At 40.4% G+C, this 144179-nt stretch overlaps 2 protein-coding genes across 3 annotated transcripts in view; one reads left to right on the top strand and one right to left on the bottom strand.

The window, feature by feature from the left end:
- Positions 1-3656, top strand: part of SERINC5 (serine incorporator 5) — a 133406-nt gene extending 129750 nt beyond the window's left edge. For both annotated transcript variants that reach the window (XM_056824818.1, XM_056824820.1), the window contains exon 12: positions 1-3656. This exon is cut by the window's left edge and continues 2398 nt beyond it. The gene's annotated coding sequence lies outside the window, so the exon portion shown is untranslated.
- A 37603-nt stretch (positions 3657-41259) lies between these two features.
- Positions 41260-113061, bottom strand: THBS4 (thrombospondin 4). The gene is made up of 22 exons (XM_001381518.5): positions 112704-113061; positions 108423-108626; positions 90552-90799; positions 84819-84927; positions 81818-81900; positions 79003-79054; positions 78032-78216; positions 74876-75013; positions 73393-73461; positions 69966-70118; positions 65876-65980; positions 64478-64585; positions 64107-64266; positions 60040-60158; positions 59103-59155; positions 55757-55950; positions 53327-53505; positions 48247-48295; positions 47762-47958; positions 44847-45019; positions 42985-43124; positions 41260-41469 (listed from the first exon to the last, which is right to left on the bottom strand). Exons 1-22 carry the CDS (start codon positions 112789-112791, stop codon positions 41408-41410), a joined length of 2868 nt encoding a protein of 955 aa, XP_001381555.3. The 5' UTR covers positions 112792-113061; the 3' UTR covers positions 41260-41407.
- Between the last annotated feature and the right edge of the window lie 31118 nt (positions 113062-144179).

The raw sequence follows: 144179 nt of genomic DNA, 5'->3' as shown, positions 1-144179 counted from the left end.
CCTAAAGGATGTAGTAGATAGTAGAAGTAGTCCACCGTATGCCAAATGCTGGGGTTAGAAAAGAGCATGAATCTAATGATAATATATTCATTCCATTCCCCTTCTTCTGGCATTGTCCTCCATCTATATTTCCCTTTCTTCCTCCCTTAACCCCATCACTGTCAGTGATAATGGATTGATAATTCTACAAGTATGTGAGTATATCACTCAGACACAGATATGTGTATGATTTATCTGCACATGATACATACAATTGTGCATGTATTTTATATTGGTCATAGGGTTAAGTTTTTAAATAGTCAGATTTTTTTCCTTTGTGAAATGGTGGGGGAAAAAAAAACAATTATCAATCACCACAGAAAGCACTTTTTTTTTCATATTAGAAGCAAGAATTGTTGGAATCCACACTATTTATGGATAACATCATATTGTACATATGTTTATGAATTCTGTCATATTTTACTACAAGGGAGTATCACAAAGAACAGCAGAGAAAAAAGCCCAATTAACCATTTGGTGTCATGACTTGAAGTAAATAGGTGTATACTAATTCTGGAATCCCTTGCTGTGTCATAGCTTTGTAGCTTTGCAAAGCATCCATGACAATCGTTGCCATTATTAGCAGTTTAGAGATGCAGTATTGTCCGGGAGTCAGGGAGTTCCTCTGATTTGGGGTTGGGTTGGATGAGCATTGGGAGGAGCTTTCAGTAGAACTTAGAAAGATCTGAACTGTTTTTGGAGAAGATATGAGTAGGTTTTTGGTGGTGGTGGTAAAGGTTTTACTGTCTGAGGAGAGGGCATCATATTTCTTAGCTTTCCCATACATTCTTCCTTTACCTGGGCTCTGTAACTGAGACAGAATCCAAATTCAAGGAGTATCTTGAGACCCTCTAATTGGCTAGGTTTTACTCAGGTGAGAGAGTGGTTTTCTTCTGCTTCCTAGAGCATCCACTGGCAAAAATTCAGGGTACCCATGACCAAGTACTATTTCTTTCTTTTTTTTCCCCCTTTAAACCCTTACCTTCCATCTTGGAGTCAATACTGTGTATTGGTTCTAAGACAAAAGAGCAGTAGGGGCTAGGTAATGGGGGTTAAGTGATTTGCACAGAGTCATACAGCTAGGAAGTATCTGAGGGCAGATTTGAACCCAGGACCTTTCATCTCTAGGCTTGGTTCTCAATCCACTGAGCCACCCAGTTTACCCCCATCCCCCAAGTACCATTTCAAAGAGACCATGGCCCCAGTTTGGAATTTCCATCATCAACCAGTCCAATTCCATTCCCAGGTATAGCTTTCAAAGATTTGGTAAGTGGCATATTACTGTCTTTTAAAAACCTGAAATACTCAAGTACTGTTTAATCCTTTCCCCTTTCATTTTAAATGTTTCTGCTGATGCCTATAAAATGGGGTGGATGTGCCCAAAGTACTGGTGACCTAGGGGACATCTGTGGAAATCTATCTTATTTATTATAGTAATAAGCAATGCTCAGGTGATGATGATGGGTCAGCGTGTATGCATGCCTACCTTTTTGTGCTATTGGAGGTTGTGATTCTGGTGATAGAGAAACTGGAAAAAAAAATCCATACAACCCCGTGCCAACTTCGGTTACCTGCTTTGGACTTGATCATCTCACTGGACTTTACCAAAAAGGTGAAGCCTTGTGTATAATTAAAGAAATGACTCTCGGTTGTCTATTTTATAAGAGTCCCTCCTTCACAGAAGCTGGAGAGAGCTATAGAAAAGCTCTGTGTTTTTAACCTCTTCCTTTCTTTCACCCTCTCTTAGAAATAGCGGAACAATAAGCCCTTCTTTTCCTTTTTGCCTGTTTTCGTTAATGATGAAAACACTAAGATGGAGGTCTCTAGGAATTATTGTACAACTACACGTGTTGACTATAGCATCCTTCTGGAAATCAGCCTCCCTATTTACTATATAAGCTTATTTAGGGGGTTTGCTCAACGGATCTTATTCTTAAACATGCCACATTTAACACTGCTTGATGAGTCCTTAGTGTCAGCTTTCAGAAATATATCTGTGTGTGTGTGTGTGTGTGTGTGTGTGTGTGTGTTACTACCTTGTGGAAAGGTATGAAGCCACCTCTTTTGGAGCAGTTGGGCAAAGGGATATGAAAGAGATGGAAAGGGGGGTGGCATTTTTAAGGACTTTAGTTCGAGTTTCTGTGCCAATGATAGGAAGGTTTTCTAGCTGGGAGGTTTCCATGTTTCCGTCTTTTCTAGTCTCTTAGAGGGATTTGCCCAGTGAGCCACCATGAGTATTAGGTTAGAATCTCTGTAACAAAGACTATCCTTTACCCAGGCAGTATATGGCATTAATTAATTGGTTTTTTTCTCTCCTGGGAGTTTACTTACACTGGTGCTTCATGTTGTCCTAGAAAAGGGAATCCCAGGGATTGTATTTAAACCACCAGGGCTCTTCATCCCTGCCCTCCTTTCTTCCTCTTTAAATACTGTCATTTTGATGAGCTCTTGAATATATACCCTTTTAAGTGAAAGAATATTCCCTTGTAAAAGGAGAGTGAAGCCGGGTGTCAGGAACATCCCGTCCCCAGGAAGAATTCTGGGTGAAACTTCAGTCAGGGAGGACCAATGACAGTTTGAATTGCTAAGAGGTTTACCTTTAGCTTATAGGTCATCTCCTGATTCTAGCCTGCTTGTAGCATTGAGTGTATTTTCCTTCACTTGTCATGTAATCAATACCGTGTCGGCAACTTTGAACTCAGTGCTGTGTTCTGGGTGCAATTAGGATTTCCTCAGGACCTTCCACAACCTGAGACCCAGGGGAGTAATCCACATAAACCATGGGAAATAGAATGGTTCAGTTTGAAGTCTGCATCTTTCGGCTCTTCCAGACCCTACCCCTCGCCCCCAAGTATTTTAGGGCTGTTTAATGAGAACCACAGAGGCAGTCATTTTGGAAGATGGGAATAGTATTTTGCTTTTAACCAAAGAGTCCCCCTTTTAAGAAAATTTTTAAAAAAGTCATTTTGAGAAGTAACTTAACAGAAAGAAAATAAAGCGAAGTAAAAATTCAAATGTAGAAGTTGGATCGTATTTATATGAGCAAGGTTTAATGAAAGTAACTCATTGAGGTGATCCTTTCTGGTGAAGGAGCCTGGGAAATTCTTTCAGGTGAAGCTTGTGGCAGATTTATAATATATGTCTTTAAAGGATATTTATAAGAAATTTAAGAGGATGCTTTTTTCCCTTCAATAAAGATTGAAATTTAACTTTATTTACAAAAATGGCTGCAAAAAATTTTTGCAATTTTTTAACTTAGATGATGTTTTACAAGAAATATTTTTAAAATGTTTTTACTTTCCTGAAACAAAGACTTTTTTTAAATGTAGCTTTTGGAATGTTTTTACTTAGCTGTAGTCAAATAATGTGGGCATGTTTGCTAGATTAGAGGTTAAAGAATAATTTGTATGGTAAATGTACCACCGTTTTGAAGTTTGTACCAGCCTCCATTTGGGTGAGGATTTTAGCTTCTTAATGATAATGTATATGTTGGTTTCTTTTTTCTTTTTTAGCAAAAAACCCTTCCCTGTTTTCTATAAAGTGTCTAAAACAGTCTCTTATGTATAATACTTAGAAATTGCAAAATACAGAATTGAATAAAGTTTAAAATATAAAAACCAGTTGTTTCCCTCCCCCCACCCCATAAGGTATGCTTTATAAACTTGTTGCGTTAATGGTAAATAATATTTTTCTCGTGTAGAAAGGTAAACTTTTGCTGAGGGGTTGGGGAATACAAAAGATCACCAGCTCTTTTGATATGCTTCTTTTTCTAGCTGTCCCTAGCAGAAAGGTGGCCCAGTGGATAGGGTGCTGGGCCTAGAGTCAGGAAGACTCATCTTCAGGGAGTTCAGTTCTGACCTCACATGCTTCCTAGCTGTGTGACCTTCAAGTCACTTAATCCCGTTTTCCTCAGTTTATTCATCTGTAAAATGAGCTGGAGAAGGAAATGGCAAACCAGTCCAGTATCTTTGCCAAGAAAACGCCAAATGGAGTCATGAAGGGTTGGATGAGACGGAATAACAACAGCAACATCCCTCAGTAGTTCCACAAAGAGGGGAGGGAACAAGAGTGGAATATCACCACTTCACTTGGATTCTTTGCAGTTTTCCTAAACAGAATCCTTCAGAATGATAGCCAGAACCGGAGAATGATATGGTCTGAAAATTCCTTTGAATCTCCAACTCAACAGGAGTGATGGATTTTTTTAGAGCAAGTTTAAAACTGCTTGGCTGGCCAGGTCTGCATCCTCAAAGATCCAAGGATAACACTTGTGCAGTGAAGCCAACAAGGAACTGGCGGGTGCCTTTCCCACTTAGGGAAGAAGACCGGCTGATGGCAGATAGTCACCCAGCATTTATTTAGGTGACTACTTCCTATTTGTCAGGCACTGTGTTTTAGTGCTGAGGCTACAGAGAAAGGCATGTGAGATAATATTAAACTTTCCCTTCCAGGAGCTCACAGTTCTAATTTGGGAGCCAATATGCAAACTATACAAACAATACCCATAAGTCAAATTGGAGGGAATAGTAGGGAAGCCTCTGAATTTGAGGACTGGGAAAAGCTTATCAAAGAAAGTGAGATTTTAGCTGAGTCCCAGCCAAGAAGCAGAACTAAAGAGCATTCCAGGTAAGGAAGGCTTGGGTTGGTCAAGGAACAGATAAAGAGGCCAGTGCTGCTGGCTCACAGAATACAGTGGAGGAGAGGAAGGTGTAAGAAGACTGGAAAGGTAAAGAGGGGCTTTAAAAGTCAACTAGGGCATTTTATAGTTGATCCTGTAGGTAACAGGGAACCATGAGAGTTTGAGTGGGAATGGAGTGGTCAGACATGTGGTTTTAAGGAAGACGGATATGACAACTGAGTGGAAAATGGGCGGTGCAGTGGGTAGAGACCAGAGGTAGGGAACTCAGACTGTGAGCTATTGCAGCAGTCTAGGGTTGAGATAATAAGGGGAAGGGAGTCTGTAAGAGATATTATGTAAGTAGAAATGAAACAGAAACAGTGGAAATAGATGCCCAGAAGAGAGGAGTGGGGCACGGAGAATAAATAGCCCACTCACCACAGTGGTTTTCCAAACCTTTTTGCACCCTTTTTCAAACCTCCCATGGCTCTTCCCTAAATCTCTCAGCTTGCCTCCAATTTCAGTGGGGGGGGGGGGGGAGGAATGAGAGCTCCCTCTTTTCCCCTTCTAACAGCCAGAGGTCTTCCCCCAGGCTCTCCTCCTTCTCCAGCTGGCCCAGCAACCATTGCTTTTTTCTCTTATACTTGTTGGTTCCACAAATGATCAGTGTAGATCATTTATATATCTTCAAGGCCAACTACCAAGACTTCCCTTTCATCCCCTCCTACTCAATCCCATATCTCTCAGATGCATTCTGACACCCACAGCATCACTCTTGTCTTCACCCATGTTTCTGTCTCCCATCCTTTTTTCTCTTGTCATAAAACAGCATTAAATCTTTTTTTTTTAAATCCTTACTTTCTATCTTAGAATCTATATTGTGTATTGGTTCTAAGGCAGAAGCTAGGCAATGGGGGTTAAGTGACTCACCTAGGGTCACACAGCTAGCAAGTGGCTAAGTGTCAGATTTGAACTCAGCAATTCCAGTCTTCCTCTGGCACTCCACTGAGCCACCCACCTACCTCTAGCACTTGCTTATAATCACAGAAATTTGACAAGCATTTATTAAGCACCTACTTCATGGTAAACAGTAGGGCTGCCAAGATAAAACAACAAAAAACAAGCCCGCGCCCTGAAGGGTTCATATTATTATCGGTATATTAATTTTACTCAATCTTTTATAGATAAGAAAATGAAAGTCTTATTTCTGTTCACCTACTTGGTAAAAACAACTAGATCTAGTATGTACCTTGGTAGGAATTAGAGGTTGGAAAAATAAACAAACTAAACTGAAAATGAATAACTTTTTTTTTTTTAGCAAGTAGAAAATTCCAAACTCTTGCCGATCATAAAAAGCCAAGCAAATAGAAAGATACTTTAATATTTTCCTCTAATAATGGCAGTCTTTGAGTTATGCAGGCACAGACCAGACTTTTCGAGTAGTACCTTTTTCCCTGCCCCTTCCCTTAATGGAAGTGATCGGTATTCATTTGATTTTTGAGCATATTCCTTAGGAGGGCAACAGCTAGGCAGAGCATCAGGTTTGGAATCAACAAGACTCAACGTTACAAGTTCAAATCTGGCCTCAGACACTACCTGTGTAAACACTGGCAAATCACTTAACCCTTTTTGCCTCCATTCTTAAACCATAAAATGAACTTGAGAAGGAAATGTCAAACCATGCCAGTATCTTTGCCAAGAAAACCCCAAATGGGATCATGAAGAGTTGGACACAGCTCAACAATAAACTTCTTTGGGAAGCTAGCTAGATGACACAATGAATAGAGCTCTGGGCCTGGAGTCAGGAAGACCCAAGTTAAAATCTAGCCTAAGACACTAGCTGTATGACCTTAGGTAAGTCACTTAACCCTATTGGCTTCAGTTTTCTCATCTATAAAATGAGCTAGAGAAGGAAATGACAATTTAATCCATTATCTTTGCTGAGAAACCCCCCAAAAAGGGGTCACAAAGAGGGGACATGACTGAAAAATGACTGAACTGGAATATTGTTTGGAAGAATAGAGGTCTTTGAAATATGGTAGAGAAACCTTTTCTGGACTCAGAACCTATGCCCTGTTTCTGATGGCTTTTCACTGTATGTGATCTTTTTTGAAGGTTCTGTTTCTCATCAGAATAATAAGAGGCTTAGATTAAGTGATCTCTGAAGTTCCTTTCAAGTCTAGCTCTATGATCCTGTGGCTCTCTCAGAGGGGAGAGAAGCCACAAGGTAGGAAGATAGAGACAGGATAGAAGTTTTGGATACCACAAGGGGGATGACGGAGTCCAATTAGAGATATGAGGTGGTCAGAATGAGTCTTTATTAATTATCAATGAGCCACAGCCAAGCTCTGATCAAAGGACCATTCCGTAGGCTTTTACCAGTCCAGAGATCCATATTTAATACCACACAGGTCAGAGAGATGAATAGAGAAAGATTAAAGATGGAGCTTGGCCAGAGGCCAAGCTCCTGCAAGGACAGCCATCAGCTAGCCTGAAAGAGAAGGAGAGAGAGAGAGAGAGAGAGGCGGAGCTTGCTGGGCTACTTATAGTTTTTGATATGCAAATATACACAGTACATAGGGATGATTCTCATTGGTTAATGACAAGGCATAGGTGTGGTTTCTCTTAACCAGGTGAGAACAAAGAAACCTGTTTTCCCGCCTAACCTGGGAGAAGCTGGGGTCAAGGGTCAGAGGCCTTCCCAGCCATGTGCAATACTGAGCATGCTCAAGATTGAGCATGCTCTTTTAAGGCAATCTGCACATACCCACTGTTCCCCTTGCCCATAGCTAGGCGTGGACTGCTACAGATCCTTTGATCTAGAAGCTGTTCAGAAATCCCAGAGGACAACAAGGAGCAGCCCCTCACTCAAACCTAGTGACCTGCTATCACTCCCAGGATCAAATATACACTATTCTATTTGGTTTTCAAAGTCCTAACTCCCTTTTAAGTCTTTGACCTCACTCCAATACAATGCACTTCATGATGCAGGGACACTAGCCCTACTTGGCTGTTCCCTTAAACAAGATCTTTCATCTCTTGACTCTAGACTTTTTCATTGACTTTTTCCTGGACTACTCGTTCTCCCCATCTCTACCCCTTTCCTTGCCTGGATCCTTCAAGTCCCAGCTAAAATCTCTCCTGGCACAACTAGGTGGCTCAGTAGATAGAGCCAGGCCCAGAAGCTGGAAGTACTGGACTTGAATCTGGCCTCAGACACTTTCTAGCTGTGTGACCCTGGGCAAGTCATTTGATCTCCATTGCCTAGTCCTTATTGCTCTCTTGCCTTGGAAGCAATACTTAGTCTCAATTTTAAGACAAAAGTTAAAGGTTTGAGAAAAATAAAATCACTCCTTCAGTGAGATGCTTTCCCCAATCCCCCTTAATTCTAGTGCCAGCTCTCTCCATTATTTACTAGTTATCCTCTGTGTAACTTGTTTGTACATTTTGATTCCATGTTCTCTCCCTCATTAGACTGTGAGTTCCTCAAGAGCAGACTGTTTTTGTTCGTGGGGTTCGTGCACATGCTTCTTGTTCCCTTTCTAGTACCCCCACGTTCACCTATGACAAGCACGCCAAACCACACCTCCACCTGAAAGTGGCCATGCCCATTTCTCAGTATTTTCAGGAAAGGTGAAGATTTCTCGGCCCTGATCCACACCTGGGGCCGCTCCTCCATTAGCTATGGGGCTATTCCATCAACCCCAAGGGTCACACCGTCACCCCAGAGCTGCTATTCCTCATCTGGGATTGCAGCTCCATCCCTGGGGCTGCCACTCCGTTACCTACTGGGCTATTCCATTAGTTCCAGGGCTACTCTATGAGCTCGAGGCTCCTGGAGCTGCTACCCCATCACCTCAAGATCTATTCTAGCATTGGCGAAGTATTGGCCGGCTTCCACTTGTGGGCCAGCACCAGAGAGCTGCTCCGTTCCCCCTCTTCCCAGCGCCAGCCCCTCTGTCCAGCAGCCCAAAGCGAGCACTTCCTCCCTCCACTCTCCCGGCTGACAGGCAGTGGGGGGGGCTCATAGTCGCTTGAAGTTGCCGTTTGGGCATGCGTACTGGAAAACATTCCACGATGCCGGCTACTCCTCAGCTGGAGAGCTGCTATTTCATCAGTTCCGGAGAGATCACTCTACTAGCCCTTGGGCTAATCCATCAGCCCTTGGGCTATTGTTCCACTTAAAATTCTCTTCTTCCTTCTGGATTGAATGGAGTTTGAGTCTCCCGTTCTTGGGGTGAGACCCTGATGCGCTACAAACTTGGGTGTAAATAAGGGAAGACCCATCTCAAATTCCGTCTTTTGCTGGAGGGCTTCTCTCCTTCCTCCCTCCGCCCGGTCCCCTTCTTCGGAAACTTCTTTCCATTTACACTGTAGCTATCTTGGAGGTCCTAGTGATTTCTTTGTTTTCTGCTCCATTAGAATGTTAACTCCTTAAGGGAGGGAACCCTACTCTGGCCTTTTCTGGTCTCCACAGAGTAGCACAGTACCTGGTAGGTGGTGTAAATGCTTAAAGACTGACAGGGAAATGCTTGGAGCAGTTAGAGGATAATGAATGAGGTCAGGCATTCCTCAGGAATGGGTGGGGTGTGCAGGAGAGGTTGACTTGGTGGGGGGGGGGGCGGCCCTTGAAGAAGCGTGGTTCCAGGGGGCTCTGTCCTTCTCCTTCATTCTAGCCTCAATACCTTGTACGAAGTCAGACGGCGTCCTCTGCCAGGCATCCCACAGGGCGTGTAGGCTTCGGAGAGATTCAGGAGAATATCTGAGTTGAGAGGCAGGATCCATTCTTAGGAAAACAGCCAAGGAAAGTATACGGTGGGGAGGAACAACTTCAGGCTGAGCTCACTTCTGGGTTGAGTCCTGCATTCCATTTGGGGATAGCGCTCATTTTTGAAAGCCTTCTGTTTTTCTAAATCCTTATCTCCTGTCTTGGTATTGATTCCTAGGCAGAAGAGTGGTGAGGGTTGGGCAATGGGGGTTTAGTGACTGAAGCCAGATTTGAGCCCAGGACCTCCTTTCTCTATCCACCGAGCCACCCAGCTGCCCCCAAAGTTCCTGCCTTTACTCAGTTGAAATTGGCTGTAGTGCTCCCCATTGGTCCCAATCCCCCCTTCGAGCCTCAAAACATTTACTCCCTCTCCCTTATGACTGACAACTACAATGACACCTCCCTAGCCTTCCTGCTAAGTCCTTCCTCCAGGCTTGCCTGCTTATATTCTTTCAACTCTTCCTGACCAGCTGTGGCTTCTCCATGCTTCATCCTCTTAGTTGCCTTCTGGTGGACACTGCCTGGTCCATCAACGATCCCTTTATGGGGGGGCTGCCTAGAACAGAACCCTGACTGTTCAGAGCCTCTACATAGAATGACCCTGTAGGTAAATCTGGCTGGAGGTGAGTGCTTGCTCATGAAAGAGGTGAGACCTGGGGGGGCGGGGGGGGGGGGGTGGGGGGTGGGGGGGGTCAGATTTTGGAGATCCTTGAATGCTAACTAAGCAGAAATTCCTTAAGTTTACAGTGAGGAGCAGTTGAAGATATCAGTGTTCTGAGCAGGTTAATATGCAATTGTTTTAGGATTAATTTTGATTTCTCTTTAAGTAGACATTCCTATCCCAGAGGAACTCCTGTTCTACTGGAGGAAGCAATACAAAATATATACAAAGGAAATTCAAAGCAGATTTGGGATGGAGAAATCAGGACAAGCCTCCTACAGAAGCTTTGGGTGGTGTGGCATTTAGCATGCTGAGCCTGGAATCAGGAAGATTCAAATCTGGCTTCAGACATTTTTTAGCTGTGTGACCCTAGGCAAGTCACTTAATCCTGTTTGCCTCAGTTTCCTCCTCTGTTAAATAAACAGAAGAAGGAACAATTCTGAGGGGCTTATGACAAAGAATGTTATCCCCCTCCAGGGAAAGAACTGTTGGAGTAAGAATGCAGATGGAAGCATATGATTTTTCACTTGTTTTTTTGGGTATATGTTTTAGGGTTTTATAAGATTGCTCATTTACAAAATTGAATAATCTGGAAATATGCTTTGTGTGAGAATATACGTATAACCCAGATTGAATTGCTTGTCAAGTCTGGGAGGGAGAGGGAAGAAGGGAGGGAGAAAATTTGGGTCATATAACTTGGGAAAACTTGTGGAAATTTGCTAGTGAAATTAAAAAAAAATTAATTTTTAAAAAAGATGGAAAGGAAATAGCAAACCACTCCAGTATCCAGCCAAAGAAAGTCACAGAGTCAGACACCATTGAAAAACAACTAAACTGAAGAAGCTTTGGAAATAAGGACTCTTCAGAGGCAGAAATGAAGAGGGAGGGATGTGATGGCCTGTTCAGAGGCATAGAGATGAGGGACCAGGCCTGATGCAGCAAGAGTGAGTGTGTGTGTGAGTTAGTCATGAATTGGGTTGGAGAAAGTCAAAGAACTGTCTCTGTCCTGGGAGCAGCTAGCCTCTGGCAGGTGGGCTGGCTTTAAAAAAGTGAGAGAAGGTTCTGTGTGTAATCTAAAGCAAAAGCAAACCCTTTGGTCACCTCTGAGTACTGCTCATTGCATTCATTTGTGCTGATTTTGCTGACGTAATAGAATCTTGACCTTCATCAACAGGGAAGATGGATTTTCTCCTTGGCATGAATCTTCAGATCCGGCACTGTTTAGGGCTGCTCTGCATGATGTCTCTCTGTAGAATAAAATACTTAACTAGCTTATTGATCTGGAATCTTCCTCACACAAAATATTCATGGAATTTTAGAGCTCTCAGATTCTAGAAGGTGTCCAGTTTGACCACTACACCTTATTTTACAGATGAAGAAATCTTTTCTAAAGTCATATGGGTAACAGAGCTGGGTTCAAATTCAAGTCTCCTTATCCCCATACATCTCCACTCTTCCTTTCTTAATGCCAGACAACCTTGATTGCTGACTAGAATGCTTAAGAAAGGCATATTAGACATTTCAATTCTATGTATTTGAAAAAGATCCCACCATATTCCTTTAGGGTAAGCATCTGTTTTTTGTTTTTTTTCTTTTTAAGGGTTTACCTTCTGTCTTAGAATCAATACTGTATTTTGGTTGCAAGAGAGAAGAATGGTAAAGGCTGGAAAATCAAGGTTAAGTGGCTTGTCCAGAGTCACATAGTAAGACGTGTCTGGGGGAAGATTTCAACCTAGCTTCTTTCTAATCATTTTTTTATTGTATTACTATGAAAAAGGAAAATAAAGCCATCAAGATGACTTCAGAAAGAAAGAAAGGAAGAAAGAAAGAAAGAGAAAGAAGGAAAGAAAGAAAAACATACTGAAGCCAGAAGAGGTTTACATACAAATACTGGATCTGTCTTTAATGGATGAGTAAGCCAGTGGGAAAGACTGAGGAAGCAGGTCCCAATGAATATGGTGTTTGGACTTTTCTCAAGAAAAGGGAAACTCAAAAGCCTGGCTATTCTACTCTTTGGCATGAATTGGCAATTATGCAACCAAAAGTATTAGTGAAGCCAATAAGCATTTATCTATTAAAACCTTTACCATCTGTCTTATAATCAATATTAAGTATGGGTTTCAAGGCAGAAGGGGGACAAAGACTATGCAATTGGAATAAGTGACTTGGTTAGGTTCACACAACTAGGAAGAAAGATTTGAACTCAGTATCTCCCATCTCCAGGCTTGACTCTCTACTCACTGAGCTACCAAGCTGCTCCAAAGAGCATTTATTAAGTGCCTAGTGTTATGTTGGGAATTTTGGTGAGGAAAGAACAAGAGGTAACATATAAATAATTCAGATTTATTGGTTGGGAAGAAGATATCAGCTATCCTTTTCTTAGTGATATTTCTGGAACCCTCTGAAAACACAAAGCCAAGATATTCAATGAGAGGCAAAACCCACTGAAGTTTGCTTTAGAGATTTTATGTCCATGTTTATGTAATTCAATCAAAAGAATCTTGCTATCTCTTAAATACACTTTAGCAGATGGAGATGCTAGGAGGATATCATCTACAAAATGTACTATTTTACTTTCTTTGAATGTTATTGTTTTAAGGTCTCTGTTCAAAATTTGAGAGAATTGACTCGGGATATCTCAGAAATGTTGTGGAAGATGAGTCCAGGTCCACTGGGTAGTCTCCCACGTGAAAGCAAAGATCTTTTGAGAATCCTTGTGAATTGGTATCAAGAAAAATGCTGGACATAAATCTACCATGGTGAAATATCTTGCTTAACTTGGAATGAATGAGATTATAGCAGCTGGGCTTGGTACTATAGGATGAATCTTTAATACATGATCATTTACAAATCTAAAATCCTGGATGAATCTATAGACAATCCTACCACCTTAATCCAGCTTTTGTTTTTTTTTATTGCAAGTATGGGAGTATTGTATTCTGAGAAACATGGTATTATGATCCCCTGTTGAATTAGAGACTCAATAATTAATCTTATCCTGTCTATAGGTCTTTACTCAAAGGGTATTGAGGAACACAAGGAACTGGTCCTTCCTTGGTTCTCACTATTACTGGAGTAGCTGATTTCAATAGGCCTACATCTGTAGAAGACTTTGACCATGAGTCTTCTGGTATATCCTCAGGAATAGGATAGATGGAATAATTTTCTGCACTGAATGAATCTAAGAATAGCAATGGAAAAACTTTCAGAGATTCTTCTGGGAGTTGTAATGATATATCCCCAGTGTCAGTAAATTGAATCATTATAATTTACAAAGCAAATCCCTCTCGAGAAGGTTCATTGGACATTCAGGCATACAAAGAAATGCATGTTCCACGGATAAAGGGCCTAGAGTTATCATTTTAGGTTGTAATTTTGCTACTCTCTGGTTTTCTAGTAGCTCCAATCACTTCCATAGTACCAACAGCTTTACAGTCTTTAGGAAGACTTTGCAAAACTGATTTACTGGCTCCAGCATCTACCAAAAGATCATATATCTGATCCCCTATAGTTACAGAAACATAGGGTTCCGTATTATTTGGAGATTGGAAGGTTTCAAGAATTGGTGTAAGCACAGTAACATCAGTACAAAGCTCCATCATTTCCTGCCCGTCCAAGTCTACATCGGCTTGAATTATATGACTTTCCCAGGATTTTGTATCATCAGCTTTTATATTACTCTCATTGATTATTAAATTCTCCATCTTAGTATCATTGTTCCCATTTACAATTTCATTATTATTATTTAGTTTATATTCTTCATTAATTTCTTTTATTCTACATTCATTAGTATTTTCCATTAAATTTCTATTACAATGTTCTTTCTCTGTATAATTATTTACACCAATTATATCCTCCTTTGATTCAATTAATTCATTTGTATCACCATGTATTTTATTTTCATTATTCCCAATTTCATTTATCCTCAACTAATTTTCATTTATACCACACTCATTTCTTGATTCATTTTCATATGTCTTAGGGGAAACCTTCATAATACACTAGAACTTTTACTCTGGTGCCCCTTTACTACTTGGCTATATTTAGGTCTAGCTCCAAAATTTACCCATGACTGCATAGTACTGAGATCCAGTGCTTGTTGCCCCTGTCAACAGGCATTCTGGAATTGATTTGCATATCTATTTTGATTATTATTATTGTTCCATCTGTTGTTATTATTATAATTAATATTATTACTCCAGTTATTGTATTGCCTATTAAGCCCATTATTTCTATTTAATTGTCTTCTAACTTGATTTCTGAATCTGCAGTCCACCTGGTACAGATATCCAATCCAATCACAAAGGAAACAGTGCCTAGGACCCGATCTCCTCTCATTAGGCTTAGGCCTATAGTTATTATTATACTTTTTTTGATATTACTTCCAATAAGTACAATATTTATTAAACATTTCTTCAGTTGTTTGTTACATATTGTGCAACAAATTACAATATTCTGCAGCCACAAATTATATGCAGAGTATGAAGAAACTAGTAATCAGATAGTGTAATCTTTCCACTTATAACTCTACAAGAAAGAACTAGCAAATCAGATCTTACTTATAACATCTCACTAAACTTGATGCATGGAAAGTGACAGACACTGTTGTGCTGTTTGATACAAAATGGCTGAACTTCATCTTCAGAAGACTAAACCCGACATCTAAACATCTAAACAAAATATATTCTAACCAACCACGGGAAACAGTCTGGTATCAGGAAAGCAAAAAGGATTACACACATTATTTTATAAACCAGCACACAAAGGTTTAAAACAGTTCTGAAAATGAAGTTAGCTGTCTTAAGTCAAGGGAATTAAAAAAAAGTCTGTATTGACCATTTACAATCTCTGACCTTTGTGGAGACGGTAAGAATCTGTTGTAGTGAAGCTACATACAGTACAATTCAAGCAATTTTTTTTCCACTTGGGTTCAGATTGCAAATTCATTGTGAGAAAAGGGACTTCAAGTCCCTGCCTTAATGGAGAAGACAACAAGCAAACAAATGTGCACAAACAAGCTATGTCCAGGATGAAGTGGAGATAATTGTTAAAGGGGAGGCCTTTAAGAACCCTTAAAGAATATTGGAAAAACTCATTTTTTGGCTGAGATTTGAAGGAAGCCAGGAGATGAGGGTGAGGAGGGAGAGAATAATAGCATGAGATTTAGTGAGAATGCAGAGTGTGGAGGAGTGTCTTGTGCAAGGAGCATAGAGGGGATCAGTGACACTGGATCATAGAGGACGGAGAAGAGTAAGTAAGATAACTGGAAAGGGGGCAACTAGGGACTCAATGGAGAGAGAGATCTGAGGCTGTGAGTTCAAATCTAACCCCAGGAACTTCCTAGCTATGTGACCCTTGTTGAGTCACTTAACCCCAGTTGCCTAGTCCTTATTGCTTTTTTGCTTTAGAATCTATTCTTAGCATCAATTGTAAGACAGAAGGGAATGGTTTAAGAAAGAAGGAGATTGGAAAGGTAGGAAGGGGCCAGGTTACTCTGGTTAAGGAGGCATTTAAACTTTTAGATTTCAAGGAGTATGCTTTATTTATTATTAATATTATATTATATGTAATATAATAAATTATTGTAACATTTTAATTATATAATTATATATTAAATTATGTGACTATATAATATGATATAGAATTACATATTATATGTAATTATATATTAACACATTATTGTATATTATAATAACAAGTAATATATTGTTTAATATATAATAATAATAAAAAAGGACAAGACTGCCATTTTAGAAGATCAGTTTGTCAACTGAAGAGATGTGTTAGAGAGGGGTGATATCTGAGGAGGATCCAGTATCTAGCCAGTTACTGCAATAGTCCAGGATGAAGTGATGGGCACCTGGACCAGAATGGTGCAGCTGTCAGGAGAGAAGGGGAGTATATACAGGAGATACTGCAATTGAGGCAGAATTGACAGGAATAGGCCACTGATTGGATATGGGCAGCAAAGTAATACAGTGGATAGAGTGCTGGACTCTATACCTGAGGAATTCAAATATTGCCTCAGACACTTAGGAGCTATGGGACCCTGAACATGACACTTCACCTCTCTCTGCTTCAGTTTCTTCAACTGTAAAAAAAAAAGATGGGGAACTTAATAGCACCTACCTCCTAGGTTTGTTATGAGGGTCAAAGGATATAATAATTGTAAAGCACTTAGGAAAGTGCTTGGCACACAGTAAGTCCTTAGTAAAGGCTTCTTTCTTTCCTTTCAACTTCTGACACTAGCCCGTGACCCTTTGTAGATCACTTCACCTCCCTGAGCCTCAGTTTCTTCATCTGTAAAATGGGGATGATAAAAGTACCTACCTCACAAAGTAGTTGTGAGGATCTAATAAGATAAAATATACCATTCAGACCTGGGTGTCACAGTTGAGGAAGAACATGGATAATCAAGGCAATAAACATTTAAGCATCTACTATAAGCCAGTCACTCTGCTAATTGCTTTGAAAATATTATCTCAATTGTTCCTCACAACCCTGTATGTAGGTGCTGTTTTTTATCCCTATTTTACTGTTGATGCAAAGGAGACGGGAAAAAATTGAATGTTGTACCCAGGGTCATATTGCTAGAAAGTCTCTGGGACTGAATTTGAACTCAGATATCCCAGACACCAGACCCACCATCTTATCCACTCTAGTCACCTAGAATTAACAGATGTTTCCTTCCTTCCTTCCTTCCTTCCTTCCTTCCTTCCTTCCTTCCTTCCTTCCTTCCTTCCTTCCTTCCTTCCTTCCTTCCTTCCTTCCTTCCTTCCTTCCTTCCTTCCTTCCTTCCTTCCTTCCTTCCTTCCTTCCTTCCTTCCTTCCTTCCTTCCTTCCTTCCTTCCTTCCTTCCTTCCTTCCTTCCTTCCTTCCTTCCTTCTTTCTTCCCGCACAGTGTTATGGGAGGAAATGCCAAATGAACCTTTCAGAGGCAGGTGTGGTATAGTGAAAAGAGCAATGGATTTCGTCTCTAGAACTGAGTTCAATTCCTAGCTCCTGTTATTTCCATGACTTTGGGCAAATCATTTACTTTGCTCATGCTGTTTCTTCTTCTGTCAAATGCAGGGGTTGGACTACATCATGCTTTCTTCCAACTACAAATCTAGTGACAAGTGTTACAGGAATTAAAAAGATGGGAAGAGAATAGTGAGGTCAGAAGAGGAGAAGCTTCTGGGTCTGAAAGGGTAGATAGGATTCCAAATGGCAGGGAGGAACATTGGGTTACATATGGAGTGCCAGGAGTGGAATGGGTAAGATGTCTTGGAGAGCATTGAATGCCAGTCTGACAAGAACAGAAAAAAGTCAGAAGAAGAGTTTGTGGCCAGAGCAGGCTTTAAATGCCATTTGTGACTGCAAACTTACTGACATGTCAGCTATGTCAGGGCAGTGAGAGAGGCTGATATTCACCTTTGCCATATAGGAAGGACTGCCATTGTATCGTGTGTGTGTGTGTGTGTGTGTGTGTGTGTGTGTGTGTGTGTGTGTGTGTGTGTGCTGGGTGTGCGCTCATGGAGGAGAGAGTGGACTTATTGCCTATCTCTGAGGTCATCAGCAGAGCTCTAGGTGAGAGACATTCAGAGAGGGTAAGGGAGACTCTGGAGAAGTGGGGATGGTTTGTTTGATTACAGCCTCTGGAGTAGCTTTCCAGAGAGTTGCCTGACTCCCTTTCTCTCCCACTGGGCAGAAGCAATATGTCTGGGATCCCTTAGAGATGGAGTTTAATTTGCTTTTTTCCCATCATCCCCCACCAACTCTAGCAAAGTTACACACCCAGAAGGAAGGCTAGGTGGAAAAGTACTCAGAGGGGAGAGAAATAAAAAGTCTTTGGCCCACAAACCTGGCAAGAAAATGTGGTTTTAGGATCAAAAACAAATCTCAAATGTCTTGCTTTCCTCTGAAGAGGAGAGACAGGTCCAAGTGTGAGAGGAGCCAAATGTCAGGGGCCTCTTTTCAGATGATGGTAAGAAAGGAGGGGCTTCTTTCCCTCCTTTGCCAAGGCAACAGCCTCAGCTTTCCCTGTCAGATTTCCCAGATGTGATCCCAGATGTAAGTTTCTGAGTCTAGAGTAGAATGATTTCTTTATCTCCTTTTTGATGCTAATTATCTTCATATTTTAGCTTGTAAAGGACCAATTAAATAAAGGTGAGCCTAGAGTCATCTTCATTCTTAATACTGGATGAGTCCCCATATTTTCCCTTTCTGATGCATGCATAATCTCTCTGTTTTAAGAAGGAAGTAGGTTTTATTTCTTCATAGCAGCTGAGAGTATCTCTGACTTCCCTCCCACACTTAGCTTATTTTTATTTTTTGTTTTCATAAAAACCTTTACTTTCTGTCTTGGAATCAATACTGTGCTATGATTCCAAGTCCGAAGAGCAGTAAGGGTTGGGCAATGGGGGTAGGATGACTTGTCCAGGGTCACACAGCTAGGAAGTGTCTGAGGTCACATTTGAATCTAGGACCTCCTTTCTCTAGGTCTGGCTCTCAATCCACTAAGCCACCCAGATGCCTACCCCCCCTCCCTTATATAGTGATATTAACTTGGAAAAAACCCAAGTCTCGAATCAGGAGAGAAATAGTGTCCAGTATTCGGCCGCCACCAGTATCTCTGAGAAGCTAACCATGCCAGATTATCCTCTGAAGAGGGGCAGAACTTGGGGGTCTTTTATACCCTCTGGAGAACTAGGTACGGCAAGCATGGACAGACAAACTGCAAGCAGGCTGCAGCCAGAGTATCCGGGAGTGGGCAGCTACAATGAATACAAAGGAAAGGGCCAAACTAAGAGCTGGGCTTCCTGAGAGAGGACTTGAATGCCAGGGGAGACGCTTCTAAAACATTTGGCTCTATCGGCTAATCGCGGGTCCCCAAGCAGGTGTGCCTGGTTCCGGGAGGGGTAAAATTGGGGTGTCCAGATTTCGTGGTGAGCGAGTACAAGGATATCCTAGTTTCACGGTACTCTGGGGGTCGAGCTCAAACAATAGCTCCCAGTCCTTCATTTTATTTTATTTTTGTTTGTTTTGGGTTTTCCCAGGCAGACAGGGAATACAAAACAGTGCAAAGCAAAGACATGTGATGAAGTAACCTAGTAAGACAAATAGCCCTGAAACATCTCCCGCGTAGACCGGGTGGTTCACATCTTCCGGTGAATAAAACGCCATCTATGTGGCAAGGGCCACGCTGGGGGAACACTTAGGGCTGGGGGGCAGCTCTTTCCTCTCCTGCGGGGCAGCCACGGATGGCTTCTGGGGAGAGCTTCGCCCTGCTCCTGCTGGGCTTCCGTGTGCAGCTCAGACTGCCAGGCATGCGGTGAACATCTCCTGTGAGCACATAGACTATCTTATCCCACACTCAGTCCCTTCTCATCCCACGGGACTGCTATTTAGCTACGCTCTACCGGGCGCCACTGCTCACTGCCATGGATCTGGGACTGAGTCCTCGGCTGAGGAGCTCTTTCTTCCTGCTTCACGTTTAGCTGAAATCCAAGGATTTAATGACAACAATAATAACAACAATAACAATAACTGGCATTTATATACTATTTCGAGAGGTGTAAAGTACTTTGTATATGCCCTCTTATTTGTCTTCACAGTTACCCTTTGAGAGAGGTGCTATTATTATCTCTATTTTGTGGATAAGGAAATTAACAGCTAGAATAATAATACTAATGTTATAATAAGAGTGACTAACATTATTATAGTGCCATGTGCCAGGCACGGTGCTAAGAACTTTACAATTATCTCATTTGATTGTCATAACAATCTTGGGAGGTAGTTACTATTATGATCCCCATTATGTAGATGAAGAAACTGAGGCAAACAGATTAAGTGACTTGCCCAGGGTTACAGAGCTAGTAAATGTCTGGGGCTGGATTTGAACTCGGGTCTTCTTGGCTCCAGACCTGGCACTCTATCCATCTTGCCTCCTAGATGTTAGGTGTCTTGCCTATTCGCAAAGCTAATCAGTATGGGAGTCAGGACTAGGATCCTATATTCCTGACACTGAGTCCAGTGTGCTGTCCAATGCATCACTTAGCTGTCTACTTAAGCAACAGCTTTTTTTTTTTAAACCCTTACCTTCCGTCTTGGAGTCAATACTGTGTATTGGCTCCAAGGCAGAAGAGTGGTAAGGGCTAGGCAATGGGGGTCAAGTGACTTGCCCAGGGTCACACAACTGGGAAGTGGCTGAGGCCGGATTTGAACCTAGGACCTCCCATCTCTAGGGCTGGTTCTCAATCCACTGAGCTACCCAGCTGCCCCCTCAACAGCTTTTTTAGAAGAGGTCTTTGCCCCAACATACCCAGGAACTGGAATAAGAACCTTTCCATTCCCCCACACTTACTGGCTTCTCTTTTTATAAGCAATATTTATCTGTTCAAAGAGCCCTGGCATTATATACATAAATGATATGTTGTGTCTCTTCAAAAGGAGTTTCTTTTCTCTAGAAACCAAGCTCTAAGGAACACAGAACAGTCTAGCAGGTTAGTGGTCAGAGGCTTGGAGTCTATATTTTTAGACTTCTTTCTGTTGACTAAAAGCAGGAACCTCTGTCAGAAACCACTCTTTGACTTAGAGGTAGAAATTCCCTTTGGCTCCCTGATTGTGGATTGTTGACTGACCTGAACCTAGCCAGCATCTGTTTGTAGACTGTTATTTTTAAAAAATTATTCTTATCATGCAAAACACACTTCCATACTGGTCATTGTTGTAAGACCGCCCTCATATAAAGCCAAACTCCCAAAATAAAATCATAAATATACTGATATGAAAGATCTGCATCCATCTGACTCCAACAGTTCTTTCTCTGGAAGTGGAGAGTATTCCCCATCATAGGATTGTCCCAGATCATTGCATTGCTGAGAGTAGTCAAATTTTTGCAAGTTGATAATCATGCAAAATTGCTGTTACTGTGTACAATGTTTTCCTAGTTCTGCTTATTTTGCTTTGCCTCAGTTCCTGCAGATCTTTTGAAATTTTTCTGAAATCATCTTCCTTATCATTTTCTTATGGCACAATAAGTATTCCATTACCAACATGTACTACAATTTGTTCCACCATTCCCTGATTGATGGGCATTCCCTCAGTTTCCAATTCTTTGGCACCACAAAAAAATCAGCTATAAATATTTTTGTATACATAGGTTCTTTCCCCTTTTTTAGGATCCATTTGGGATACAGACCCAGTAGTGGTATTACAGGATCAAAAAGTAAGCACAGTTTTATAGCTCCTTGGGTATAGTTCCAAATTGTCCTCCAGAATGGTTGGATCAGTTCTCAACTCCACCAAAAATGCATTAGTATCCCACTTTTGCCACATCCCCTCTAATATTGACTACTTTCTTTTACAGGCATATTGGTCAATATAATAGGTATGAGGTGGTATCTCAGGGTTGTTTTGATTTTTATTTCTCTAATCAAAAATGATTTGGAACATTTTTTCATATGATTATTGATAGCTTTGATTTCTTCATCTGCAAATTGATTGTTCACCTCCTTTGATCACTTTTCAATTGAAGAATGGCTTGTATTGGAGGTTGTTTTTAAAAAAAAAATGCCAAGATATTCTTGAGACAAAAGTCCTCTAGTTTGTTAACCCTCAAGTTCTTTTGGTCTCCCATACAATAAATGACTTATTTGTTTTTAATATTCATTAAAATTGTTTTTCTCTCTCTTCCTCCAGCCCTTCCTCTACCCAATAGAAAAGCAAGTGATATGATATTAATTATTCATGCATAGTAATGCAAAACATTTCCATATTAGCCAGGACATATATAAAGTCAATTATGTGTTTTTTTTTAAGTCAATATGCAGCCCAAAGGGATTTTTATGGGGAATTCATTGTAATTGTTCAGTTGTTTCAGTTATGTGAGACTCTGTGACCTCATTTAGGTTTTCTGGGCAGAGATACTGGACTGGTTTTCCATTTCCTTCTCTAGTTCATCTTACAAATGAGTAAACTGAGGCAAACAAGGTTAGATAACTTTCCCAGAGTCACACAACTGTCTGAAGCAGGATTTGAAGTTAGGAAGAGGAGTCTTCCTGACTCTAGCTTTGGCATTCTATCCACTGTGTCCCCTGACTACAGTTTAGTGGCCCTCATTTCCAGTGGAGTAATAACTAAGGCCCCTTCCTGCTCTAAATCCTATAATCCAAAGAAACAGCATGATGAGCACCATCACCTACAATGTGCCCTTCCTTCAGCTGCTGGCATTATAAAGGTTGAGTGTAGGTATAGCCTGGTTCCAGAGAGCCCTTTCAGGCTCAGGTAAAGGAGCTTTGCTCTCTCACCATTATGATGGTGCTCCAATGATGTGCATAGTAGCATCTTAGGGCTCAAGGCACATGTTAAAGAATAGATCCCAAGGATCATAGATTCAGAGATGACCTCAAAGGTTGTCTAGCCCAACCATCTCCTTTTGTAAATATGGAAGCTGAGACCTAGAGAGGTATAGTGACTCCCCTCAGCACACACTCATTTGTACTATGCTCTCTCCCTAAGGACCCAGACCATATCCTTGAGGACCTCAAAGAAAGCTTGGTTCAGAGAATTCTGGGCATGGAACTGGTAGCAACTCTGAATGGCCTGACTTTTCTTTGACCAATTCCTGTGTTTAGTTAGAGTAGTCTGAAATTGAGCAGCTAGGTGGTACAATGGATAGTGCCAGGCCTGTCGGCAGGTAGACTCCTTTTTCCAAGTTCAAATCTAGCCTCAGACTCTTACTAGCTGTGTGATCCTGGGCAAGACACTTAACTCTGTTTGCCTCAGTAACCTCATCTGTAAAATGAACTGGAAAAGGAAATGGCAGTATCTTTGCCAAGAAAAAAAAAGGGTCACAAAGAGTCAGACAGGACTGAAAAAATCTGCAGAAGCATCAAGGTTTGTTCTAGGTCCCAGTTCTCTCCCATCCTTCTCCAGACATTATTTCTTCTTCTCACTTCCACTCCAACTTGCTTTCAGCTCAGGTCGATATTCAAGGCTTCCATGTGGTCAGCACATTCCTTTCCAGAATTATTGTGCAAGCGAAACACTGGGGGCCCTGCTTGCTGCATTTTATGGAGATGTTTGCTCTGCAGGCTCTCAGAAGTCTCCAGGATGCTCTTTTCAGTATTTTCAGAGGGAAAGTGCCTTCCCCTGAGACTTGGCTTCCCCAGCCTACCAGGAGAGCTAGCTCAGGTGAGACAGAAGGAGAAGAGGAAAGATGCTTTGGCTGCTTCCAGGTGTTAAGGCCCTTTCTTCACATCTTTCTGGTGGAAAGGATGCTTAAGATCTTTTATTTTGTTGCTGCCATATCCAATATACCTCTTGGTATTTCCTTTGATTATCCAATGGCCTCCCTCCAATCTGCTTTTGGGGGCTCAGCAAATGGCTCAGTAGAAGAATCTTCAGAATCTCATGACACACTTGAATAAAGTAAGAATTTTTTCTTTTTGAGTTGTGCTTTAAAGAAATCTGGGAATAGAAAGCATACGTGGGTTAGGTAAAATTCTGGAGTTTGAAACAAGATGGTTTAAAAAAAATTAGAAAAAAAATGTGAAGATTATTTGCAATCAGCTACAGCTCCCACCACTGCTATCCATCTCAGGTATAGTGCTGTTTGCACAGTGAGGTAGGAATGCAGGTATTTGGGAAAGGGGAAAGGAAAGGAAGACCAAGACCCAGAAATACCCTGGGGCCATCTTGCTTTGCTGATCCTGACCATTCCGCCTGGTTCCCTAGGCTAAGTGGTAGGCAGGTTGGCCCAAGACTATTACTGGGTTGAGCACTTGAGGAGAGAGTAGCCATAGCCACAAGACCATAGGAGAGGAGTGGCAGCCCTATGCAGGCAATGTGGTTAGGAGAAGTATATTTCCTTTCTGGGATGGCCTTTCCTGTCAAGTGGTCCTCCATTGTGGTTTTCCACTGCACCTCCCCCATCCCCTGTAGACTGCTTTAGAAAGGAAATGTAACTCCAAATAACAGCAGCTTATAAGGAGGAAGTTCACTTCCTCCCACCATGTTGTTATCCTATAGCAAAACCCTTGACAACCCTTTTGTTGCTTACAGCTCTATGCCAAGCTCATCTTATTTCCTTTTTCAATAGGGTGACTAGCTCAAGAAAGCCATGATTCTAATAAAATATTTGACTAAGTTTCCCATGTAAAATCCTTATGGAAAAGGAAATGAGATAGGGGCTATGTGAAAAGGATGTTAGGTGGATTGAACAATGGTTTCCAGAAAATGTCAATGCTTCTGTGTTCACCAAAAGAGAATAATGTCTAGAGGAATGTCATATGGTTCTTTTCTTTGCACTGGCCTGTTCGGTGATTTTGCCTAATTCTTGGTTGATAAATGCTCACAACATCTGGAGGTGGCACAAAGCCAGAAGGGATGGTGAATGCTATTAATGACTAGTTTAACATTCAATTTGGTTGGACACAATGTAGGGTCCAAACCAACAAGAGGAAATCTAACAAGGACAGATGAGAAGTTCTATATTTAGGTGAAAAAAAAATTAATGGTATAAATTCAAATATCAAGGATATCTGCCTTGGCAGTGGCATGTGTGGAAAAGAGGTGTCAACATGGAATCTAGAAACCCCACACTTGTAGCCTAGTAAGATCTGATGAACCCCAAGTTTTAGGACTAGCTTAGAAGTTGGAGACCCCAAAGTTTGTTCCCTGTTCCTGTGAGATTCCACCCTGAAGGGAGTCTCAGCCTAGCAGTTTCAGACTTAATAAAGGACCGCATTGTATCAGAGACTCTTTCCCAAGAAGACCCACACCAGGGCAGGGACCATCCTTCTTGTATCCATTGGAAGCAGCCTCTTCCCTTAGAGTCTTAGACCCTAGCCTCTAGCTATGATTCTTTTCCCAAACTCAATTGTATTCTGTCAGTATAGTTTGAACACTCCCATTTTCTTTGTAGCTATAGTGATGTCAATCATCTTTCCCTGCCCCTGGATTTCCCCCAAAAGGTATAGAGGTTCCCCAAATTCTTTTGTTCCTTGGAGTTGTCAATCTAGGGCAGTTGGTTCTCCTAAGGGTTAGTGTCCAGAGCATCCAGAATTCAATCCTCAGACTCTATGTGGGTGTTAGCACACAGCTCTGTGTGGAGGCCTACTATTACACTGAACCCCCTTTCCTTGATTAAAGAGTGATTTTCTGACTATTCAATAGTTCTGTGTTTGTTCCAAGTCAACAGAGGTTGAGGGTCTAATTTGAAACTGAGGGAGACCTTAATGATGGATGTTAATGCATAAAGATTAATCAGCAAGTATATTATTATTATTATTAATATTATTATTATTATGTGCCAGACACTGCTAACTAAGTTCTGGGGGCACAAAGAAAGCCCCCCCCAAATAGTCCCTACCTTCAAGGAGTTCACATTTTAAAGGGGAAGTCAATGTCTAAAGAAATAGGAATGTGCAAGATACATAACAAGTAGATGTCATTTCAGAGACAGCTTTAGAAGCTGGGAGCACTGGGAGAGCTGTTTGGCAGGGCCTTTGAATTGACTCTTAAAGGAAATAAAAGTTTGAAGGTGTATAAGGAGAGCATCTCAGGTATGTATATGGAGATAGGAAGTGGAGCATTAAAAAAATTAATTAATTTCAAGGTATTTTCCCATGGTTACATGATTCATATTCTTTTCCTCCCCCTTTTCCTTCCCTCTCCCAAGGCAACAAGCAAGTCCACATGTATTAAGGTGGAGCATCTTTTGAAGAAAAAGCAAATAGGCTGGTGCATTTGGACTATAAAATGGGTGGTTGTTCTTTAGCCATTTTTTAGTCATGTCTGACTCTTTGGGAACCCTATTTGGGGTTTCTTGACAAAGATATGGGAGTGGTTTGCATTTTTTTCTCTAGATCATTTTACAGATGAGAAAACTGAAGCAAACAGGCTAAGTGTTTGCCCAGGCTCACGCAGATAATAAGTAAGTGTCTTGAGGCCAGATTTTAATTCAGAAAGATGTCCTTCTGACTCTAGGCCCAGTACTCTTCCCACTGGGCCACCTAGCTTCTCTTAGGTATTGGGAGAGTAGAATATAAGGCTGAAGATGTGGAGAAAGGCTTTAAGTGGCAAAGAAAGCACTGTGCATTTGTTGCTGGAAGTAAGAGGGAGCTACTGGCTATCTAGGGGGCATTTGTGGAAAGGAAAAGGAAAACAAGTTTGACCCATTTGGACCTATGCTTTAGAAAAATCCCTTGGCAACTATGAGAGGAGTGAGGAGAGATATGAGGCAGCTTCTTCTCGTCTCATTTGCTCATTCACCATCCCTGTCACACCCCCGCACTCTGGGGGCTGCCCTAGGTTCTCTTCTCTGGTCTCTTCCTTGGTATCCTCAGCAGGTCTCATGAGTTCAGTTGTATCAACCCTGTGCAGATGCCTAGTTTGTCTCTTGGACAAGTCCTGTGATTTTCTTGGCATTTTATTTGTATTCCTGCTGAGCAAACTCCCTCTATCAATTCAGGGCAACATTTACTCTGGAAGTTTAGAGTAGTGGAGAGAGCACTGAGACATTGTAACCACCTAGGGTCCTATAGCCAAGTGTAAAAATGGACTTGAATCCAGGACTTCAGTCCCCAGAATTCCTGCTCCACTTCCCCAGAATGCTTTGTAATATCACTAATTCTCACCTGGGCTGAGATCGAGAAGGGGTATTTAACCTGATTGGAAAGGCTTTTGCGGCCTTTTCCTGTTTCTGTTTGCAAGCAGATGCGGCTCTTTTCATAATGTAGGTGAGGTTGTCTAGGCCCCTGGGTCTAGTCACGTGCTTTCTTATCCTGTATTTTCTTTAATCCTTAATCTTCAACAAACCTCTAAAATATAATACTCCTTGCAGAGAGAAACTAATTTCTACCTGCCTCAGCTTCCCCAAAATTTTAATCTTTACACAAGGATGGATAGGAGGAGGGACCTGAACTCAGGGCTTTCTGACTGAGAACAGAACTCTAGGCTCAGGTTTCTCTTCCAGAGACCAACATTTTTCAGTGCCTTAAGGTTCAAAGGATCATCCATATCAATCTGAAAGGAACCTTAGAGGCCAGCCTGTCTAAACCCTTTATTTTATGCATGATGAGACTGAGGCCTAGGGGCTGGTAGTAGTAATAATAATAATAAATAATAAAAATAGTCTAACTTTCTAATCCTCCTATTTTCTCTGTTTCCTAATACCAACCTCTCTCTCCCTCCCTCTCTCTGTCTCTCTCTCCCTCTCTTCTTTCCCTCCCTCTCTCTGTCACCCCCCCCCCCCCAGTTGTCTTTTCCTTCCTTGAAAACAAATAAGGCCATTGGATCTGAGATCTCTGGCTTCCTTCACTCCTCATCTCAAGCCCTTTCAACATCTTCCCTTGTCTTTCTATTCCTTTATTCCAGCCTCCAAGGATAAGTAGTCCTTGATAAGGCCAGTTTGTTGGCCTTTTGTTCCCTTGATCTCATTCCTTTCTTTTCCTATGTCTCCAGAAAACTTGTTTTCATTCATTCCCTATCTCTCTTTGATTAAAATTCTCTGGAAACTATATATTAATTTACAATTATCAGTAAAGGAGAGAGAGAGAGAGAGAGAGAGAAAGAGAGAGAGAGAGAGAGAGAGAGAGAGAGAGAGAGAGAGAGAGAGATGAGAGAGAGAGAGAGGAGAGAGAGAGAGAAAGAGAGAGAGAAGAAGAGAGAGAGAAAGAGAGAGAAGAAGAAAGAGAGGAGAGACGAGAGAGAGAGAGAGAGAGAGAGAGAAGAGAGAAAGAAAGAGGAGAGAGAGAGAGGAGAGAGGATGAGAGAGAGAGAGAGAGAGAGAGAGAGAGTGAGAGAGAGGGAGAGGAGAGGAGAGAGGGTGAGAGAGAGAGAGAGATCACATTATCCCTGGTTGCCCTAATTCTTAGCTGCTTTACAAGCTAAGCAACATTGGTTCCTACTGCAAGTGGCTAACTGTGAGATGTCAGTGTGTGCCAAGCATTAACCACTTCAAGAGAAGGGACAGAGAGCTATCAAGTGTCTTGCAAGAGAGAGGGAACTGGGGACAGCTGGGTGGCTCAGTGGATCGAGAACCAGACTTAGAGATGGAGGTCCTGCGTTCAAATGTGACCTCAGACACGTCCCAGCTGTGTGACCCTGGGCAAGTCTCTTAACCCCCATTGCCTAGCCCTTACCACTCTTCTTCTTGGAGCAGTATTGATTCTAAGATGGAAGGGAAGGGGTAAGAGAGAGAGGAGGCTTCCTGTGTCCCCTCTCCTTAATAAAGCCAGTTTTCCACCACTCCTCTTGGGACTCCAGTTGGATATGCTTAACCTCAGTCCAGGTCCAAGTCCTGCCTTTTTTGCCACACCACCCAGTCATTCTGGGAATTTTACTTACTCCCTCAGCATGACAGGTAGTCAAAGGATGAGGGTTGATTCTCATTAAAGATGGCTTTCCAAATGTAATAAGGGGGTACAATTTATATTCATATCTCTCTCTCAACTTCAATTTCTCTTTTCCTCATTCTCAACTTTTACAAACACGCTTTAATCTTTCTCATTTTTTTATTTTTATTTTTTAAACCTCTTACCTTCTGTCTTAGAATCAGTACTGTGTTGGTGCCAAGGCAGAGGAGTGGTAATGGCTAGGCAATGGGGGTTAAGTGACTTGTCCAGGGTCATCCATCTAGGAAGTGCCTGAGACCATATTTGAACTGGAGACCTCCTGTCTCTGGGCCTGGCTCTCAATCCACTGAGCCACCCAGCTGCCCCCATCTCTTTCGTTCTTGAAAAAAAATCTTCACTGAGCTCTACCATCTATTCATGCAAACGTTACATATTTCTCTTTTCTTACTGTGGAACAGCAAAGTCATCTTTACCGGATGAATGTCTTTACTTCCTCAGCAGCCACATTTCATAGGCCCTTGCAACATGGTTTTCAGTCTCACCACTCTGATGAAACTTCCCCATCAAAGGTTACCAGTGATCCACAGTTGCTAAATTGAATGACCTTTTCTTAATCCACATTCTGTTTATTAGAATATAACCTTCTTGTGAGCAGGGATTGTTTCACTCTTTGACCTTGTATCCCTAGCACCTAGATGGCTGGGCTGTCTGACCTAGAGTAGGCACTTTATAAATATGGATTGATTGACCTTTCTGCTCCTTTTGAGGCTATTAATGAACTCCTCTTTTTAGTTACTCTTTCCTCCGTTAGCTTCTGTTGTCACTGCTCTCTCCTGATTCATCTTCCTCTTGTCTTATCATTAATTTTCAACCTTTGTTAAGTCATCATATATCTCCCAACCAGTAGGCTGGAGTTCCCCTAAGATTCTGTCCTGGGCATTCTTCTTTTTATGTTTTCTACCTTGGTGATTTCCATTGATTCAATGAGCACCTTTTGTGCAGATGAATCCCAAATCTTTATGTGTATCCAGACCATTTGCTTCCTGAGCTCCACTTTCATATTTCCATATGCCTTCTGGACATCTTCCTCTATATGTCCGATTAGCCTATAAAACAACACATTCAAAATATAGCAAATCTTCCTTCCCCTTAAACCTGCGTTATTGTCAAACTTCCTGTTTTCTGAGGATGGTAGTTTTTGTTTTGTTTTCAGTTATTCGGTTATCTCTGCCTCTGTAACTCTGTGTACTGTAGCATGTCAATATTGTCCAAGGGGTTTTCTTGGCAAAAATACTGGAATGGTTTGCCATTTCTCTCTCCAGTGAATTAAGGTGAACACAATTTATATAACTTGCCTAGAGTCACATACCTAGTAAGTGTCTGAGGCTGAATTTGAATTCAGGTCTTCCTGACTCTAATCACTCAGTCATTTTAATAACCATGTTTAGTAGCTATGAAATTATCCTTGATTCCCCCTCCTTTTTCTCCCTCCCTTGTCCTATACCCAATTAGTTGTCAAGTCTTGTAGATTCAATCTTTAAAAAAAAACAAACAAACAAAACAAACCCGTTTCTTCCATATTAGAATCAACACTGTGTATTGGTTCCAAAGTAGAAGAGAGGTTATTGGGGTTAAGTGAATTGTCTAAGGTCCCAGCTAGGAAGTATCTGAGGCCATATCTGAACACAGAGCCTGGCTCCCTCTACTGAGCCACCTCACTGCCCCCTTATAGATTCAATCTTTACCACATCTTTTTTCCATGAACCCTCATATATTACTGGAGTTTTGATTCTCATTCTCTCTCTCCTAGACTAGTGTAAAAGCTTCCTACTTGGTTTCCCTACCAGTAGTCTTTCTCTTCTATTTTCTCCTTCACACAATTCCTAACATAATCTTCCCTGAGACATTCTCCACACCACTCCTCCATTTAAAAACCTTCCATCATTCCAGATTCCTTCTATGATAAAAATCTAAATTACTCAACTTGTCATTTAAAATTCTCCTCAATCTGTCTTCAACATACCTTTCCAGGGCTTTCCCTACCTCCCATCCAAATTACTCCCCATTTACATACTCCAAATTCCAGCCAAATTGAGCTATTGATTATTCTCTGAACTTGAAATGTCATCTCTTGCTTTGGTGCATTTGCACATACTATATCACCTGCCTAGAATGGCAGCCCCCCTTTATTGTCCTACACAGTTAAGCTGCCTTCTTCTTCATGAAGTTTTCTCTGGTTACCCAGGAATTAGTATTTTCTCTCTTCCCAAATTTTCTAATTGCTCTTTATTGATCTATCCTTTGACCTCCTTACTCCATACCCTGTATTGAGCCTGCCTGTTTATCTATCACATCCCCCAGTAGAATATAAGGCCCTTTAGGGCAAGGGCTGTTTCCTTTTTGTCTAAATATCTAGCACAGTGCATTAAACATAATAGGTTTTTCCTAATATTTGTTGGATTGAATGAAATATTATTTCTATTTTAATCACAAATGAAATGTTCTATGATGGTGCCTTTGTGTTTCCTTTAGAAGATACCATGTCACCCTGCACCCAGTGGATGCTCAAAAAATGTTCACTGAGTTGGAATGCATGTATATTTCTTCATCTCACCACAAAAAAGAACAATGAAAATCATGAGGGAGTGCTGCCTTCTAGTGGAAATATGGGAAATGAGATGGATCTGTTTCTAGGTTCTCTGGAAAAGGAACATTGAGGACTTATTAGAAAACTTAGTTATATTCAAAAGATTGTAAGCCTAAGAGGGACCTTTGGAAAGGACACACTGGTCACATCTATACATTAAGCTTTCAGCACACTGTTTTTAAGTCAAAATGAACAGGGCAATCCATATTTCCGCAATCAGAAAACAGAGAGCAAATAATAGGATGTTAGATGGGTGGTTAAAAAAAAGAGTCACAAAAATAATAAAGATCGTGTCTGACTTGGGGTGAGAACATCATCCCAAGACCCCATGCAGGCGTGGCTAGTTTTCCTTCAGAAGGTATTGAATCTATTGCTAAAACTCAAACCACTAACATAACTTCTTGGTGGACTGAATACAATAGGGCCTCAATATGTAAAAATTAAAATTAGTCTCAATAAATAAAAATATTATATTTTAGGAGATTTATTAATGATCATTAGGAATCAAGGAATAAAGAAGATACAAAATAAAGGCCATGTGCCCATGACTGATTACCCCTTTAAAATCCCTGCGCTAAGTTTACCACCGCCACCATGCTGGCTGCAAGCCCAAGAAAGAGGCCCAAGAGGACCACCCACTAGCTAATATTCTATGTCTACAGGAAGTATGTAATGACAGGAAGTCAGTGGGCTCCTGGGAAATGTAGGTCTTTTTTTAAGGTAACAGATTTCCTGAGATCCATAGAAGACTAGTCCCTCCAATGGATCTTGTAAACATAACCAACTTTGAAATTAAAATAATTTGGGAGTAAAAGGAAAAGAGAACAAAACCAATGATTGCTAGGTGCATTGACAAAAAGTCAGTTAGGGGGCAGTCCCCTTCGGCATAGGAGTATACATATAAAACAAATGCATTCAACCCCACATAGTTCAAATCACCACATCCCAAAGTTCACTCTGCATCTTCTGGTGCAGTGTATAGTCTATGGAGGCATCTTCATGGTACCTTCTCCAAACAGTTCACTTTCTGGATTCAGAGAGGTAGCATGTTTCTTATCCCAAAATTACTCTAAAAAAGAATTTAAACTTTGCATTTTAGAGTAATAATACATCCCCCCTGAAGAGTTGTGTTGAAGTGAAGAAGTGCTGAAAAACATTACTTAGGGATTACTTAGGGATGCATGGCTGAGTTATGAGGTATATGAATCAATTATCAAAAGAAAAAAAAAACCAAAAACATAAAAGAAAAACAAATGGAAGAAAAAGTAAAGTTTTTGGGGGGAAGAAAAAATTCAAAATCAGAATCAAAATATAAAAAAATCTATATACATAAAATTTTGAGTAAACAAGAATAAATTCATAATAGGCCCTTGTATTTTGTGTTCAATTTAATAAATTTCTAACAGACCCTTGTATTAGGGTCCAATTAAGGTAATTTCTATCCCACAAGTCTGTAGGACAAAATGCAGTAATATTTCACTTACCCATTTGCAGCCAAGACTACAGGAAGTTGCCATACTATAAGAGAGAAAAGGGACTAGAATATAGGAGCAAATGGGAGCCAGGATGGAGCCAGAATAATTGATGTCATATATTTGATATAGAGTGTGTAGTTCAAGGAAGTCCTGCATTTAACACATGTTTAACAGCTGCAATCTCAGATCTCACACATGATCAAGTCCTTGCTCTCTTTGCACAGAATGTCATCAATTCACGTAGGATTGGTTTGGTCTCTTTGATCTTGTGCTCAATAGGCACTATGCAAGTAGCTTTGTGCTTCTTTGGTACTGTGCAATGGCTCTTTTTGTATTTCCTTCTCCTGGAATCAGACAGAATCATTAAGCAAAGTCCCATAATTATTTATCAATAAATGGCAGATTTCCATAGTCTAAATCTTTTCAGTATATATTAATATTATATCAAAGATATGTTTTAACTTATATTACTGCAAAATCAAAAAAGTTAAAGAAAATCTTAATACTGGTGACATGTGCTTCAAATATAAAAAGGAGAGAAAAAATAAAGCTGAAATAGTATATTTGCACATGCAAGCAAAAACAATAATAAGAGAGTTTTAAAAATCAAAAATATATAGAACAATCATTGACAGACTGTGTCAGCTAAGGAAAGGTAGAATACAAAGGTTTCTCACTAAAAATGAGATCCATTTCCTTTTCAAACTTGGCCATGATCCACTAACAGTTTTTTATAAAGAACAGTGGTACAAGTAATGCACATCCAAAAAGTATCAAAATCCCTCCAAAATAGCCCATTTAATGACAAGAGCAAACAAACCCACTATCATTAGGATTCATATGAGTCTGCTGTGTGACATTTAAAACTAATGCATACTTGTCACAAGTTTTTCAGGTGTAGCAATGTTTCAACCTGGATGAGATAGATCTAAAAATCTATTACTTCCATCATTACAAAAGTGTGGCAGAGGAGTCTAGAAAAAACCAAACTTCTGTACTGTTGATGTTGGGTCTAAAACAATGTCACTAAGAATCTAGATCATTCTGGTGGAAGGGTAGAATAAGCAGATGAGTTACAAATGGGAGATGCTCCCTCTTGGGAGCCATCCAGGGATAATATGCCCTGGGATCAACTTCCCAGCTCCTTTTGTATGAGACAGTTATGTCCCATCCATTCACATTTTTACAAATGTGGGAGGTGGGGATTATAATAGTGCTTCACTTCAGCTATTAAAATGTACTCTTGTTACAAATAACTCAGAGGCAGGCAAAATGATCAGTCAGAGTTGTTGAAAAAAATTTAAAAATCATGTCTAAAGATCCCTTAAAATCAATTTAAAATATTTAGCTCATTAAATTTTTCAAAGGTTGTTAGCCAGGTTGAGTCCATCCATCATCTATGTGACAATTAACAATTACAAAATGGAAAAAAAAGCTGTTCATGGACTTTTACAACACATATATTTTTTAGTATAGTTATAGGGGAAAAATAACAGAATATTTCTAATAGTTAAAACACAGTAGATTAAAATGATTCAGTGTAACGGAATAGTATCGAATATATTAATACATGAACTTAAAACCAACCAAATCAAATCTTAAGCAAAATAACCAGCAGAATACAATAAAATACAGAGACTTTTATAAAGAATTGGAGTCTGAAAGGGCTTAAAATTTTACCTCCAGACTCTTTAAAATTCCTTTTTCTATCCATTCAGATTCCAATTGTCAGATTTTTGGGCTCTTCCATAGTGAGGGAGAATTCCTCGTTGAACATGGTCAGTAGGAATCCCAAATTGGATGAATCTTAGAGACTGGGCAGGTCCAAATGGCAAAGGGTTGTAGGGAGATGAATTTCTCCCCTGAATCTCAAGTAAGATAAATGAAAGGATCAGTGCACTCATGAGTGGTAGAAGCTGTTTGAAATAGACAAGGTACTGCTCTTTCATAGTATATGCCATATTTGTAAAAACTTCTTCCCTTCCCCTTCCCCCCTGAGGAAAAATGTCAGGGAGCAGTTTGGTTCTCCAGCCATGTGGAGAGGGAGGAGGCTAATTGGTGCCTAAAGATAATGCACCCCAGTTTTTACCAGGTACTGGGAGAGCAGCTCCGAATTTGTGAGTTCTGAAGCATTTATTCAGGGTCAAGGAATTGCAATTTTGGACATCATGCTGCCTTCCTTAGACAGGAAAGCCTGGGGAGGAAGGGGAGGAAGAGATTCTTATAGAGCCTAGTCATGGGAAACATCAGGAATGCGTGTAGTCTGTTTACAAAGCATAGCCAAGCTGCATGAAGGGAGCACTAAAGGTGTTGAGTTACAAAAACAAGGTCTAAGAAATGTTCTTGTGATTATCTCTATCTGGGAACAGAGATGGTTAGAAATTACTGGTCAGGCAGAGTTCCTAGGGGTTGACAGTTGTTTATATTTATTTTCAGCAGACTTACTTCAGACATAAAAACAAGAAAACAAATAAAAAGTCCCAAAGTTGTAAAAACCCTATAGATTTCAATTTCTTCTCTACACTTCTAAGACTCAATGAGGGAAAACAGTCATAGGAGGACATCTTGGGTACCTTTCTGTAAAAAGTAGGATGTGCTGTAAGAAATGAGGAGCAGGTTAATTAAAAACAAAACAAAACAAAACAAAATACGGAAAGACTTACATAAAATTATGAAGAGTGGAACAAGCAGAACCAGGAGAACATTATATACAACAACAGAAATATTGTTTGAAGAATGACTTGTATATGAAACAAGCTAGACATAGTTGATCTATGTATATGTGTGTGTGTATATGTAAATACATATATATATATATATATATATATATATACACATCTTTTTGTCATACGATGCCTTCTCTAGAGTGGGGAAGGGAAGGAGAGAAGGAGATATCTGGGAATTTTATGATAACAAACAAAAATAAAATTTAAAACAGTTAAAGAGTAGTTGGGAAATAGTTACCAAAATACAATAAAACATGAGAAAAAAAAAGGTAGGTTGTGCTATAATCAGCTCTTAGTATTGGTTAGCAGCCAGGTCCCTTAACTACTCCACCTTTCTTTCTTACTTTTTCCAAGTTCTAATTTTGTGTGTTTCTAGGAATAGAATTTGGTTAGTCCCGGGATCACATTCTTGGTCACGCACTTTCCTACCTTTTATAATGTGCCATGTCAATCACAAGCCTCGGTGCAAATAACGATTCTTATTTAGCAGTTTTATTGGATTGGCCAAATGCAGAATAAAAGTGGCAGACTATGCATTCCATCCCTTCCAATCCCTTAGGCAGAAATACCCTGTTTGGGTCTTATGACAAAGAATGCTATCCACATCTAGAGAAAGAACTATTGGAGTAGAAATGCCGATGAAAATGTGATTTATCACTTGTTTATATGGGTATATGATTTGGGGTTTTGGTTTTAAAAGATTATTTGTTTACATAAATGAATACTACGGAAATATGTTTTGAGTGAAAATATATGTGGAACCCAGTGAATTGCTTGTCAGCTGCAGGAGTGGGGAGGGTAGCAAGGAGGGAGAAAATAAGAATCATGTAACCTTGCAAAACTTATGTGCAAATATGTCATTGGAATAAAATAAAGAAAAAATAAAAAAAGAAAATATCCCATTTAGGTTGGCATCTATTTCTGCTAGCTGCAGCTTCTCCACCTCAGATTTAGTTCATGGTACCCCAAAAGTGTGTCTTGCAATGAATGGCTCTCCCTTTTTGGTGTTTACTTGTTTTTCAGTCGAGTCCAACTCTTTGTGACCCCATTTGGGGTTTTCTTGGAACAAATACTGTAACTGTTTTTCATTTCTCCAGCTCATTTTATAGAAGAAGAAACTGAGGCAAACAGGGTTAAGTGAGTTGCTTGGTGTCACACAGCTAGTTAAGTGTCTGAGGCTGGATTTGAATTCAGGTCTTTCTGACTCCAGGCCTCACACTCTATTTACTACACCATCTACCTGCCCAAATAGCTCTCCTGTCTCTCAGTAAAGTTAGAGCCAACTAATTTTCTGCACCAAGATTAGAGAGTGCTATAGAAACCTTTAGTGATTCTGCTTATTGGAGGTACACAAAAAGCAAGAAAATGGGATTATTCTACACAGTGGCAGGATTTCCTGATCCTAAACTATACTTATCTTTATTTGTGCCTTTGGCTCTCCATGAAGACAGTGTCACCAAAATGTCCCAGAAACAAATATTGATGTGTCCCAGACTTATTCTAGATAGATAATGTCCCAGTAGTCATTGTGTTCTTTTGAGTTTCTATTTATTTCCAGCTCGAAATTTTCAAGCTGTCTTGTGTCTGATGTCAACTCTCTCCATCCATAGGAGACGATGAGGCCAAAAGGACAAAAGAAATCACATCAGCACATTTACACTCTGCAGAAGGGCAGAATGCCACGGTTACCCTTCCAAGGACCAGAGATGAGAAAATGCTTTCTCTGTTCCCCACTGATTATCTCCAAAGTATGGGTCAGAAAAGGGAGAAGCACTTCCCTTCCTCCCATGCATGCATGGGCATTTTTGAAGGCTCTGCCATTTAAAGGGGGGATGATTTGGGACTGTTTGCAGAATATATGAGGCTTGTCTTTTGCCTGGCAACCAGATGCCTAGTGACTATGGAAAAGGGAAGCCTTGTGCATCAAATAATTTAGCTCCTTCATATGTGCAGCTTTGTTCTCAAATTGCTTCCCTTTTCTATGTCTTATCTTCATCTACAAGAGGTAAATGGTCCAGAGACTGTCCTTCTTTTATCTCCATAGCACCTAGGAGGATGCTAGATGCATCATTATGGATTGGTCATAAGTGACTTCCATTATGTCCTGGTCCCATTGCTTTCTCTTCCCTAGAAGTTTCATGATCTGTCCACAGGAGAGAATTTCCTATTCCACCACATATCAGAAGCCATCATGAAACAGAGAATCAGAATCAATTGAAGGGTCTTTACCTGTAGAGTTTGGGGTTATTATATTAGATAGAGATAGACAGACCTAGGATCTCATTGATGGAGGGACTCCCAGATAAGGGAAACTTCTCTGCAACTTGGAATCTTAAGGAGTTGTTATCTAGAACATTGAGAAGTCTAGTGGCTTGTCCAGTAGTCACATAGCAACTGGGTGTCAGAGGCTGGATTGGAACCCAGATTTTCCTGATTCCGAGGCTCCCCCATTGGACGGTGAGTTCCTCAAGAGTAGGGATTGTTTTTGTTTTCTTTGTATCCACATCCCTTCACACAGTGCCTGGCACATAACAGGCAGTATACATAACAAATGTATTGACTTCATTGATTGTCAGGAGTTATATTTATTTAAACATCTCAGGTTGCCATCAATGCACTTTCTTTATATGTGTGTATGGGTATGATTGATGAATTCTATTTACACTAGTATATGATTAACTGCCTTATACAAATTAGATTATGCTCTCAAGGGAAGGAATTAATTTTCTAGCACCTGGATTTGTACCCTCTATTCCCAGTAGGTCCAGGTAAATGCCTGAACATCCAGGGTTTAAGTAAGCATAATTAAAGACATAAAAAGACAGTGTGTAACTTCTTTGTAGGCAAAGATATCTATGACAAACACACCATCATTTGGCAAAATGGCCCACTGTTGGGGGTTCAGTCAAGTTATTTTTTCTGGTCACATTTGGCTCTTTGTAGCCCCATTTGGGTTTTCTTGGCATAGCCATTCCTTCTCCAGCTCATTTTTCAGTTGAGGCAATGGAGGTAAACAAGATTAAATGACTTGCCTAGGGTCACATAACTAGTAAGAGATGGAGGACAGATTCAAACTCAGGAAGATGAGCTGCCCACTGTTGGGTATCCCTCTCTAGAGGCAAGTTAGGAATAAGATTAGCTTGTAGGACTCAGACAGAAAACTCCAGATCAGATCTGATCATAACTTTCAGTATAATTTGCTCCTCCAATTTTGGTTCATGGTGTGTGGTAGCCTCCTCTGGAGTAATTCCAACTATCCATTCTTGAATCCCTCCATTCCTCAGATGACAACCAAAAGAGAAAGGTCTATGTCCAACTGTCAAGGGCACTTTGGCTGCCCTCTGTCACCCAGTCTCTCCTGTGTACTCGTTCCTCTCAACTACAAGCTCTTTTTTACAATCACACCTAGGATATTTTGATCGCTCCCCACTCCCTGGCTCCCCTTTGATGGAAATGACAGTGCAATCAGATTCTTCTCAACTCAGTTTTCCTACTGAAGTTCTTGATCTGTAAGGGCATCTCAAAGGAATCTACTGTGGGCAGAATGATGCAGCTTCTGGTAGTTTTTCTCCTCTATTCTTTCTACAAGCCTGACAATATTCTTCAACTAAGGATTATCTAGTCCTCTTTTTCTGGAGAAGAGGCAGGGGAGCCTTGCCCCCCTCTTCCTGCCCTAAGGGAGGGACTGATTGGAGTACATTCTTTCTTAGCCCACTCGGTGATTGCTTGTCTCCTTTTTTCTTCTCAGCTGCTAGGCTTGTATCATACTTTAGTGTCCAGCACTCTGAATTTCCTTTCAGTGGATTTTTCTTCTCTTGGAGGCTGGATTGTTCTGAGGGCTAGTGTTAATATTCCTTTCCCCTTTATTGTGCCTTTAAAGTGTTGTATAGCCATATCAGATACTTATGTAACTTATAATAATAATATCCTTTCTCTTTTTGTTCTTCACTTTTTCCAACCTGAAGCCTGAATTGTAAGTTCTTAGCCAACCTTCCCCCCACTAATTCCCATATATAAGACTTTTAGGCCATCCACCTCAGGCCAGAAAGGATGCTGACCACCATTTTACCCTTCTCACCCATGGGACTCATCTTGGCTCCTTGCAGCTCTCCTACCTCAGGTGACCATGGACTTGGACTCCTCTTTGCTAGGGTAGAAACATGAGAAGAGTCTAAAACCCACCCTCTAAGCCAGGTTTGGGCCAATTTCTCCTCCACAGCCCAGAAGAAGGCAGGGATGCAATTACTGATTTTTATAGAGCTGAACCTCTGCTAGAGAAGAAACGAGAGGGTGCATACGCCTTATAGGTACTTTAGGCTTTCAGCTGAACTGTATTCTTCACTTAAAACTGCTGTGATTGCTCCCTGGACTCAGCTCTGCTCCTGACCGACTATGGAGAGACCTGATATAGTGGGAATGACCTTATGGTAGTGGTTATGCTTTGTTCACATGGCCGCTGCTGGCATCCTTCTCCACAATCCGGATTTGGACTAAAAGTCTGAATTTGAATCCTGGCTTTGCAAACTTTCTACCTGTATGACCTTCAGCAAGTCATTTTGACCTCTTTTGACTTGGATTTCCTGATTTGTAAATAAGACCAGATCATTTTTAAGGTCTGTTCCCACTCTAAATGTAGGTTCCTTGTGATCCATGTGACCATGGAAAAAGATTCTAAATTAATTAAATAAATACACATAAAAGAAAATAAATGTAGGTTCCTTTGATATCTGGTATAAGCTCTGTGGGTACATGTCCCCTTCCCCTTTTAAACCCTTACTTTCTGTCTTAGTATCACTTCTAAGACATCAGTAAGGGCGAGGCAATTGGGGGGTTAAGTGACTTTCCCAGAGTCACACAGTTGGAAGTGTAGGAGGCCACTTCTGAACTCAGATTTTCCCTACTCCAAGCCTGGCACTCTATCCACTGTGCCCTTTTACCTCTTCTTAGGTAAAAACATTAAAAACATGGTTCTTTGCTGGGAGGATTCTGGGAACTTCTGATTGATTCCTCATGTCTTGAGGATGACTGGCAACTGAGAGGCAGAACTGGAATCTTTCCTCCTTGTTAATCTATAAGAATGAACCATGGACCATTTTTTTTTCTCCGTTGAACTTTGGATTGGAGTATAGTAAAGGATGCGGAGGGAATTTCTCTTCTCCTTCCCTCTATCTAGCATCAGTAGCAACTTAAAGCAGAAGAAGCACATCACAGTGGGAGAGCTATGCTTGTCCAGGATAGCTTATGGTTGGCTTTCTTTGGGTTTGGGGACCCTAATTGCCTCCTTTTGTCTTTCTATTTCCATTTTTAAACAAAGGTCAGCAAATAATTATCCTGAGAAGTAAACATTAACAGCCTTGGTACAACCTCATGAAGAATCCTGGCTTATGGTTTAGACCTTACTTATTAGACTTTGCTTAGTCTGTTTGATGGAACCAACTTGCTTAAAAAGAAACCCCCCCACACAGGGAGAATCTACTGAGATTTGAACTTGAGTTCAAATTCCAGAGAACTAACCAGGGCACCATGGCATCTTCTGTCTCCATGCCCCAAAGTGCTATCCTTGTCTTTAAAAATATATACATTTTGATACCTATATTTCAGACAGAATTGGTTTCCTTTGTAATCCTCTGCATTTAAAAAGATTATTCTGGAAAGGGGGCCATACATAGGCTTTGCCAGAGAATCTGAAGAACCCTAGCCAGCATGCTTTTCTGAGATGGTAGATCTGAGGTAGGAGACACTCTCCAGCTCTAGAATAGTTTTGTCCTCTGTAAATCTAAGTGGTCTGGCTAAGAATCTGACTGATTTAGACCTCACTTAGTATACTCTGCTCAGTCTGTCCAGTAGAAACAACTCACTTTAAAAGAATGCAAGGAAAACCCATTGAGATTTGAACTTGGGTCCCTGGATTCAAAATCCAGAGAACTAAGTCAGTGCTCCAGAAAACAGCTGAGCAGCGTCTAAGTTTTATCTGTCACAAGATGTTTAGAAATGACCACCTCCTTTTTATTGTCACATTCATTAGAAAAGTCTTGACATAGTTGTAGTGGTGAGAAAAAGCTGTGGCAGGTACTGAGATATGTAAGGTTTAAAAATATATTGCTTTAGTCTTTGTGGGTTGTTTCTTCTTGCTCATTTATCTATACGTTCAAAATTCTGAGTCTGGAACTCCTGAAAATCCTCAGGAATGGTATCTGCAGGAAGAAAGGGAATGGAGGGTTATTGTGGCTCTTATAATTCTATCACCAGGGCTCCTGAAGGAGCCCATAGAAGTCACTATTGAGCAGAGAGAGAGGGCTCCATGCAATATGCAACAAATTCCTACTTTGTCACATCTTGAATTGCAGGGCAATAGCCCAGGAAGATTCCTTCCCCTCTCTTGGTCTCAGTCTCCTTATCTTTAACATGAGGCAGTTGAATTAGATGGCCTCTAAGGTTCCTTTCTGCTCTCCTAGCTATTAGCCTATGAGTTCTCAGGTAGGTTTTGGTTGTAGCAGGAGGAAGAGGATGAGAGGGAGAATTTATCCAGTGAGAATAAAGAATAAACCCTCCTAACCTCCAATCTAACTATGACTGAATTATATAGAAGTCTTACCCAGAAGCTAGCCCATTGGTTCTCAAAGTGTCAGCTGCAGACCTTTCGGGATTCTTGATCCTCTACTGAGAGTTCTAATATGGTAAATATCAATAGATATACCTCCTCCCCAACAAAAGTTCTTGGGGGGTTGGTCCTCATCAATAGATATACCTCCCCCCCAACAAAAGTTCTTGGGGGGGTGGTCCTCATCAATAGATATACCTCCCCCCCACAAAAGTTCTTGGGGGGTGGTCCTCATCAATAGATATACTTCCCCCCAACAAAAGTTCTTGGGGGGGTGGTCCTCATCAATAGATATACCCCCCCAACAAAAGTTCTTGGGGGGGTGGTCCTCATCAATAGATATACCTCCCCCCCAACAAAAGTTCTTGGGGGGTTGGTCCTCATCAATAGATATACCTCCCCCCCAACAAAAGTTCTTGGGGGGGTGGTCCTCATCAATAGATATACCTCCCCCCCACAAAAGTTCTTGGGGGGTGGTCCTCATCAATAGATATACTTCCCCCCCAACAAAAGTTCTTGGGGGGGTGGTCCTCATCAATAGATATACCCCCCCAACAAAAGTTCTTGGGGGGGTGGTCCTCATCAATAGATATACCTCCCCCCCAACAAAAGTTCTTGGGGGGGTGGTCCTCATCAATAGATATACCTCCCCCCCAACAAAAGTTCTTGGGGGGGTGGTCCTCATCAATAGATATACCTCCCCCCCAACAAAAGTTCTTGGGGGGTGGTCCTCATCAATAGATATACCTCCCCCCAACAAAAGTTCTTGGGGGGGTGGTCCTCATCAATAGATATACCTCCCCCCCAACAAAAGTTCTTGGGGGGGGTGGTCCTCAAAATTTTTTAAGAATGTAAAGTTTAGGATCCCATTGCCATTACTAACTTAAGACCTTAGGTAAAACCCATTTATTTCCAAGGATCTTAACTTCCTCTTTTGTAAAAATGTGGAAAGTGACATCTACATTTGCTTCCCTTACAAGGGAGTTGTGAGGTTATTGTGAATAAGCTTTATGTAAATATTTTGAGCTTTTTGGAGGAAAGTACAGCAAAAAAAAAGTCACAGATTCTTTGGGATAACAACATTAACAATTTGGTTTTAAGAAATTACCATTGCAGCGATATTTCAGGTTGGACCAGATAATATTCTCTTGAGAGAAGCAGAAGACTCCCAGTCTTCCACCACGCATGGTGGTGTCGATGGTCACCCCTGAGTCAGCCACCAGCTCGGAACCCTCATAGAAGCGGACCCTGCAGAGAACACAACCATCATTATCCCTCGTGAGACTTCAGAAGGGGGAAGAGCAGCACCAAACTTGGTTAGGAATGCCTTGCTGGCAGCTATGGGCACAGAATCATGGAAACAAATGTGGAGGAAGGGGCTTGCCACCTCAGGACCAGGGGTCCCCCATCTCTGGAATGTTCTCTTTCCTCATTTCCAACTTTCAGGACCCCTGGTTGTTTTTAAGGCTCATGTCAAGAGGCACCTCCTTTAAGAGGTCATTCCTGACCTTCCTAGTTGTTAGCACCTTTCCTTCCTCATCACCATGTATTTATTTCATCTGTATCCTGTATTTCCTAGGAGATATAATAAGACAAAGTCCTGAGGAATCAGGAAGATCTGAATTTGAATCCTTACTCTGATACTTATTAAGTGTATAACTTTGAATAAATCACTTAACTCTTTCACTCTTAGTTTTCTCATCAATATAATCTGTAAAACAGGTATAAAAGTAGCACCTATCTCAAAGGATTGGTATGAGAATTAAATAAAATAATATACATAAAGTGCTTTACAAATTTAAAAATACTGTATCAATATTAGCAATTAGTATTAAACACATTTCTCTAGTAGAATATAAGCTTCTTGAGGGCAGGGACTGCCTCACTTTTGGATTTGTATCCCTAGCACCTAGTATGATGTCTGACACATAGCAGGTAATTAACAAATGTTTGCATATTAATTCATTGATCAATTACTGAATGTGGAAATCAAAGCCATGACTAAGGAATTTTGGTGGCCAGATCAAGTACTACCGTAAACCACATGGGGGAAAGTAGCACAAAGTGGGCCTTCATTCAATTTGGGGATCAGTCCATGACCACCCCAGCCTGCCATATAGCAGTTTCTTACTTCAACAAAATTTTCTTGTTAACTAGGTACTAAACTCGTTGATCTATGCTGCTGAAGGAAGACAAATGGTTTCAGTGCCCTCTAAATTTGACACCCTGGAACAAAGCTCCAATAGCTCTGCCTTAGTTATAACTTTGGAAGCAGTGTATCCAAATGCCATGGTTTGGCTATGGTCTCAGGACATTGGAGGGAATAGGGAGAATGGGCATACATTTACAAAAATAAGGTCCTCCACCATCTCCTCTTCAGACTAAGTCTTGTAGAAGTGAGTTTTTACTTATATAGTGTAATTATAAAGTCATGATGGAGTTCAACTGGAAAGTCTCTACCTAGTATCACGTAGATGTAGTCCAGACTCCTATAGTTTCACATATTCCCTTTGAATAGTCTTGTAGAAATAGAATATCATTTAAGTCTCGTATCAAAGCACCAAGGCTAGGGCCATCTTGGAAGTTAATCTGTACCCACATTGGTCCTGTGGTTATGGGAGCAAAGAATCTGACTAAAGACTTGAGAGAATTTTCCATTGCCTCTTTCTTAGAATCTGTAGCTTGCTGTGAGAACTCCTAAACTAAGATCTCAGAAAAGCTTGAATATGGATAGGCTTTGAGCAGTGAAAATACTGGAAATGCAGAAGGTATCTCAACTTAATTAAACTTAATAAGCATTTGTTAAGCTCCTACTATGTGCAAGGTCCTGAGATATAGAGTCAAAACCCACAATAGTCTCTGCCCTCAAGGAACTTATATTCTACTGGAATGGCATTTGAAGAACAGGGAGAGCCAGACCCTGGAATTGTAGCCCCTTAGCCAAGAGCTTTATATCCTTCTTCCTCCTACCTGATATAGCCAACCTGGGGTCGGTGTTGGAGGAACCAGCGGTAGGACACCTTGTCTTTCCAGCCAACGTTTCTGGAGTCCTTCCACAGCAGCCTCACCTGATCACTGGTGTCCCCTGTATGCCACAGGGAGTTCCTGAGGTGTTCCCCTGGTCCTGTCTTTGACTTGACAGCCTGATTATAGACACAACAAAATTTCTCACTTTCATTTGAGAGCCCTGAATAAAGGCAGATGGGCACAGGTCTAATATCTGAAGTCAAGTTTATAATCACACTGACATGGGCACTGTACCCCCAGAAACTCAGGCAAACTAATCAGGGAAATTCCTTTGCTCCCTTACATCCTCGTGACCCCTAATCTAAAACATCTAATAACTCCTAGAAAAGCTTGAGAAGATTGTCCTCCTTTGATCCTCCCTTAGATTTAAGATGGACAGAGAGATGCACCTCCAGGCTACACCTCGATACCATTGGGCTGTATTTCAGACATCTGTCTGTTCCCTAAAACTAAAGAATCTTTATGAGGGTCATTCGCTATGTCTCCAGGCAGACCCCAGTCAGATGACCAAACCCCTCACCAAATACCTGAGCGTTTACCACTCTAGAGTCACATCCTCACCATGACACAGCATTTGTTGTAAAGAGTATAAAATTCCCAGAACTGATGTTGTCTGGGGGGGAACAGCTTTTCCATCCATGTTGTCCTCCCAAGGAGCAGCCTTCCATCTTGCTGTTCCACCTCTCCTGTCCTCCTGGCCATTCTCAACATTACTCTCTAAATTAATAAATTTCTCTTTTTATTTTTAAGCTAAGTTTTGGAGTCTTGCATTCTTGCAGAAAGGTATCCTTCCCAAACACAAGGGGTGCACCTCTTCACCCCCCCATAACAACACTATTACTTTATTATTATATTTTAATAATTGGACCACTACTACTACTATACTCAGACTTTTTGCTTAGAAAACAAGATATTAAAAAAAACTCAAACTATATAAATATTACTAGTGGAGTGAAAAGAGAGGGTTAGCCTTAGAGTCAGAAGGTCCTGTGTTCAAGTCCTACCTTTAAGTAGGTGGGTAAGCCTAGACAAGTCACTTAATATTCTGTTGAACCAGATAATTCTCTAAGGCTATAAGGAAGTTATAGAAGAGGAGGAGTTCCTGAGCTGCATCAGTGGAGAGAGTTTCCATACTGGGTGTTCCACCATATCAATGAAATCATAGAAAAGGAAGGAAGGGAAGGAAGGAGATTTAAATGTTGTTTTGTCTCCTATTGCTCCAATCTTTAAAAATAAACATTGGGCAATATTGAGCTGTCCCACTGGGCAAGCTGGGGGGCACATTGGCTAGAGCACTAGACCTGGAGTCAGAAAGACCTGAGTTCAAATTCAGCCTCAGGTGCTTACTAGTTGTGTGACCTTGGGCACAGGATCTGGGACTTGATGACTGTTTCCTCAATTTCTTCATCTATAAAATGGGGGAATAATAATTGTTCCTATCTCTCAAGGTTGTGAAGATCAAATGAGACAAGAATTATTGTAAAGCACTTAGCCCATAGTAGCAACCAGTATTGTAAAAATTAAAATTAATATTCAATTTTAATTTTTACAATATATAGATGTTGACTCATGTCATCCCATGCCATTCTTCACTGCCTATAAATTATGCACATCTAAACTAAGGACTTTATTATGATAAAGAAATCTTGGTTAGATGGCAACGATTTTACTTTGTATATGTTTCCTATTTGTTTGACACGTGTTGTTTCCCCCAAGCAGAACGGAAACCTTTGAGGGCAGGGATTGTTTTTCTTTTGGCTTTGTAGCCCTTGTACCTAGCCCAGTGGTAGTACATTGTAATACTTAATAAAATGCCTGATGAATAATTTAGTTGAATGACAGGTGACCTGTTAATCCATATGGATTGGAACTAATCAAGTCAGTTCATTTCAATTCAGCTTAACCAGTAATTATTAAATGCCAACTTTGTACAAAAATTCTATACTAACAAGCCATGGAAACATGAAGACCAATATAATACCGATAGTTCTCACTTTACAGAAGTGAGAGATGTAAACCTCCTTCTGTAAACCTCCACCTAAAGTGGTTTTTACATATGTGAATTTGCCCACAGAGGTGGGGAAAGATGGAGGGAGTGGGAGAGGCAGGAAGGAAAGGGGCAGCCCACAGTTGTGGGGGGAAGGCAGGGACAGAGAATTGAGAGCAGGAGAAGGAATGTGTTTGGGGTGGGGGTCTCCCTTCTCTCAGCCCGAGATCTCTAGCTAAGCCCTGAATTCTGAAGCGTTAGTGGGCATCCCTTTTTTGGGAAGGTGTTTTTTTTTTTTTGGTGGAGGGATATGAGGCTATGGAGTACCCAGCAGGAATGGAGATAGAGCATAATACTGTACAGAACAGTTAACATTGGGTATTTTTTTCAGAATTTACTTATTTTCAGATTTATGAAAAGTCACATTTACATAATGCAAATTTACATAGCAAGAACTGTCTGTACAATCATTTTTTCTTTTTCTTTTCTTTTTTTTAAAAATCTTTACCTTCTATCTTAAAATCAATATTGTGTATTGAATCTAAGGCAGAAGAGCACTAAGGGCTAGGCAATGGGGGTTAAGGGACTTGTCCAGGGTCACACAGCTAGGAAGTGTCTGAGGCCAGATTTGAACCCAGGAATTTTTTTCTCTAGGCCTGGTTCCCAAATTTAGAGGTTCTTGAGCCACCCAGTTGCCCCCATTGTCCTTTTTTCTTAAAGCAGGAAAGGAAAGGCAAAGACATAAAAAAAAAAACTAGGAAAAGAGGGGGATGTTCTAAGGGTTTGTGTCTGAGTTGTATGTGGGGTGAGGGGACTCGAGGCTCAGGCCCAGATTCCAAGATGGAGGGAGGGAGACAGAGGGAGACGATACCTTAAGCTGAATGCCAGGCTCGGCCACAGCCCGGAATGGTGTGGCTTGCCAATAGGTCTGTTCTGTCTGCTTCCACATGACCACGTAGAAACTGGAACTATCTTGGTAACCAAAGATAAAGCCGGCATAGTCATCATCTGTCTGAGTATTCACGTGGAAGGTGCCTTCAAAGTCAACACCATTGAAAGCTGTGTACCCTGAAGAGAGAAGAAACCAATCTTTATTTTTTTTTACTTGAAAATCTTTAATTAATTAATTAATTAAGAATATTGTTCCATGATTCATGTTCTTTCCTTCCCCTCTTTCCACCCCCCTCCCATAGCCAATGAGCAATTCCACTGGGTTTTACATGAGAAACCAATTTTTAAATAAAGGACTAGGGGGAGAAAGGGAGAACATAAACGTCCCCTCAAGGGTCATGAGGGGTTTGATTGAGAAAGTGGGTGTTGCTTAATGGAACTTTACTATACCCTCTTTGGACTTACCAACGGCCAGGCCAGGATCACTGTTCATTGTCTGCACAATTTCCATGCCCTGCAAAGGAAGATTCAGCCAGTTGAAAGCAATTCTAGAATTGGTGGAATGAACTCTATATAATTCCAAATGTCAGGTTGTTATATTGGTATGTTGAGATTTAAAATCTTATATGCCACTGAATACACCCTTAAAACTATTTCATTGGGGGTATATAGGCATCTCAATGGACTAAGAGCCAGGCCTAGAGATGGTTCAAATCTGATTTCAGACACTTCCTGCTCCGTGATCCTGGGCAAGTCACTTACCCCCATTGCCTAGACCTTACTGCTCTTTTGCTCTTCTGCCTTGGAACCAACACACAGTATTTGACAGGTCCTAAGGGGTCCTGACAAACATTTGGGGGTCCTGAAGGGGTGAGGAATATGAGATGTGGGGAAAAGGATGATCTGTGTCAGGAGGGCCAATGAAGCTGGTAGCAATCAGAGGCAAAGTTTATTGATCACAGCTAGTATTTTATAGAGAAAGCATGTAAAAGAGAGAATAGGCATGCATGCAAGAGAGAATTTACATGCATGCAAGACAGAAAGCTGAGGACAGAAGAGCTGTCAATCAAAAGGAACATTCCTTTGGAATATTCCCAGGAAAGATAGTTGGAGCCAAGCCAGGCTGAACTGGGCAGAGAAAATTCTGAACTGAATCCCTTTTGGGCTTCTGAAGCTGGGGGAGAGGCTGGTGAACTAAACTCTTGACTGCTTGTGGCTGATGGTGAAGACCCTGAAGCTTTTGCTGACTGACTAACTGATATTTACTGGGCTGGTTAAAAGAAAAGAAGACATAGTTGTCCTCATACCTCCTTGACAGACTTTGTGTCACAGTTTTGACAGAACTGCCATTTCCCCAATATCCTCAAAACCAACGCTCCTTGTATAGACTAGGGAAAACCCCATCCCTCTTACCTCATCCTCTATCCTTGTCCTGTCTTCCCCCATAAACCTCCTTACTTGAGAAAGGAAAAGAAAAGAGTATTTCCTCTGAAACCTCACAGTTCACTCTGGGAAGGAGAGGGGAGGGTCAAAGCTGAAAGGATTGGAGGTGGAGGGTAGGAAAAATTTTGATACATTAGTCATCCAGTATTGATCAATTGACACTCTCAAGTATTTCTCTATTACAATTGGCACCCCAGATGGGACATAGGCTAAGGGATTAGATAAACCTTTTGCACGGACAATAGTTAGTAATGATTTACAATCTTAGTTTACTTCACCAAAACTTAGACAGGGTTTTCTTTTTTTAATATTTAATTTTATTTAATTAATTTAGAATATTTTTCAATGCTCACAAGATTCACATTCTTTTCCTCCCCTTCCTCTACCCCCCTCCAGTAGCCAACGTGTAATTCCACTGGGTTTTACATGTGTTAGACAGGTTTTTCTATGGGATAATAATTCAGTATGTCAATGTGTAACTTTCTAGTCCAAATTCTCAGGGAAATGTTTTCTTCAGTAGGTAGAACAAGGACAACCAGTTGTTGCCAAGTGACTGATTTTGGCCAGACCATGGCTTCCCAGAGACCTTGCAATCTGGGGTTCACTTTTCCTCATGGGGGCTACAAGTATTTATTCCAAGATGGAAGGAGTGAAATTAGAATCTGTTACCCTAAAAAATACGATTCCCCAGCAAAACTCTAATTCCCAGAACCCCACTCACTGCCTGTCCTTACATGCTGACTAGACAGGATATAAATTGAGTGGAGTTCCATGTCTAGCGTTCTTTCCTTCCTGTTGGTGGCTTTGGTGGAGTAGGCCCTTTTGAGTAGGTAGATGAATTTAGTCATGTGGTTCTGTTTGGTCAGATAATAAGCTTTATAAAAATAATACTTGAAGTATTGGACATTAATTTAACTCTTACAAAGATAAGGGTTTAAGGAAAAAAAAAAGAAGCCATTGGCCTCACTCTCTCTTCCAGAGTCATCAAAGTTCAGTGACAGGGCAAAAGTCACATCAGTGGGCCATGGCCCAGGTTGCATTGGATGACCTCGGCCTCTTTGATGTCTGACCAGATTCTAAGCTCTCCACAGTGCCTGCTTTAGCTGTTTTCATGACCATTGGAACAAATTATCCTCATCTGCCCATCCCAGGGGAAGTCTTCATATGCCTGAGGTGGACATTCCCCTAACTCACTGATGGGTTTGAAGCCTCTTGGTTACACTCCACCTGGTTTAAAAGCCTGTCTGCCAAGATGGCATTACTGGATTATGGCTGCTGTGCATGCTATGGCTTCTTGGAGCCAGAGGTGGACCCCAAAGGTGGATGGGAAGTCCTGTAAAGGGCTAAGCAAGCCAGTCCTCCCAGAACACCCCATACATTTAGCTGTGATTGCTCTGCAACTCATGGTCTTAAAGAATTGGCTGAGGCAATGAGAAATGACTTGCCCCGGGTCTCACAGCCACTACAGGACAGAGGTGGTATTTGAACCCACATATTACTGATTCTGAGGTTAGTTCTCTGACCAATACACTGCAAGACAAGAGTTCAGCCTTCAAGCATCTTGCATTCTAAGTGTATGTGTCAGTGCAGTGGAGTGGTGTACAACACAGATAAGGCACAAGGTAAATTGTGAGGAGAGCAAGAGCATTTGCAAACAACAGAGGCCATGAAGAGAGTTAAAGCAGAGGTGAGAAGGGAGTCCCTTCTAGGCATTGGGGGCTGGAAGTGAGGCATGATGGGAGATGGGACATAGAGGGCTAAGTTTGGAGGAAGGACTGGAAGGCTTGTTTGGCTGCACACAGTGTATGAATGGGAGGAAGTCATAAAAAAGCAGGCTGGAGAGGCAATTTGGAGCCAGATTGTGGGTGGGCTCAAACTGCCAGGTGGGGGAGTTTGGCTTTTATTCCAGTAGCACTAAGGAGCAGTTTGGGATTGTTCAAAGTGCCCGGTAGCTTCTCCAGTGAAATCCATGCCATTTTCTCCTCCTCCTATTCAGATCTGGGCCCACATCACCATCTGTCCTTTTTGTCTAAGAGAGAAATGGACTGCTGGACTAACCCAGGGGACCATCTTGATTTTTTTTTTAAACCCTTACCTTGCATCTTAGAATCAACTCTGTGTATTGGTTCTAAGGCAGAATATTGGTAAGGGCTAGGCAATGGGGGTTAAGTGACTTGCCCAGGGTCATACAGCTAGGAAGTGTCTGTCAGATTTGAACCCACCTCAACTTTTTTGGGGAGTGAAAAGAGCCTGCCATAGAAGTACTTTGCCTTAGTTAATTAGTGAATAGGATACCCCAACTGTAGGCCTATATCCGAAAGTCATGACAGAAAGAATAAGCACTGTAAGCTCAAAATATTTTAGCAGCTCTTTTCATAGTAGAACCCAGCTGAGAAACAAGAGGATTTCCTCTTCTTGGGTATGATTAAATTATATTATCTTTCTAAATAAATAAATAATCAGATAATATAAATAATTTATCTAAATGATTCAATAATTCATTAAATTAAATAATTTAACTAAATAATTATCTGGGTTTTTGAATGATATATGAATGATGACATACCATCTACCATTCAGATACTATTCACATATGCTGCTTACCATTCATATGCCATTATTATATGAGTATTAGTATGTGTGTTATGGTGGAAATTTTAGCTTTTAAGATTGATGTAATATTGAACAATGGCCGCCAAGGAATTTACTTATAAAATTTAATTTCCACCATAACATGTGAATGGTATATAAATGTAATAGTATATTATTTATATTATTATAATGTATTATATAATATATGATATAACATATCATATTATAATATACATTATATTATGTTAACATACATTATGTGATTATAAGAATATATTATGCTATAAGAAATAATAGGATAAATGGTTTCAGGGGAAACCTTTATGAATTGGTTCTAAGAAGGAGGAAAAGAATTTAGGTAATGACCATGACGCTGTAGATAAAAACATTGAAAGACTTTAGAATTCTGAGCAGTGCAATGATAAACCCCTCAGCTCCTGCCCGAGAGTTTAGGAACTTAAAATGCAGAGACGTGTGTTTTGGGGCACAATCAGTGTCAATGGATACTATGTTTGTGATGAGGTTTTTGGGTATTTTTTGTTTAGTGTTTCTGGCTCCATGGTGTGTGTGTGGGGAATTACAAATAAATGTAAAACTGTAAAAAGTGTAAAAAATAATTTTTTTTAAGTTGCAGAGATGAGATTTGAATCTGGTCCCTCTGACTCCAAATCAAGGGCTTTTCCCACTCTTCCTTGCCTTTGTTGGTAAAAAAGCAAAGCAAACCAGAAAATTGGACAGGAGTCAGATGCCTTGTTTGTAATCCCAGCTCCACCACTTTCTAAAAGATAGAGCTTTAAGGTTTGCAAAATGCTATGCAAATAGTAAATCATTTAATCCTCAATTCTGGGAAGGAGGTGATATTTTCATTTACACTTTAGAAATGGGGAAACAGGCAGACAGAGGTTAGTGATTTGCCCAGAGTCAAATGGCTAGTAAGTGTTTGATGTTGATTTGAACTCAGATTTTCTAGGTCCTGTGCTCTACATTCCTAGCCGTCTATAGATGGAAAAATGAGAAACTGGTGTGTGACTCTGGGTATTCTACCCAGTCTCTGTATTTTACTTTATTCATTTGTTCATTGGGAAGATCCTGCCACCTTAAATTCTTTTTTTTTTTTATGGGTGGGAGTAGGACGGGGAGAATCATAAATGCAGTCACATTAATAATAATAGGAACGGGGGCAGCTAGGTGGCTCAGTGATGCCAAAGCTGGGGATGGGAGGTCCTGGACTCAAATCTAGCTTCAGACAATTTCTAGCCCTGTGACCCTGGGCAAGTCACTTAACCTCTATTACCTAGCCTTTACTGTTCTTTTATCTTGGAATAAATACTTAGTATAGATTCTAAGATAAAATGTAAGGGTTTAGGAAAAAAATTAATGATAGGGGTGGGTCACTTCCTTCCACAGAAATATTGGTAAAATCAGAGTAATAAATGTTCCTAGAAGGGGAAGACAAGCATGGCATTTGTGCAGCACACAATTCTCCCACCAAACCAAAGGGCAAACTTACTTGGTTTAGAACCACCCAATTGGGATCAATCTGGGCATCACCTTCAGGGTCCAGGACAACGGTCTGGTAGGCTCTGAAATCAGTCAGGGTGACCTCGGCATTCTCAGGGCAAACATCGATGCGGTCAATGACCTGGTCTTGGTCAAAGTCTGTTTCACAGATATCCCCCACACCATCTCCTGGATGCATCAGGGAAACAGGAGAAAGGTTTGGTGACAGTGGTACCCACTCATCCTTCCTAGCTAAGGATAAGGATGATCAGACAATAAGAACAAAAGACAAAGCTCTTCCTGAAACTCTAACCTAATCCTGAAGCCTCCAATAGCTGACCTACTTTCAGCTCCCAGGCCAAAGACAGAAATTGCCCCAGGCTGGAGGTGTCTCTATCCCATCAACCCAGTGAGGAATCAGTTGTTCTAGTTCTTGGGACAGAAACTGGGGATTACTGTGAGAGCCGGATAAACATTCATGTCCAATTAAAGCTTCATTCAAGGCTTTGCCCAAACTGGATGTAATATGGACCCCTGAATGAAGAAAGAGACACAAGTATTACATCTAGCAACCTTAGCTGGCATATCTCTCAAAGCTCTCTGAGGCCATATTTCTTCTCTCTATTCCCTCCTTAGTTTGAGTTTGGGGACTTCCTGATGGGGAAGGTGGCAAAGCTAGCAGTGGGTACCCTCTGCTTCCTTCCTGTCATCTTTGATCCCTTTAAAGAGTTTACTGTCAACATGCCCCATCTTCACTTTTGTCCTCACCTTCCTCTCTCTCTTAAAGCCTCGGTGATGTCGAAAAGTGACATCTCCTCTCCCTTTGCAGACACTGTATATGGTATTCTGTTCCACATTTTTTCTTCACACACAGATATATTTGTAGGTCTGGACTCTTCCCTTTTTACTAACATTTGTGGCTTAAATCATAGAGATTCAAACGCAGATCACAGCAATATAGAGAAATAAGCTTAGTTGTGAAAAACGTGTATCTGTGGAGTACCCATGGAAGAGTGAGTGTGCTTCTTTTTATAACAGAAAGAAACTGTAACATGGATGACTTTCGATGAAAGGATGAATGAAGAAACTGCAGTGGAATCTATTTGCTTCATAAGATATAATGAATATGAGGAATTCATTTAAATCAGGGAAGACCAGATAGATATCAGAATGAATATGATATCGGATGTAAGTAGAACATAGGGAATATTATATACAGTGAGCACAAACATGTAAGTGAAAATAAGAACAAAATGAATACTATTGAAATGACCCATCTTGGCCCTGGAGAAGAAACGAAGGAATGTTCTACTCTCCTTTCTTTCATAGGACAAGAAGGAGACTAGAGGTAAAAGATGTTGCATGTTCTGTTAGATATATTCCCTCTATTGCTTGCTTTGGCTTGAATGCTTTTCTTAGAATCCAAGGCACACTTAGAATCTCAATGGATGGCTGTACAGTGGTAACCAGAGTGAGAACATGATCTATGACTCCCCAGAGAAGCTAAACTACCTTGATTAAATGTAAACACCAAAAGATGCTCCAACTGTCCCATGGGAAAAACTTACACATGACCCTGGGCCATCCCTGACACTATGTCTTCTTTTTCTATACAAGATTTGACCTGACCTAGGGTTGAGGTAGGGATCTTCCATGTTCCTTTGTCCTTCTGCCACCCAAGACTGGCATCTTGTGAGCAAATGTACACAATTAACCCAATTATCCCTAATAAAACCTATTAATAACCAAGTTGGCATGGACCCTCTTTCTTCAGTATCTCATTCTCGTAGAGGATATGCCAAGCTACAAATGACATAATCAGTATAGAACAGATTTACCCCCTCACATTTGGCATAATTGCCAGAGAGTTTATCCCCCTACAAATCCTGTATCTCTATAATGGATTGGTCTATATCTAGAAATAATTTTTGATATAAAAATGAAAGGGATCAATGAAACATCATTTTGAAAAAACAAAGTGTTATATGATTGATCACATGGTTCAATGGGGATGTGATTGGGGTTTTGGAGTTAAAAGATCTTTCTATTGCAAATATGAATAATATGGAAATAGTTTTTATAATCAATTAATTAATTTAGAATATTTTTCCACAGTGACATGATTCATGTTATTTCCATCCTTTCCTTCCAACCTCCTCCTGTAGCCAATGAGCAATTCCTCTGGGTTTTACATGTGTCATTGATCAAGACCTATTGGAAATAGGTTTTGAACAATGATATGTGGAATTGCTTGTCACCTCTGGGAATGGGGAGGGGAGAGGTGAAGGGGGGATCATGAATCACATAACCATGGAAAAATATTCTAAATAAATAAAACCTCAGAAAAAAAGAAAAATAAAATATTAGTGTGTAGATGTGTGGCTGTGGCTGTGTATCTGCGTAATTAATACCACGGTGGCCCTGGGTTTTATTGGCTTACTGTTGATATCTTCCTGGGATGGGTTAGGCACAAGTCTGCAGTTGTCAGGGCCTGGCGGGACAAGGTCTGGGATCCCATCATTGTCATCATCATCATCACATTCGTCTCCCAGCCCATCCTTATCTGTGTCTAGCTGGGAGCTGTTAATGACGGTCGGGCAGTTGTCAGTGCTATCCTGATGTCCGTCTCCATCACTGCAGAGAGAAGATAGGGAGGGGGCAATAGGAAAGACCTTTTTGACCATTGGGCTACAATCTCCTGACTTGTTTTAAACACATCTTAAACATGTTGTCTCAGAGAGGATCAAGGGCCAGCTGGCAGGGATGAAAATTAGGGGATTAGGTGATATCACAGAGCTTACAGTGAAGTTTTTCTCTTTGCCACTTGCCTTTTTTTTTTAATGAATTAAGGCAAAATTCAGGGGCAAAGAAGTGGCTCAGTGGATTGAGAGTTAGGCCTAGAGGTCCTAGGCTCAAATATAGGCTCAGATACTTCCTAGGTGTGTGACCCTGGGCAAGTCACAACATCCATTGCCTGGTCCTTACTGCTCTTTTGCCCTGGAACTAATACTTAATATTGATTTTAGGAGAGAAGGTAAGGGTTTAAAAAGAAAAAAGAAAAGAAAGAAAGCATTAGATTCAGAATCATAATCCTTGGGGAGAGTCTCTGCTACTGACTCTCTGTTGTAAGTTTGGATAAATAACTTAATGTCTTTGGGTCTCAGTTTTAATGGTAAAATGAGTCCATCAGCCTGGATGTCCTAGGAGATAGTGTTGTACACTCACTGGCTCTGGAGTCAGACAACTGGTATTCAAATGCTGCCTTCAACATTTATTACCTGGGTGATCTTGGACAAATCAGTTAACTTCCTTCAGTCTAGATTTTGTCATCTACAAAATGAGGGCTTTGATGGTCCCTAAGGCTCCTGCCAAGTTGAGAGATTGACGTCTACATGTCTATACTTCAATTCTAGTGTCTTGGCTAAAAATCCCATGATCCCATGCTAGATTGGGAGAAGACAAGATCCTTGGCACAATGGAGAGAGTGCTGGACTGGAATCAGGAAGACCTGAGTTCATATGTGGCCCTAGACACTAGCTATGTGACTTTAGGCAAATCCCTTAACCTCTATCTGCCTCCATTTTTCATCCATAAAATGAATTGAAAATAATAGTACCTACTTTCCAGGATTATTGTAAGGATCCAATAAAATAGCATAATTAAATATTTTAATTACATAATTAAATAATTAAAGCACTTTGCAAACCATAAAGTATCATATAAAGTCTATAAAAAGTATATAAAGTATCCTGTTTGTATCAAAGTATCAAACAGGATATTTTATATACTTTTTATAGACTTTATATATAAACTATCAAACAGGAATTTAAGATGAATGCCGTGGGGAGAAAATGATCGAGGTGAATGATAACTATATCTTCTAAGATCACTTTAATTTTTAGGAAGCAGAACTGGACGAGCCCTGATCTAGAGAATTCCCTTTTTCCAAGGATTCCTAGGGTTCATGTACACTGTAAGATAAGTCTGGCTTCCTCTTTCACTCAAGAAACTACAGAATTGATTCTGTCTTTTAGGGTGTTTTCCTAACTGGGCCTGATCTAAGACATTGAATACCCATTTTGTTCTCACATTCCTGCCTTGGTCCTGAGACTGTCCCCTTAAATCAACCTCCAGTGACAGAGAAAAGAAGCAGAGGAGGCAGAGAGCCATTAATACTAAAGGGAGGCTGTTCCCTGCCGTATCATCCTTACTCAGTGAGTGAGGAAGAGATTCACGAATCTGGAGAAGGGAAAACCAGTGTAAAGGAGCATGAAGTCCCATGGCCCAAGTGATGGGATTTCTGCTCCTGTTTTAAATCACATTAGGTTGAGCTATTTCATCAATAACTTCTTTATTTTTGAATGGACTTATGTGCAAGGAAGAGATTTTATTTTCTCTCTCTTTTTTGGATTTAAAATATCCAATTTTATTGAAATTAAAATATATCTAGGTGAGTCACAGTTGCAATATACCCAGGATTTAATGCAAAAGGATGCTTAAGGAACTCGGGAAATATCTGACTTAGTATTCTAGCAGCAGATAATAGCAATAACAATAATTTACTTGATCTATTTCTTTAAGTTTGACAGAAGGTATTTCTTCGGCAACTGTAGTGCAAGCTGCTCTGAAAATGAGCCTTGATATAAGGTTTTCTAGGCAATGACACTGGCCCCAATCAAGCTGAGACTCCCGTGTGGGCCCAAGAATGAGATAGGGAGGCTCCATTTATGAGTCTCTCACTGACTGTCACTCTGTAGATTCTGTGGAAATGAAGGACGGCATATGAATGTGGAATGGTGTTATGGTCTAATAGGGAAGGTAGGGAATTCACTCTCATTCTTTTACTGGCTTCTGTACAAATTTCCTGAGGAGGTAAAAAGGCTAGGACTAGAAAATGATTTTAAGTTTCTCTAGGGAAGAGACTGCAATATTCCTGTCTTCATCTTTCTTTTTCTGCCTCACTCACAGCCTACCTCACTCACTATCAGCTTCTTTTTCTGTCTCTGTCTCTGTTTGTTTCTTCTTCTCTTCTCTTCTTCGTCTTCTTTTTTTTTTTATAACCCTTACCTTCCATCTTGGAATCAATACTGTGTATTGGCTCCAAGGCAGAAGAGGGGTAAGGGCTAGGCAATGGGGGTCAAGTGACTTGCTCAGGGTCACACAGCTGGGAAGTGGCTGAGGCCAGATTTGAACCTAGGACCTCCCATCTCTAGGACTGGCTCTCAATCCACTGAGATACCCAGCTGCCCCCTCCTCTCCTCTCTTCTCTCTTCTCTTCTCTCCCTGGGTCTCTGTCTCTCTCTTTTTCTCCTTCCATCCCTGCCTTCCTCCCTGAAACCTCTCTCTTCCTTCTTCCCATTCTCCCTCCCTCCCTGTTTTTCTCTCCCCCTCCTTTCCTTCTCTCTTTCTTTCTCTCTCCAGCCACAAAAACCCTCTCTCCTAATCAAATCCATTTACTGAAATCCTGAGGTTAATGAAACAGCGAGTCAGACACATTCTGTACTGTTTATGGAATCCTGAGATTTCCCTTGAGCAAAGAGAATAGTCTAAATTTCTTGCACTGGAATTTCGTCTGTTTATCCGCTCTGGGGTGCAGCAGGACAGGGGCTAACCTTGCCTAGAGTTTTTAGGGCTGCTTATGAGGCATGCACTTTTCCTGACTTTAGGCTGGGCCCAGAGACTCGTTGCCAGCCCTCTGCCATCAGGGAGGATCTCAAAGCAGGCTGGCCACAGAAAGGTCCTCCTTCTTTTTCCTTTTAGCGATGTAGCTGGGAGGGGCACCATACCTGTCCTGATTGGTGTCACAGGAGTCTCCAACCAGGTCATTGTCCACATCGGACTGTGAATGAAATAAAACACCGTTAGCATTAAGAACGCTCCCCCAAATCCAACCCTGGCCCAGGATTAAGTCTGGGGAATGCTCTGTCCGGAATCGGCACACTGGAAAACTGCAAAAGCACAACACCATATTGGTGTAGGCACATTGTTGGGTTTTTTAAAATATCAAGCTCTGTGGCTGGGCTACCCACACACCAGATGAACTAATTCTAAAAGGGCCCAGAGGTAGCTGGGTGGCAGTTGGGGGTGGTGCTGAGGCAGCCACCAGTCCTGGCACCGGGACCCACATCCAGCCCTGGCAGGGGAGGCCAGGGCCAATGGATATCACATCCCTTCTGCATTTGGAAGGGAGCCAGGTGATGAGTCAGTGTTCGCCTATGGCTCCCTCTTTTCAAAGCTTTAAAAATAAAATGCTGCCTCATCCCAAATTATCTAGTCAAAGAGGGGGAGTGAAAAAAGGAAACTTAACCAGTAAACGCTTCAGCTTAATCAGAAATTTGTGTGTGGGCCCCACTGGGGGAGGAATGGAGCCTGGGAGTAAAATTCCACATCTCATTTTCAACGGTCCTCAAAGGGATTCTGGTCACTTCCTTGAATGAACAGGCCATTGACAGCCTCGCTTTCAGGGAGGGAGAAATGAGGACCCAATCCCAGAGGGCTACAGAACTCATGTAATTCCAGTCCCCCCCGCCCCCCCTTAGAAAACGTGTGTGTTTCATTGCTCAGAGCCTCGAGGAAATAAATCGGTGAAGGGAGCGGTGTCAAACCAGGCTTTGGCTTTTTTCTTTGACGCTGGTCCTAAATGAATCGCCGTACAGAGAAATTATACTTGGTGTCACAGACTCCCTAGAGCTGTTCTTTCTCAAGCTCTGGGATCTTACCCACCTGGTTGGGGTTGCTGACATCAGGACAGCTGTCACAGGCATCCCCGACGCCATCATTATCTCTGTCCCTTTGGTCCCGGTTGGGAACTTTTTGACAGTTGTCCAAAATGTTCTTAATTCCTGGGGAAAAGAAAGCCTTTTTGTATCAGTTGAAATTACCTCGGTGTGTTGCAAGAGCCTGGCCAGAGCAGACAGAAACCTGAGAGGGATCTAGCTCAGTCTCTTCTTTTACAGATGAGGCAGAAGAAATTATGTGACTTGCTCAAGGACACAGACAGAAAGAAGCAAAGTTAGGATTTGAATTCAAGTTTTCTGGTTTTAAATCCAGTGCTGTCCCTCACTCTTCCACAAGGCTTTTTGGTTCTTTCTTAACTAGTAGAGGGGTTTGATGACATTTAGGCCTCCCACTGAAAAGTGTGCCAAAGAAACAAGGGTGGCTCTAAGAGGCAGCAGGGAACAGGGGGAGGAACACTAGGTTTGGAGTCAGAAGACCCAACTGAGGGGCCTAGTTCTCCTGTTTTTTTAAACCCTTACTTTCTGTTTTAGAATCAATACTACGTGTTGGTTCCAAGATAGAAAAGCATCAAGGACTAGGCAAAGGGGGTTAAGTGACTTGCCCAGGGTCACATAGTTAGGAAGTGTCTCAGGCCAGATTTGAACCTAGGACCTTCCATCTCTAGGTCTTACTCTCAATTCACTGAGCCACTCAGCTGCCTCCTAGCTGCCACATAGCTACCCCTTCTACCACTGACTTTTTATTATTGTTCAGTCATTTTAATCATGTCTGACTTTTTTTTTTTAAAACCCGTATCTTTCATGTGTATTGGTTCTAAGGCAGAAGAACAGTAAAGGCTAGGAAATGGGGGTTAAGTGACTTGCCCAGGGTCACACAGCTAGGAAGTATCTGAGGTCAGATTTGAACCTAAGACATTCTGATCTCTGGGTCTGGCTCTCAATCCATTGAGCTACCCAGCTGCCCCCATCTGACTCTTTTTGACCCCATTTGGAGTCTCCTTGACAAAGATATTGAAGTGGTTTGCCATTTCCTTCTCCAGCTCATCTTATAGATGAGGAAACTGAGGCAAACAGAAGTTGAGTGACTTGCCCAGGATCACACAGTTAATAAATATTAGAGTCTGGATTTGAACTAAAGTCTCTTCAATTCCAGACCTAGAGTTCTATCTACTGTGCCACCTAGCTGTCCCTTGCCACTGACTAAATATATGATCTTGAGTGAGTTGAGCCTCAGTTTGACTTAGGCTAGATTATCTCTAAGGTCTTGGGCATTGTGTAATTCTATTGAGAAATTCAGAATAAACCACTACTCTACAGCAGTTTGGGTTTTGGGACAAATTTAGAGAGAGAGATTCTGAGAGAATCCTCGATTTGGAGCATCAAGTGACCTTAGAGACCAGGAGGCCACCTCTCTTTTTACAGATGAGGAAACTAATGCATCATCATGGTTATTCGACTTGCCCTGGGTCACACAGCTAGCAAGAGTGACTAGGGGCAGCTGGGTAGCTCAGTGAACTGAGAGCCAGGCCTAGAGAGGGGAGGTCCTAGGTTCAAATCTGACCTCAGGCACTTCCCAGCTGTATGACCCTGGGCAAGTCACTTGACCCCCATTTCCTAGCTCTTACCACTCTTCTCCCTTAAATTCAATACTTAATATTGATTTCAAGATAGAAGGTAAAGGTTTAAACAAGAATAAAAAAATGAGCGACCAAGACAGGATTTGAATTCAAGTCTTCCTGAATCCAAGTCTGGCAGTCTTATCAAATGTGTCATCCAACCATCTTAAATCACACAGTTAAATTGCTGATGACTATCTCTCTGCAGCGCTTGCCCTTAAGGGCCACATAAGTATTAATTCTTATTATTCATATAATTAATGATTTGAGTGATCAGATGAGGTTGCTCTGATAGACAAGTGTATCATCCCTAAATGGAAGAGCTCATGGGAGACATCATGGTGCAAGGGAATGTACACTAGCTCAAGAGAGACCTGGCTCTGGCATTAATCATGGGTGACTGCAAAAATTCACCTGGAAACATGCCCGGACAAGAGGCTATTGTATGATTTTAGGCAAGCCACTTCCCCTTGATGGACCTTAGTTTCCTCATCTGTCAAATGGGGCCATTTAACTAGGTTAAAGTCCATCCCACTTCTAAGGTCAAAGGTAACCACAGTAGGAGAAGGGTTTGAGGTCACTTTAGGTTGTCTTTTGGAGACCCAACAACTTGTAGTGAGAACTAGGGCTCGAGGCCATTTAGGGTTCCTCAAGGTATAGAAAGCATCCTGGTCCTTGAACAACCTCTTCTAGACCTTGGGATGCTGAACATTTGGGGAGGAAATAGCAGGCTATATTTATTATCTGTATCCACCATTATTTTGATTCTTCACATTTTAGGCTTGTAACAAGAAAAGTATTCAAGGTCAGACCTCCTCCTCCAGTTCCCATTGATGATGGACCATCTGGAAGAATGTCCACAGAAGAGAGTTTCCTGTTGTTTCCCTTCTATGATATTAATACAATTTATCCTTCTTTGGCGTCTTACAATTTATAAAGCACTTTTCTCTCCAATAACCTTAGGAGGTAGATGACAGAAGAATTATGATCCTGATATTACAAATGATGAAAGCCAAAGTCAGAGGAGAATGCAGTGACTTGCCTATGGCCACAGAGATGGGAACTGTAAGGCTGGGACTAGAACACAGGCATGATTCCAAGCCAGGAGCTCTTTCCAGTGTATTACATGTACCTCCAGGCCACCCAAACGTGCCTAATTGTCTTCTGGGGTAGTTTAAACCTAAAGACATTTCCTTAATGCTACTTAATGCTACTATTTTTTATTTTTGCCCAAGGACCTTGATCTTAAGCCTCATTCTCTAGGCTAGGTCCTTGAGATAAATACCTACGCTGCCCACTTTACACATCAGTCAATCTGTTGACACATTACTTGGAACATTTTATATAATATCTCGCAGGTATAAATTCAGTGAAGTGTGTTAAAAAGGATACAATATGAAGTTTCCTTCTTTAAAAGCAGGAAAGAGTCATAGGAGCACAGATGTGGAGGGGATAGGAAAGACCATGGAGGCTACCTACTGTTTCATTCAAGGCTCATCTCAAGTCACCTTCTCCAGGAAGGTTTCCTGACTCCACCAGCTCTTAGCCAACTTCCCTTCTACCTACAAATTATCTTGTATCTACATTGTCTTTGGGCAGCTAAGTGGCACAGTGGATAGAGTGCCGGTCTGGGGAGAGAAAGACTCATCTTCCAGAGTTCAAATCTGGCCTTAGATACTTACTAGCTTTGGAACCCTGGACAAGTCATTTAACCTTGTTTACCTCAATTTCCTCACCTGTAAAATGAGCCAGAGAAGGAAATGGCAAACCAGTTCAGCATCTTTACCAAGAAAACTCCAAATAGGGTCATGAAAAGTCAGATATGAATGAAATAACAACAACCCCCAAATGGGGTCATGAAGAGTTGTACATAATTGAAAATGGCTGAATAACAACAATGCTTCATCTCGATTTTGTCGATGCCTACATATATATTATATATATGTGTAATATATCAATATAAACATGTTATTTTTCCCTGGTTAGATGATAAGCTCCCCAAGGGTAGGGATTGCTTAATTTTCCCCCTTTTATTTCCCTAGCACCTAGCAATAATAAATGATTGTTGGTATTGATTGAATTATGACCTCCCTCCCTCCCTGCTGAGGCATAATAATAATTACTAGCATTCATAAAGTGCTTAAAGGTTTATAAATTGCAATTTACAAATATCTCATTTTAGCCTCACAACAAGTCTGGGAGATACTATTATTGCCCTCATTTTAAAGATAAGGAAACTGCAGCAGACAGAGGTTAAGGGATTTGCCAAGGATCATATAGCTAGCAAGTATCTGAATTTGAACTCAGGATTCCCTGGATTTCCTGTTTCCAGGGTCAGAGCTCTAGCTACTCTGTCATCTAACTACCAACCAGTAGGGGCTTTAAGAGTAGTAACATGTATAAGGTTAAAATCAGGAAATAGATAAGAATAATTAACCATCTCCATCCATGTCATCATCACAGGCATCTCCTTTTCCATCCCCGTCAGTGTCTCTCTGGTCATTATTTATGACAGTACGGCAGTTATCACAAGCATCTCCGAAGATATCTTGGTCACTGTTTCTCTGGTCAACATTGTGAGTCAGGACACAGTTATCCTAAAAAAAATCAAATGCAAATCTTTTCTATTTTGTCTGCTTTTGGGGGTTTTCTGAACCTCCCAGCTGGCATTTTCACATTGTGCACATTCTACTCAATAGCTGCAGTTTTATACATGAATCCTCTAAAGAACTGCCACAAAACCACAACTTTTCCTTCGTTGCAACTGGGTGATTGCAGATGCACTTCCCCTTGGAAGAAAAACCTTACCTGTTCATTGTTGATTCCATCCCCATCAGCATCCTCATCACAAGCATCTCCAATGCCATCTCTGTCTGCATCTTCTTGGCCAGAGTTTGGCACATATTTACAGTTATCCTAAATGGGGAAACATGACCTAAGATTACACTTAACCTCAAGGCTCTCAGTGGTTTTAGTACTTGGGGCAAATACCATAAATCACATCTAGGGATTTAAAATGAACAAAGAACTCCCACCCCCAGACAACAAATCTTACCTTCTGTTTTAGAATCACTACTAAATATTGGGTCCAAGGCAGAAGAGCAGTAAGAGTTAGGCAATTGGGGTGAAATTATTTGCCCAGGGTCACATAGCTAAGAAGTGTCAGAGGCCAGATTTGAACTCAGGACTTCTCATCTCTAGGTCTGGCTCTCAATCCCCTGAGCTACCTAGCTGCTCCTGAAAATTAACTTAAAAAAACCCCTTATTTAACTATAAAATTTCCACATAAGTTTTCTGAAATTAAATGATCCATATCATCTTCTCTCTTCTTTCCTCCCCACTCCCAGAGCTGGCAAGTGATTGAATCTGAATTGTACATGTATTTTGTCATGCAAAACCTATTTCTATATTATTCATTTTTGTGAGTAATCTTGTAAAACCAACCCCCCCAATCCAAATAAATAAGTGATAAATGATATGTTTTCAACTGCATCAGATAATTAACTTTTAAAGACAGATATAGCCAAAAAAGAAGAGGGAAGGTAGGAAAACTTGGACCTCAGGACCCAAAACCCCATATGGGGAGAGTCTCTACGACTTCCAAAGATCACTGCTGGGGTAGGTTAAGTGATTTGCTCAGGGTCACAGAGCTAGTAAAGTGTCTGAGCCTGGATTTGAACTCCGGATTTCCTGCTTCTAGGGCCAGACCTCTATGACTTTGCCTTCTAACTGCCACAAAGGGCTTTAGAAGAGTAGCATTTTAAAGGTTAAAATCAAGGAGCTTCCTAGAGAGCAAGCAAGTTGAGGCACCACTGGGAAGGAACTTGGTTTGGGTTGTGGAAGTGCATTATGATATTCCTACACTGATGAAATCATAGGTCCAGTCAACAAAAAAGTTTACTTAGTACGCACTGTTCAGTCATTTCTATTTGCAGTAGAAGTTGCCATGCTATCAGTTCCTTGAGGCAAACTCCAGTTGTACCACTCTAGCCATGCCCTGTTTGACATCTGTCTGAAGGACATAGTCCGTTTTGGTCCAGAAGACTGACCTGCCTTGCTATGAGTGGCTCTTTTGCTTGATTCAAGATGGAATTCTTTGGGAAGGGCTAAGGCAGGGAAAAGTTCTCCTGAGGCCCTCCCTAACCAGGATGTGGTTGTGGTTCTGTGAAAGCCACAGGTATGTCTTCTTCCTCCCATCTGACTTACCTTCTTGCAATTCCTTCCAGAGCATGGCAGGTCCTCGTCAGGGTAACTGTCAATGTCAACGTCCTTTCCACAGATGAATCCATCACCAGCCCAACCAACGCCACACTGTGAAGAGAAATTCCATTAGGGCCTGAATGCTGAGTTGGGCAGTGATGTTTGGTGCCAGTTGGCAAAAACTTTGGCTCCTGTGTAAGCCAACCCTGAAGCCCCAGGAATCCAAACAGCTTTATTGTGTGGACTTCCTGACTGCTCTTCTGACAGTGTACCTTAAACTCTAGTCACTTCTCAGAATGTAACAATCATCTAAATTGATTTTTATTAGAGATAAACCTTCTGAGGCCCGAGCGCTGACTCAGTGTCTTGCTTTTAGTAGCATGCAAGGAAGTATTTACTAAGCACTTTTCTTCGTTTCTTGGTCTCCTAGCCAAGAAAAGACAGCCAAGGCCCATCAACTTCAGAAATCAAGCACTGGAGAGTCCAAGGGGACAAGCCAGGCTGCAGGAGGAGGCCCCTGGAGGGAGGAGGAAAAAGCAGTTAAGTAACAGAGACAAGGAAAAATAGAGGAAAATAGTAAAAGCAAGAGGAAAAAGGAATAAAAATAAAAAAGAAATAAAATAAAAATAAATATATATTTGTAATAAAAATTAATAAAAAGATAAAGATCAAGGGAGAGAGTTGGTGGACAGGGGGAAAAAATAAAGAGCCCATAAAAGTGGAAATGGAGTTAAAGGAAGACAACTGGAGATCAGGGTTAATTTTTATGACTCTTATTCAAATCCAGACAAGTCAATTTGAGACCAAAGATTGCTTGCTGGGAAATGTTTTCTTTTCAATCCCTAGAGATTTCCTTTGAAAACTAGGGGATTTGAGGTATTTGATTCTTTTTTAAAATCTTTTTTATTGAAATGCACACCATACTTCCATATTGGTCGTTGTTGTAAGAGCAAACTCATTCCTAAGCCATACCCCCAAATAAAAGCAATGATACGCTGATGTGAAAGATTGACTCCGCCAGTTCTTTCTCTGGAGGTGGAGAGCATTTCCTATTATTAGTCTTTCAGGATTGTCCCAGATCAGTGCATTGCTAAGAGTAGCCAAGTTTTCACAAATGAGGCATTCGGTTCTCAGAGTGGCACTGTTCCCCTTTTGTCCCCCAATCTGAGCTCAGATCCAGCCGGGAACATTCCCCACAGAGGGCCCCAAACTCTCAATGGTGCCACACAGTCGCTGATTTACTTTAATGAAGAAAAGAGCCCTCTAGGAACAAATACATTTTTAATGAACCATTTTTTGGCAGATTAAATTATTTTAGTAGTCACATGAAGCTTATTAATCCTTTACCATCTGCTGCTGCCTCTCATTACAAATTCAGGAACACATTCAAAGTCCCACCACCCACATCCCAGTGCGGTCCTCCAGGAGGGCACAGGAAAATGATTTAGCTGTAGAGGCAGGCACCTCTTCTGGAGACAGAAGGCAGCACCATGACTTAGGGATGTTCTTTTCCCTCTATTGCACTGACTCCCCCAGTGCCCTGGGCTTTTCCCAAGACCTCAAGATTAGATGGAACTTTTGCTTTAATGGCTCCCACCCTCCTTGCCTCCACTAGTACTGTACAGAGTCTCCTGGGAAAGGCATGTCAGGAAGGCAGGTCCTGATGCTGGAAGTAGACCTCTTAAATGAGGTCTGCTGACTCAGCTCTTAGAGACCTGCAAGTCCTTGGAAGCCTGGGACTTGGAGAACTTTTAGCAAGAAGGAGTCTGCCTACAGGAGCCCACCCTGTCACTCTCTGGGTTATTTTCAGCCTTTTCCCTTCTGCTGCTAGGTAGGCTTGTCAGTCTGGAATACTGTCATTCCGGGAGACTTTTCAGCTAGGAGTCCTGTAGGAGGAGGATGGAGGTGGTGAGGCAGGAGAAAGGGATTATCTCAGTACTGTGGAAATGTATTAGATTTGTAGTCAGAGGACCTGCGTTCAAATCCGGACTCTAGACTTACTCTCTGAGTGACTGAGTCTTGGCTTTGCCCATCATAGAGCTCAGTTCTTTGACTGTAAATGGAGGGGCTGCGACGAGATAAGCCCTAAGGATCCTTTCTCACTCTGAATCTGTGCCCTGGCTGGCCCTGGCACAGGGAGTCAGAGATTTTCTTAGGATGCTGAGGATACATGCATTTCTGAGGGTCAGCCATAAGGTGGTGCTGTGATGCTGCAAATAACCACTCCAGTCCAGAGCACGCATTGCCCTCAGTGGCCCCCTACTTAGCAGTTTGGGGGCAGTTGATAGATATGAAAAATGCATTTATTTAATTAATTCATTTAGAATATTTTTCCATGGTTAAAATAGATATTTTAAAAATATTTTAAATATAAAAACAATTCTGAAAAATTAATGGATGAACCAAAAAGATAATCTTCCTTGATATTAGGAGTCACTCAGAGAATCCCAGAAGACTCTCAGTGAATGTATGTGCTTTGCTTGTGTGTGTATGGCAGGGAGCGGGTAGACCCTCCTTTTGGATTCAGCCTAGATAAGGAGCCCAAACCAGCATTTGATCCTCTACATGAAGAAAGGGGGAGGGGAAAAGCATTTATTGAGCACTTACTATGTGCCAGGCACTGTGCAAAGCAATTTACAAACATTATGTCAATGGATACTCACAACAACTGCAGAAGATTGGTGCTATTTATTATCTTCATTTTACAATTGAGGAAATTGAGGCAGGCAGAGGTTAAGTGACTTGCCCAGACTCACATAGCTAGTGTCTGAGGAAGAATTTAAGCTTGGGTCTTCCTGACTCCAGGTAGATACTGCTTTTATAAATTTATAAATTTTATACTTTTATAAATTGTCGCATCTCCTCAGAGAAGAAGCCAAAAAAGAAAGGACCAATTTGCCCCTAAAATGAATCAGGTGATCCCAAACCCAGATCACCTTCTGCACACACAGCCAATAAGTTTCCAGGTCTTTGTTGATGCTGCCGCCATAGTATCTGTGGCATCCTTCTCCTTCCCTCTACTCATCCAGGCATGGCTTCAGTTCAGCCCCTCATGAGTGCCTCTCCCATGGAAGCTTGCACTAGCCTGTTAGGTAGCCTCCCTACCTTGGTCTCTCTCATACCCTACAATCCATAGTCCACACAGCTGCCAAATGAACATTTCCAAAGCACAGTTCTGGCCATATTATTCGCCTGAACAAGAAACTCTAGCAGTCTCGCTATTGCCTCTGTAAGAAAATAACAACTCCTCCCTTTGGCCTTGATAGTCCTTCACAATCTAGTCACAACCTGTCATTCTAGACTGGTTCCATTTCCCATTTCCTTGCCTCTGTACATCCTGGGCTTGGGAAGGGTTGCCTCTTAGGATCAAGCCTCAGCTTAAATCTCCTCTGCTGTACTTTTGGGACTGTTCTTTATCTGCCTCCCACCCCTACAGCCCCAGCTTCTGATACCTTTCTCCCAGAATTACCTTTAATTTACTTTCTATAGTCTTCTAGGTTTCCCCCATTAGAAGGTAAGCTCTTCAAGGAAGGGGAGATTCCATTTTGGTCTTTGCATACCTAGTTCATGAAAGGTGCTTAGAAATGGGTGTATGATACCTTTCTCCCAGAATTACCTTTAATTTACTTTCTATAGTCTTCTAGGTTTCCCCCATTAGAAGGTAAGCTCTTCAAGGAAGGGGAGATTCCATTTTGGTCTTTGCATACCTAGTTCATGAAAGGTGCTTAGAAATGGGTGTTGACTGGCTGATCGCATGCTTGATTGACTAATAGTAGTGTCTTGGGCAGATTCTCTTATATCCAAGTGGAGCAGAAAATCTGAAGTAGGAAGACAGCTGAGGAACATTTTGTTTTTACTGATTTATTCACCTGTTTCCACAATTTATTATGTCAGCTGCTATTTTTGTCAACTGGCCTTCCCAAACAGGGTAGTTTCTTAAAGACTGAGTTTTAAGAATTATCATTTATTTTTTATAGCTATTGTAGTTTCTCATTTCCCACGCTTTGATTAATGTTTTCATCTTGAGTATTTGCACTCAGAGGGAGCTGGGTAAAAGGAACAATATTGGAAATTGAAAAACAAAGTGATAACTCACCACACAGGTCACATCTCCTTGCCTCTCCTCAATGCACTGGGCATTCACACTGCATGGGTTAAGTTCTGGGTTTCTGCAGTTTCGATCAGTTTTGCATCCCCTGATCTGATCTCCAGTGAATCCAGACTTGCACGGGCCACACTGATAAGATCCCTGTGAGGAAAACCAACAGTCAGTCAACAAACATTTATTAGGCATAAATTATGCACCAACCAGTGTGTCAGGGGGCTGCCCTCAGGAGTTTATACTCTAGGAAGGATCCTACAATGGGCATGTACTCTGCTGGAAATTTTAGCCCCCTTGGATAGTTCAGCCCTGCTATTTTTCAGTTAAGGAAACTGAGACTAGAAGAGGCAAGTGAGTTGCTCAGTCCCATAGGTGATAAATAACAGAGTTAAAATTTGAGCACTTGGATTCCATATCCAGCATTCTTTCCACAGAGAGCACATAATTGTTTCTTCTTCTGCTCCTACCTATAATGGGTACCTGGATCCTTAGTTTCCCAGATGGAAACGGTTCCCTGGACAAGGGGTGTTGTCATCACCATTAGTAGCATTATTCTGTATGTTTTATAACAACAACGGCCATCTTTTATGTAGTACTTCAAAGACTACCAAGTTGCTTTCCATAAATTATTTTATCTTCATAACAGGAGAAGCAGGTCATTTGGGTTACTATTGAGATGTAGCTCCATCCTTACAAGTTTCCCAAACCAACAGCAGTCTGCCTAAGATAATGCAAGCATCTGTAAATATGCCACCCACCCATTGGGAAATGGCTGAAGAAATTGTGGCATATGCTGCTGATGGAATACTATTGCGCTATAAGAAATGATAAACGGGATGAGTTCAGAAAAAGCTGAGAGGATCTGCAGGAACTGATGCAGGGTGAAATAAGCAGAACCAGGAGAACACTGTACACAGTAACAGCAATATTGTATGGTGATCATCTGCAAAAACTTGGCTATTCTCAGCAATGCAATGATCTGGGACAATCCTGAAGGACTTGTGATGGGGAATGCTCTCCACCTCCAGAGAAAGAACTGGTGGTCTCTTTCACATCAGCCTATTTACAGTTTTATTTTGGGGTTTGGGTTATGTATGACTTTGCTCTTACAGCAGTGACTAATATGGAAGTGTGTTTTGCATGACAATAAAAAGGGGAAAAAATGTCATCCAATTGTAAAGTGCCAAAAGGCAGCTAGATTTCTGTGGAAGATGGGAAAGAGAAGAATGATAGGGAACTGCCTGAAGCTCCTTGTTCTCCATCTACTTTCCTTTCGACCCCACTATGGGTAGCAAACAGAGAGGAAACAGTTATGTGGTCTCTGCAGAAAGAATACTGGATATGGAGTCAGATGCTCAAATCTTAACTTTGCTATTTATCACCCGTGAGACTCTGAACAAGTCACTTGCCTCTCCTGGTCTCAATTTCCTTAATTGAAAAACAGCAGGCCTGAATTATGAGAAGGGGCTGAAATTTCCAGTAGAGTTAGAAACCTTCCTTCTGTGGATAAAATAAAAAAAAAAAGTGGGTATTCCTTTTTCTACTAGATATCGACCTAGGCATTGAAAGAAATCTGTGTCTTTGAGGAGGGACTCTGTGAGTTGGGCTGTGATTTTACTTAAAATGAAATGAGAAGGGGGCAGCTAGGTGGCTCAATGGACAGAGCCCAAGGTCTGGAAATGAGAGGGTTTGGGTTCAAATATGACCCCAGACACTTCTTAGCTGTATGCCCCTGGGCAAATCACTTAATCCCAATAGCCTAGCCCTAACTCAATTCTAAGATGGAAGAGAAGGATTTATTTATTTGTTTTACTTTTTTTTAACCCTTACCTTCCATCTTAGAATCAATACCATGTATTGTTTCCAAGGCAGATGAGTGGTAAGGCTAGTGTGTTAGAGGCTGGAGAGAGAGAGCTAGTTTCCTCAGTTTATTTATTCTATTTTACTAGGCAATGGGGGTTAAGTGACTTGCCCAGGGTCACCCAGCTAGGAAGTATTTGAGGGCAGATTTGAACCCAGGGATCTCCCATATCTGGGCCTGGCTCTCAATTGGCTGAGCCACCTAGCTGCCCCAAGGCACGGATTTATTTATTTTTTAATCTTCTACTTAGTATCCATTCCAAGACAGAGTTAAGAGTTAAAAGAAAAAAAGAAAGAAATGAGTAGGGCTGAAAGCCTTAAAACATTGTAACATTCACAGAACCTTTCCATAGTCCTCTAAACTGATCTTCACAATAGCTCAATGAGGTAAGAATTATGCCCACCATACAGATGGGGAACCTGAGGCTCAGAGAGTGACTTCCCATGGTCACAGAGCTGGTAAATGTCTGCGGTAGGATTTGAACCCATGTCTAATGACTCCAAGTGCAGTGGTCTTTCTTTTGCACCTCCTCCTCCCTTCCTGATAGCACAAGAGATAAGGGCAGGTTGGGAAACAAAACTCTGTTCACAGTCACTTTATTTCATCTCCTTATAAACAACATGTCAGGGTGCAGGCAGGTCCTGTGGGTTATCATGCTCCCATTTTTGACCAACTGTTTCCCATTTATTCTTTATTGCTTTCCTACAAACTGTGTATCCTTAGGCTGATTTCACATGCAAGGAAGCTGGGGAAGGGAGGGGATGAACAGCTCGCCTGGGGACCACGTGGTAGTCAGCCAATGGCTCCTCCATCCCTAGCCTGGTTGGCCTTGCTGACCTCCCCCCATCCATTTCTCTCTTGGAAACAGCTGACAGGAATTTTCAGAAATGTGCTGCTAAGGACTGAAATGCTTAAATCGTAGCGGCTAGCTGCATTTCAGAGCAGGCCTCTGGCAGGCCGCACCACTCTCGGGAGCAGGCGGGGATTGTGAGGCATCTCCCACAGGTGCAGCTGTGGGATCCCACCATCCTCTGGGTCCCCTCAAAAGCATTGTGCTCCGAGCATTCTGGAACCCAATACAAACAGGAAATGCCTCCTCAGTAGGAGCAGCTTTAAAGAGAAAGTATCTTAAAGAGATCCCATCCTATGCTTTGCTTTGATTTAAGAGCACATTGGTGAAACTCCTAAGCACCCTGGTGGCTTGTTGTTTCTTTGTAGAAACTTTTGTCCCTATCGGGCCAATCATGTATGCTAAAAACCCTTATCTTTGAACTTAGAACCAATATCAAGTATTGGTTCTAAGGCTTCTAGAAGTTTGGGGAAGGCTAGGCTACTGGGGTAAAAGCAGGACCACAGAGTGAGGAAGTATCTGAGGCCAGATTTGAACCCAGGACCTCCTGACTCTAGGCTTGGTGTTCTATCCATTGAGCCATCTTGCTGTCCCAATCATAAATATTATTGCATCCATGTGTTATAGCTGAGTTTGTGGTTACAGTCTACACACCCACATTCACGTTGACAAATTATTATGCCTTAAAAATAGTTGCAGAAAGTACTTACCACGGTGTTAATGCAAACAGAATTGGGGACACAGGCTCCATTTCTGCATTCATCAATATCGGAGCATATCTAGTACAGAAACATACAAAAAGGCTCTTAGTTGAAAAAAAAAGACACACAAACCACTCTTAGTTGTCTTGATGGCTTGGTGTGATGTGGAGCAATGGGAAGGCCATTGGAGGGGTCATCTGGGCCACTCTCTACCTTTCAGCAGGACTAGACTCAACTCCAGAACAGACAGCTGTCCATGTTTAAAAATAGCTAGAGGGGCACCTGGGTGGCTCAGTGGATTGAGAGCCAGGCCCAGAGATGGGAGGTCCTGGGTTCAAATGTGACCTCAGACACTTCCCAGCTGTGTGACCCTGGGCAAGTCACTTGACCCCCATTGTCTAGCCCTTACCACTCTTCTGCCTTGGAACCAATACCCAGTATTGATTCTAAGACAGATGGTAAGGGTTTAAAAATAAAATAAAAAAAAAGCTAGAGAAGATCTAACCTCCTTAACTTCCTTTACCTCCCCTGGAAATTTGGTCCACCTCCCCACCTTTTTTATAAGCTGGAAGTTCTTTCTGATGGCTAGCCTCAGATATAGACTACAGCCATTTAAACTCATTTTATTTTGTTTTGTCCTCAGTGGAGGCAAACAGAAGCTTCTCACCATCATTCACTCATCCATCTGATGATTGTAATTCAGTCTTATTACCTTCTGTCTCTCTCTGCTCCCTCTCCCAATACTCCCTTTTCTTTTCTGGTCTAATAAATGGCCCCCACTGGAAATGAGGGATGGGAGAGCTAAGAAATAATGATGCCTCCCACTCTGCTTCATTCGTAATGATTCCCCAAGGTAGTAAAAACCCATCCAAAGAAGAGCAACCATCTTAAAAATGCTGAAAACCTCCCTCCTCAAGTTTCACAGTCAGTCAGTTTAATAATGACCCGGTTATTCTAGTAAATTTAGAAACAAGTGCAGAATGTCATAGACTGCTTCAGTATTTTACTGTAGTTTGTGGCTTGTAAATGCTTATTGGAAAAAAACATGGCTATTCTTTTACTTCTTTTACGTCGTCCGTAGCTGAGGTAACCAGTACATAAATGCAAGTTTATCTTCCCTTTAAAGCTCTTCTCTTGCTATGTTCTTTTACCCTTTCATGCCCAGTGAATGAATCTGAAGATGAAAATGTTCTACTGGTGTAAACGTCAAGTCATCCCTCAAACTCAGCACCACTAGGTTGTCACTGAACAGCTGCTCTCTCTCTTTCCCCCTCCAATCTTCCCTCCTGGAAACCCATGAATCAGAGAAGGGAAAAAATAATACAGATGTGGCCTAGTGTACATTATTTATCTTGCACATGTGAGAATTACCCAAGCAGATCAAATTTGGAGTTTCTGAAAGAGACACGAAAGAGCAAATTTTATTCCAATTTTTAGTGAGAAGAGGAGGAATCCAAAAGAAAAGAAGCCCATCCCTAGAGTCATAGCTTACCTGTTTATGTGTCTTGGCAAAGCTGACTCCCACCCCTTGCACCATTGGTCCTGTGAAGCCAACTGGGCAGGAATCACATCTGAAACCTGGAGTCAAATTCACACACCGTACTCCACGGAAGCAGGGGTGATAGGTGCACTAGCAAGAAAGAAAAAATTCGAAATATTTAGCTAAATGGGGCACTCATTGAAATTCATAGCTCTTTCCACTTGAACAACCACGTCTTAGTTACCTCAGTACCTAGTTACCATGCCTTGCATGGAGTAATAAATGCTTCTCAAAGAAAGGAAGGAAAGAAGAAAGGAGGAAGAAAAGAAGAAGGGGGGACAGAAGGAGGAAGAAAAGAAGGGAGGGAGGAAATGAGAGAGGAAAGGAAGGAAAGAAGGAAAGAAGAAAGGAAGGTATGCTAGGAAAAGATAGAGAAAAACGAATTACTTCATGATTCGATGAACAAAACTTCATAGAACACCATCAGACCTTCAGAAAAGACCACCAGGTCTTCTGCTAGGTGTGAGGGGGAGAAACAAAGATGAAAGAAGATATTGTTCCTGTCCTCATGGAGTTGCTAGTCTAGTAGGTAAGAAAAGGGAATAACTAATAAGAAACAGGTGCAGAAGAGAAATGTGAACAAAGTTCTATAAAAGTCTGTAGGACAGAAATAATTTCTGTTAGGAGAGGGATCAGGAGAGGCATCAGGGAAAGGATGATATTTGTGCTGGGTCTTGAAAGATGGGAAAGTGGAGGATGATAGCCCTGTGTGTGTGTGTGTGTGTGTGTGTGTGTGTAAATGTGCTAGACTTAGGGGTCAGCATGCTTAACACTCCAACTCTGTTGAATCTCATGCCTTCACACAAGTTGTTCCTGCAACATTACAACAGTTCTGACAATAATAACTCCCATTATTTACACAGTGCTTTAAGGCTGAGAAAGCACTATCCTCTTGACAATTCTAGGGGGGATGGGGGAGGAAGTACAAGAAATAGTTCCAAAATAACTGTCCTTGAGCTGAGGAATTTGTGCTATCTGGGAATGGTCGGGTGACTGGGCCAAATGCTTTTTCTCAAAACTGACCACGAGGTGAGAAAACCAGCCAATTCCTCTGACTTTAAAGTCCAAAGATGAAAAGACATTGTGGAGACAGAATGGAGACAAAAACTCCCAAAGTCAGACTTGCTCCCTCCATCTGGTTGAAATGTCTTGTGCTTTAGCAAATCACTGGGCACATGGGGCCAAAGGGTCTCGAAGAGTAATTCTGCTCTATATATTTTATTACAGCTTCAATTAATGTAAAAAGCACAGGCACTTCTTGCCTTTTCAGAAGGGCAAAATTCCAGCTCAAAAATTAAAGAAAAAAATCCATTTTAGGTTGTTCTATAAAAGTGTGTGTCAATATTTATTAAAGTGAAAGATTAGTCGATACTATCTTAAGATCTTAATTTTTGGAGGGAGGAGGAGAGAAAGAAATACTTTTTAGCTCTTACTTTCTATTACTCAGCCCAGGGAAATATTCGTTACACAATTTTCAGTTGGTGTCAGGTTGGCCATCAAAGCTTTATCTGCCCTTACGGTCTTTCTGCAACCTTCTAATAATAATGATGATAATGATAATAATAATAATGATAATAATAATAGCTAGCACTTTAAGGTTTGCAAAGTGCTTTCATATATTTTCTTTCCTTTCTTTCTTTCCCTTCTCTTTTCTTCCTTCCTTCCTTCCTTCCTTCCTTCCTTCCTTCCTTCCTTCCTTCCTTCCTTCCTTCCTTCCAAAAATGAATACTGTGGAAATAGGTTTTGCATTATAATACATGTATAACCCAGATTGAATTGATTGTCAGCTCTGGGAGAGGGAGAGAAGAAGGAAGGGAGGCAGAATGGATCATATGATTTTGTAAAACTTATGTGGATATTTGTTATTAAAATAAAAATTTTAATCAAGAAAAAATTAAAAACAAACAACAAACCCTCCAAATAATCCTGAGAAGTAGGTACTATTATTATTCCCATTTTGCAGATGAGGAAACCAAGGCAGTCAGCAGTTAAGGGAATTTCCCAGGGCCATACAGCTAATAAGAGATGGGATTTGAATTCTATCCTGACTCCTGAGTCCGGTGTGCCATGCCCAGATACTTATGGAGGGCCAGACACTTTCAGTGGAAGATGCTGAAAGTCAGGAAAAGTGTCAAGTACTTTTTTAATATTCCTCTGGGGAGTGGACAAGGCCATCACTATCACTCAGTACTACTATTCCACTCTGGTGTTGGTTGCCCTTGAGGTTTACACAACCCAGTTGTTCCCTGAGAGACATGTAGCCTGGGTGCATTTTGGGCACATCACCTCCATGTCGTGAGCTGTGGAGGTATGTGGAATTGCCAACAGGGACTGTGAAGATATCACTGGAGTCTTTAGAGAGGACCCTTACAACAGTCTTCCCTCTTCCTCCTCCGTCCTTATAAATGCAGTGTGCATGTGAGGGGAACTGAGGAGGACTGTGAGAATATATAGGAAATGACTACTAAGGGAGATGGCAAATAGCAAATATATTAGAACTTGTGATGGAAAGCAGGGATTCTGAGCTTGGAGCAGCACCTCTATATCCCATGTGTGCACCTACCCACATACACATACACACACGTAGATAAAGATATACTCTATATTTTGTATATGGATATGCATATAACATATTTTGTGTATGTATGTATAATATATACAAACATACTCCACTGTACATGTACCTATACAGCCCTGGCTCCAAGGCTGGCTCTCTCTAGCCATGTCCAATGGTACCATTTTCTTATTCACATGAAGTAGTGCAAATTTCCCCACTGCTTTTAATCTTCCCCTTATTCCACTGATCACTGCCCCCAATGGTTTGCAGAGATTCTGCCATCTCTGGGGATGGAAGTGGCTTTCATGTGGCATAGGGAAATGCCTAATTAACCATTTCCTCTGTCAATCTACCTTCTTTTACCATAAACTTGCTATTCTCTGGCACTGGTTTTTGCTTCTCTTTATAATTTCAGGGCTTAGCACTGTGCCTGGGAAATAGTTGCGACTTAATAAATGCTTGTTACCTTGAATTCATAAAGATGTGTGAAAGAGACAATGGGATGGCAGTAAATGAATTGCTTTTCTAAACTCTATCAGCCTGTTCTTTACCTCATCAATATCAGAGCAGGTGATTCCATTTCCTGTATATCCCTCTGGGCAGGGACCACACTGAAATCCATCTCTGGTGTCTGTACACCTGACTCCTCGGAAACAGGGGTTAGAGTCACACCTTCGAACCAAAGGTGCCGGAGGCAGAAGGGTGTTTGGAGTTGGAGACTGGACACTGAGGGGGCCTGAAAAAAATAAAAAAAAAATTCAGAACTGTTTCCTGATCTAGTCAACCAGTGTTCCAGTGGTGTTACATGGTTGCCAATCTTGAAAAATAAGTCTCCAATGAATAACACATTGTGGCTGACCCAATTGTTTCTCTCTCTGTCTCTGTCTCTGTCTCTGTCTCTGTCTCTGTCTCTGTCTCCTTCCCCTTTCTTCCTTCCCCTCTCCTGTCCTGTCCTGTCCTGTCCTGTCCTGTCCTGTCCTGTCCTGTCCTGTCCTCTCCTCTCCTCTCCCTTTCTCCTTCTCTCTCCCTTCTCCCTATCCCTCTCCCCCTTCACCCTCCCTCCTCATTCCCATCCCCCCTCTCTGTTTCTTTCTTTCTTTCCCCTTACATTCTGTTTCAGTATTAATTCAAAGACAGAAGAGCAGCAAGGGCTAGGCAACCAGAGCTAAGTGACTTGCCCACGCTTGGATGTGTCTGGGGCCAGATTTAAACCTAGATCCCTCCAATTACAGTCCTGAAGTTCTATCCACTGTGCTACCTAGCTGCCCCTCCAGAGTTTTTCAAGTAAAACTCTTATTCCTCACTCTTTTGGATAACAGAGAATTTTAGTCTACTCTCAAAAGATAATTTGCCCCTCAATTAATTCTTCCTGTGGACTACGTGCCAAGCCCTGGAGCTTCAGATCAATGAAGATTCCTCCAAGTCTCCAACAACAAATTCAAACAAACATTTTCACTAATTGGCTCCTATGATGCATCTTATTTATCTCATTAAATTAGCCAATTATAAGAAAAGCACTTACCACATGCCTGACACTCAGCGATTGTGTTTCGCAAAAAAGAGGTTTCTTTGACCTTTAGAAATAGAAAGATGACAACTTTAGCAAAATTGCAGGATACAAAATAAACCCACATAAGTCATCAGCATTTCTATATATCTCCAACACATCTCACCAGCAAGAATTAGAAAGAGAAATTCCACTTAAAATTACCCTAGACAATATAAAATACTTAGGAATCTATCTGCCAAGACAAACACAGGAACTATATGAACACAACCACTAAACACTCTCCACACAATTAAAACTAGACCTAAACAATTTGAAAAACATGGATTGCTCGTGGGTAGGATGAGCTAACCTAGTAAAAATGACAATTGTACCTAAATTAATTTACTTATTGAGTGCTATACCCATTGAACTACCAAAAAACTTTTTTTACTGAATTAGAAAAAAAAAACATAACAAAGTTCATTTGGAAGAACAAAAGATCAAGGATATCCAGGGAAATCATGAAAAAAAAATGTGAAGGAAGGAGGCCTTGCAGTCCCAGATCTCAAACTATACTATAAAGCAGTGGTTATCAAAACAATTTGGTACTGGCTAAGAGACAGAAAGGAGGATCAGTGGAATAGATTTGGGGTAAATAACCTCAGCAAGACAGTCTATGATAAGCCCAAAGATCCCAGCTTTGGGGACCAAAATCCACTATTTGATAAAAACTGCTGGGAAAATTGGAAGACAGTATGGGAGAGATTAGGTTTGGATCAACATCTCACACCCTACACCAAGATAAACTCAGAATGGGTGAATAACCTGAATAAAAAGAAGGAAACTATAAGCAAATTAGGTGAACACAGAATAGTATACATGTCAGATCTTTGGGAAAGGAAAGACTTTAAAACCAAGCAAGAGCTAGAAGAAATCACAAAATGTAAAATCAATAATTTTGGAGTACAAACCCAGCATCATCAAATTAAAAAAGTTTTTGTACAAACAAAACCAATGCAACCAAAATTAGAAGGGAAACAACCAATTGGGAAACAATCTTCATAACAAAAACCTCTGACAAAGGTCTAATTACTCAAATTTATAAAGGGCTAAACCAATTGTTCAAAAAAAAATCAAGCCATTCTCCAATTGATAAATGGGCAAGGGACATGAATAGGCAATTTTCAGTTAAAGAAATCAGAACTATTAATAAGCACACGAAAAAGTGTTCTAAATCTCTTATACTCAGAGAGATGCAAATCAAAACAACTCTAAAGTATCACCTCACACCTAGCAGATTGGTTAACATGACAGCAAAAGAAGGTAATGAATGCTGGTGGGGATGTGGCAAAGTTGGGACATGAATGCATTGCTGGTGGAGTTGTGAATTAATCCAACCACTCTGGAGGGCAATTTGGAACTATGCCCAAAGGGAGCTAAAAGACTGTCTGCCCTTTGATCCAGCCATAGCACTGCTGGGTTTGTACCCCAAAGAGATAATAAGGAAAAAGACTTGTACAAGAATATTCATAGCTGCACTCTTTGTGGTGGCAAAAAATTGGAAAATGAGGGGATGCCCTTCAATTGGGGAATGGCTGAACAAATTGTGGTATATGTTGGTGATGGAATACTATTGTGCTCAAAGGACTAATAAAGTGGAGGAATTCCATGGGAACTGAAATGACCTCCAGGAAGTGATGCAGAGTGAGAGGAGCAGAACCAGGAGAACATTATATACAGAGACTGATACACTGTGGTACAATCGAATGGAATGGACTTCTCCATTAGTGGCAATGCAGTGATCCTGAACAACTTCGGAGGATCTACAAGAAAAACCACTATCCACATTCAGAGGAAACACTGTGGGAGTAGAAACACCGAAGAAAAACAATTGCTTGATTACATGGGTCGAAGGGATATAGTTGGGGATGTAGACTCTAAATGAACATCTTAATGTTCATGGAAATAGGTTCTGATCAAGGACACATGTAATACCCAATGAAATTGCTTGTCGGCTATGGGAAAGGTGGGGGAGGGGAGGGAGGGAAACAATATAATTCTTGTAACCAAGAAATAGTGTTCTAAATTGACTAAATAAATTAATTTAAATTAAATAAATAAAATATTTACAAAAAGAAATAGAAAAGATGATTGAAAAGCATTATATGCCATGCAGTCCAAGGACTGAAGAATCTCAGGGCAGCAGTAGCAAAGACTCTTGGCAAAGACTAAGCTGTTGGTGATCTGTCTTCCTATGTCTGCTGCCTTGCTCTTCAACTTCAGAGACTCTTCACAGGATCACATATTTAGAGATGGAAGAGATCCAAGAAGCCACTGAGTCCCACTTCTTCATTTTTCAAATGAGAAAACTGAGGTACAGGAAGGTTAAGGGAATTGTCCAAAGTCACACAGACAGTAAAGTGTCTGAGGAAGAATTTGAACTCAGTTCTCTTTATCCAACATGCTAGTTAGCTTCTATGGAATCCTACAAAGATAAAGCTTTTATTATTTTTATTTTTTTAAACCCTTACCTTCTGTCTTAGAATCAATACTATGTATTGGTTCCAAGGCAGAAGAGTGGTAAAGACTAGGCAATGGGGGTTAAGTGACTTGCCTAGGGTCACACATTTGGGATGTGTCTGAGGTCACATTTGAATCCAGGACCTCCCATCTCCAGACATGGCTCGTCATCCTCTGAGTCATGTAGGTGCCTCCAATCAATGACTGAGTTTTAAGAAGGCATCTTCCAGTCTGTGGGCAATAATGTGCTTCCTCTATCTCTGACAAATACAAAGGGTCATTACAAATTCCACTGGGAATGTGTTGTGCTCAGTGTCCTCTACTATACCTGCTGTCTCAGAAGGTCTTTTACTTCTCCCAGTATTTTGTTGAGTTGTGTCATCTGACCCAAGAGCTGCCAATTTATATCTCCTATAGAAACACCAAGGTGAAAAACCAATGAGCCAGATTAAGAATAATTAGACAATAGTAGTCATTTCACATGGTCTTTATTTTTAATTTTTATTTTTTAATAAAAACCCTTACCTTCCATTTTAGAATCAATATTGTGTATTGGTCCCAAGGCAGAATTGTGGTAAGGTCTAGGCAGTGGGGGTTATGTGACTTATCCAAGGTCACATAGCTAAGCAGCATCTGAGGCCCAATTTGAACCCAGGACCTCCTGCCTCTAGGGCTGGTCCCCAATCTACTAAACTATCTACTTATCTGCTTCATGGTCTTTAGAAGCCCATAAACTTGAGCTAGACCAGAGAGCTCCCCAGAGAAATGACAAAGGGTCCAAGATTCAAATCCACATAATCTCTGGATTTAGGTCTATGCCAATTTTCTGACTTGCTTAAGCAATCACAATAAAGACGATGATGTCAATGATAATAATGTAAGTGGATGAGAAGAAAATGAGATTGTACAAAGTTCATCCAAATTAAAAAAGTAAAACAATACTCATAATTATAAGTCAACATTTTGGACTCTCACACTCAATTTTGATCACAGGGAGAAATGGAGTCACATCCATTGATGCCACTGAGCTCCTGCACAGAATCTCCAGGAGTCAATCAGTCAATAAGCATTTATTATGAACCTACAATATGCCAGACACAATGTTAGGTGCTGGAGATACAATTATAAAGAACAGAATTTAAAGGCATCCCCATCACTTGGGGAATAGCTAAACAAGTTGTGGTATGTAAATATCATGGAGCACAACTATACTATGAGTAACGGGAAAAAAGATATTTTCAAGTAGCCATGCAAATGCTTATATGAACTGATGGAGTGAAGCGGGAAGTATAAGAAATAGTTATTCTAGAAATAACATCAATATCATAAAAATAAACAGTTTTGAAGATTGTATGAATTGATAAAAAAATAAAATGAGCAGAATCAGAAGAACAACATATACAATATCTCTGTAAAAACTAACTACTTTGAAAGTTGCATGAAAGAAATGACAATCCAAAGTACCAGAGGATCAGTGATGAAGCATGTTTTATGCATCCTGACAGGGGTGATAGACTGAGGCTGCAGAATGAGACACATTTTTCTCAAATGACCAATTAGTGACTTTATTTTGTTTCACTATACCTATTTGCTGCAGGGTTTTATATGTCTCTCTCTTTTTTTTAATGGGGTAGGGAGTGAGAGGGAGAGAAAATAGATTTCTGTTAATTTTTTAAATCCAATTTTAAAAATACTTTTTTAAAGGAAGGAAATAAGTATTTATTAAGTGCCTACTATGTGTTAGCCTGTGCTAGCCACTATATAAATATTATCTCATTTGATCCTCACAACAGCCCTGAGAGGCTATTTTTATCCTCTTTGTATTTGAGGAAACTGAGGCAAACATAAGTTGAGTAACTTGTCCAGAGTCACATAGCTAGTAAGTGTCTGAATCAGGGTCTGAATTTAGGTCTTTTTTGACTGTGAGCCCAGCTCTCCACCCAATGGGGCAACTAGCTACTTCTGGCAGCAATTTAAAATATATGCAGAATAAATTCAAAGTGAATAAATACAAAATAGTTTAATTCAAGGTAGTTTGGGATGGTGTCCAACGGCAAAGGTGTAGACAAAGAAGATTGAATATTCTGTATGAACTATAGAGATAAAGCTAGTTGGGCTAGGTTGAAGAGTATGGGAGGAGTAGTCATGGCCAACGAGCCTGTAAAGCTAGTTTTGAGCATAGTTGTGTGTGGCATTAAAGCAAAACAGAGTTTATATTTTGTACCAAAGCAATAAGAAGTTGGTGGAACTAAGTGAACAGGAAAACTCCATAATTAGAGATATATAATTGAGGTAAGTTACTTTGGCATCAGCATGAAGGATGGTAATTGACTTGAGGCAGGGAGTCCAAGCAGGAGGCTGTGGTAATAATCTAGATGAGAGATGATGAGGACTTGAACTAAATTAATAGCTTTTTTTTCATCCATGCTCATGAATCCTTAAAAAATGTTGTTTTCAATTACATGTAGAAACAATGTTAAACAATAATTTTCTGTTATTTTTTAATCCAAATTCTCTCCATCCTTCCTTTTCCTCCTTCATCCCTAAGATGCTAACTAGTCTAATATAGGTTATACCAGTGTTGTCATACAATACGTATTTACATTCCAAAAATTTATGAAGAAAATAAAGTGAAAATGGCATACTTCAATCTGCATTCAGACTCTGACAGTTCCTTCTATGACTGTGGATGGCATTTTCCATCCTGAATCCCTTGGATCCATGCCTTGCTTGTAATAGTTTAGCCCTTCTCATTTGATCTTTGTACAAAATTTCTATTACTGTATATAGTGTTCTTCTGGTTCTGCTCTCTTCACTTTGCATCAGTTCATATACGTATTTCCAGATTTTTCTGGAATCAACCTGTTCATCATTTCTCATGGCACCACAGTACTCCATTACAACCATATATCACAACTTTCCCTTCCATTCCTCAATTGATGGGTATCTATCTGCCTAGGTTCCATAAATTGATAGCCTAGTGAGTAGAGAGGGCAATGAGTGAAAGGTAAAATGGCAGAGGAAACAAAAAGTTCAATCTTCGGAGCATATTAATTTTTTAAGCAATGTGTGGCAATTGCCCAACAAATTGGGCATATCCCACAGTTAGCCACAAGTGCTGTCCTAATTCCCTCAAGAGAAGAGGGCAGATTCAAGAGATGTTTGAGGTAGAAACGGCAAGATTTGATAATGAATTGGATATATATTGGTTATAGAGAGTGAAGAATTGGAGTACCTTGCTTTGGGAAGCTGCGATTGGACTGGATGATGTCTCATGTGTTTTCAAACTCATGATTAGGGTGAATAGATAGACTGGGGAGGGGGCATACCTGTGCTTGTTGAGGTCACAGGATCACTTTGCTGTAGGAAGCAGTCTTGGAGGCTGGCGACCTGGAACAATGAACCTCTCACAACCAGCTTTAGTTCTTCCAAGGTATCCTGGGAGAAGAAACATTCATTTATGTCATTGATTTTTGGCGTCATTTAAAGAGAAACCATATGTGGTCATGTTGTGGTATCCCAGTGACCACAGTGAGGTTTACACAGGCTGTGATTAGAGCCTCATCTAGTGGGTAGGATAAGTGTTTTAGAGAAGAGGTCACCCTTTCTGTATAAAGATGGGCACATCAGGGGAAATTCTTGAGGTTTCTCATCCAATGAAAAAGGAGGCTTTGAGGGTTTGGACCTAAAGATGGTATCACATCCAAGTGAATGAGCACCCACACTCAAAATCCTTGCAGGGAGCTAAGAGGAACTTCTTCCTAGGGAAGGGAACATGGTGTAGTGGAAGGAGCAGTGGCATGGGAGTCCAGAGGACATGGGTTCAAATCTAACTGCTGACATTTACTAATTATGTGATTTAAACATGTTGCTGAATCACTCTGAGTTTTCTCATCAGTTAAATGTTGATAATAATAGTACTTACCAAACAGGGTCGATACATCAACTTTGGGCAGCTAAATAGTACAGTGGATAGAGTGCTGGGTCTAGAGTCCTTTTCCTGAGTTTGAATCTGGCCTCAGACTTTAGCTGTGTGACCTTGGCCAAGTCATTTAATCTTTTTTTGCCTCAGTTTCCAATAATGTGAGATAGCAAAGGAAATGGCAAACCAGTCCAGTATCTATCTTTGCCAAGAAAATCCCAGATAAGATCATGAAGAGTCAAGAGCTGACTCAAAATGACTGAAAAACAACAATCTAACAGAGCTCAGCTTGGGATAACATCACTTTGTTTCCTACTATATCTTCCAACCTCCAGTGAGCTATCCCTTATAGTAAATAATACTTTACATAAAAAGAAGTATACTCTGCTGAGGCTTATCTAGCAATATCATTTCTGTGCTATAATGGAAAGTTATTTTGTGATGTATGAAACTTGTGGGTTTTTTAAAAACACATAATAAGTATTATTTAAACTAGTGTTGTGGCTATGCCTGTTTTCATTTGTAAATAGTTAAGTAAGTGTACAAGGTGCTACTTTTGACTTCGTAAATACTATCAAGAACCATAGAGACTTCAGTAATTTTTATTACTTAGTTCATTAGGAACTAAATAACTGTGTAGGAGAAGCTTTGATTAGGAGGAAGATTATATGATACAAACATGTGGAGCTATGGGATGTAAGGAAGGGTGCAAGAGGGAAAGATGGAATTTTGCAAGGAATGCTTCAGTGACAGCAATGTCGGTTGGAAAGCAAAGCATCCTGGGAGAGGAGGAGAGACCTAAGAAAGATCCGTATGGAATTTGGGGCCTTTTGAGCTGGGACCTTGACCTAGCAGGACATAATTTTCTTTGCTGAGGACCTCACCAAGAGCCATAAAGGAGACTTATCAATTCAACGTCCAAAAGTTTCTCCTGCTAAATAATATATAATAATAATAATCAGTCTGATGATACCTTAAGGAACATCTTAACAGAGGATTAGACCCCTCAAAACGAGGGAGTCATGATTCACTGTCAAGGAGAGCCTGGCTCCATCCCTTTCAGCCCTCTTGCACCTGTTCTAGGCTAAATAGATTATAGATAGTTTGGGAAAAATTAGTTAGGGAAGGGGTGGAGAAACTCAGATTGGCTGGATGGTCATCTGAGCCAAGGACCATAGCCATAGGTAAATAAATTAGATACCAAATCCCTCTTTCTATATCCCCTACCTATCTACCTTTTATCTGAGTCATTAAACTTTACTTTGCATTCAGATTTCTATCAAGTGATTTAGTTTGGGAACCTTGAGAAGGTATCTGAAGCCAGCTTTAACAGGGAGCAATAAAAACCCTCCCCTGCTGAGGCAAGGTCAACAGGGAGGTTTATTTCCAGGTCCTCTCCATGCCAGGGAATTTGGGGTTATCCCCGGGTCTATCTGATAGGGGAGATCTTGATTCAACTCTCCAGCACCCTTTCACATCAGGGAATCCCTTATTACCTGTGCAGCACCTCTTAGCAGCCTCACTCACTGGGTGTTAAAGGTTTTTGTAGACATTGGCTATCTGGTTATAGTCAAATTTCAAACATGTGGAGCTATGGGATCTGGGTTAAAATCCTAATTCTGCTATTTACTACTTGTGTGATGTTGGTTGTGTTAAAGGGATTTTCTTAATCTCTCCCTCTGTCTAGTTTAAGGGGGGAGAGAGCAGGGTTTCTTGGTGGATCAGAGGGGAAAGAGTTGTCAACTAACCTGTATCTCTCTCACCTCAGTTTCTTTACCTGTAAAATGAAAGGAAATTGGTCTCTAAGGTCCCTTCTGATTTTAGATCCTATAGTGAGAACATGCCTGGTGGTACCTTTTGGATGTCAAAAGAACTATCTAGATTATACTGCAAAGAATGCTTAGGAACTGTTGAGCTAAAGAAACCTGCATGTTGGGGACTGTAAGTGACTAAGAATTTGAAATAGATTTTTTTGAGAGTTTTTTAATACGTAGTATCTTTTCATTTTCCAAAGATTCTTTTTTTCTTCCATTTAATTTTCCTTGGTCTTTCAATGAAACTTTCCTTCTTTAATATCATGAACTGTATATTTGCAAATAGAGAACTAAGCTCAGCATAACTGGAGATGTGGGGGACGTACTATGCATTAATTTTCCCTGAATTTTCTGGGTGGGTTCATGAACTAGAGATGTAAGGAATCATCCAAAGTGGGGGGCTTTCATGCTTTGAGGGTCTCAAGGATTATATTAGTTTTTCACTCATATTGACTACATGTTTAATAGAGGAGGTTTATAGAATAGCAAACACAGGCATTGTTGTGCTTCTTCCTAGGAGACAAGGATGCTCTGGTGATTCAGAGAATTTCTTTAAAATCCAATTAGGTAAAAAATCCTGTAAAAATTCCATATCCCTTCTCACACACAACTATTGACTTTAAGGAATGACATCTTTAGGCTTATAGACACCAATTTCAGATTCTTTAATGATATAATTTTTGACTTCTAGATTAAATGATTTGGCTCATGCTGGGATTTTGGATGAGGGCTGATTTCATACAATCCTCATATTCCTGAGCTTCTGTACACAGTTCAGAGACTCTTTGCATTTGCATTCTTTGGAGTTTCCCCTGATAATTGTCTTTTATTGCTCAATAATATATTTGACTCTAGAATAAGAGAAATAATTTTTATGAAAGTTCATAGGATTATATAGGACAATAAGTCCATGAGATCGCATAGTCTAACAACCTCATTTAATAGATGAGTAAACTGTGTCTGACTCTTCATGACCCCATTTGGGGGTTTTCTTTTTTCTTTTTTTTTCAGATGGGACTTATTTTTTAACTTATTTTTGCTTCATTCTTTTTAAAAAATATATTTAATTTATTAATTTAGAGTATTTCCCCAGGATTGGGGATTTTCTTGGTAAAGATACTAGAATGGTTTTCCATGTCCTTTTCCAGTTCATTTTACAGATAACAAACTGAGGCAAACACAGTTAAGTGATTTGCCCAAGGTCATATAGTTCGTTAGGTGTCTGAGGTTGGATTTGAACTTAGGAAGGGCTATCTTCTTGACTCAGTACTTTATGTATTGCATCACCTAGCTGCCACTCAGACTGAGTTATGAAGAGATTAAGTGATTTTTGTCTAAGATGGATAGATAGACAGACATAGGTAGCTAAATATATAGACAGATAGATACAGGCAGATAGACAGATAAAAGATAGACAGTTAGGTAGACAAACATATAGATAGATATAGATAGACAGGTAGACAGGCAGACAGAAGACAGATAGATAGGCAGATAGACAGACAGATAGATGGACAGACAGATAGATGGATAGACAGACAGATAGATGGATAGACAAGTAGATATATAGACAGATATACAGACAAGCAGATAGCCAGATAGATAAACAGACAGAGAGTCAGATAGATAGACAGATAGCTAGAACATATATGAAGTGCTTAGTATGTGTTAGGGACTGTATGGCAGTATAAACAGCAAAACTGGAACTTTAAGTCATTTTTTTTTGCCTTTGTTCTGTAAGAATGATATTAGAAAATAAGTTTTGTTTTATTAGTTTAGGGATAAAAAGTAGAGTGCTGGTTTGATAAAGAACTGGAGTTTGAAGCAGAGCTGAGAGATGTTGATTTCATATGTTGACAGTTATAATTGTTTTTCTGTGTCAATTATTCCCTCTGGCAGTTGGAAGTCGCTCTCTGGCAGTTGGCAGAGATACATACTCAGGGACTCTATCTCAGGGCTGGAGGAGGTAACATCTTTGCCTCTCTCTCTGTCTGAGGGGAAGACCTGAAGGAGCTTAGTGTTTTCCTTTCCCAACTTGAGAAACACTATTGTCTATCTATTGTGTTTTATATAGATTGATTAAACTCTGAGAAGACCAAAGAAAAGCCTGGTCTTTGGTTGGGACTCTGAGTCTGTTAAGGCTTGATTCTTGTTGAGACTCAATCAGCTAGTCTTTGCTATTTTATAATTTGAAATAGAAGTTAAGATTTATAAGGATAATAGTGGTAGTTTTTATTTAGATAGTATAAATTTGGATTAGTCAGATCAGGGAGGATTAGTGTAGTCTGTGAAATACACGAGAAGTGGTTCCTTGCAGAACCTGAGAGTTTATTTGGGTGGATTTAGAATCCCTTAGAGTTAGAAATCCTTTTTTATCCTTATATATATTTCAATAAATATTTTATTTTTATAATAAGAGTCTCTTTAGCATCCTTGCGCCTGGCCCTGAAGGGAAGTTCATATTTGAGCTTCACTTCATCACTGAGGACACTTTTGATTACATCTATCAAAACTATCCCTAAAGTTTTGAACCTATATTGAACAGTTTTGATACATCTACTTTGTGTAGCTTGCCATTATCATTTTTATTTTTACAGTACATGGACAGAACATAGGTTCAAAGAATCATAGAATCCCAGATCTAGAATTGCAAAGGGTCTCTCTGTAACCTTGTGAGACTCTATGAAGCCTATATTTATATCTACTTTTAATACAAGATAAAAATTAGCCAGAGTAAAGTTGAAGGATTAAAAATGTGAGACAGGAAGCATCTGAGTGGCTCAATGGATTGAGAGCCAGGCCTGGAGTCAGGAGAACCTGGGTTCAAATGTGGTTTCAAATACTTCCTAGCTGTGTGACCCTGGGCAGGTCACTTAATCCCCATTTCCTTGTCCTTATTGCTCCTCTGCCTTAGAACCAATACACAGTATTAATTCTAAGATAGAAGGTGAAGATTTTTAATAAAGATATGAGAAGTGGGAGACTTTTTTTTTAAAACATCTTATACATAGAACTGTTTGTAGACAATTTGCTTTTATGTGATTATGGCTATGTGAAGAAACTAGAGAGATTAAGTGACTTTCTCAGGGTCACACAGGTAGTAAATGGCAGAGTCAGAGTGGGATCCCAACGAGCACTATGCATGATACAAAGCTGACTGGCAAAGACACCAAAAACAGATTTTGGGAGCTCCCAGCGTGTTAGAGGTCAGAATCTCAATCACTGCTCTTTGCTTTTGTTTGGCCATCCATGGGATCTATGGACAAATGACTGTGGGGTGACTTTGGCTCATGAATCCACCTTTAAAGGAACAGAGGCTCTGCGCTCACCTGTGCTTTCCTCTGGAATGTTCTCAGTTCAACAGGCTCAGAGCTGTGAGAGAGCCCAGTGAACGCCCGGGGGAGATCTTGGATGGTGTCCACCTGGTTACAGTCCAGGTAGAGCTCCACAGAGCTGGACCCTCGCTGGAAATTGCTCAGGCGAAGGAGGATCCTGTGGCGTTTGCCATCAGCCAGCTGGATGTTGTTGAAGACTACCAGGTTTATCTTCCCATCGGCCTTTAGGTAACGGAGGATGGCTGGAACAGAGCACAAGTGAATTATGGAGAAAAGAAGCAAGAGATAGTATCCTGGAGTATAAATGAGTAAAAGTAAAAATTAGCTAACGTAAAGTTGAGAGATGAAAAATGTGAGATGAGGGGCAGCTCGGTGGTTCAGTGGGTAAAGAGCTGAGCGTGGAGATGGGTATAAATCTGACCTCAATCATTTGCTGGCTGTATGACCCTGGGCAAATTACTGAACCTCCATTGCTTAATCTTTTCTAAATTCTGCCTTGGAATCAATACACACTATTGATTTTAAGATAGTACATACGAGTTAAAAAATAAAATAAAATGTTAGAGACGAGACCTTCTTTTTATGTTGTACATAGAACTATTTGTAATTTCCTCTAATGTGGTTATAGTTATATGAAGAAACAAGTCCAGTACGATTAGGTGACTCAATCAGTGCAACACATAATAAATGGCAGAGCATTATTTGGAAGGGTGTTAGCAACACTGGTGAGCTTCTCCATATTCAGTTAGCCTTTCTTCCTCAACCGAAAAGCCCATCCACAAGTCAACAGTCTGTTAAGTCAAATGAAACTGTATCATTTAATGTATTTATTTTTTTAAAAAATCCTACCTAAGTATGGGTTCCAAGGCAAAAGAGCAACAAGAACTAGGCAATTGGGTTTAAGTGACTTACCCAAGGTCACACCGCTAGGTATTATCTGAGGCCAGAATTGAACTCACAGCAAACTAGCTGCCTCTAAATTGTATGATTTTAGAGGGCTGAAGCATGCCTCCCACCTCTTGGCAGAGAGATATTGGAATGGAAGTGGAGAATGAGATACATTTTCAGACATGGTTAATACCTGTACTTTGCTTTGTTTTTTGCTTGACTATACTCATTTATTTCAAGGTAGGGTTTCTGTGCCAGAGGCAAAGTGGGGAATGAGAGATGATTCCTCCCAAAAGGGAAGGAAAGTCTATCAATAAAATATCACAAAGTGTGGAAATTCAGACAATGTAGAAATCAGGAACATCAATAAAACTGTATTTGAAACATGAAAAAATATACAGAGGAAAACCAAAATTTTGGAAGGAGAGATAAACAGGGCAACTTTGTTACTGTTGTGTTAAACTGAATATGAACTTTAAAATTGTATGTAGCAGAAGTTTAGGTTTCACATACTTTTTTGTCCTTGTATATTGAAATGTTCATGTTTGTAAATGATTGTTAAGTTCATAATAAAAAATGTTGAAAATAATTTAACTATCTCTTGCCCCACCTCCAGTCTAATGAGATTGTAAATTTCGGGAAGGGATCAAGTCTTCCATTTCTTTATACTCTCCAAATTGCCTAATGTAGTGCTAGGGGTGTAGGAGGTGCTTTCTAAGTATTATTCAGATTTTCTATGACATTATTCCAATGTTGCACAATCATCTTGGTCACACTTTCATTTGATCTATCATGATACAGTTTAAGCCAAGTTCTACTCACTGATAGAACCTTCTAAAATTTTTTGAGCATCTCTTATTTTTCCATCATGTTCATTTCCTTTTTTAAAACAATTATACTGTGCACTTAATAAACATAAATATTTCTATGTATGAAGAACAAAAAAGAGGATCGTGGTACAGTGGATAAAACATCAGGCTTAGAGTCAGGAAGACTCATCTTTCTGAGTTCAAATATAGCCCCAGACTCTTACTAGTTGTGTGACTCTAGGCAGGTCACTTAACCCTGTTTGCCTCAGTTTCCTCATCTGTAAAATGAGCTGGAGAAGGAAATGGCAAACCATTCTAGTATCTGCCAAGATCCTGAAATGGAATCACAAAAAATTGGATCCAAAATGACTAAACAACAATAAACGAAACATAAGTATTTCTGTGGCCTTATATTGAGTTAGAAAATCATGTATTATTTTTTACATTCAATTGTAGTTTTATTTATTTTGTTAAATATTTCCCAATTATACATTTTAATTTAGTCAGGGCTATACTGAGGGATGTTTCAGGCTGCAAGCTAGTTTTACACCTCTTATCGAGTCCAACCCCCTCATTTATAAATAAGGAAACTGAAGCCAGAGAGGTATGGGTAGTGGTGTCAAAGAAGGGATTTGAAACTAGGTCCTACCTCTCATCATTGCCACACTTGTGGCTTTGATTCTCTATTTCTCTCTGAACTAAGCTGTTGGGAAGAATTACTCGGTAGTACAGAATCAGAGCTATTTGGGAGTATCATGTAGAACCCTATCCCTACCCTGGGCTTGTCATCTCCTTCAGGTCCTCAAAAATCATCTAATTCTGATCTCCAAGAATGAGCCACCAGGTCTTCAAGTATGGAGTCTAGCTAATGGGAACCGGAGGAGAACAAGTGCCCTCATGCCATATGGTGGTAATGAAAATAATCAACCCATGCCAACTTGAGACTGCACCAGGATCTCAGCAAGAACCAAGTCCTGTGTGGAAACAGTGATGAGTGCTTTAACCAGGTATAAGTTTCAACGCCTCCTTCCAAAGTGTAATAGGCATCCGTTGACTGGCACACATAACCCAGTCATCCGGTAAGACTTAGAGGTCACTTTTCATTCTCAAGACAGCTTTATGTTGAAGCCAGACAATGTAGTTGAAGAATATAGCATTTGTCCTAACAGAGGCAATTTAACTACAGTGAGGACCCAAATCCTGGCTGGCCTGATTGACTCAGTGCCCAGTGCCCAGGACAGAAGCTGTCGTCCTGTGGGAATCTTTTTTTTGGCTATATGATTTTTTAAATAAAAAAGTGATTTCCATAAATATTGATATTTTATGTTAAAATATTGTGTTGGGAAAAGAATTTCCTTTTACAGATTCATATGCATAATTGAGCTCAAAAGAAGTTGCCAATATAAGAGGATATTTTTTCCAAAAGTCATTTCTCTTTTTATGCAACTACTGGGCATGGTTTTTGGCGTACTCTTACTCTGCAACCCATTTCAGATGGTCACTCATATTCACATTCTTTGCAGAAGTTCATTCCAAAAATTCCAAAGGAAATGTGCTGAGTTTTTATATAATATGGGTAACATGAGCTCAGCATCAGACACTTAAATCAAATGCACTGACACCAAGAAAATCCTTCACAGGGTCACTTTACCCTCCCGGGCAAGCAGGCCTAGATGACAGATAGAAATTGCCAAAATTCTGTCTCTGGGGTAGTTCTTGAAAAAACAACCAGAGGAAAGGGTTCACTTGGCCCTTCCCTTCTCTTGCTGGAGCCCTAGTGCTACCCTGGGAGGGCTCAGAAGAGTAAATAAAACTGTGTGATTGGAAGGAGAAGAGGGAGGAAGAGGAGGAGAGTAATGTCTAAAAAGTCTGGAAAGACAAGGGCGTGAAAGACTTTAAATGCCATATTGAGGAATTTATATGGCATATGGCATGAGGGCACTTGTTCTCCTCCGGTTCCCATTAGCTAGACTCCATACTTGAAGACCTGGTGGCTCATTCTTGGAGATCAGAATTAGATGATTTTTGAGGACCTGAAGGAGATGAATGAGAGAAACTTATACCTTATCTTAGAGGTAACAGAGAGCCACTCACTGGAGACTTCTTTCCCGATTCAATAGAGCCCATATCAATACTAGTTTATGGCATTTAATTTGTGCAATATTCCTACAGTTTTTCAGAATTGGTTTCAGAGCCAAAGGACCTATGTTCATAACCTGGCCAGCTGCCTAAAAGTAGAGAGACAATTTAGAACTGCATCTCCTCCTTGACTAGGCTACACAGTCATTCCACCGTCACATGCTCCCAGGGTTGGTGGTTGCCATGACCTGCTCCGCTCCCAGGTGATGCTCTTCGTAGAAAGGTCCACTCCCTCCCTTTTGCTTGATCTTGCATTATGATCTTGATTATGACTATCACTTCTATTACTATTACATAATACTATGATCTTGTATCATACCTATTCCTTCAGAAAATTGTTTTTTTTCCTGATAGTCCTTGTCCTCAAGGAATTTACATTCTATTAAAGGAGTCCAACCTATTTATGGCTAAGATAAATGGGCTGCCTTGGGATGTAATGAGTTTCCTACATCTGGAGTTCTATAAGCAGAGATTGGATGAGCACTTTGGGGGATAATATAAATATGATTCAAGCTTTTGTAGATTTCATACGAAACTGATTCTAAGATATTCTCTTTCATTGAGTGATAGTAATAACTGACATATAATGCTTTCCTATTCCCAGCAAATCACAACCATCATTCCATTTGGTCCTCATATAAAGCCATTAGGATAGACATTATTATCTTAATATCATCATCATTTATTATTATTAGTAACATTAGGGTAGATATTATTGAATAAATGGAGGTTCATGGACGTTAAATGACTTGCCCAAGGTCAAACAGCTGAAAAGTGGTAGAATCAAGATTTAAATCCTTGTTTTCTGACACCAAGTCCAATGATCCTTACATTAAGGGAGTCAGGACTGATTTTATATTTTATTATTTTAATAACAAATTTCTGCATAAGTTTTCTGAAGTTATATAATTCAAATTGTCTCCCTTTCTTCTTCTCTCTCCTCTCCCAGAGCTGGCAAGCAATTTAATCTGGTGAATTAGCACACAAAACATATTTTCATATTGTTCATCAGGACTGATGAAGAGAAAGTTGTTTTTTCCTGCGTATAAGTCCATAGAAAACAATGGCTAGGTCTATCTTATTACACAGATTCATCAGTATATCACCTAGTTAAATATTTTTCACCCCAGAAGACTTATTAGGAATTGACGCAAAGTCAGGACAGCAGAACCAGGAAACCAAACACACAACAACTCAGCAACCCAAATAGAAAGAAAGTGGAATTGAACCCAAACACTGAATAATTATAATGACCCAGCATGGTCACAAAGAAAGGACATGAAACTTTATAGCTACCTCTTTTCTTTGCTGAGCTGGGGAACTCTGATGTGGAATATCACATATATTGTTAGATTCAGTTGGTAGAGTGAGTAGTTTCGCTGAACTGTTTTTTTTTCTTTTAAGAAAAAATTCTTTGTTATAAAAGATGGCTCTCCAGAGCCATCAAGCACAGTAGTAGGAGTGGGGAATGGAGTGGAGGAGAATAATTCTTCTCCTTCTTCCCTTCTTCCCCATTCTAATTTTCCATTTGGTCCCACCTTGTCCTAGCACTTATTCATGGGCTCATAAAGGAAATATAAATAGGAAACAGAATTCTCTTATTCTGAATCTTTATTATTTGTTGCTGGCTGCTCTTCTGGGATGCTAGACCTAACAACAAATAGATCATCCCTTTGAGAGGGGAAATGAAAGGGTAAATCAACTGGTAAAATCAGCAGAGAGTGGCTCAGAATGGTTTCTACCCCTTTGGAAGTAATGGAGCCAAATGAAAGCTGTAGGAAGAATTGGAACCCATCTCCTTGTTCCGCCCCACCTCAAGCCCGGGTCTTCACTCAAGGGAACACCATGCCTTGGAAAACAGGTACCGGGTACAAGTGTGTTTCTTCAGCTGTGGGTTAGTCAGCTCTCATTTCCTCTGTTTTGGTTCCTTACAGACCAAGGAGATTTGTGCATCAATTTACAGCTGTTTACTCTCATTTAGGAGGAAGATATGATTTGTACGTTCATAAGAATAAGGATCAGATGAAATAATGTATGAAGAAGTACTTTATAAACCTTAAAGTGCCACATAAATTGTGGTTATTATTACAGAAATAAATTTTAATTACATATTATATTTAGATATGTATTGTAAGGATACCGCAAGAGATATCTTCTTAATATTGGATTCCAGGAAGTTGTACATCGGAAAGAGTGCTGACTTTGGAGTCAGACAGCTGGAGTTTTAATTCTGGTTTTGTCAATTACTATCCATGTGCCCTTGGGAAAGTTGCTTGACTTCTCTGTACCTCAGTTTATTCATATGTAAAAATAAAAGGGTTATATTAGAAGTCCTATAATGGCTTGTCTATATCTAAATTCATCATCTGGTGATTTCATTAGTCATAATTGTAGGCAAACTAGAGAACTTGTGTATCAGCTTAGATTTATCAGATAAGCAAGTATATTTAAAGTGCTTTAAAAAGCACTACATAAATATTAGTTATTTTCATCATTATTATTTTTCAATGACTACCACTTGGCCAGAGTTTGCATTTTCTCTGCATTTTTCTCCCACTGGTAGGCTCCCCAGTCTTGTAAATCCTTGGGAGAAGCCAAAGACTGCACCCAGCCTTGGAATCTCTGGTAATGAGTCTGTAAAAACATCTGGTGGTATGCCTATGGAAGCAATGGACTGGATATGAGACTTTTCCCCTGACTTATCAGCCAGGAGCAAGATGGCTGTGGGGTGATTCTTTTTCTTCTTTTTCTTTGTGAGATTTTGAAACTTGAATACTGAAAACAATTCTGAAAATTGTTTCCCTAAAAAGGTATTAGTTTGGACCTTGGAAACACCCAAATCAGAAGTCTGCAAGGGTGGAGGCAAGATTTCAGACCTCACTGGGTGTTCTCTGGTTGTCTGCCATTTCATTGTTTTAAAGCTACCATTGTTAATTTCATTATGACTATAGTCCTGAATCTGGGAAATTTCAGATTCTGCCAAGGAGTGGCCCTGCTGCTCCAGACTTCTAACTATATTTTGGCCTTTTTAAATTCTCCCTTAGTAAAAACATACTGTTACTTATAGAGGAGTGACCTCCTATATAATCCTTTCAAATCACTTTAGAGTCAGAAAGGGCATTAGAATTTCAAAGAGGTGGGGGCTGAGCCATGAAAAATTAATATAGTATATAGCTATTCATTTTTCTAGACAGAAACCTAGGCTGCATTAAAAGAAGAGATTAGGAGCTGTGGAACCCAATATTAGATCCTGTCTACACATGTACAAAGAGAGGCAGAATCTGGGGTGGCTAGATCCTGCTTGTGCCAATGCAGTGATTTGAACTGATAGCTCACAGTTTGAAAAGCCTTCTGGTGGCTTCCCCAGAATAGATTCCAGAAAACCTCTTAGTGTCAAGTTAAGCAAGTGCTTCTGTGGTTGAGAGAGAGAGAGACCATCTCTTCTTCACTTTTATAATTATTACATATAAATGTAATAAAAATAATTTTAAAATACTTTCTATTGGCTTGCTTATTTAATAGCTTTCGTCCTCTAAAATTTTAGCATCTTATTAGTCCTGGGGCTAATTTCAAGACAGCAATTCAACTCAAAAAATATTTATGAAGCACTTAATATGGGCAAGACATTGTGCTAGGCACTGGGGATATGAGAATAAAAATTACATGGTGGCTACCTTCAAGGAGTTCAACAATCTTTTGGGGGCTAATAGGTGTTAACACATGCAAACAGATGAGTAGCCTAAGAATTAGAAAATGATCAAGTGAATATAATATGAAAGGTGAACCAAGAGCAGCCCCCCAAGAAATTATTGAAAAGACACAGAATGAGGGGTAGAGATTCAGGCTTGGAGACTTGCTGGGAGCCATCAGGCCACGATGTCTTGACAAAGTCACATGTAGAAGCCAAGAGATCACAAAGTGGTTCCTTGGCAGGATGGAATTGCCCACTCAGCCCCCTTTGTATGACCTCTCTCATCAACATCCCTTACTATTGGAATTTATATGATTATTGTCCTCTCCCTAGTCTCTGAAAAAGTAATATAAGAGCAAAATACTTGCACACTATTTCCCCAAAATATCACCAAAAGATCAGACCCACAAAAACAAACTCAAAAGACCATCATGGATTAACTTTTGCTTATATATAATTCCTAACAAAAGCTGTGCCTACAAGCTATACCTAGAAATCCCCTAATCCCATGCACTGAAACTTATTCTCCTAAGCCAGTACCGATATCATTCATAAGGAGAGGCCTGTACAATATGCTTTAGTAAACCATGCCTCAGTGACTTGATTTACCAACCAAAACCCTTCTTAAAAATCTTCCTAACAAACTCTGAAAAATGATAAGCCTAATATTAAATCTGAGTTGTGTTTTCAGTACCCCTTTGATCTCTCAACCTCACTGCTATGATTGTTAATTGTCTTTAGGATTTCTGATTATCTATTTTTATTAAAGATAATAAGTGATTTCCCTTGATTGTCTGTAAGCTCAAGCTCCTCACAGGTTAATGAGAAAATTAAGCCACTTGTGACGAAATAATTTATCTTGTGCAAAACCTTTGTGTATCCTGTCAGAATCAATAGTTATAATGCAAATATATAGGATGATCTCAGAATGTTAGTCAAATGATTTGTTAAAAGTTAATGTATCACCTATCCAATTACCTTTATTCAAACACACATGTTTAATAATGTATCTGTGTGCCAAGAAAATGAGTATAAAAATAAAAGCTAAGCCTGGGCATGGCAAAGCAGCCAATTCATGCAGAGCTTTGCCCCAGGCAGATACATACACACAGGTGCCTTCTGGCATTCATTTCTGCCTACACCTTTCCACCTACCAAGGATCCCTGGAGCAGAGACTGGAAGTCATGGGTCCAAATTTGACTTCATACACTTCCTAGCTGTGTTTCCATGGGCAAGTTACTTAACCCCCATTGCCTGGCCCTTAATGTTCTTCTGCCTTGGAACCATTACGTTGTATTGATTATAAGACAGAAGGTAAGGGTTTAAAAAAAGGAAAGAAAGAAAAGACACAGAATGTTAAAGCAAGAGATAGAACAGACTATCTCCTGGGAACTGACTGTATCATGAAAGGGTAATGTTTTATCTGCTTGGACAGTTAATCAATCAACCCAGCATTTTCCAGGTTCCTGCTATATTCCAGGCACTGATGGTACAAAGAAAGGCAAAAGAGAGTCCCTGGACAAAAGCAGTTCAGAAGACTCGAGTCTTTAGAAAGCAACCTCAGGGCAGGCATTGGGTGTTCGACTTGACATCTGACTCATGGTCCTCTGTATGTGTGTCATGGTTATCTTCACATTCTTCATCACTATGAATGTATCTTCAGAACCAATGTATGCCCCCCCCCCCAACCCTTACCTTCTGTTTTAGACTCAATACTGTGTATTGGTTCCAAGGCAGAAGAGTATTAAGGCAATGGGGGTGAAGTGACCTGCCCAGGCTCATACAGCTAGGAAGTATCTGAGTCCAGATTTGAACCCAGGACCTCCTATTCTCCAGGCCTGGCTCTCCATCTACTGAGTTACCCAGCTGCCCCAGTGTATGTTTTAGAAGATACTTTTTTTTTTGTCTTTCTCACCCTTTGGGATGAATTGTCTTGTCTGAATTTGCTAATTGATATTCCTATATTTCTATTTACTCTACACTATACCTTGGTGATTTTTATACTTCAGAAACAACTCTAAGTGGAAAATACCAAATAAAGTTCTGCTAGTCTTTTGGAGATGGTGAATTATAACAATCCTGTACATTTAAAAATCACTTATAGGGGTTTGAACAGATGTAAGTGCTACATAACATAAATATGTAAAATCAAAATAAAACATATGGAAAGGAAATGTGGGAAGTACTATTTAAGATAAGTGAAATGCTTTATGCTTGTGATGACTAATTAATGCATTTTACACAACATGAAAATGAGGCTTATTATGATCACTTTGTTTTCTGGGAGCTACAATTTAGATGAAGATAATAATGAAGAATGGCCACAGAGTTGGAGTTGGAAATGGAGTTCTCTGGAGCATGTACAAAGCTCATTAAGCAAGGAGAGAATGAACTGAATCACAGAAGGGTAGAGGATTAAAGGTTCAGTAATCCTTCAAGGTAGGTCATCGATATTGGTGGTCCTTAACTTGGACTCCAGGGACTCCCAAGGGGTTATGGATAAATTTCAGGGGATACATGAATGTAGAGTTATTTTCTTTTAAATCTTTACCTTCCATCTTAGATTCAATATTGTGTATTGATTCTAAGGCAGAAGAGCAGTAAGGGCTAGGCAATGGGGGCAAAGTGACTTGCCCAGGGTCACACAGCTAGGAAGTGTATGAGGCCAGATTTGAACCCAGAACTTCCTGATTCCAGTCCTGGGTCTCAATCCACTGAGCTACCTAATCACCCCAATGTAGAGTTTTTAATAGTTTGGTAAACTACATTTCAGTATAATTGATTTATTTTACAAATACATATGCATATGTAAATATATAGATATTTTATGCATTAAATATTTTATTTCTGAGAAGGGGTCCATAGAATTCCCCATACTTCCAAAGGGGTCTATGATACAAAAGAAGTTAAGAACTTCTGACCTAGAAAAATCTCTCTTCTCCCATATCCTTGCACATATGTGGTCATAGAGCCTCTGCTTAGACACTTTCAATACAGAGAGATTCATGTTCTCATATTTTGGGAAAACTTGAATAGTTAGTATTTTCTTTGATAGAAACAAATTATTGCTTATTGCTCCTAATTTTGCTCTATGAAATCACACCAATTAAGTGTCTTTCTCATGAGAGCCTTTAAAATATTTGACAGCTATTGTAATAGGCTCCATCTATCTCTTCTTGAAGAGAAGTATTCCTAGTTCCCTAAGCTGTTCCCCAAATCACATCATTTCCAGACAGAGACACTGTGGTATAGTAGGGAGAAAGACAGTCTTGAAGCCAGGAGGATTTGAGGTCAGAGCTTACTTCTGATATATATTGACTATGCGAGCTTGGCAAGTCACTTAACCGGTCTCTCACTGCTCTCAGTGAATTTTTTAAAGAAGTTAAAAACAAACAAACTCTTATCCTTTGTCTTAGAATCAATACTGTGTATTGATTCCAAAGCAAAAGAGCGGTAAGAGCTAGGCAATGAGGGTTAAGTGTTGCCCAGGGTCACACTGCTAGGAAATGTCTGAGGCTAGATTTGAACCCAGGAACTCCCATCTCTAGACCTGGTTCTCTATCCACTGAACACCCTAGTGCTCTCAGTAATTCTAAGACTATAAGTTGCAGAGAATGTGCTGACTTGCTTTGGTACAGATCACTTCCTCACCTGGGAATTCTCTATGCCAATGAAATCTTAGTTCTTATCCCTACTTAGACATTTTATCATCGTTGCTATTGTGAAGTTGTTTGAGTCGTGTCGGACTCTTCTTGACCCAATTTGGTGTTTTCTTGGCAAAGATACTAGAGTAGTTTGTCATTTCCTTCTCCAGCTCATTTTATGGATGAGGAAACTGAGGCAAACAGGTTTGAGTGACTTTTCCAAGGTCGCCCAGCTAGTAGGAATCTGAGGCTGTATTTTAATTCAGGTCTTGCTGACTCTAGACACATTACTCTATCCATTGTACCATCTAGCTGACTGATACACTCTATATTACCCTTCAATAATTGGCCAAGGATTAATAATTGGCATTATTGCACCAGTCATAGGTCAGAACCAGATCCTTTCAGGAAACATGTTAACATAACTAGTGCACAAAATCTTCCCCAGATGTTACAAAATATTTAATGCATCTATTTACTTTTGGATTCTTAGAACATAGTGAACAATTTCTACATAAAAAGTTGATTTTTTTATTAAAAAAAGATCAATTTAAGATTGTGTTTAGATATTAAAATCCAGGTCTCCATCTTGGAGTTTCCTAATCACATCCTGTTTCACTACTCAATTAAATCACTAACATCTCTAACATGCCTCAAATATAACTCATTTCATAGTTGTTGCGATGCTTCTGACTCTATTTACTCTATGGAGCATCTATCTATCTATCTATCTATCTATCTATCTATCTATCTATCTATCTATCTATCTATCTATCTATCTATCTATCTGTCTCTGTCTGTCTATCTGTCTGTCTGTCTGTCTATCTATCTATCTATCTATCTATCTGTCTGTCTGTCTCTGTCTATCTATCTATCTATCTATCTATCTATCTGTCTGTCTCTGTCTGTCTATCTGTCTATCTATCTGTCTGTCTATCTATCTATCTATCTATCTATCTATCTATCTATCTATCTATCTGTCTGTCTGTCTCTGTCTATCTATCTATCTATCTATCTATCTATCTATCTATCTATCTATCTATCTATCTGTCTCTATCTATCTATCTATCTATCTATCTATCTAGTAGATTTAGTAGATAGCTACTTTAATCCATTTCTACAGGCAGAATGTTTATACCAATAGTCACTTGATTTTCAGAGGAGAGGACCAAGAAATGACAAGTTAGTTTTCTATTTAGAATCTTGTCAGCAGTCATTCTGTTGAGAGCTCTGGAATGATAACCAGGGATCTGGATTCTAATCTTGGCTTTGTCCCCTCTCCATTTCCTTGCACCAATCATTTAAGTTATCCATACAAGGATAAATGAGATTGTATATAGAAGTGTGCCTTCAGATCACATTTTAGAACGTAGTATTCAGTTGTTGCATTTTTAGATCAAATGAGATAATATTTGTAGCTTAGCACAGTGCCTGACACATAACAGATGATAAATAAATGCTTATTCCTCCACTCCTCTCTTTATTTTTAAATATTTTCCATGTTTACAGGGTTCATTTTCTTTCCCTCCCTTCTTCCCTTTTGCCAACAAGCAATTCCACTGTATTGTACAAATGTTGTCACTTGATTCCTATTTCCATATTATTCATTTTGGCTATAGAGAGATCTTTTAAAGCCTAAACCCCAAATCACATACACATATACATGTGATGAGTGATGGCATATGTTTTGCTTTTGCATTTCTACTCCCACAGTTCTTTCTCTTAATGTGGATAGCATTCTTTCCCATAAGTCCTTCAGGAGTGTCCTGGCTTGTAGCATCGTTACTAGCAGCCAAGTCCATTATATTGCATTGTTCCACAATGTTTTATTTTCTGTGTACAGTGTTTTCCTGGTTCTGCTTATTTCACTCCACATCAGTTCATTGCTCCTCTCTCTTTAAACAGATAAAGTACAGAGGGTTTAGAGGATGGTAGTGAAGATGAGGAAGAGTCTCAGAGTGATTTAATGTGCAGAAAGGCAGAACAGCTCAGTGGATAGAGCTACATCTGAAAATGGGAGGTCCTGAGTTCAAATCTGATCTCAGACACTTCCTAGCTGTGTGACCCTGGGCAAGTCACTTGCCCCCCATTGCCTAGCCCTTACTGCTCTTTTGCCTTGGAACCAATACACAGTATTGATTCCAAGACAGAAGGTAAGGGTTTTTTTTTAAAAAAGTGTTAAAGGATGCTACATATCACAGGGGATATAGAGCATTGGACCTGCTATAAGGAAAATTTAAGGTTTGGGGTTTTTTTTTTTTTGCTGCTTTGAAAGTTACATGAAAGTACATATTTTACAGCAAAAACAAATTGTCAGGATCAAAGGAGACAACATGTAAAGTGCTTTGTAAACCTAAATCCTAGTTATCTGTATTATTTCATAAAAGAGATTTGCTTTTTTAGTATAACCTTTTTCTATACTACTATGGATACAGAAAAATTCTCTTTATTTACAAAGTACAGAATTGTGAAAATAAATAAAAAAAACACACATGAGTGTGGCAGGGGAACACTGTTAACTGCTTGCCACCAAAAAAAAAAAAGAATATTTCTAGGCCTTAGCTATTTATAGCTAGCTAATGTGGCTAGTACTCTTGTTCTTGACCTGACATTAATTTCTCAAGCCTTAGTTCTCTTCAGCTCCAATCAGTTTTTTTGTAAACCCTTACCTTCTGTCTTGGAGTCAATACTGTGTATTGGTTCCCAGGCAGAAGAGCGGTAAGGGCTAGGCAATGGGGGTTAAGTGACTTGCTCAGGGTCACACAGCTGGGAAGTGTCTGAGGTCAGATTTGAACTCAGGACCTCCTGTCTCTAGGCCTGACTCTCAATCCACTGAGACACCTAGCTGCCCCCTCCAATCAGTTTCTACTTAAAAACTCAGGAAGTTCTAAGTTAACTTCAAATTTGGCCTTAGACTCTCACTAGTTTTAGGATTCTGGACAAGAAACTTATCTGTGCCTCTATTTCTTCATATGTTAAAAGGATATGATAATAGTACCTATCTTAAGGGTTGTTATGAGGAAAAATGAGATAGTATTTGTAAAGCATTTCACAAATCTTAAACCTCAACTGTTGTTGTCAATCAATTATATCCAACTCTTTGTCACTTCATTTGGACTTTTCTTGGCAGAGATAGTGGTTTGCCATTTCCTTCTCTGGCTCATTTTATAGATGAGGAAACTGAGGCAGACAAGGTTAAATGACTTGCCCAGAGTCACACAGCTAGAAAGCATCTAAGGTCAGATTGGAACTCTGGTTTTCCCGACTCCAAGCAGGGCGCTTGGATAGACCACTGCACCAGTGCTTGCATCAGACTGAAGCTTAGACTCAATGCTCTCTCCCAATGCTTTCAATATAGAAAGCTATTTTTCTATAATTTGGAATAGAGAAGTGGTTCAGTGGATAAAGCACTGTCCTGGGAGTAGGAAGACCTGAGATCAAACTCATCCTCAGGCTCTTATTAGCTGCAGGACACTGGGCAAGGCACTTACCCTATGTTTGCCTCAGTTTCCTCAACTGTAAAATGAGGTTAACAGCACCTACCTTGCAGGATTTTGAGGATCAAATGAGATAGTATTTGTAAAGTGCATAGTAGAGTGCCTGGTACTATAGTAAGTGCTAGTTTCCTTCTCCCCCTACTATTCAATAGAAATATTGACAAATAATAATAAATAAAAATAATCAATATCATAATTACTCATAGAAATATTAATAAATAAGGTTTCAGTGATGGCCTTTCTTTAGAAAGTTTCTGCCTACATTTTAGGACTGGAAAGGAGCTCAGAGGTCATCTCATCCAGCTCCATAATATTCTGGTTGAAGAAACTGAAGCAAGCCCAGAGAAATTAAACCCAACATCATAAAATAGGAAGTGTTAGAGGCAGGATTTGAACGCAGGTTCTCGGACCTCAGATCCCACTCTTCTTCTAATGCCACAGAGAAAGAAAGGCAAAAAGGAAGAAAGGGAAGGAAATAAGGAAGGAGAGAAGGGAAGAAATCAGCATTTACTAAATGTCTCTACAGGCTGGGACAATGATGGCCATTCAGGACTTATCCGTATTCATGTAGCTAAAAATCTCACGGGTTAATGGGAATGCCTCACATGAATTTAGAGGATGAAATATGTGTTTTCTGAGCCTCATATAAATCAGATTTGCCATGCTTTTTAGTTCCTAAGAAAATTCCAGTTCAGCTCTACAGAGTATAGCAATTCAGTCTGAAATAGTACAGAAGATAAAACTTTTAGCTTTGTAGTTGTGGCTAGCCTCTGGTGATGGGTGGGAAGGTGGAAGTGGATGTAAGACCAGGGAGAAAACGTCTCTGTTTCCCTGCCATTTCCTATAAAAGTCTGCCTACCATGGTCTCATAGAGTCAAAGTTGGAAAGGCATTAGTAATGCTTCAGTCTGACTGCTTGATTACAGAAGAGGAAGTTGAGCCCTCCCCCCACTCCAAAACAAAACAAAACCCAACAACAAACCCAAAACGTGTTCACAGTTACACAGGGAGTAAATAGCAGAATTTAAATTTGAACCCAGGACTGTGACTCCCACTCCTAGGACTCATTCCACTTTTTCCATTGCCCCTTTAGGCTATGTAGGTATATAATGAGAAGAAAAAATCCTTCATCCCTACAAGGGATCACAGATATAAAGTTGGAAAGGGCTTCACTCCTTTTACAGATGAGGAAACTGAGGTCCAGAGGGGGTAATGTGATTTGCTTAAGGCCAAGTAAGCACAGGTAACAGAGACAAAAATTGAACTCGGGTCCTGATTCCAAATCCAGCATTCTTTCCTCTATTCTAGGTCAAATGATCTTTTACTGAGAATTTTAGTTGACTGAATTAGTACTTCCTTCACTCGATTAGAATCCTAACAGTCACTGATTTGAGGTGGGAGAATGAATTAAATAACTTGTTGGCTTTTATTTAAGCTGGAGAAAAAAAGGAATTGGGATGGTTCCTGACCACAATTTTTGACCATATCCCCAAGTTCCCTGTCCTTCCCCTATATTGTTGTTGTTCGGTTGTTTCATCCCTGCCCAATCTTTGTGACTCTATTTGGAGTTTTCTTGGCAAAGATACTAGAGTGGTTTGCTGTTTCTTTCTCTAGCTCATTTGGCAGATGAGGAAATAGGCCAATAGGGTTAAATGACTTGCTCAGGGACACATAGCTAGTAAGTGTCGGAGGCTGAATTTGAACTCATGAAGATGAAACTTTCTGGTTCTAGATCTGGCACTTAATCTACTGCACCACCTAGTTGCCCACCTTCTCCCATGCCCTTTTATTTTGCCTTTAAACTCTATTTTGCCAAAGGGATGAGTTTGAAGAAGAGAGGAGATCTGGGATGGGAAGACTGGAAAATCATTCTAGTGCAATATACATGAAGGGGTGTGTGTGTGTGTGTGCACCAGTGAAACAAAAAATCCTTGAAGTCTTGGAGTCATGGGCTGTGTAGAGAGAGAAAGGGAGAGGGACAGGGTCTTGGAATTAAATCACTAAAAGAAATTACTCATTCCCACCTTCACCCCAAATGCAGCCATCCCTGTAAGATCCTCTGATGGCTATTTAATCATTTTAGTTTCTTAAGCTAAGGGAATTAATCATTCAGCCATAATTAATTCTACAAGACCATGTATAGCACTAGCAATGTCTATATTATTGGGGCAAACTGAAATAGAGAGTCAAGTCTCACTAGGGTCAACCAGATGAATTCTGCCTCTATTTATATGTGAAGCAAAACATACATGTATTTGTCACATTCCCCGGTAATCAGAAACATGTGTCGTCCTGGGGAGTTGGAGGGGAGGGGGGAAAAAAAAAGAAAATCACATTTCTTGTGTCTTTGGATCCTTTCAGGAGTGCTTGGAGCATCTCCCCTTGATAGCAAACCACAAAACAAGAAAAACATAGCCTGATTGGGTGCATTAATTTATGAGGTCTTGAGACAATCAGTAGAAATCTCCTTCAAGCCCAGGAAGGTGCTTGTAGCTCATTCATATGGATGAGGAGGAGGAGGAGAAAGGAAGAAGTTCCCTCATTGTGGAGGTGGGAAGTAGAGGGGAGCAGGGGGTGGGAGACAGGAGGGGGGGTAGATGCTGTTTCCAGGTTACTGGCACTATTCAGTTCCTAGGAGAGGAGGAACTGTTAAATCACTCACTTTCAGGGAAGCATACAACCCCTCTTGTGGGAGGCCTTCTGTATAACTCCCTGGCAGGCTCTGGAGCCCTGTCCTTTGTGTTATACTTTCAAGACTGAGCCCCCAAGGCAAAATGGAGTGTAAGAGTCACACAGCATCTCTGTATGATTGAGAAACATTTCTGCCTTCCCCCTCCTTTTGATCTCTTGCCAGGGAGAGGGAGGCTTTGGAGTCAGAAGAGTAGAGTTTAAACCCTGCTTCTGCTACTTCCTATTTGTGGGACTGACCTGAAGAACTTCCCTGAGTTTCTGATTCCTCATTGTGACCAAAGGAGCTTGACTAGAGGGCTCCTGGGGTCCCTTCCAGCTCTAGACTTACCAAGCCATGTAGGCAGGCAGAACTGGGCTCAATGAATAGGCAATAGGAAATTAAATGAACCTTGGGTGAGAAGAAAATTGTAAGGAATACAATCTCCCTCCTGGGACAAAGAATAGAAGTTCTCAACCCTGGAAAGTTTTTTTAAGGAGGGATGTGCCCCTACTGCCCTTAATGCTTACCTTTGTTTAAGCGTCCCATCACTGTCAATTCAAAATACTTGCTGTTGTCTGATGGCGAGTAAAGGCCAAATATGGTGGCAGAACTTTTTGTCTGCAGCTTGAAGGTTGAAATCACGTAGACCTCGTTCAGGGTGGGATCCATTAGGATTGGTTTCAGAAAACTCGTAACCAGCTTTTGGTTGGACGATGAAAGGAGATCGAAGACTGTAAAAGAGCAACAGGGGAAATTGAAATAGTACGCTGAGCTGTGGGCAGGATCACGCCTGCAGAATGTAACCTAGCCTTTCACTCCTGTGGTTTGGGGCCAGATACTGGGTGACCCTGAAACAATTAGCCCTTCACTCCCTTGCTCAGAGTCCTATTACAAGACTGAATCAGTGGCGTTGTTTTATAAAATAACGGTATGGTAATTTCATGCATTAGACCAGTCCTGTAACCCCTCTTCCCCCCTGAAAAAACTTTCACAGGTCCTTCCTGCCCATATCGGTGTCTCAGCAATAGCACCCTGAAAGGCAGTAATGAAGAACTGGATGTACCCCTGGCTAAGTTGGACCAGCAGCAGCAGCAGTCACACCAAGGGGAGATAGGACTGACCTGAAACAGAGTCCTACCTCCTACTTAGGATGAAGAAGTGAAGAGGGGGCGGTGAGATGGGCACAGTGGATTGAACACCAGACCTAGAGATGGCAGGCAGGTCCTGGGTTCAAATGTGACTTCAGATACTCTCTCTGGGTGACCATGAGCAGTTCACTTAACCCTAATTGCTCAGCCCTTAACCTTCTGTCCTAGAATTGTTCCTAAGACAGAAAGTAAAGGGTTACAAAAAGAAAGAAGAGGGAGGAAAGCATAACTAGGTGCGAACTATTCTCTCTGGTGATCATTTTCCCTGTGGCTCCAAAGAGTGATATTGCTGATGTGACATCATTTCTGCATATATGCTGAGTGCCCAGGAGTTCATTTCATTTTCAGAGTGCCTGACCCTTCTCTTAAGCCTCCTTGAAGTCCTGGAGATAGCGCAGGGATCTCAGAGACCATGTTAGAGGAGCAAAAGTCATTGGACATGGAGGCGAAAAGCTTGGAATTGAGTCCTAGGGCAAAGTTTGGAGAGACTCTTCACCATCCAGTTATGACTTGAGGAGGGGCCAGCAACTCATGAGGACTGTTTCACCAAGGTTTAAAGGGGGTTGAGATCTGTGTCAGCGGAAGAATGACCTATTCTGATGAATCCACAAATCTTGCTCAAAAATCAAGCTCAAGGTTGGAAAGAAAGGAACTCCAAGGGACCTGGCAGGCAGAGGAGGACAGTGGAGGATCCTGGGTTTGGAGCTGGAGCACTTTTGAATCTGCTTCTGCCACTTAATACTAATGTGACCTTGGACAAATACTTGACTGCTCTAATCCTCAGTTAGTTTATAAAATGAAGGAGTTGGATTAAATTGTTTTGAGGTCCTTTCTGGCTCAAAAATCATGATCTTTAAAGTATTGAAGAAATGGACTGCCCAGCCCTCCAGTGAGGCAGCAGAAAGTTTAGATAGTTTGTACACCAAAGGTGAGCTATTGGTTGCCTCTAATTCTGGGTGTGCCTGATCTTAAATGGAGCTGGCCAATAGCACTTACTTTCAAAAATCAAATTGTGTCATTGAGCCAAGTAGATTTGTGGACCATTTAGGAGGAGGAAATAGCCTCTATTGCAGCTCTACTAGCTAGCCTGTAGCAGTGGAGAACTTCTTTCAGTCTTTTTAAAAAGCTTACTCCCTTGAGAAGTAAGAGATCTAATTTTTTTTTAAACCCTTACCTTCTGTCTTGGGGTCAATACTGTATATTGGTTCCGAGGCAGAAGAGTGGTAAGGGCTAGGCAATGGGGGTCAAGTGACTTGCCCAGGGTCACACAGCTGGGAAGTGTCTGAGGCCAGATTTGAACCTAGGACCTGCCATCTCTAGGCCTGGCTCTCAAACCACTGAGCTACCCAGCTGCCCCCCTCTAATTTTTTTTTAAGAGAGAAAAAAGCAGATTTCCAGTTGGGTTGATTAGATATGCACTGAATACTTAGAGTGCATTGATAGGGCTAGGAAGCACACCCTGAGGTACATTCACATCCAGACCCAGTTCTGAGAATTTGGTCACCATGTGGTGTGAGGGAATGTTGGCCAGAACATGAAGGCTGCTACCTAATGTGTTTCCAAAAAAGGAAATGGAACCTTTAAACCTGCAGGGGAATGGAATCTTGGGATTTCCACCTGTAGAGGCGAATGAGAACAAGGCAATACTGTTTCAAGCCTTACTACAGGAGGTACAACTTTCCAAAGAGAGCCTCTGTAATCTTAAGGCTCAGGCATCACCCTCAAATCTAAACACATTTGATTTATAATTCTCACTTACCATGGGCAATAATCCCGCCTTCATCTGCACCACTGAGTTTTCTTCTCTTATGGGGGCATGGCTGTGATTAACTACTGCTGAGCTCCCGAGTGTTTTGAAGAGGAAACGAGCCCCTGTCTGTTCATTTATTCCATTGCTGGGGTGAGCCCTCAAGGTAAGCATAACCTCCTAGGTTAGAAGCAAAATTGCTGCTCCTGAGCCAATCCAACTAGTCCATGTGTCTATTTCTAGAAAGCTCCGAAGGAAAAGCAACTTTCGAGTTTCACATTTTCATTGTTTCCAGAGCCTTAATAAATCTGATAACTACCCACCAAATATGTTCAACTGTAAATAGGAAACTTAAGAAATAAATCTGTTTGGAACTGGAGTCTACACTGATTAGGCAGATAATTCCAATTTTTCATTTTCTGTTGCATAGACCTTGCCTATGACTCCATAAAATAATGCTCTTATTTTGTCAGAAGAAGGGCAACCCAGACGTTGCCGGTTGAGATTGAGACTTTCTAAACCATCAAACAAGAAATACATAAATAGTTTCAAAATAAAACTTGTGCCCTGCCAAACGACTTCTGCAGTAACGAAATCTCTTTTGAGTTATGTAAGGGGAAAGCTTCCTTTTACTGAGAAGCTCAGGTCTCAAAGAATGCAAGTTCCCAAGCATTTCAAATGGGTTTTCCAAACATTAAGGCAGAAGTCCAGTGCCCCCTTAAGCCACAATTTCTGGTTGCCTAGGCTGGAATTGCTGGGTATTTTGCCACAATCCTGCATTATATAGATGACTACAAGAATACCTTGCTGGAGGGTTAAAGAATGCAGAACGTAGATATTACTAACTCTGTTTTGGAAATTGTGATATTCTGAGACCTTCTGGTGAATTAGAATTAAAAAAAAGAAAACAAACAAGTTTCCCTAAAATTTTGTGTTGTTTTTTTTTCTTTCTGTTTTATTTTCCCGGTACAGTAATGATTTAAACCTGTCACCAACTTCAAACAGACGAGGGCCGTGGCTGGATGGCAGATAACTTTTCTATTAGCTCTTCCTACTTCAGGAATTCTATCCTTTTGGATTTTGCATGAATTTTCTTGAAGTGGTCTGTGCCCATTTCCCACCTTCCTACCTAAGAGAAGGGTTTGAGGTTGCCACTGGAAATCATTATCTCCCCATGAGGGGAAAAAAGGGCCAGTTGCTCAGTTCTCTTCCAATCACAGGTGAGCAGGGGAATTCACTCCACTTGTCCAGAGGAGAAATGAGAGGGGGAGGCCACTGTGGAGGGGCTGATGGGTATGGTCATCGGGAGAGCCCTTCTCAGGGCTGTGCCATGTCTACAAACTTTATTTATGAGGGGATCCCTCCGAGAAGTTATGGGCGCAAGGATTAGGAGAAGGGGGAGTAAGAAACCCCCAGCTTCTCTCTGAGGAGAAAAGCTGATCTCCAAAGCACAGGAAAAGATGTTTTGAAGACTGTTTTTTTTGAAGGAAACTTCTGAGGAAAATGCCAGATGTGTTCCCTGCCGCCAGCCCCCCTCCCGCCTTGTAGTATTCCTACCCTGCTCCCCACTCCTTACCATGAAACAACATCTTCCCATTGCAGAAATGGCTGATTATTCCATAGTCTCGTTTGGAGATAGAGAATTTGAGAGACAGAAGGGACCTTTGGCCGTAATTTTGATTACATGATTGTTTCTGCTAATTCCATCTTATTAAGGGAGACAGAAGAGATGGAGAAACAGGAATCCAGGGGAACAAGAGCTACTTTGCAGGGCTCGGTTACACCCCTGGCAAGCTTTAGGATGGGCTGAGTTGATTCTATAGTTGCGCAGTCGGCAGCCGGATCCCAGTTCCATGTCAGGCTCTCCCCCCGACCCCAGCCCCCGTCTAGGGACTGTGTGCGAGTCTACTCACCTTGAGGTGTAGCCTGGGCTCCAAAGAGCGGCCAAGACTGGAGGAAGATGTGCAGGAAGAGGAAGGCAGCTTTGAGTGTGGCCAACATAATGCCTTTTCCTGATTGTGTTGGCTAGTGAGGGGAGCAGCGGGCACAGCAGCCCAGTTGTGCCGTCTGTGCGTACGTGCGCGTATGTCTGTCTTGGAGCAGCTCAGGTGGACAATGTTTTGAATTGGGTTGTGCCTGCCCAGTCCTCCCTTCTGTGCTGTTCAGTCCCCCCCAGTCGAGGAGACAGAAGCTCAGCGGTGGCACGTCCAGGGCTGGCCGTTAGACGGGCGCTCTCTGACTGGGGCTCCGCATCTAACGGGGCTGTTTATGCTTGGGGCTGCCCCTGGCCAGGCGCTGGGGGAGGGACCGAAGCCGGTTGCAGCCCCCTTGGCTGTGACTCTCTTTTCACCGGTTGGGAGGCTCTGGGGCGGGGTGGGCGGGCAGAGCGGGTCTGGATGGACCCCAGGAGCAGCCCAGTGGCAGGCTGGGGGCCAGAGGCAGGCTGGAGGCCAGAGGAAGGATGGGGGCCAGGGACCAGGGAGGTCATAAAGAGGGAAAGTGAAGTAGGCAGATGGACTCCGGGAAGCAGGAGAGACCCGAAGCCAGAAAAGAATGGAAGAGAGACTTAGAGAAGAGAGAGGAAGGACAGACGTGGGAAATGAATGGAAAAAAAACCCAACAACAACAGGGGGCAGGAAGAAGGTGGTGCCAGGGAAAGAGACGGAGAGAAAGTGGGACTTAAGTGATAAAAGAGAATGAGGAAGGAAAGCAGGAAAGGGAATACTAGAACAGGGAAGTTTTTGGGGGTGGGGTGGGGGAGAGGGGTTAACAAGAGAAAATAGAGGAGGAGAGAAAGCCTGACTCATCCCTGATAAACTGACCAGTCTGGGCTCTTTCCTCACCTTTCTCCACATTTGCTACCTTCTTGTTGCCTGTCCCACTGACTTTCTAATTGTCTTTTCCTGCTCCTATAAAAGGATGAATAGAAAGCTGAAGGACTTTAAAAGGATCCTTCTTATTTCCTAATTTCAGTGGTCAGTTCAGGGAGCTTCTTCCCAGGTATCCCACCTAATCACAGAGCCCAAGATCCTTTGAACAAACACTGCTGTGGTTATTCCCAGGACAGGCAATATGCTATATTAAAAAAATGTAAAAAAATCGAAGATTGATGGATTGAGTAGTACTTAAAAAACAAAATCTACAAACAAAGATTTGTTTAAGATAGTTCTTTCCTAGAAAGAACCCTATCCACATTCAGCAGAGGAACTGTGGGAGTAGAAACACAGAAGAAAAACAACTGCTTGATCACATGAGTTGATGGGGATATGATTGGGGATGTAGACTCTAAATGATCACCCTAGTGCAATTATCAATAATATGGAAATAGGTCTTGATCAATGACACATGTAAAACCCAGTGGTATTGCTCCTCAGCACCAGGAGTGCGGAGGCAGGAGGAGAGAGAAAGAACATGAATCATGTAACCATGGAAAAATATTCTAAATTAATTAAATAAAAGTTTTCAATTAAAAACAAAACAAACAAAAAAGCTAGTTCTCTTCTAGTAATATTATAGACCTGGGGTTTTATGGTGAATATAGACTTTTTTTCCCTTCACAGATGCCTAGTCTTACATAGGTAGCATTGGGTTCTCAAAGACTATCTCAAAGACTAAAGAGACTATCTCAGAGACTAAAGATGAGCCATGAGCACAAGCTTCATCGGGTACAAAGATGGAAAGGAGAAGGCTTCTAGTAGAAGCCTAGTGGGAGATGCTTGGCATCTGAAGGTTGGCCACAAGGGGAATGAAACGTTGGCCTAGATGCTCTATGATAAGTCCCTTGGCCTCATGCTTCCACAAAAATGGTAATGGAATCATCAGAAGGAGCTCTATGCGTGAAGTGGTTCATGTGCCTATACTACATAATATTTTACCACAACAACCCTCTTCAGTAGGCACTGCAAGAGTCACACTCCCTACTCTCTATTTTTTTATATGTAATTATGTCAGGGCCTCCTTTCTGATCCAAAGGGCCCAGGTCTATTTTCTGAGAATTTTTCACTTATCTAGTTTATTTTCTCCTTCAAGGTGGAATCTGGGAATTATCTGGTTCTCCCACAACATTTTCTCCTTACAACTCTTCAGGTTCACAAGGATTCAAATAGAGAACAGGTTTAATTTCTATAATAAAGGGCACAAAAGAGACTCACATTTGAGTCCATAGAATCAAGAGAAGCAATTCACGTGGATCCCTTTTTCTATCCTCCCCTCTTCCTCCAGGATCTATACACTCCCTGTGACTTGTACTCTCTTGGGTGGTCATCTGGAAAAGATGGAGATGGACCGGAAGGACTTGGGGTTCTCCATATCAGTATTCTGTATCATTATTGTTTTTTGGCCATGTTTCTGATCATGTTTCTTTACTTTTGGTCTCTGCCTTGTTTCTATTTTTTTTTTCCTGCTTCATATTCTACCTCCTTTGTTGGCCTTTCCAGTACTATGATCCCCATTTTTATTCATTGAATCAATTTAGAGCATTATTCATTAGTTACAAGAATCATATTATTTCACTCCCTCCCCTGCCCCCACCCTTCCCATAGCTGATGCGCAATTTCATTGGGTATTACATGTGTCCTTGATCAAAACCTATTTCCATGTTGTTGGTGCTTGCACTAGGATGTTCATTTAGAGTCTACATCCCCAACCATATCCCCTCAACCCATGTAATCAAGCAGTTGTGTTTCTTCTGTGTTTCTGTTCCTACAATTTTTCCTCTGAATGTGGATAGTGTTCTTTCTCATAGATCCCACCAGGTAGTTCAGGATCATTGCATTGTCACTAATGGAGAAGTCCATTACATTCGATTGTACCACAGTGTATTGGTCTCTGTATACAATATTATCCTGGCTCTGCTCCTTTTGCTCTGTATCAATTCCTGGAGGTCATTCCAGTTCCCATGGAATTCCTCCACTTTATTATTCCTTTGAGTGCATTCCATCGCCAACATATACCATAATTTGTTCAGCCATTCCTCAATTGAGGGGCATCCCCTCATTTTCCAATTTTTTGCCACCACAAAGAGCACAGCTATGAATATTCTTGTACAAGTCTTTTTCCTTATTATCTCTTTGGAGTACAAACCCAGCAGTGCTCTGGCTGGATCAAAGGGCAGACAGTCTTTTAGCTCCCTTTGGGCATAGGTACCCTCCAGAATAGTTGGATCAACCACCAGCACTACACCAGCAGTGCATTCATGTCCCAACTTTGCCACATCAGCATTCATTACTTTCCTTTGCTGTCATGTTAGCCAATCTGCTAGGTGTGAGGTGTTACCTCAGAGATGTTTTGATTTGCATTTCTCTTATTATAAGAGATTTAGAACACTTTTTCATGTGCTTATTAATAGTTTTGAATTCTTTAACTGAAAACTGCCTATTCATGTCACTTGCCCATTTTTCAATTGGAGAATGGCTTGATTTTTTGTACAATTGATTTGGCTCTTTATAAATTTGAGTAATTAGATCTTTGTCAGAGGTTTTTGTTATGAAGATTGTTTCCCAATTTGTTACTTCCTTTCTAATTTTGGTTGCATTGGTTTTGTTTGTACAAAAACTTTTAAATTTGATATAATCAAAATTATTGATTTTACATTTTGTTATTTTTTCTAGCTCTTTCTTGGTTTTAAAGTCTTTCCTTTCCCAAAGACCTGACATATATACTATTCTGTGTTCACCTAATTTGCTTATAGTTTCCTTCTTTATATTTGTCATTCACTCATTTTGAGTTTATCTTGGTGTAGGGTGTGAGATGTTGATCCAAACCTAATCTAGTCCATACTGTCTTCCAATTTTCCCAGCAGTTTTTTTTAATAGTGGATTTTGGTCCCAAAAGCTGAGATCTTTGGGCTTGTCATAGACTGTCTTGCTGAGGTCACTTACCCCAAGTCTATTCCACTGATCCTCCTTTCTGTCTCTTAGCCAGTACCATATTGTTTTGATGACCATTGTTTTGTAGTATAGTTTGAGATCTGGGACTGCAAGGCCTCCTTCCTTCATATTTTTTTTTCATGATTTCCCTGGATATCCTTGGTCTTTTGTTCTTTCAAATGAACTTTGTTATGTTTTTTCCTAATTCAGCAAAAAAGTTTTTTGGTAATTCAATGGGTATGGCACTAAATAAGTAAATTAATTTGGGTAGGATTGTCATTTTTATTATGTTAGCTCATCCTACCCATGAGCAATCAATGTTTTTCCAATTGTTTAGATCAAGTTTTAATTGTGTGGAGAGTGTTTTGTAGTTGTGTTCATACAGTTCCTGTGTTTGTGTAGGCAGATAGATTCCTAAGTATTTTATATTGTCTAGGGTGATTTTAAATGGAATTTCTCTTTTTAATTCTTGCTGGTGAGATGTGTTGGAAATATATAGAAATGCTGATGACTTATACAGGTTTATTTTGTATCCTGTAACTTTGCTAAAGTTGTTGATTATTTCGACTAGCTTTTTGGTTTATTCTTGTAACAGTTAAATTAGTATCTCTACTAAAAGTATTATATTTTTAGAGGTTTATTAAAGATTATTAGAAATCAAAGATACAAATCAATAAGCCGTGTGCCCATGGCTGAAAGCCAAATTCAGAACCCCCGTGCTTAGTCTACTCACTGTACCCTGCAATCTCTGAGTACAGGAAGAGAGATGCGTGTGGTTAGAAGCAGAAGCAGAGAGCCCAAGTAGGTGGTACAGTCAGTTTAAATACAAATTTTGTTCTCCCACTCAGGTGAGGACTCAATTAAATTATAGGGCATTCTGGGAAGTGCCAAGGACTTCTGGGGATTGATGTCTGGGGTTCAAATCTCCATTTTTACATTCTCTAGGATTCTTTAAGTAGACCATCATGTCATCTTCAAAGAGTGATAGCTTGGTCTCCTCGTTGCCTATTTTGATACCTTCAATTTCTTTTTCTTCTCTAATTGCTACAGCTAGTGTTTCTAGTACAGTGTTAAATAATAGAGGTGATAATGGGCATCCTTGTTTCACTCCTGATCTTATTGGGAAGGCTTCTAGTTTATCCCCATGGCAGATGATGTTTGCTGATGTTTTTAGATATATACTGTTCATTATTTTTAGGAAAGACCCTTCTATTCCTATGCTTTCTAGTGTTTTCAATAGGAATGAATGTTGTATTTTGTCAAAGGCTTTTTCTACCTCTATTGAGATAATTATGTGATTTTTGTCCATTTGCTTGTTAATATGGTCAATTATGTGGATGGTTTTCCTAATATTGAACCATCCTTGCATTCCTGGTAGGAATCCTGCCTGGTCATAGTGAATAACCCTTGTGATGACTTGCTGGAGTCTTTTTGCTAGTATCCTATTTAAGATTTTTGCATCTATATTCATTAAGGAGATTAGTTTGTAGTTTTCTTTCTCTGTTTTTGACCTGCCTGGCTTTGGGATCAGTACCATGTTTGTGTCGTAAAAGGATTTTGGTAGAACTCCTTCTTTGCTTATTCTGTCAAATAGTTTGTATAATATTGGGATTAGTTGTTCTTTGAATGTTTGATAGAATTTATTTGTGAATCCATCTGGACCTGGGGATTTTTTCTTAGGGAGTTATTTGATGGATTGTTCAATTTCTTTTTCTGATATGGGGTTGTTTGGGTAGTCTATTTCTTCCTCTGTTAGTCTAGGCAATTTATATTTTTGTAAGTATTCATATACAACCTAGACTGCCATATTTGTTGCCATATAATTGGGCATAATAGTTTTTAATGATTGACTTAATTTCCTCTTCATTAGAGGTGAGGTTTCCCTTTTCATCTTGGATACTGTCAATTTGGTTTTCTTCTTTCCTTTTCTTAATTAGACTGACCAGTACTTTGTCTATTTTATTTATTTTTTTTCAAAATACCAGCTTCGTCTTATTCATTAAATCAATAGTTCTTTGACTTCATTTTTATTAATTTCTCCTTTGATTTTTAGGATCTTTAATTTAGTCTTCATCTGAGAGTTTTTAATTTGTTCACTTTCTAGTTTTTTAATTTGCATGCCCAATTCATTGACCTCTGCCCTCTCTAATTTGTTAATATATGAATTCAAGCATATAAATTCCCCGCTGAGTACTGCTTTGGCTGCATTCCATAGATTTTGAAAGGATGTCTCATCATTGTCATTTTCTTCAATGAAATTATTAATTGTTTCTATGATTTGTTCTCTAACCGATTCTGGAGAATCGTATTGTTTAATTTCCAATTAATTTTTGATTTGCCTCTCCATGTACCCTTACTAATTATTATTTTCATTGTATTGTGATCTGAGAAGACTGCATTTATTATTTCTGTTCTTTTGCACTTGTTTGTAATGTTTTCATGCCCTAGGACATGGTCAATATTTGTGAATGTACCATGTGCTGCTTTTGTCCCTATTTATTTTTCTCCACATATCTACTAACTCTAATTTTTCTAAGATTTCATTCACTTCTCTTACCTCTTTCTTATTTATTTTTTGGTTTGATTTATCTAGTTCTGATAGAGGAAGGTTCAGATCTCCCACTAGTATAGTTTTTCTATCTATTTCATCCTTGAGCTCCACTCGTTTCTCTTTTAAAAATTTGGATTCTATGCCATTTGGTGCATACAGGTTGAGTACTGATATTTCCTCATTGTCTATACTGCCTTTTATCAGAATGTAATTACCTTCCCTATCTCTTTTAACTAGATCTATTTTTACTTTGGCATTGTCAGATATCATGATTGTGACTCCTGCCTTCTTTTAATCAGTTGATGCCCAATAGATTTGGCTCCATCCTCTTACTTTTACCCTATGCATGTCAGCCTTCCTCATGTGTGTTTCTTATAGACAGCATATGTTAGGGTGTGCAAAATCAGTCTGTGGTGGTGTGAGGTCATTGCTTTGGATCCTGAACTTTCGCTGCCTCTAAGTCTCCATCTTGACTCTGCCTCCTCAGTTTTTAAAGGAGCTGCTAAGCTAGATCTCCTAACTACTTCATGCTTCTAGAGAAAGAATTGAGACAATTGCAGAAAGGGTAGATTTAGTTTGTCCTTATCTTTGATGTGTCTGCCTACAAGTATCTCTGGCATGAGGGGTTGAGGAGGGCTGTCTGCATTGGTGGACAAGACCTTTGGCAGTTCCACTATACCTAAAGGGACTTTTGGGTAGGCTTTTTGAAGTAGTTCTTTCTTTTTTTTTTTTATTCAGACCTATGAATTCATTGGTATAAGAAACTGCCAGTATAGCTATGCTTTCTGCTGATGCAGACTGATATTTTTGTTGTTGTTGTTCAGGTATTTTCAGCTGTGTCTGACTCTTTGTGATCCCATTTGGAGTTTTCTTCACAAAGCTACTGGAGTGGTTCACCATTTCCTTCTCCAGCTCATTTGACAGATGAGGAAACTGAGGAAAACAGGGTTAAGTGACTTGCCCAGAGGCACACAGAGAGGAAATGTCTGAGACTAGATCTGAACTGAGGAAGATGAGTCTTCTTGACTATAGGTCTGGCACTCTACCCACTACCTAGCTGCCTCACAAATTGATAACTCCACTGTAATTAATAATCTTAGAGCATCACTTGTAAGCCCTGAGAGACAAACTGACTTTCTTGTAGTCACATAACCAATGTGTCAGTCCTTGGCACATAGTAGGCACTTGTAGCAAATCCTAGTTGACTGATGGCTTATATCAGAGGCAAGTTTTGAATGTTGGTCTTTTTGCTTCCAAGAAGAGCTTCTTCATATCATTTCTCCATATTACAAACAGAAGAGGAAAAGAGAGTCCTTTATGGTCACATGGCTAGCAAGTGCTAAAAATAGGGTAAGAAGGTTTTGATCCCAAATCCAGTACACTTTCCACTATACCATACTTCCTAGGCTCTAGATAGTTTTTTCTTTTATAATTAGAATCATGACCACTGCAAATGCTCTATAGGTAACTCTCCCTTTGTATTTCTTATACACAAATAGAGATCTGAAATGCAACATGGCATAGTAGATAATAGCAGCTAGGTGGCACATTGAATAGATTTCAGGCCTGAACTAAGGAAGACCCAAGTTCAAATCTGAGCTCAGACACTTACTAGCAATGTGAACCTAGGCAAGTCACTTAACCCTATTTGCCTCAGTTTCCTTATCTGTAAAATAAGCTGTTAAAAAGCCTCAAATGGAGTTGCAAAGATGGATATGACTAAGTAACAAAACAACAAATGGGGATAATAACACTACCTACCTAGCAAAGCTGTTGTGATGATAAAACAATGTAATAATTGTAAAGCACTTGGCATAGTGACTGGCACATATTGGGGGAGCTAGTTAGCACAGTGGATAGAGCACTAGACTTAGAGCCAAGAAGATCTGAGTTCAGATTTGAACTAGCTGTGTGACTTTGGGAAAGTCATTTAATCCTGTTTTGCCCCAGTTCCTCTTCTGTAAAATGGGGACACATGAGAAGGAAATGGCAAACCACTCTAGTATTTTTACCAAGAAAATCTTATGGACTTTTGTTAGATATGAATGGACAACAAGAAATCGACTTTTCAGTTGCTTAAAAAATAAGCTCAACAAGTACAAAATGGAAGAGGCAGGACTAGATCACAATCTTTTGGGGCTGTCATTGAATGGAAGGAAGCCCACTATAAGTCAATAATGTGACATGGCAGCCAAAAGGAATTGTTAGATTGTGTAGAGTGGCACAGTTTTCAGACACAACTAAACAACAAATTATTATTATTAATAATATTAGTGCTGGACTGGGATTTAAGAAGATCTTGGTTCAAATTCTTTCTGATATTTACTAGTTATATGACCATAACCAAGTCACCTAACTTTTTAAGCCTCAGAAAACTCTTTCGGAATTATTTATTATGCTACAATCTTTAAACATTACACAAAGGTTCTTGATACTCACAAATGTTAACCCAGTGATGGAGAATCTTTTGGAGACTGAGTGCCCAAAACTGCAGTCCTCATGTGACACATGAGCTACCCTTACCCCAGACCTGGGAGGGAGGAAGCACTCCCATTGGGCTTCTGGGAAGAGGGGCAGGTGATGGGAGAAATATTTTCAGGCATGTGGAGAGGGGGAGGGGAGCAGCCCCCTTGGGCACACATGCCATAGGTTCACCAATATGGCATTAACCAATTTGAAATAGGCTATTTAGTGTCACATGACCCTTTAAGTGACTGATACAAATAATATTTTACAGTGAAGTTTTTGGATGAATTTGATGGGCAAATCTACTTCGAAGTTGAATTCTTTATTTTTTTTTAAACCCTTAATTTCCATCTTAGGATCAATACTGTGTATTGGTTCCAAGGCAAAAGAGCAGTAAGGGCTAGGGAATGGGGGTTAAGTGATTTGCCCAGGGTCACAAAGCTGGGAAGTGTCAGAGGCCAGATTTGAACCTAGGATCTCTCATCTCCAGGCCTGGCTTTCAATCCTCTGAGCTACCCAGCTGCCACCTAAGCTGAATTCTTTTTAATGGAATCCCAGAATTGCAAAGTTGGAGGAGACCTCAGAGCCCACCTACTTCAACAAAACCCTCTAAAATACTATTGACTGAAGGTTATCCTCAACTTGAAGATTTGTAAGGAGTGAAATCCACTCGTTCCAGAAGCACTTTAGTGCTTTAGGAAGCTTTTCCTTATATCAGACCTAAACCTGCCTCCCTTTGTTGCAAAAGGCTAATGAGTCAGAACTTTAAAAAAGGATGGACTCTTCCCCTGTGTCTCTTCTTCCTTCAGATCTTCCTAACTATGGTATAAAGCAAAACAAGCCTCAATCCCTCTTCCACATGAGGGCCCTTCAGATAGCTGAAGACCTGTATCTTGTCCATTCTAAGTGTTCCCTTCAAACTCCACCTATTTTCTACTAGTCATCATATGGCATAGACTCTAGGTCTTTCACCATCCTGGTGAACTTGTTGGGGAAGTGCTCTAGTTTCTCTAAGACTTTCCCAAATTATGGGATTCAGAAATGAACATTGTACTATCAAAATTGTCTAATCATGATAGAATATAGCAGAACTATTTATTGGTTTGCTCTTTCTGAACACTGTGCCTCTTCTAGGCAGTCTAGCAATTCTTTTTGGCTGTCATGTCACATTATTCACTTATTCTGTGCTTCCATTCTATGATAGCCCCAAAGAATTATGGTCTAGCTGTCCCCCTTCCATTTTGTACTTGTTGAACTGATTTTTAATATGAATAAAAAACTTTACATTTTAAACGATTGCATTTCATGTTATGAGATTTGCTCCTTTTCCCTAGCTTGGAAACATCTTTTGGGATCGTGTATCTATATCTAAAATGCTTATTATCTCTCTCAGCTTTGTGTTCTATGTTCTATACAAGTTCTATGGATTCATTCAAGTCATTGATAAAAAGGTTAAACAGTATAAAACCAAGAATGGATCCCAAGAGAATTTCATTAGAGATGCTCCTCCAAGTTGACATTGAACCTTTAATGACAACACTTTTGGGTCTGGTCATTCAACTAAACTGAACTGTACCCTATCCCATATATCTTCATCTTGTTCCCTAGGACAGCATGGGAGGAGGCCTTTTAAAATGTTTTACTAAAATCTAAGTATATTATATTTACATTATTTTCTATTCTAGCAACTATCAGTTTAGTAATGCATTCTATGAGTTTGCTAGGAATAAGAATTAGACAGAAGGAAGAAAGGATGAAAAGGGAAGGAGTGGAAGGGAGGAGAAAAAGGAAAGAAGGGAGGAAAGGAGGAAGAAAGGAAGGGATGGAGAGGAAAAAGGACAGAGGGAAGAAAATAGGGAAGGAAGGGAAAGAGGTAGGGAGGGAAGGAAGAAAACAAGTATTTATTACGTTCAATTATGCCACTTGAATGCTGGCCATCTTCCTTTCCCTCCTCTTCCTACATAAGAACTCAGATTTTTTTTTCTCTGAGAACTTAGAGTATTATAGGTGAATTTTTGCCTTATCTTGTGTGGAATGAGATCACCACATCACTTCTTGCTCATTTCCAAATCATGCTGCTACATGCATACCTTCTCCACTTCAATAGAATGTAAGATCCTTGAGGACAGGAACTGTTCTTTTTGCTTGCTTCTGTGTCTCCAGCAATTAGCACAGAAGGTCTTATCATTGGTCATACCCTCAATGTTCCCCCTTGTGAGCCAACCTTGAGCAACTCATGGAACTTTCCACTTTCATATTCCTATCCTCCTTAACCAATTAATAAGCTCAAAAAATCCCAAATCATAGACCTGAAAATGAAGGTAGCAGATAACATATCACTCTCCATCAATCACCATTCAGGAATTCCCTCTCCAGAAAAAAAGGTGGGAGCATTTTTGACTTTTGCCTATTCAAAAAAGGAAAAGTAGGGAGACATCATTGGAACTGCCAAACTACCTCCCCATTTGGCGAATGGGGAGGATGGAAGCATCCTGATCTTGTTTCTAGCCCTTTTGAAGCCTTGGCTGATTTGTACAATGTCCTTTAGAGATTTACCTCATGTCTTGTGCCCAAGCTTCTGTTTCCTGTATTTTGTGTGGAATCTTGGGTTTACACATAATCACTTCTTTGGAGAACCATTTGCCACCACATTAAGGAATTTAGAAGTGCAAGAGGACATGATCAAATTTCTCCTCATTTTAAAATTCCTCAAACCTGAAGATCCAATTGCTTAAAAATTCCAGTTGCTTAAATGAGAGGCTCTAGTTTATGTAGGTAAGTCATTTGACCTGTGGGCTTCAGTTTCCTTTTCTAAATAAGAAGCATTAGACCAGATGGCCTCAAAGGACCCTTCTAAATCTATGATTCTGGGGGAAGCTAGGATAGCTCAGTGGATTGAGAGTCAGGTCTAGAGACAGGAGGTCCTAGGTTCAAATCTAGCCTCAGATACTTCTCAGTTGTGTGACCCTGGACAAGTCACTTGGCCCCGATTTCCTAGCCCTTACCATTCTTCTGGGGGCAGCTGGGTGGCTCAGTGGATTGAGAGCTAGGCCTAGAGATGGGAGGTCCTAGGTTCAAATCTGGCCTCAGACACTTCCCAGCTGTGTGACCCTGGGCAAGTCACTTGACCTCCATTGCCTATCCCTTACCACTCTTCTGCCTTGGAGCCAATACACAGTATTGGCTCCAAGACAGAAGGTAAGGGTTTAAAAAAAAAATAAATCTATGATTCTATGTAACATATGGTCATTACAAAGTCTCCTTAATGCAAAAGAGAATCAATTTAACTTGACAATGTTGATTACTCTGCTTTTATGAGTCAGGGCACTGGAGATACAAAGAAAAAACTAATATCTATCGTACTACAGGAGCCCAAGTCCTACCAAGGAGATAAAACTTGTACACAGATAAAGTGAAATTATAAAGTAATTGGAGGAAGAAGAGAGTGCTAACAGTCTAGGCCATCAGTAAAGTGTCTGCCTTAAGAAGTGGCACCTGAGTTCAGCCTTGAACGAAACTAAGGCTTCTAAGAGGTGGAGCCAAGGAAGGGGTGCATTCTGGGTGGAGGGGACAGTCCATGTTGACGGGTGAGAGAGGACTGGGAATGCCAAGTTCAGGGAACAGATATCCAGCCAGTTTGGCTTGAACATAGAATACACAAAGAAAAGTAATGTGAAATACATCTGGATAGATAGATTGGAATCACATTGCAAAGGGCTCTAAATGCCAGGCTAAGGAGTGCATATTTTAACCTTAAGAAAGTCCCTGGAGATTTTTGACCAGGGAAATAATATGCTAGATTTAATTTGGCAGCTATATAAGAGTTTATAACCTCTGTTTCCTTAATCCACCAGAGAAGGAAATGGCAAACCACTGCAGTATCCTTGCAAAGAAAACCCTATGGACAATATTAGTGTGCTATGGTCCATGGGATCATGAAGAGTCAGAAATGACTGGTCAATAAATATAAATGAATGGATTGAAGAGGAGAAAGTGGAGGTGGGGGGGGTCAATTAGGAGCATATTGCGATAATGACTAGGGTAATTAAGAGGAGGGAGAAGGAAAGATGTGAAAGGGACTGTGGAATTAAAAATGAATATGACTTGGTAACTTATTGTTGGATAGTGGGTAGTGAAGGAAAGGAAAGGGTCAAGGACAATTCCAGAGTTGTTACTCTTTAGGACTTGGGTGCATGGTGGTGCCTTCAAAAGAAAAGGAGGCATTTAGAGATGGTAGGAGTTGGAAGGAAGATAATGAGTTTTGATTTTAACATATTGAATTTGAGATGACCAAGGGACAGTCGAGTGGAAATGTTGAATAAATAACTGGCAATCTAGCACTTGAAGGGAGGAGAGAAATTATGGTTGGATATACAGATTTGGGAGTCATCTTTTTAGAGATAACTGAACCCAGAGAAGATAATGACCTCTCCAAGGGAAAGAAAGTATATAGAATGAGAAGGACAATGTACAAAATCTTGGCGAAATGCCGATATTAAGGAGGTAGGAGATGGGTAGACACAATGAGTAAAGATGACTTTTCCTAGGAGTCTGGCTATCAAAAAGAGAAAAGATATAAGACAATTATTGAAAAGATGACAGGTTCAAGTGAACATTTTTAATTGATGGGGAAGATTTTAGTGTTTTTAAAGCATCAGGGAAAGGAATATTAAATTAAGGGTTCTAACTTTTTTATATTATGCACCCCTCTGGTAATCCTTGACTGCTTCCATATGGGCATTTGTGACTCAGCACTGAAGATTGGGCATTTGGGGATGGCAAAACAATCCCCTTATTTGCTATTGAGCAGAAAGAGCATAGGACCCAATGGACCATTTAAAAATGAGTTACTCTCTCTTAGATTGCTTTTTAGACAATTGGGGAATAGATAAATGAGTTGTGGCATATGAATGTAATGGGATATTATTGTGCTGTAAGAAATGGCGAAAGAGACAATTTCAGAATCTCTTTTGTAGTATGAATTTACACATAATAAAGTGAGCAGAACCAGGGTAACAATTTATACAAGGACAACACTTTAAAGAGATAAAAATCTTTTGAAAGACAAGAACTCTGATCAAAACAAGTTCCCACCATGCGTCGGGGGCCCCAGGATGAAACCTGTTACTCGACCTGACAGAGAAGTGGTAGATATAAGGTTCTAATTCATATGTTTTTGGACATAGCCACTGTGTGGATTCATTTTGCTTTACTATGCTTGTTATAAGGGTTTTGATGTGTGTGTAGAAGTGTTCTCTCTTTTTTCACTCTTTAGTTTAAAATAAAAAACATTTTTAAAAATTAAAACCCTTACCTTCTGTCTTAGAATCAATATTAACTATCAATTCCAAGGTAGAAGTGCTATAATGGATAGGCAATGGGGGTTAAGTGATTTGCCCAGGGTCATACAGCTAGGAAGTGTCTGAGGCCAGGTGTGAATCCAGAGGTCCTTTCCACTCAGGCCTGGAGCTCTATCCACTGGGACACCCCCCAAATTATTTTTAAAAACAAGGCTCAAGTCTTGTCTTCCTTCAGTCCAGCAAATGATATCATGTAACTCTAGGATTTCTCATGAGGATGGGGGAAGAGCGGTCCCCTTCTCTGCCCTGATAGCCTGTTGACTGTTCCCATGTGACAGCTAGATCAAAGAGCATCTTTTAGGTGAGCTTGAGTCAGCCATGGCTGCCTCTTTTGCTTAACATTGCTTGACCTGATCCTAGTAGTTAACCATTGCTCTTGAGATGGACATATCTAAGCCGGGACACCAGGCTTTGAGATGTCCTTGTGAGTTTGAGAGGTCCAATGATGTGGGGTCTTCAGTTGGTCCTGGATGCTCTTTAGAAGGAGGCAGTCAGAGATGAAGAGATTTGCCCAGGCTCACACAGCTAGTGTCTGAGGCAAGATTTGAACTCAAAATTTCCTAATTCTAAGCAGAGGACTCTATCAGCTAAAAAAGCTAATTGTATTGATTTGCATCAGAAATTTATTATCTATCAGTCTGAAATATCACAGAATCTCAAACTTGAGAAGGAACCTCAGAGGCCATCTGGTCCAACCCATCCCTGAATAAAAATTCCTTTTGAGAGGAGATTCTTTGCTTCTTGAGGAACCCCATTCACATGCATACTTATATATGTGTATGTGTGTGTGTGTGATGAAAATTGATTACAAGTTCCTCACTCAAAAATGAGCACTAGAGTCCCACTCTCTCAAATAAACAAAATCAGAGTCAGAAGGTAGGAGTAAAAAGAGGCAGTTGTTTATTTCCTTTCATGAAAGAGAGCACTTCAAAGATGGGCTAAGAAGTGCCAACTGACTAGGCAGCAAACAGGCAATATATACACAAGACTCCTTCCTGCTCTCCTGTTAGGATCAACACCAGGCTTTGACCTACAAATCAAACCTGTGCTTCCAACCCAATTCAGGTGAGGCAAGGGAAGCAATGAGCATTGCCCCTTTTGCCCTTCATCAGTCTCCCTCCCAAGCCTGTCCTGGAGTCCTCAATCAACAAAAAGGTAACAAACTAGCTTTTATAAGTTAAATGCTCATTCTGAGAATAGCACACTCAATTCTATTCCACACATATATACATATATGTTTATATAGAATATTTATAAAAATGAATACTAGGTAGGTTGAGGAGGAAGTGGGCTAACAGTTGAGGGTGGGGGCTAAATCAGGAAAGGCTTCAAATAGAACAAAGCATTTCAGCTTAAGTTTGAAGGAAACCAGGGATACCAAGAGGTGGAGGTAAAAAAAGAATGAATTCTACACATAAGAGAGGTAGAGTGTCCTAGGTGTGGCCAAGTGGGCATTTAATTGGCTGTTGACTCTCCTTCACCCTGAGCAGTGGTAATGATGGATTTTTGTTAAGCACTTGGTAGACATTCAGACCACCATTATTTTCTTCCTTTCCTCTCAGATCTATTCATAAAGGAAAGTCCTTGGCTCCATAGCCTTTCATGTCATATCACTTCCAGTCAAATATCCCCATTTGTCTTTCATTTTTGTATTTCTGACCCTCAAGGAAAGAGTCAGCTTTTCATGGCTTACCACTTTCAGTGTTATGGGCAGGGAATAAGAGGAATAGGCCACTGTACTACATTTGTTCTAACAATGCATTAAAAACAAACAAACAAACAAAAAAAACCTCTTAACTTTGTTGACCTTGTTTTATGGAATCCCCCAATTTACCTTTGTCCCTTGAGAACTTCTCTTCAAGGAACTCCCTGATTGACCCTTATCTTAGACTAAGCATTAAATCTTAAAGTACCCAATGATCTCAGCAGGGATAGAATTAGTTGATATAATTAGTTGATATAATCAAATCTTAAGAACCTTTTTGTCTTAGAAGTTTCTCTCATTGTGTCTAGGCCTCTCCCAGGTAGTCCAGCCCCTGACTGGAATCCTCCTTCCTTTATCACCAGGAAAGCGAATCAATTATCCTTACTTTCCTTTATTTCCTAAAGGTTGTATAAGACCCAAATTCTTCAGTTTATTGGAAAAGTCCCCTTTGAGGTGGATTTTCCCAGAGACAGTGTTCCCAGAGTTCCAGAGCTTATATCTATGTCGTATCTTGCACTTGACTCTTAGAGCATTGTCTTCCCTGTCCTGATTAAAGACTTTTTCTTTGCTTTTTTTTACTTTTTCTTTCTATTTTGATGGTTCTGTGTTTTTCAAGGTTGACACCTTCTATCTTAGAATCAATACTATGTATTGGTTCCAAGACAGAAGAGTGGTAAAGGTAAGGAAGTGGGGATTAAAGTGACTTGTGCAGGGTCATCCAGCTAGGAAGTATCTGGGGCCATATTTGAAGCCAGGACCTCCTATCTCCAGGTCTGCCTTTCAATCTATTGAGCCTACTAGCTTCCCCCTTAACAACTCAGTTTTGAATATTCAGTTTTGTGAACAATAGTTTTCTTCTTTGGTAGGGGAGGTGACCATCCTCTTTCCCTCAGGGAATTGCTTGGGTATCTGGGACCAGGTCTGATCACTCTCCCATGATATCAACATCTGAATCCCAATCCCTCTAGAAACTGATGGTATCACTCAGGTGTGGAATCCCATAAGCTACTATTCATCAGGTATGATTAGCAATTTTATTCCATATCCACTTTGTCTACTATTGGCCCTTGTAAAATGATCCAGACTCAATCTTGAATTCTGCCCCATAGAAGAAAATACCCAGGAAATTCTTAATTCATGGGGATAGTAAAACACTCCTAGTAGTGGGTTGGTAGGAGCATGGGCTTCCATAATGCCAAACTGATCAAGACCTAATCAACTTGATTTCACTATGCTAATGGCTGTGAGGGATAAGGAGATATTTTATTTATCTGATTTATTGTTTGCTGATCCCTCCTCCTCTGTTCTGTTTGCTCTTAGTACATTGCCTGTACAGAAGCTGTCAATTGTAATTTCTTTCTTCTTTTTCTGTCGTTTGCTCATATTTATCCCTTCTTTGCTGCCAGTATTTGTCTGTGCTCTTGCTCCTCTCATTTTTTGGGGGGGGTTTTGGGGCTTCCTGTCAGTCTCACCTCTTGGAGCTTTGTCAGGAGATCTTTCTGTGTAGTCTTTGGGGGATGGGTGTTGGAGAAATCTCTGGAGGATTTTGATTGGATTAAAATCCAGCAGTCTGTGGGGGAGGGGTGTTGGAACTTGGGCTTCCCTGACCTCTGAAGTCTTTTGATGGTTTTAAGTTCAGCTGGGTTGGGTTGGGTGTGCTCTGAGGCCAAAACCTCCTGGAAGGCTGGAACAATATGGAGGGTCTCCACAGCTCTGACCAGGCTGCCTACTCTATGCTCCCTCTTCAGCTCTTTCCCTGCTGCCTATTTTCAATGCTCTGAGCCTAGCACAGCCCTGTCTGCAAGATGCACCCTCCAGAGAAGCACCTTTGCCCGCCCAGAGGTTCCTGCTGCCACTGGAGGCTTAGTGCTCTAGGTGGGGGGTTGGGGGGGTGGAAGGGGTCCTGGGACCTTCCTTCTGCCTTCCCCTTAAACCCAAGTGTTCTCAGATTCCAGATTTGGGGGGGGCATACCTTTTGAATTGAGTCCAGCAGGAGGTTTCCTTGGCTCTGTCTTGACATTAGGTTTGATTTTCAGTCCTCTAGGAACATTCAGTTTGTGATTGGTAAGGAAGGGTATTTAGAGGTCTGAACTTCTGCTGCTTCCAGGCTGCCATCTTGACTCCACCTCGAGTGTCACACTCTGCCTCAAGAGAAACCACCATGTCTTTGTTGCATATCCTTGCTATATTAGGGCAAAGTAAACCAACTTTGATGATTTGTGAATACCTCATGTCTTCCTAACATGAGACCAGAACTAACAGGCTCCTGGAGTTAGACCTACCCCAATAGCCACAAAAATAAGTCTAGTCCCTTTTCAACATTACAGCCCTTCAAGCTTGTATCAACCCCCCTCTGTTTTATGCCTTCTCTTCTCTAACACCCACCATCTCTGAATCTTCTTGAGTCCTAACCAATTCCATCATACCGAACTGACTCCTCACTGAATTGTCTGTAAAATACAAAGCAAAGAAATCTACAGCCAAATGTTTATAGCTACGATCTATCCAACAGCAAGCCCAGATAGTGTTTGACAACAAATATTTATTACAGTAGCTGTTCCACTCCATTAAATAAAGAATTAATCCATCCACATGGGTGGTTCCTGCAGTGTCTATTGAGAGTAATAGATTCCATGCCAAGAAAATCACATATTCAATGCCAACCATCGAAAAGTATTTTCTAGGAAAATATGATGAAGAATATAGTAAAGGAACAACAGCAGAGGGAGGAAGTGCTCACATTGGGTGGTTGGACAGAAGGGCAAGACATGCAAAAAATGTCCTCGGGTGCTGTGGAGAGGTGCTGCTCCCCATGCTGCTCTGGCACCTATGCCATGGCTTCACCAACATAGACAGAGAGATAGAGAATGGAGCCTGGAATCAAGAAGACCTGAATTCAGATTTGGACTCAGAGCCTCAGACACTCTGTGCCATCCTGGGCAAGTCACTTAAACTCTATTTACTCATCTATAAAATGAGAATAATGATTGAATCTACCTATGAAGCTTATTGTGAGGACCAAATGAAAAATGATTTGTGAAGTGTTTAGCCCAGTGCATGGCAAATAGGAAGCACTTTAAAAATGTTAATTATTATTATTGTAATTGGTTTGCAATCTTGAATAATATACCTTGAGTTAGAGGGGAGAAAGACTATAGATCTAAAGCTAGAAGGGATCTCAGAGGCTATTCAGTCTGCATTTTATAGGTGAAGAATCTGAGGATCAGAAAAGGTGAACTGACTTTCCCAAGGTCATACAGTTAATAAATTGGAGAGTCAAAATTTAATGTAGGTAATGTGATATGCAGCTAGGTGACACAGTGAAGAGGGTACTGGATCTAAAGTCAGGAAGACTCATCTTTATGAGTTTAAATCTAGCCTTAGGCACTTACTAACTGTATGACCCTAGATAGGTCACTTAATTCTGCTTGCCTCAGTTTCCTAATTTGTAAAATGAGTTGGAGAAGGAAATAGCAAACCACTCCAGTATCTTTCCCAGAAAACTCCAAATGGGGTCATGAAGAGTTAGACATGACTGAAACAACTAAAGAACAAAATGTGACACCAGACCTAGCATTCTTTTCACTACACAACTCTGTCTCTCACTTAAGATTACCTTGGTGCTATCTATGAAAACAAGGTTTTTTAAATCAAATGATGAGTGAAAAGAAATCTTAGGGGCATGTTTAAGTTAAGTAAGAGAATTAGTATGTGAAAGGGGGAAGGACATTGGTATAATAAGGAACTAACTGGTTACTGAAAAAGGAATCCTGCAAATTTGAGAAAGAGTAACCATCTTTATTAGAATTCATAATAGAGGAGAGGAAAGCTGAGTAAGTATGCTTTGGCCCATTCTCTCTGAGATAGGGACACCCAAGGGATCTTTGGAGTGTCTCTTCTCCTCTGTCATCATCAGTTTGAGTACCTACCAACTGTGTTCTTTCCATTATTGTGCTTTGGAGATTAGACCTAGTTCCATTTGACTACTTAAAATCAATTAGTATTTACAAAGGAATATTTACTTCAAAGCTATAGCAAGAAAAACATAAAAATAACATCCCTGTTATCTCAAGAGCATATTCTCCCTTACACCACCACTATCTCCAGGGGCAAGAGGATAGTCTTATCTTAGTTCAGTCCCTACAAAGCACTGGTCCCTCCAAGTTCATGTTCAGATACAGTATGATGATCAGTTGTCTTCATCTCATCCCAGGATAGGTCCAAAAGGTCACCCCTGAAGGTCACTCTTTGGTCCTCAGGCATCAATTGTGTATTGACTCTGGAACCCAGAATCTAGAACTCCATAATGCTGGAGTGTGTATTTGATCTTTTGAGCTCCCAATATCAGAGGCATGGGGTATTCAGTGAAGACTAGTACCTCTGGTGTGAGGGTTTGCCTTTTCAGGGTTGCTTTCCCCTTTTGGTATCAAGATACCACCTTGGTCTCAGTTGCTGTAGCATGCATAGTGGCCATACCATGTTGGTAGACAAACTACACCAGATTGAGAGTAACTGACAGGTTTCCAATCCACTGGTGAATTGGGGGGTGTCTACTCAGGCTTGTGAAGACTTTCTCTAGTGGAAGAGGCAGATGAAAACGGCTGAAAACAGGTGCTATGGAATGCCCCGATGAAGGCAAGGTGCACTGCATTCAGGCCATCACTAGTCATCTTGGCTTTTGTCTCACCGCTAGATTTTGATGACTGGAAGAGAGAGTGAGGCCGATGACTTTGCAACTCTGCCTTGCTTAAATCCAATTTTTGTTTGAGTTGAGACATAACCCAGTGATGTAATTTTCTCTTCAAGTACAAAGGACAGCAACCAACCATCCACGGTTCCACCCTTCTTCCTCCAAAAGGGAAAAGATCAAATGCAAAAGCCAAGGCCTAACCATATGGCTTCAGAGAGGAGGAAGCCCCAAGACTTTTCCCTTCACAGCAGAATCTCTCACCAGACACTAGCAGTGAGAATCCAATGAAGAACTAAGCAGCAGAAAAGATTGAAGCAAGAGAGACATATGAGGGAAGCCCACTAAGGACTTTGGAATGCCTTTGCAGCCAAAGAGCTTCCCCATTTGTCATGAGGTTAGCAGCCTGGAACCAGCTACAGAATGTCTCTGCATGCTCAATTGGCTTTTCAAGGCACTTCCTTCATACATCATCTTGATACTACTTCTGGCCATCCTCTCTATATGGAGAGAAGCAATTGGGGACACTCTGTGCATGCATCATACCCCCATCAAAGGTACATTTTATATTTTTCAAGAGAGTATTTCAAAGAATTCAGTAGATGGAAAGGTGAGATCTGAAGGGCTACAGTTCCAAAGAAAAGTTGGCCTAAAGCAAGAGGAGGCTCTCTAAAAGGTAATTCTATTGCTGTAAACACATATGATTCCAATGAAGGAGGAAAGAAGGGGATAAACCAAAAGAGCCAGATGTGGAATATCAACAAGCTTAGACATTTTAAAGATTTGGGGGGAAAATATGGATGGATGTACACAAAAGTGTTAACACTATCCTGTAAGAAAGTCAGGAGGGAATCTAGAGGATGTTGAACAGGGTTCAAAACCATGCCATAAATGAGCTGGTTGAAGAAAAAGATATTTAGCATCAAGCAAAGACTCAGAATGTGGTTCTTCAAGGACTGTTGTGTAAAAGAGGGATTACATTGGTTCTTCTTGGTCTCAGAGATCAGAATAAGGACCAGCAACAGAAAATTTCAGGGAGGCATCTTTTTAACCCACAAAAAATTTCCTGATATACAATTTTTTGAATGTAATGGGCTATCTCAGGAGTTAGTTCCAGATCTGTCTATTCAATCCTAAGCTCCACCCCTGCTTCACAACTGTCTTTTGAACACCTCAAACTTGACATTCTGTAGGCACCTTCAGCTCAACATGTTTAAAACAGAACACTTTATGTCTATCCCTTAAACCCTTCCCTCTTCTGATCCCTAATACTGCCAAAGCCATTTCCATCTTCCCAGTGACACTGTATTAAAGTTTTGGTGTCATTCTCAAATCCTTATAGTCACTCACTCCATTTATCCAATCTATTGTCAAAGCTTACCATTTTTAACTTTTCAGTATCTTTTGTCCCTTTGGGTGGAACCACCACTGCCCAGGTTCAGGCTCTCATTACCTCCTACTCACACGTTCACAATAGCATTCTAGTTTGTCTCCCAGCCTCCAATCTACCCTCCATTCAGATGTCAATGATTTTCCTAAAGTTTAGATCTGATCATGTCATCCCCGCCCCTTTACTCAATAAATTCCAAGGGCTCCCTCATATCTTCAAGGATCAAACATAAAATTCTCTGTTTGGTATTTAAAATCCTTTTCCGGGGGCAGGTGGTTGGCTCAGTGAATTGAGAGCCAGGCCCAGAGTCAGAGGTCCTGAGTTCAAATATGGCCTCAGACACTTCTCAGCTGTGTGACTCGGGGCAAGTCACAACCCCCATTGCCTAGTCCTTACCACTCTGACCAATATCCAGTATTGATTCTAAGACAAAAGGTAAGGGTTTTTAAAAAAATAAAATAAAATCCTTTTCAATATGGCCCCTGGAAATCTTTTCCATTTTCTGACACTTTACTTCCCTTCATACACTATAATTCAGCTACCCTTGTTTCCTTGGTCTTCACACACACCTTTCACTCATCATTCCTCCACACCTGGAATGCTCTCTCTCCTCACCTGTCTGTTGTTATTTGTCCTTCATTTTTAAAGAGGACCAATGATATCACGGAGTAACACTTTGACTTGCAAGTGAGTTGGATCTAATGAGGCATCTGTTAGCTGCCTTGGCTTTTTTAAAACCAAATCCAAATTCCATAGGAGATCCTTACTAGTCCTATTTCCTCCTGCCACTCAGTGTCCTCCAAAATTACTTTCTGTCTCACATATATATCTTGTGCTCACAGCTATTTTCATGTTGTTTCTACTATTGAAATGTGAACTTCTTGAGGGAAGAGACTTTTTGTTTTTCTTTGTAGCCCAGAGCTTAGCATAAAGCCTGCCATATTTAAAGCACTTGACAAATGCTTTTTTGACTGACTGATTTATCTGAATCATCAAAGATGTTTAAATTGAAGATGACTGATCCCTTAGTGGTGGCAATGTAAGTAAGATTAATGATTTGGGTAGGTGTTGGTTTAGATGCCCTCTGAGGTCTCTCTCATACGGAAGATTGTACAATTCTAAAATCTTTGGGTTGGGAAATATAGAACAGAAATAATTAGCAGGAAGTTCAAAACCTAAAATAAATGAAGACAAAGTGAGAGCCTGTGAGATAGGAAGAGTAGCTGCCTTCCCTGAGTTAAGTCAACAGGCCTGATTGTACTAGTCTTAGGGTACCAATGAAGGAATTGTCAGAAATGATTACAAAGCAGCCGTCAGTTATCCTTAATCAATAATGGAGACAGGAGAAGAGCTTGGAAACAGGCAAATGAACTGATTTTTAAAAAGGAAGAGAGTACAGTCAGCAAATTGTAAGCTGGTGATTGACAGACTCCTGACAAATCTGGAACCTTTTGTTAAAGGGGCAGACTGTAGGCAGACGGACTTTATCAAGAATAGGTCATGTTTGACTAATCTCATTTCCTTTTCTGACAGAATTGCTAGACCTGGAAGATTAGGGGAATCTAGTAGATAAGTGATTTCCCACCTTTTTGAGTCTTAGTACCCCTTTTGACATCAAAAACTTTTTACAGTTCCTTTCCCCCCATGGTAATAAACCGTGAATATTGAATGTTGAATGAATATTAATCTGCTGGTTATTATACATGATTATAAAAAAGTATTACAAAGTCAACAAAGCCTTTAAATGAATCATTTTATTAATCACAACAGTATTGTGAGAACTGATCAGCAGTTTGTACCTCTTTTCTGCAAGATTAGTCTTGGAGGGTTAAAAGGGAAATTCTATATTGGTTTTAAAAACCTGTTCTCTCATAAATTGTATTTCTGTTTAGCTCCCCCACCTCGCTTGGATGAAGAACAAAGCCTAAGGCTTCTCTGGATAAGGGGGATGTGTTTGCATTTTGGGGGGGATGCCAGAAGCCTCATGGCTCCCTGGCTTTTCAGAAGACACTTGCCTCTTGTCCCATGTGACTCTTGGCATCAAAAAGACTGACGACCTGGACTGAAGTCAAGTCTGTCCAATCAGGGAGACAAAGAAAAAGTGATGTCACAAGGGTATAAAAGTTATGGATCGAGGAAACTCTTTTTTTCTGGCCAAGAAGCAGAAGTGAACAGAGATGTAAGGTGAGAGTGAGCTCAGTTGGGTGAATGAAAGATTGTCCTGTGACAATTCTCCTTTTCACTATTTAATAAATAATTGTAAATTAATAGAGTCTCTAGAGAATTTTTGTCATAACACATTTGAAAAAGAATAGTATACTGTTGCAAGATATCATTTGTTCATAAGTTAGGGTTGTGTATTTTAATAAAAATCCCAGATTTTGATTTTTTGTTTGAGAAAGATCTTCAAGGAAGGAGCTTGCTAACTCCTAAACCCAGAGAATATCCAGAGAATGAACTGTTGCAGAAAGATGCCAGAAAACCTACACTACATCAAGAAGATCAAGAATGAACTTTGGGTGTGGTTGATAGAACTGAAGGTTGATTGAACATTTATAGTAAATGTACACTTTTATGCCAAAGGGGACTGCCCCTAATTTGGTTTTCTGTCAATGTGCCCAGCAAAACATTGGTTTTGCTTTCTTTCTTTTCTCTTCCTCCCTCACTACTTAAAACTACTCAGACTCTACTTTAGAAGATTTGATTAAGCTATTCCCCATTTTTAACAATGGAGGTAGTTGATCAGGAATGCATTGAGAACTTTTAAAATCACTCCACCCTGCTCAGACAGTGCCTTAGGGGAAGATAAAGTTACAAACTCCTGATTGAACAATGAAAAGTCCCTAACTCATACTTATAGTAAAGCTAGAACCTTAAGCTAGGTCTATTTTTAGATCTAATACAAAAGGGTGCTAAGTACCTATAAAGGTTAAATTAGTACCTAAAAGGTCAAGCAACTTACAAAAGGCAAGCTTAACAAGAGGTATGAAGTACTAAGAGGATTTAATCTAACCAGAGAAGGTGAGAACCAAAGAAGATGAGAACTAAGAATGGGCAGTCCTGGGAAAAAGAGTTTACTGTGATTGTTAGAAGTGAAAATTTAGGGGAGGTGACAAAAGAGAAAATTTCTTTAAAAGGAAGGGATAAGAGGAATTCAAGGAATTATTGAATTTATTGAATTTGAGTTGGAGTTTGGAGTTGAAGTGAGGACATTTTGAATGGAGTTTGTAATTGAATTCAGTGTGGAGTTAGACTCTGAACTCAGTTCAGGAGATTCAGTGGAGGACTGGAGCTTGCTTGGAGATGATCTTGTTGTCAAAAAATTGGTAGTCCTTTATGGGCTACTACATAGGCTAGGGTCCACTTATGTACTCTTAGCATATGAAAGTTTCAGTAAAGAATTTCATAAAATCTCTCATTTCCTCATGGGCTAGGTAGAAAGATGAGAACAGTTAGGAGGACTCATAACTGAGTTAATGACTTGGTGCAAAGGGTAATCATTAATGAGTCATGACCAACTTGGAGGGAGGTCCCCAGTGGGCTTCTTTAGGGAATTGTCCATAATCCTTTGCTAGGCAACATTTTAGGCATGACTCAGATGGACGTATTGGATGGATACTCATCACATTTGAAAATAATAGAAAACGTGGAGAGAGAGGCCATACATTGAATGAATTGGGAGCTAACATGAAGTCAGTAGGTTAGAACGGTAGGCCAAATCTAATAAGATGAAAATTGACAGGAATGAATAAAAGTACAGTCTTACATTTGGGGCCAAAATATCAGTTTTCGAAGTACAGTATAGGAGAGGATCCATTTCTGTGAAAAAGGTATGAGGGTTTTAATAGACTATACATTCAAATAAATCAAGAAGGTGGCATGGCAGCCAAAAATATCAAAAATTTAGGTTGCAGTAAGATATCCAGAAAATCTGGGTGGAAGGATATAATATTATTCCTACTATACTCTTCTCTGATAGGATAAAATCTGGAGGATTGATTTTAGTCTTAGGCATCACATTTTAAGACAGGCAAAATTGGGATATTAATGCATTACTGGTGAGTTGTGAATTGATCCAACCATTCTGGAGGGCAAATTTGGAATTGTGCCCAAAGGGCGCTAAAAGACTGTCTGCCCTTTGATCCAGCTATAGCACTGCTGGGTTTGTACCCCAAAGAGATAATAAGGAAAAAGACTTGTACAAGAATATTCATAGCTACGCTCTTTGTGGTGGCAAAAAAAATTGGAAAATGAGGGGATGCCCTTCGATTGGGGAATGGCTGAACAAATTGTGGTATATGTTGGTGATGAAATACTATTGTGCTTAAAGGAATAATAAAGTGGAGGAATTCCATGTGAACTGTAATGACCTACAGGAATTGATGCACAGTGAGAGGAGCATAACCAGGAGAACATTGTATACAGAAACTGATACATCGTGGCACAATCGAATGTAATGGACTTCTCTACTAGCAGCAATGCAATGACCCAGGACAATCCTGAGGCACTTATGAGAAAGAATGCTATCCACATCCAGAGAAAGAACTGTGGGAGCAGAAATACAGAAGAAAAACAACTGCTTAATCACATGGGTTGATGGGGATATGATTGGGGATATAGACTCTAAATGGTCACCATAGTTCAAATATCAATAATATGGAAATGGGTCTTGATCAATGAAACATGTAAAACCCAGTGGAACTGCATGTCAGCTATGGGAGAGGGATTGGGGGGAGGGAAGTAAGAACACGATTCTTGTAACCATGGAAAAATCTTCTAAATTAACTCAATAAAATTTTCCAAAAACAAACAAATAAATAAATAAATTTTAAAAAAGAAAGAAAGACCTCGATTCACTGATGTTTATCCAGTGCAACATAAGTATAGGAGGCAGTGTTTTACTCTGGAAAGAACACTGACTTTTGAGACCGAGAACCTGAGTTCAAATTCTGCCTCTGATATTTACTGTGTAATCTTGGGCAAGTCACTTAAATTCTTTGGATTCTAGTATCCTCATTTATAAAATTAGAGCTCTAAGGTTCTTTCCACCATAGGTGGAACTCTGTTACATGATAACTTATGTTATCAGAGGAATTGTTGAAGGATGTGTTTATGTAGCACATGTTGGCTCTAGGAATCCTAACCCTGGCTCATATACACACTGACAAGTAGGTACCCATAGTAAAGCTGACTATATATCTTCTCAGGGTAGTTCTGAGGAGGTTGGGTTTTATTTCTCTAGTGTTATAGTTCCTGAGCCCCCATCAGTGTGCTTCCCCTATGATTATCAGTTACTGTAAGTCAGCTAGACTGAATTAGATTGTAGAAAGGGAGTATTTCTAAGGTGGTATACTAAGAACAGAATAAAATATTCCCTGGGACACTTTGTCTCACCAGTACACATAGAGTCCAGGGAGAAATGCACAAAAGCTCAGAGCACATATAGTAAAGAGGTAATACTTGGAAGTGTCTTTACTATGGACTTCAAAATGTTTCCCTTATGTATGGGACAGTTTTTACTGCTGGACTCTTTATAGTCTTGAATTTGTATCCAGTTTATCTTTAGCTACTAATGTGGGTAGTACTATCTGCTGTTTTGGGGATACTACTAGGATGGCAATAGGAAGTCCAAAATCCTCTCACCCTTCACAGCTAACAATGTCCTTCTCCCACCAAAGTAGAAGTACTCTCTTCTCTACCCATACCTCCCAAATTGCATCATTAGAAAAAAAAAACCCAAACAACCTTATCTTCCATCTTAGAGTCAAAGGCTATGCATTGGTTCTCTGACAGAAGAATCATAAGGGCTAGGCAATGGGAGTTAAGTGATTTTCCAAGGAAGTGTCTGAGGCCAGATATGAACCCAGGACCTCCTGTCTCCAGGTCCGGTATTCTATCCAGTGGGCCATCTCCTCCACCCCCCAATCCAGATTCCTTCTTAAGGGAAACTCTTTCTTCTTCACCACCAAGCACTTAAATCTCTTCTGTTCTGAATCAGTTCTTCAGTTTTATATAGGTTCATAGGGTGTTACTGAGTTGCACTTAGGAGGTGGCTAGTCTTATTCACACATAGTTCTGATCTACTAGATTGTTTCAATCAAGTGTTCTCATACAATTACTTTGAAGTAATTAAAATGGAGCGCTACCCTGCCCTTAGCCAAGAGAAGAGAGTACATGGATGAGGGGGAGGCATGATAACTGTCTTCCAGTTATTTTAAAGGCTCTCATCAAGAAGAGAGATTAGAATTGTTCTGTTTGGTCTCAGATGGCAGTACCAGGAACACTGGGTGATTTCCGCAGAGAGGAAGGTTTAAGCTTGATTTGAGGGAAAACTTTTTTTAAAATTTTATTTGGTCAATTTCAAGCATAATTCCTTGGTTACAAGAATCATATTCTTTCCCTCCCTCCCCTCCCCCCCCCCACTCCTCCCATAGCCAACCCACAATTCCACTGGGTATTACGTGTGTCCTTGATCAGAACCCATTTCCATGCTGTTGGTGTTTGCATTAGGATGTTCCTTTAGAGTCTACATCCTGAGGGAAAACTTTTTAATGATTAGAGCTTTTCAAAAGTGGGATGGACTGCCTCTGGAGGTAGTGAGAAGGTGAGGAGTTTTTCCTCCCCCAAAATATTCTGGGAAGGCGAGGTGGACACTTGCCAGGGAATGTTTTAGAGGGAAATCCCTCTTCAGGAATTAATTGGACTAGATAACTTCTGTGGCTTCTTCCAGCTTTGAGACAGTGATTTTTTTTGACATGTAAATGGATACTCTTAATTATGAACTCTCTACTCTGATATTTCAGAAGGAACACTGGCTTTGGAGTCAAAGACCCTGGGGTTGAATCCCAGCTTTTATACTTACGGATCACAGAGACAATATAGTACAGTGGTGCAAGCACTGAATTGAGAATAAGAGAACCTGGGTTCAAATACTACTTTTGTCACTAAACTTTCTTTTTTGACTTAGGTAAGTCATTAAACTTCCCTTAGGTTTGCTCATCTGTAAAATGAAAGAAGTTTACTAGATGACTATATAAATATTATCCAGGGACAACTAGGGTGCTCAGTGGATAGAGCATCAGACCTGGAATTGGGAGGTCCTGGGTTCAAATTTGAACTTAGAACTTCCTAGCTGTGTGACTGGGTGAGTCACGCAACTCCCATTGCCTAAGCCTTTACCCTTCTGTCTTAGAGTTATTTGGATAGAAGGTAAGGGTTAAAAAGTATCTCTAAACTTTTGATCCTGTGCAAGCCTATTAATCCCTTAGGCTTCAGATTTGTTTGTTTTTTTTTTTTCCATCCATAAGAGTAGAAGTTGGACTTTGTGTTTCATTCATGTCCAACTCTTTGTAATCCCACTTGGGGTTTTCTTGATGAAAGTACTGAAATGCTTCTCAAGCTCAATTTACAGGTGAAGAAACTGAGGCAAACAAGGTTAAGTGACATTTCCAGGGTCACACAGCCAGGAAGTATCTGAGGTCACATTTGAACTCAGGAAGATTCTAGGCCTGGCACTGTCTCCTCTGTGTCATCTAACTGCCCTCAAAAATTGGATAAGCTGTTCTCTACATTTTTTTTCTACCACTAAACACTATTATCCTATATTCAGAAATATGCCTATATGATCTGCAAACACTTGTTCTACCCTTTGAAAGAATATGGAACCATTTGGGACTATTTGGGGCTGTCATAACAGCTATAAATTTTACTTAAACTAAGCAGAATAAGGATCAGATTAAGGCACAATGAGGATCAAATGAGATCATTTGTATACAATGATTTACAGAACTTAAAATCTATATAAATACTATTATTAATATTATATTATTATTAAACTATTCTTACCCACCCAACTTATTCTGTTAACTTTCAAAGTTTCCCAAAGCCTGAGTATTTTTCATAGATTTTCTAACTGGGTTTATTGCTTTATTTATTCTGTTTATGTCAGAAAAAAAAAAGTATCCTTTAAGTATCGTAATGTGTTGGTTTTTAATAGTCCTAAATATTTCCTTGAATTCGGGCCAGGCCAACTGACTCTTTGTTCCTTCTCTGTGATAAGCCTGGCAGAATATTCCTTTGAAACATTTATTTAGCAGCTAAAGTTACTGAATGTACTTGGAAGAAATAAAATTGGATTTCTTTAAAAAATTCTGGAATTCAGATTTTTCACAAATATAGACAAATCTCTTGCCAGTGTGCATAGATTAGCACAGCTTTACTATGTTTAGATATTTAAGACCTAGGCTGCATTTGAATTCATGTTCAATGTTTGAAATACAAGATGTTATTCCATGTTTTGGAACCTGTATAGTTTTATTTGTTTATTTTTTTGATAGGGAGTTTATAGTACAATGAATTTTTGTTCTTTATTCAGTCTTTATTGCAAAGTGTTTTAATATTTTTTTTTCTCAGAAAAAATTCTTTTCTGGAACAGTGATTTTAAATTTCATTTCTTTGCAGATGAGACAAATAAAAGGCAAGTTGTCATTGTTTATGTTCACACGTTCTCTGAACTCTCTTTCTTGGGTCAAGATTTTGAATAAAAATCAGGTTTCCAAACAATGTGAGTAGGGTGCAGTGCGGTATAGTGGAAAAAAAATTGGCTCTTGTTTTTGGTTTAAATCCTGCCTCTGAATTGGAAAATGAGGGGATGCTCTCCGATTGGGGAATGGCTGAACAAATTGTGGTATCTGGTGTTGATGGAATACTATTGTGCTCAGAGGAATAATGAACTGGAGGAATTCCATGTGAACTGGAATGACTTCCAAGAATTGATGCAGAGTGAGAGGAGCAGAACCAGGAGAACACTGTACACAGAGACCGATGCACTGTGGCACAATGGAATGTCATGGACTTCTCTACTAACAGCAATGCAATGGGCAAACAGGACAATTCTGAGGGACTTATGAGAAAGAACACTCTGCACATCCAGTGAAAGAACTGTGGGAGTAGAAACACAGAAGAAAAACAACTGCTTGATCACATGGGTTGATAGGGATATGATTGGGGATGTTGACTCTAAATGATCACCCTAGTGCAAATATCAATAATATGAAAATAGGTCTTGATCAATGACATATGTAAAGCCCAGTGGAATTGCATGTCAGCTATGGGAAGGGGTCTGGGGAAGGTAGGGAAAGAACATGAATCTTGTAACCATGGAAAAATATTCTAAATTAAATAAAGAACCTCCCCCCCCCCAAATAAATCCTGCCTGGTTACCTGTATGGACCTGGGCAAATCACTTCCCTATACCTCAGTTTTCTCATGTGTAAAATGAAAGGGTTAGGTTAGATAGATGGCCTAAGAGGTCTCTTCTGAGTTCCCAATCTATTTTTTTTAAACCTTTACCTTCAGTCTCTA

This window comes from Monodelphis domestica, chromosome 3 (genome assembly GCF_027887165.1).
Source record: "Monodelphis domestica isolate mMonDom1 chromosome 3, mMonDom1.pri, whole genome shotgun sequence".
Classification (NCBI taxonomy): Eukaryota; Metazoa; Chordata; class Mammalia; order Didelphimorphia; family Didelphidae; genus Monodelphis; species Monodelphis domestica.
Note: the sequence above shows the minus strand (reverse complement) of the source record. Positions and strands in the feature narration are given on the sequence as shown.

What these genes read in the sequence shown, in the direction of transcription:
- THBS4 (XM_001381518.5), bottom strand. Translation starts at nt 112,791, where the DNA reads ATGTTGGCCACACTCAAAGCTGCCTTCCTCTTCCTGCACATCTTCCTC. An exon ending in CTGGAAGGAATTGCAAGAAG is followed by an intron (nt 64,586 to 65,875) that starts GTAAGTCAGATG and finishes TTCCCCATTTAG; the next exon opens with GATAACTGTAAATATGTGCC. An exon ending in ATGGAATCAACAATGAACAG is followed by an intron (nt 64,267 to 64,477) that starts GTAAGGTTTTTC and finishes GATTTTTTTTAG; the next exon opens with GATAACTGTGTCCTGACTCA.